The sequence below is a fragment of the Strix uralensis genome, chromosome 12 (genome assembly GCF_047716275.1).
Source record: "Strix uralensis isolate ZFMK-TIS-50842 chromosome 12, bStrUra1, whole genome shotgun sequence".
Taxonomy (NCBI): Eukaryota; Metazoa; Chordata; class Aves; order Strigiformes; family Strigidae; genus Strix; species Strix uralensis.
Window position 1 is genome coordinate 8,022,542 of NC_133983.1, and position 144,179 is coordinate 8,166,720.

Here is a 144,179-nt window from a genome sequence, read left to right on the forward strand (position 1 = left end):
AGTCACAGATATTATACATACAATAGTCTGTCTGCTGACGCCAAGCCTCACTTTCCTCCTCCGCTAATAAAAGCCAGTAACAGTTGTCTGATCTTTTGCATCAAAGACAGTGTTTATGAAGTGGCCTGTATCGTTATCTTAAAATATACATATAATTCCTGCATTAAAAGCTTGAGAAGAATTATGAATCAACATTTCATAGTAAATTGTACACAGATTTGAGGACTGAAATAATATGTTTCATTCATGAATACTGGACCTTCAAAATAGGAGCACCCATGAAACAGGCTTCCCTCTGACTAATGGTACTTACCCACCTGAATGATCTTTTGTGTGTGTGTGTGTGTCCAGTATTTTAAAAATTTAAATAATAATAATCCTTAGTTTTTCTGTTCACAGACTTTGGGATATTGGATTCAAATTTAAGTGGGGTCTAGCTCTTTACATAAACAGCTTTCAGCTCAAAGTCCTCTGATTATCGATAGAGAAATACAGAACAGACTGCAGGACTGTTATTTCAGCAGCATGTTGCAAAACTTAGGGATCTTTCAGACCACCTAGACATAAGAAAGCTCTTGGCCAATTGGGACTATTCAATCTGGCTGGCAGTTTACTTGATCATGTAGTTCTCAAGCGTGTGGGCTATGGCCTAGGCAAATTGTCTCAGTGGTTGGAGTCAAATCCTAGCCTAACTCAGACTCGCTCCTGCCCCTGCTTACAGATATGGACAATGTACATGGTCCAAGTTTGCCATGGGAGGACACTTTGGAAAGAGACCATCAGGGAGCACCCAGCCAGCCTAATCACACCTCCAGCTGCAGGGTCCCGAGGAGAAGGGAGCTAGCCATTGGTGACCCTGTCTCTATTCACATGTTTCTAGGCACTCCCTGTGCTGGAGCAGCTCAGGATCAGGAAGAGGGGCTAGAGGTAAAGCCTGTCCTGTGCAGGGAAGCATGCATTTCCAGGTGCTTTCTGTCTACATGCAGATGGTTTACCTGTGCATATATAACAGATCAGCTACTTTGGAGACACCTACATGAACAGTAGGTTTGAAGATGATTCTATGGATGACAGAAAAATTCTGTAGTTTCTTTCAAATATTATTTTTGTTTTTCCATGTTGAATCTTTAAAATACACAGTCCAAGGAGCTTTACTCAGGATCCTTTAAGTAACAGTAGATATCTGGGTGACTTTTCTTTGTTTAATACCAATTCACTGAGCACTGTGGTTCTTAGCACCTAAAAGTAGTGAATTCAGTGAACACATTCAAGTAAAAAAATAAGTTGAAATATCAAAACATTGAGTAAAGTCTCTGGTATATTCAAAAATTGTAATGAGATTTGCCTGGGTGTGACAAAATATGTGAGAACATTGTCATTTTTTTCTGTATTGAAGTGGATAGCTGGTGTAACAGTACATATTGGAGCAATATTTGTGAGGAACTGAAGTAAATGGCAAGGAGGCATTGCAGCTTTAAACATCCTGTTGGCCTCATCTAGAATACAGAATTTGCATCTCTCACCTTTCCAGATTGTCTGGGGTTCTTGGACTTTTTGAGACTGTGTCCCTCCCTCTCTTCATGTATCTAGTCCCTTCTTTCCAACCTGTAGAAGCCTTTATTTTTAACAAGCAATTACAATGCTCTGAAAAAGACATTTAATTTTGTGCCAAAGAGACATTTTGTGTTTTTCTAAGTTTGCTGGATAGTCCAAAAAATTAACACAATTCCTGAACTTTGTTTCTGGAATTTAATTTTTTTTTAAAGTGTCAAGCAGGACAGCTGCAGCTAAAAGAATCCAAAATTTTTTGTTTGAAATTGTAATTTACTATTATTTACTTTGATGATCGCACTGTATAAATAAGGTATTTTGAATAAGTTTCAATGTAGATCCATTATGAAATTATGTACTCCTTTATCATCACAAATATGATAACTGCTGAACAAGTTTGGCAGTGCTTTGAAAAAAATCTTCCAGAAACAGTCATACTTTTTGCCAAAGTTCTGCAAGATCTCCAAGCACCTGCCTTAGCCAGAAGAGCATATCAAGCAGCACAGAGCAAAACAAAGAGAAACTAATGTGCATGGGGCAAAAGATATCTCTCTCTTGCTTTCCTGTTTGCAAAATATTGAATTAAGAAATTTGTTTATAAACAAGGGATAATGGGGAGCAGAGAGATAAATCTAAGAAATGTGTGTTGCTCCCTGCAGTATAGCAAAATAGCTATCCAGCGTATATTTCCCAACTAATTTCTAGGCTACTGAATTTTGGGCTATTTGCATGTACTGAAACACTCCAGTATGTGATCAGCTACTTCTGTTTCAGTGTATGAACCATCTCTAGTCTTTCATTTTTGTCATGGTATGCAGTATTTTTCATTAGAGTGATTTTAAAAATACACTTACAGTTGGAGAGGATAACTTTGATCACTTACACAGTATATATAAGTATATAATATAATTATATATTATATACTTGTGTATATAATAGTATACATTTAGTATAAAAATTAACAAAGTACTATAAATTTGCATGCATCTGATATTCCTGTTTCATAGCTCATGTTATAGTTTACTTACATCTTAGTCATTTGCATCAATTAAATTTAATTGGAATATTTTTCTCCTCCTACTTTAGCCCTTCATCTTCAGCTGTCAACATGCACATGCCAGTCAGCAGTGTAGCTGTCAAAGCTGACATCAACATCTATAGTTGTATTTTTCTGGTGTCTGTATCTGTCTTATTCTGAGTATTAATGTTTGTCTTGCTGTTAATAAAAGGATTTGCAAAGAATTAAGTTTCTACTATCCCCATCCTTAAGGGCCAGTGGAAAATGGGATTTCACTGTGGCAATCTGACTTCAGCAGAGTTGCTCTGTTCCCATCATTAGGGTCAAATTCTGGAGGGTTATAAGCTTTCAGTAGTTTTTTCTTTGCCATAGAGAGATCCTAGCTTCACTGAGGTTAATAAAAAAATATTTGTTTCAACTAAACCAATTATCTTATAATTTCATATTCCTGGTACTTTGGTTAACACAAGAACTATATTTTTTCTGAAAAGTAAAATTGGAGAGCATGTTGATAGACAAAACCGTTTATGGAAGTATTCATAATAGTGTGTAGTGTTGAAACCAAGTTGTGGGAACATTGCTCAAACTATATCCAAGTGATATTCTTTCATTGAAATGAGAAACTATCATTTGCTTGAATGGGGCAGTATTTGTGTGCTTTACAGATCACTGAATAAAAAATGAAACTTTTCAAACTTATGATTCTGCTTGTACAGATCAGGAGAAAATATTAGAAGTAGCACAGCATAAAGCTTTTATAAATAAATAAAAAGCACCTAATTTTCAGAGCAAATGACAGCATATGATGAGTGATGTGCTCCTAATGAGTACTGAAAAGCTTCCAGTGTAAATAAACAGATGGTAAAAATACTTAGGTATTTGTGGTTTGAAAAATTTATAACCTAAGTCACAGGTCTGTGCTACATATTTCAAAGGAAAACTTTGCATCCAACTTTTCCACAAGGTAAACATTTTCTTCCTCTTCACAGGGAGATAATAAACCGGTACTTACCTCACAGGAAGGTTGTGAAGCTTATTGAATATCTATATTTTTGAAACCTGAAAGGTTCTCTGGTATGGCAGGTATTAATAATGCAAGAAGCAAGGAAGTTTCATGTGAGGTTTTGTTAGAAGAGTATATCTTTAAATATAATAGCTGCAAAAAGTGAGTTGTGTCGTGTGAGCTCTGGCCCCAGTGATTATCTTATTGGCCACCAGAGACATACATCTGCTGTAGAAAAGTGTTTGGAGCCTGTTCTAAAAACTAGATATTTGTGTGAAATGCATCTCGCTGTATATATTAATCTCTGAGTTGCTGCATGGCTTTGTGCTAACGATAGCTCATAGAAAAGTCACATATGCTTCAGAAAATAAAGGCAACATCTATGAGACATGGTTATACTTTGTTCTATAATTAGATCTATATTGATCCTCAATGCAAGGAGAAAACTGAAAGGATTTTTGTTATCATGATTTAGTAATCACATTGCAGTTTACATACAGAATTATCTCTAAATGTCAGAGTACAGAAAACCTTTTTATCTTTAGTGAGTTTGTGGAAATCAAATCCTAGTCTAACATGAGAATATCTATTCATGGTAAATTAAAATATGAATGTATAGATTAGATTAATAATTTCATCAAAATCTGTTGTAGGTAGGATAGAGTTTAAGAGACTTACTTTTCCTGTCAGGCAGCATCTCCTTAAAAATACTACAGTGGGTCTATAGTGATCAATTCAAATATCCACATAGCTCGAAGTCTCTGGGATAGGAGAATCATATATCTGAAAGGAACCATGAGATGTCACCGATGTCATTCTTCTGGTTGGAGATACTGTCAGGTAGTCCTGGATGAGTGTCTATCACATTCTTATAATCCAGTGACAGAGACCACACAGCTTGTCTCGGCACTCCATCACGTCATTAACTGTAGCTGTCCTTTCATAGTGTTTTGTCCTAATGTCTATCCTAACTCTTCCTTATTGTGTAAATTCCTGATTTTTCTCGTATTTCCCAGTAAACCAATTGTCTCTATTTCCCGATATCACCATGTCCCTTGCAGTGAAGTTTTATAGTTTTGAAAGCTCTTCACCTCTCTCTGCTACTCTTATCTGGAATGAATGTCCCCCAACTCCTTCAATTTTTCCTCTTGATGCTTTTAGGTGTCTGATTATGTTTGTTGGTATGCTCTGGACTGTCTGTATCAAATTGTTCCATGTATTTAGTAAATCATGATGTTCAAATCAAAACTCAGCTGAAGTCTTCCAGGGCCAAGTAGATAAATTCATTTCTTTTACACATGACGTTTATATGTTCAAGTATGCCTATGTCTACTTAATAATATGATATCTTCTGCATTGTTATTTCTGAGTTTTAGCATGTTTCAAATTTTGATCAAGAAAGAAATATGGGGAAACCAAATACGATTTTCTTTCTATTTCCAGGACTGAGCCCTCAGTCTTATGCCTTGGTGGATCAGCAAACACTCTTTTACTCCTTTTCCTAGCAGAAATTAAGAGTCCCCCTCAATTAGGGGAAAGGAGTGGTTGTTTAATTTGGGCCTAGCCAAGGATGAGTTCTCAAGAAATCTTTCTCACATGTTTTTGCAACGTTTTGTGTTTGACATGTTTCAGTAGGAAAAATGGGAGTAGGAAGCAGTTTCAGTCACTCAGTAATTGTTAAGATTGCTGTTTTGACTCAGTTGTTTTATACACAAGGTTAATTTTGTACCTACTTCTATAGCCAAAATCAGAAATGAGTGACATATGCATCTGATAAAGTTGCTATTTGTCTTAATTTGTTGAGCTGATCTCAACAGGTCTTAGTTTCAGAAGAGTCCAAATGACTCCCAAGGCATAAATGTAAATTCCTTTTGTGGTGAGTAGCACATGAATGCCTTTTTCCTCTTCCCAGGTGGTTGATGTGTTAGTATGGAGGCTTTTCCTAGCTTTATGGAAGTGGCAGAGTTTAGCTACTTTGAGTTTACATGAAGGGGGTATCCTGAATGGGTCAGATCCTGTCTGCTTTTGAATCCTCTTCCAGAGTTTCAGATCTGCTCTTGGTGCTGATGAATTTCCCCTGGTGCACTTCAGAAACATTGGGAGAGTACAAAGGAGGCAGAGTATGATAGAGTGTGAGGGAGCTCTGCCTAAGGAAAACTTAAAAGAAACCTTCTTGTAGTTACCTGCAAGTAAACAGACTAGAGGCTTGCATTACATAGAGAAGTACAGCTTTTTGCTTCACCCTCTCTGATAACCAGGTACTCCAGACAGCATGCTGTAAATGATTCAGTTGCATCTTTGGCTCCCAGCAGGAAAACTCTTTGAATTGCTCTTGGTAATAGCTTCAAACCTGCAACTCTACAGGTATTTTTAGGTCTGTCTTGGAGACATATCAGCTTCCATAGACTTCAGATTCTTTGTCTGCAGTCACTACAGCTCCAGACATATCATTGAAATGGGGTATAATTGTGGTCTCATGCCTTCTTAATCCACCCACCAATCTCAACTGCTTTAAAGGAGCCTCCTGCTGTGCTACAGGGAGTATTTAGAGCCTAAGCAAAGCAAACTTGAACTGTGGGTTGTGCCTGAATTTAAAGACTACCTTGGAAGGAGGAGGAGTGAAGACACGTTGTGAAATCTCTTCTTTAGAACAATATGATTTATAATTGTGGAATGCTTCAAGCTATGAATTTCATCGGAAGTATATGATTTACACTACTTATTGTTCTGGCTCATTGATTTTTCAGTAAGCATCTTCTGTCAGTATAGGACAAATGGTAAGACATTATAAGGCTGATTAATATTATAATATAGATCTGCTCCATACTGTTATAAAAGTGAGTATGATTTGCTGAGAAGTAGGGAAACAATCCAGTAAGCAGCATATAAATGTTCAAAGAGAAATTTACCAAAAAGGGCAAGAGAGAGGAGGAGCAAAGGCCCTTTCACTGCTCCATTTAAATCAGGATTGTGTCCACGCTAGAACACTAGAACATTTATTCACAGAAATAATCCCTTTGAACTCAGCAAGGCTAGTAATTGAAGTTTTGTGTACAGGCTACATGCAGCTTCACTAGGCAGCTGCTGTTTATCTCATGCAGTTTCAGTTTTTTCCTTTCAACAACTTCTGGATGCTTTACGGATGATTCCCAATAAAATGGGAAAGGAGAAGAAAGGAAGGGTTAATAAGCGGGTTGGGAAATCTAGAAAGGAGATAGGAAGGGTTTTTTTCTTATTTTTACCACTTTTGTGCAGCCTAAAGGGTAAAATCAGCAAGACTGGAAACTTTTCAACTGGTGCTGTATTCTCACATTTAAAATACAACTTTTAATCTTCTATAGCTGTTGAAAGATGTAGCTCTGGCTGGCTTTTTGCTTCTAATCAATGAATAAAATACAAATACCACCAAGTCTGCCTTTCATCATGCAAGTGAGAAATCTGTATGGTCACTCTAACACATCTTACCAAAGAGCAGCTGGGATAAGATCCGTGCTTTGGCAAACTGACATTTTTTTAACTGCTGGAATAGAGCTGGTTGAATCGTTGGCTTTTTGCAATACAAATTTTTATGGCTTCTTCTAATATAAAACAGAAGATAAAGGCGAAACAATGCAAAATAGTATATCAACAGCAGATAACGTTAACCTGATAGTATACTCTATTGCGTAGTTTCAAGACGTATTTCAGACTAGTAGAAAAGCCTTTTCCATCCATTTAAATTAATAGTTGAACACAGCAGTATTAAAAGTCAGAAAAAAAGTCAAATAGAAGTGAGTGCAAATAATATAGAGAACAAATGTACAATAATATGGATAAAGTTTTCTGAAGAATTTAAGGTATAGAAGTTATTCTTGTAATTTATACCAACTCTCTTTCAATCAAATAAAGCTAATTACTTTTTGGAACAGTATATTAAGAGAGGGAGAGAGCACAAACATGAAGAGAAGCTGGTAACCCAAGAGAGTAAAAAGACAATATGTATTTTTCCAGTATGGAAAATCTAAGTAAATCTATCTCTTTAGATCTTTTTAGAAGAACAAAACCAAAAAAACCAGCGGTAGCAACCACAATGATGTTTTACATAGATTGGAATTAGTTTGTTACAACTAAAACTGAACCATTTTTCTCAGGAAGTATTCTGCAGAAACAAAAACATACAAAAACAATAGAAAGAAAATATTTACTCCAGTAAATGAGTTCATACTCATTGTATGAACAATAGAGTTATTTAGCTTAATTAGCACAAGTGCATATAGACAATTAAAATTTTGTCTATCAAAATTTTCCACAGAAATAACAACACATGAGCAAAACTGGAAAGAAATTATCAAGTAATTTTGTGGCAAATAGAGGTACCTAAAAAAGAAAATGTTTTTTTATTTTAAGATAAGGTAACATCTATGTCATACTGAGATAAATTGTCTCCATGCAGAAGCCCACTGTGCTCAATGTTAATCTTTCCATATGTTTTAATGGGTTTTAACTAGGCTGTAATTTTCAATTTACCTGTCTGCATCCCTTTGTCAGCAACTGGTCCTTTGTAGCACTTTCTGGGCTTAGCTTATAAAGGTTTTCCAAATTTAAACTTGAAAGATAGTATTTGTTTAGATCCCCCATGGCATTAATGACAGTTCAGCTTGAAACACAGATTCAGCTTTAATTCTGAAATTTCCCAGTCATTGTTGGGCTGTTTTCTGGATCAGGGGAGCCTGGACTCTCCCAGCTTCGATCTACTGTGACTTTAGCTAGCCTATTTCCAACTTCAGCCAGAACATAAATGTTAAGGAACCCTCTCAGTGGAGTTGCATTTAAGGCTAACAAAACTGTCAGCATCACATCAGTCAGAATCTGTCTCTTTCTTCATGATTTGTCCCTTTAATATCTTCACTTTGTAAGGTCTCCCAGGCAGTGATTACTTTTTTGTGCGGGTGTATGTGAGGGGGTAGTCACTACAATAATGCAAGTAATATTAATGCAAAATTTAAAATAGAAAACTATGCTGTGATACAAATTTTGGGAATTGAAAAATAAACAATTCCAAAAGAATATATTTAAATTACTTCTCTAATAATACATCAGTGGTTACATGTAATATAGACTGGGTAAACGCACATTCTGTTCTTCCTTACATGAATTTAAATCTAATGCAAAATGGACAGATCCATTCATGCCTATGAAATTAAATCCAAATAGGTTTGCATAAGCATTAAGTTTAATGATCACTGCACAATATAATTAAAAGGTGATGTTACCTGAATATCAGATTTTCTGTATGCATGTTTATTTGGAGTTTTAATTGAAAATAAACAAAATCAGAAGTGCAAAAAAAGTAGAAAAGATGTGTGAAATGTAATGATAATGGTTGACTTCTAAACAGCCAAGGAAATTATAGTCATCTTATGTGTGGGACAGGAACAAACACCTCTTAATTGCACTTCATTATAACGTACCTTTCTCTTCTCAGTTGTATATATTAATTATAAAAATCATGTTTCAGAGACGAAAAGCTGTACAATAGGTTTTTTTTTTTCTTTTCCCTCCCTCCCTTATGCTGTCTGCAGCAGGATGGAAGAACAATATCAACTGTCATCCACAGGAAGAGCTTAAGAGCTTTCAAAGACAAATCATAAAAAGAATGAAAGGCTATTATAAAAAAAAGGAGGAAAATGCTTTGATTTGACAGATTTGCTACTTATTAATGTTTAAGGTTCTCTCTTCTTTTTAAAAGTATCTTCTCATATTGTTTTGTATGTGTTATGTGCAGGTACATCACTTTTTGATGACTATATCACATGACACGTGGATTACGTAGCTCATTATTAACAGATGGAGGTTGAGGGGATAAGATATGGGAGAAGATACTTTAACAGCCCTCCAGGACTTGTATCAGTTCTTTGGGTAAGTTGTGGAAAACTTGAACGTGAATTTCATGACACAAAGAGACACTGTCTTTTGAGGGCATTTTTCTTCCATTTCACTTGTGTTCCTTTGGAGCAATAAAGACCCTTGAAAAGTAGGGACATAGTTGTCTTACCTGTATCGTGTCTAGCTGGGACCAAAATTTTGTGGCTGCAGATTTCTTTCTTGATTTGGATTTTCGGTTGTCCTGTTTCCTATATGATTAACCATGTTATTTCCTTAAAACATACATTCGAGCTTATAAAACTGAATAGTCTCACTGGCATTGTTGAATCTAGAAGCTACCTTACTGATGAAGATTTTGTGACTGCTGGATGTAGCCTTGCAGTGTAACCATCTGCATGAAACTTGGTATGTTAATACATGGACAATAGTGAGCCATTATCTAGTTATACTGGCTTTTAGTATCTATCCTCGAAGTTTTTACCATTTCTTCCTTTTTTTTTTTTTTTATTTTTTTGTAAACTTGAAATGTGGTTTCCTGAAGCAGGAGTCTGTGATGTGTTTCTTAAGGCTAAATGCTTAGTTTCACTCTAGCCTTACTGCATCTTCTGCAGCCTCTGCGGATCTTACAGATGCAGTGTCTCTGTCACAGTTACAGGCAAACCATTTTTTTGTTGCATGTATGGCCTGTTGATAACAGGTGAAGACCTGTTATTGTATGTATACTGTGTATAATGTATGTATTCTTGAGGAAAAAAGAAAGTCAGTGAACTATTTCATTAGTAACTTTGACTGTCAGTGATTCCTGAAAGGGTAGGTACGCACAGAGATCCAGGTGTTTTGATTATGCTATGTGATTTTCTGTATGTGCCTTCCAAACCCTTACACTGTGTCTCCTTCAGAGAATAAAGAAAAGGAAAGAACCTCCTGTCCAAATGGTAAGTTTGTTGCTTCAGTACGTTCCTGAAAGGTAGATGCTGGCTTCTGTCAGTCTCCTGGCTAATGCATCCAGATTTAAGCTGTTGCTTTTTCAGATAGATCAGATAACTCTTCCCAAAGCTTCAATAGCCTTTACTAGACCTTATGTTTGCTCTGGTGGGAGGGAAATCCTCCATGTGCAAGAACTTGAAGCTTATTAAATTTGAAGTGGATGTAAAATATGTATGAAGGAGATAGGTACTATCTATAGGTAGTATGTTCAGAATACAAACTATAACACTTGTCATACTGAAGAGTGCCTTTTTTTTTTGCCTCCTCTCCCCCCCAGAAAAACCCAATTAGTGAAAACCATGATAACTATCACAGGTATGACCCCTTTTCCTCTCTTGTGAACAGTTGCAGCTTGCATATTATTTTAATGGATTGGTCAATTTATTATCAAGAAAATAAACAGTAGAAGAGGTGAAAGGAGTTCTTTACAGAACTGCTCTACATTTCAAGTAGGAGCTAGACTGGCCTGCAGATCATCCTGAGATCTAAGGATATGTCAGAGTAATTCAAAAACACAACAGAACCAATAGAATTTATCTGCATTCCTCTCTACTGTAATGCCATTTGTGTAGTTTAAATATTAACATGTATAAAGCTATCTAACTACATGAAGAATAATCACATGATACATTTTTTTCTAAGGAAATATTAACTTTAAGCTGGAATAACCAACTTCCCAGAATTCACATAAAAACATAATGAAGTTAATATTAAGTAAAAGGCTTGTGCAACCTTTTGTTTTTTCCAATATGTGCTAAAGTGTGCTTGATTTAATCATGTTTTGTCTATGATTAATGAACAATTCACCTTGAAGACTAAACTTTGATTCATATCTCATCAAGAATTTGAAGAAATTTTTTGTTTAGAAAACAAAAGAAAGCTGCTTTGTGTGTTACACAGTATTAAAAATTTAGCACAATCCACACTCGGCAATAACACAGGGAATTGAAGCTGACAGGACATAGGAAAGTTTCAGTTATGACCCAAGTGTTACCAAACCTCAGATTGTTCAGGAAAACTTCAGGTATAAGTTGTGTAAATTTAAAGCATGAAATATTCTCTTTTCTTCATTCTTTATGATGTTTTATTCATAAATGTAGACTTAGCAGATGAACTCAAAATGTAAGCATGTGGAATATTTTTATTTATTTATTTTCAATATTCCTATTTATTTATAAGGCCAAAATAAATACATTCATAAAGAAAAACAGCTGGAAATATGATCAAGTTGCTTTTGTTAAAGAAGGTGCACAATTGTGCAAGTTCAGAGTTTATATTTTACTAGGGCTATAGCCAATTCTGTGACACTTCACCTACATAAAATATTATTAGGTAACAGATCTGAGGAAAGATATGAAGTAAACTGCAATAGTAATGAAAGTATCTGTGTATAAATCCAGAGCACAAAATTATTTGGCTCTATGATATATGTGTATCAATCTTAACATGATTTTTTTTTTTTTTTTTTTTGCTGATCATGAAGTAAGGATTATTTTGCAAAGATCCGTGTTGGAGTGGGAGCAAGTAAATTCACAGGAAGCATTATTTATAAATTATATAATGGGAGTGCTTTCATGTGCCAATGACCTGAGATCTACAATGCTGTATGTTTTAATTTTTAGTGAAACACAGACTGAAGGTTGTCTGGGGTGGATAGATAGTAGTTAATTTGATAGCCTAGGCATTCATGGTATGATATCTAACAACCTTTTCTGACAAAATAATTTTATTACAATGATAGACAGATGACCATTCTGGTGTTATCAGTGGATGACAGAAAATTGTTTATGCCCTAGAATAGTTATATAACAGAATTAATGCAAAATTTGTGGCAAAATTAAACTCTATACAGAACCACAGATTTCTCTTTAATTCTTCACTGAAGAGTGGGGGAGATGGTTTTTTGTAGTGTTCTGGCCTGTGCTACATTTAACTTTCTCAGAATAATTCTTCTGTGGTAATGATGCATGCACTATAGGATGAGCACTTAGAAAACACAGTGCAAAATCAGACTATGTGAGGTGAGTTGCAGTTTATAAGATAGTTCAAAATTTCTTTCTTCAGAGAACTGTGTTCCTGTTTTCCTGGTGGAAGAAATCCTTTCTTTTCTTCATTTACTCATAGATAAGTGAACAATCAGTTACTTATTTTAGGTGAAGTCTTAAAAGCAGAGATTATATAATTGAAGTTGATTCCAGTGGTTTTAACATATTACAGTAACATAAGAATAACAGAATTTTATAGTTGATTTGCTTTCCTGTGAAATTTTCTTGATTATTTGATGTATAACTTGGCATTAACTCTCTAACTTAAGGGAGTTTAATTAAGAACTTTTGTAAAAATTTCCATTTTCTGGTTCAGTGAGTTCATTGCTGTTCATTTAAACTCCACATGCTTTACTTGGCTTTTACATTTCATAACTCTTTGTGGCATGTATGATCCGGGCTGATTCACCTTGATATCGACATCACAGAGTTCAATGAGTTCTGTATGGTTTGTGTCACCACTTAAAAATAATATAGCTCTGAGAATTTAGAGTGATCTTTGTCCTCTGGTTTGTTTAATATTGTTGTTTTATGTTTCTCTTATTTGTTCAGAACTATTTGTACTTTGGATTATTAATCTATAACTAAATGTTGCCCTCTGTGTTCATCCCGCTGACGATATTTGGAACCAGACCAAAGCTATTTTCCTTAAAATTGTGCAAAGCATTTATGTCAGTGTTTAATGTGAGTTTCTTCTTCACTTATGATCTTTTTGGAATCATGTCAGAAGGGAGCAAAATTAGCATGGAACAGTATTAGTATCTATGCTAGTTCTGTCTTTTTTATGGAGAGAAGCCTTGGATACCCTGCCTAACCAAAACCTTAAATGGAATGCTGTCTGTCTCCCTCAATAGCAATGCATCAAGCAGAGAATATGTATGTCACTGGAACAATTACAGTTTGAAATGAACTATGGCCAGTCACTATGTGAGGTCATTGTGTAAATATCAACAAAAATTTGTAAGGAAATATCCTATATCACAAGGAAATGGTAAGGAAATTAACCCCAAGGCACTGTGTCATCTCCAGGTTGTCTCCATCTTTGCCACCTCCAAGATCCCAGAGAGGGCATTTCAGTGTGATCATGCAGACCAAAGCACATTGCCTTTCAGTAGATTATCTGTGACACTGGCTATAGAGGGGAGAAGCTTTTCCTCCAGTGAGAGCTTCCAAGCCTCACTCAGAGTCATTGCTAGAGTCTGAGTTGTGCATAATCAGGATCAGTTTTGGCCCACTCAAGTTGTACAAAAGGTTTCAAGCTTAGGAGTTGTTTGCAAGTTTGTACCATATTAACCTAAAAAGAAACTAATCAAGTGCAATGCCATAAGGAGGCTTTTGTTTGGGTTAAAACTTCAGATTCAGATGTTGTCTGCTGTTCTGAAAGGTTGAACAAATGAAAGTAAAAAAATCTTTTACTCATCACAGGTAGACTGAGAATGAATTCCTTATCAGCCTCATGACATGAGGGCTGCATAGCTTCTCTGCTGCTACTGTCACTGTAACCTGTGCCATTGTTAAAAACAGCCTTAAATGAGAGAGTTATAAGATGGATATTTGTGTAGAGGTAGACATCTATACGATAAAAAATACATGATTCTAATGAGCATGTAACAGTTTGACGTTAGTCATATAACATTTTCCTTTTCTTTTTCACCATGGTACTGTGTGTCAGATGGTATAAAACAGAGCACCTCTGCTTCCTAAAAAATTAATCTGGTTATGAACATCTGGAAGCACAGAACGCTGAAAAATAGTGGCTGTGTGCAGAGTTTTCAAACAAATCATTGGGAAGCAGGGGCAGGGAGAGAAAACTCTTGTAAGTCTGCTTCATTTGGTTGCAAGTGTTCCACATCATTGGTAAACCTTTTAACTCAGGCAAAATTTCAGCTGCCATCGAATAGTTTTTCTGAATAGTCTGTATTACTTAATCTTTAAAGGCACTCCACAGATTTCAAGGGAAGAGAGGAACTTCTGCTACAGTTCAGATATCCATCTTTCAAATTAAATATAAACAAACATTAATCTATGCTAGTGTAAATGTTGGAGGTTCTTTATGAGTGGAGATTCTTCATGCTCTTTTTCCTGACTGCCATCACTGTGAGAGAGTGTGCCAACCATGGACCAAATCTGTTTGGATAAATCTTTGCATACATGTATTTATCTTTAAGTGTGCAAGTAATGAATTTTAAAAACATGTTCCCATTCACATCCTATCACAAATCTGAATGAAATTGAAGAAAATTTAATTGCTCACATTAAACTTAATTAAGTTGGAGACTTTCATCATAGATTCTAAGTTATGAAGAAAATATTTTGAAGTGTAAAGGGAGTACGATGAATGTATCAAAATCCTCATGATTATAACTGGCATCTTTAAAAGAGTGGATTCCTGCTAAATAGCATGTATAGCACCACAGACGTACAAAAGAACAAGAAACAAAAATGCCAGAGTTTCTCTTCCTCTCATTCTTCACAATAAGTAGTCCTTCTTTCATACTTGCAGAGTGTATAAGTAAGGTTTAGTTCTGAAACCCATCGAAGACAGATCAGTTCAACATTTTTTAAGAAGCCTGTATTTGATGTCTGGCAAAATGTATACTTATGCTAATATTCACCAGTGTGTACACACTAGGTCAAATCCCTTAGTGTTACAAAACATGATATAAATGGTAATTTTAATTCAGTAACAGAATAAAGAAATTACTCCCAAAATAGGGGGAGACTGTGTGAAAAGCGATAAAGTTTTAGTAAGTACTTTTTATTGTAAAATTTTCAATGCCATCAAACAGAGAATTAAACAGAATCTATTTCATGAAAAATAGCTATTTTAGATCAACTGATGACAGATTTATAAATTAATTACATGCATAAATAAGTGTGGGATAAGACACAAAACTAAGATGGCTTTGTTATATTCTGATTATATATTCTATGGTGACCTGGACCAAGTAAATTTCCATCTACTTACAATTCTAGTAACCATTCTGTTCTGGTTTTAAAGCAAATGCAGCATAATTCCACTAGAAGAAATACACCAGATTTGAGATGCATAAATATAAGTCAGAATATGACTTGTTATGTAATAATGCAATAAACAGCATGAAGATGAATCAATACGCCTCAAAAATATTAAAAAATAACTTACGTTTGCAAACAGAAACAGGTGCCGTAAATTGCACTGAAAATAGAACTGCAGGAACCTTTTTAGTTAATTTCATTTCCCTGAAACAGTTAATTTCTAATTATTTTATTAACAATGCAACAAGCAAATAAAAATGGAAGCTTGTACTGCTTCATAGACAAGGCCTTCATAATGTGTTTAGAGCCCTTTAGTTCTGCTGTTGTTTCTATGTAAGAATCAATACCACAGGCAGCAATTATGTGTTGTTGTTTTTTGGCTAAAATTCCCACACATCTGGGATAAACAGATATTCTATTCGAACTTCCTCTGTTAACTCCACCAGTTTCCATGGAATGACTCTCTATATGCTTGTTAAGTAAATGATTGTTATAAGACTATGGAGACATGGTCGATCAAATTAACCCCTTTTGTCCAGCCTCCAAAATGGTTCCCTTCATTTGCCTAAATTCAGCTGCTTTGGGGAATTTTTTCAAGCTTGAAGGACTCTCTGGATTCATCACATTAGCAAACTGTAACCTGAGAAGAGGGTCTTTGGAGCAGCAGGACTTCTTTGGCCCCCAATTGTTTTGCTAATCAAGATTATTGCCACTATTGAGATGTGGAAAGATAGCCTAGCTGACAAAATTTGTCAGCTTCCCATGAAATAGTTCTGTCAGTTTAGTCAGGGTGCCGGCTAATATTAACATATAAATGAAGTCTCTCCCCCTCACCCCTTAATAGATGCAGAGAAAATATAAACACACACACAAAAAACCCCTCTGTGCTTAAATCAAACAAGCTTCTTTTCTCAGCTCTAGCCCATGTCCCTGGAAATCCTGTGAGTAGTGGAGCTAAAGGGAGGGGGGAGGGAAGTAGAATTTGCACAAAACTACTTTTAAGCCATAAAGCAGCAAAGCTCCACTCCCCTGCTGATAGCAACAGGAGATTGATTACGCCTGCAAAAGTACAAATGGTTGCCTGAATGCAAGTGGCAGACCTCCAAAGCAGTATGTTCTATGTGCTGGTTTTACATTTTATAGCAGAGGACTTGGATACAAAGTGGAAAAGTGGAACAGGGGGTATGAAAGAGTTATCTTTGCCCAGAGGTCAAACCTATGAGAACCGCCCCTGCTAGTTTTAGAGTTTGACCACAGAAAGATAGCAGGGGGAATCCAGCCTCTGCGCCGCAATCGTCCCCTACCAACTCCCCGCAGACTGAATCACCCAGCACCTGTTTTTTTGCCTTTCACTCTGTTTTCTCATAATCAGAATACATATTGTATTTTCCAGCTGACCTACAAGGTGATACAATCTCTAATGCTCTTTCACCCACACTTACACAAATTTTGCATTATTTTGTCAAAGGCAAAAGCTTTGCATCATTCTGGCGGCAACTCTTTCAAATCCCAGCTGTACCAAATCATAAAAAAGTCATTCAAACTTGCACTCATTTTAATTGTAAATGGATCTACTGAAAGTTCTCTTAATCTTTTAGCCTGATTTAAATATAAATAAATTAATATCTCGTGATATTTGTAATCTGCAAGTCAGCAATATTGGCCTTTTGGTACTAAATTAGCTCTTGAATGGCAACTGTGCAGCAGCTTTGTGTATTTAGTGTACGCATCAGAGATGACTCTTCTAACAAGTTCAATAGGCTTTGCAAAGCATAGCTTTAAATAGAAGAAATCCTTCAATCATGATTTGTTCTTGCTTTATGAGAAACAATCAGATTATTTCTTTGTGCTGAACTGTGACAATACTCTAAAGCATGAATGAAAACTAGAATATATGTTCCCCCAGTGGATTACATCAGCCTTCTTGTTCATTAGGCTAACATGAAAAATAGATTTAATGTGTAAAATATCTGTCACTGAAGAGAATATTAAGAAAATTACTTGGAAGCAGTTTGTGGGAACTTCAGAGATAATGAGTTAACAGCAAAGCACAGTATTTTGTTGAATAGTTCAAAGCAGATCATTCCTAAAGTGTTGTAGGGGAGCAGCTAAACTCCCTACTTCAGACTTTCAGAAGCTGTCATACAGAGTTGATTTCAACTTCTCCAAAAATGTTGTGTAAAATAATGCATTAGTTGCCCAGAATGTGGAGCTAAAGAAGCATAATCCAAACAGTACCACTGTTACCTATCATTCCAAGCTTAATGGTACCTGCAGTGTTCACGCTCATACCTTTAATCTGAACTTCACTTTTCAGTATTCTGAGAAATTTAACTAAGATGTGTTAGACTTACATTCTCAACTCAGTAAAATTACTGGGAACCACAACAGTAAACATTGTAGTCAATATGATAGAGTTAATAAAAATCAGAATGTAAATATAATAATAATAATAACATAATATGCATAAATAATATAAATTATGGTTAAAGTCACAGTCGTTTTAAAAGTTCAGATCTCAGAATCTTTGTGAATTTCCTGGATTTCCCTTCTAGTTTAGTAAAGTTTCACTGCATTGAATCATTCACCCTCCTGTGCTCTGGCCCCTCTCCTGCAGGGTATGAGATTGGGAAAGGCTGAGGGATATCTTTCTTACTACCCAATATGCAGTGTGCTGATGTTTCTGTACAAATGAATGAGTAGTCTTTGCCCCAGGGAGTTTACAATCTGCAATAACTTTTGGTTATCTGTTACAGTATCGGTTCATCAAAGCACATACACGCTTAAGTTTGTGTTCATCCAGCTCTAGACACTCTCACAGTCTGACTTCTGTTATAAGCACCAATCTAAAACTTAGATACCTTTAAATAGCTAAAGGAGTAATATTGAAAGTAAGAGATCAGTCTTCTACTAAACAGCTATCTTTCAGGTCAATGTCATCCAGAACTCACATAAAGTGTCCAGGAGTCAGCAAGATACACTTGACCGTGTCCATTAAAACCTCAATTTACTCTGCTTGACTTTTTCTCACATTTGTTTCTGGTCACACTCCCTCATTTGCATCTGCAGGACTTTTCAGGTATGTAGTTCCACTAAGAAAAAGAAGTCCTGCCCAAAGGGAAGAGCGTGGAGCTTTCCTCCACTGCAGCAATCGCCCAGCTTGCAAACTTGCCTTGGGAGGGGAGCCGAGTGGTGCTTATAATGGAGTCCTTCATACCTCAGAGAGAACAGCTGCCTCACACTTCAGTGCACACAAACAAAACACCTGCTTAAACCCAGAAAAAACAGTAAGCAATGAGACTGACTATATGTTGGATGTTGTTTAGACGTTCTCTTTTATCTTTTTTGAAATATTTTAACATATTTTTCTGCATTTTGGACCTTTTGAAATATTGTAGGTTTTTGTTTATAGAAACGTGTTTTTTCTTCTGTTTTTGTGGAACATGAAAAACCACTGCCAATATTTTGCTTTTCATCATTAGTAAAGATAAACCTCCGTAAGTTTGGTTTGGACAAGCATCCTGCAAGTTTGGCTACTCAGCTTTTACATCTACTTCAAACTATACTGCATTACTTGAATACAAGCAGCTCTTCATTCTTACCTATCCTTTCACAAAATATTGGACAGATATTGCCTAATTTGGTATTTTTCTCTTGTATGTTGTAGATACATGGGTGTATTTCTTGCACAGAGTAACTGTAGATTTTCATCCCTGCTATTGAAGGGGTTTTTTTAGTGTAACTTCAAGGGTATAGCAAGGATCTTTGTAAGGAAACTGGCATTTTGACGTTTTAATTTTAAGCTATACTTTTCAGTGTATCGGGCCCGGAGACAGGAATGGCAGAGAGATAAGTAACTCCACTGAAAATTAGTATATAACACTGATTAAAAGATGATGAACTTATATCTGAAGATCACCAATAACACGTTGTAACTCCTCACTTATGAGATCTGTTTCACACAGATTGATCCTCGTTTCTGATAGATTTCCATAATTTTCAGCTGAAATGCCCCTCAGTGCAGAGAAGCTGTCCATACTGGTCAGATTTTGTAGTTCATGTCGATGGCTGTTGTCACATGGTAGCGGTTATCATCTGGTCTTTGTGATATAAATTTATCATCTCCACCAGTTCATAATGAGCCTGACTGATACCATAAAACCCTATACTGCCACCAACAATAATTGTCATTCTATTCTGAAGTCACGGAAGAGAGATTAGAGACCTAATGTTTAAATTTTAAATGAAATATTCTCTCACCATTATGGGTGGTCTCCTTCCCAAACATTGGCAGGACAGTATAGTAGCACTACCCAATGCTATTGCCTAAAAAAAAAAAAATTGCCTTCAGTGCTGTCAACCTTTATGTTCTAAGTTGAATATGTACATAGTGTATACATTAATCAAAATAAATTTGAACTTCCTTTTTTATTTTTAGTCTTGCCCTGAATTTTATTGGACTGACTAACTCTAAATAATAAGCATGACTATTTTATTTAACCAAGGGAAATGAGTGGGAACAAGTTCCAACTGACAATGGCTCTCTGCTGGAACCCAGAGAAGCAAATGCAAGCAATGCAGTAAGGAAGATCAAACTTGTTACACTGCTGATATTCTAAGAGTTTGAACTCAGACTCCCTGCTGGCCTCAATTTTACAATGATAATCATTTCCTAAAATGTCTTCATTTTGTAAATGAAGCTGTACCTCCCTCTGAAGCAGGGGTTTGCAAAGATTAAATCATTTACATTTCAAAGTGTTCATTTTTTGCCAGTGTGAGAAATACTCAAGCAGTAAAATGAGTGCTCCTTTTAATTTTTAAAGCTGGGGGAGCATTCATAGTGAAAATAATCACAGCCTATTACAGCAGCCTTACTTGCCTATTCCCACTTCAAAAGGATGAGCTATCTTTTCCCCGCCCAGCAGTGAATGACCACTTAAATGAGTGATGGCTTATTAATACTATGACTCAGCCACTTCTTGATAAGGAGAACAATAAGGGGTCAAAGCTTGAGCATCCCTTACAGGAATTAATGAGAACATGTTGCTGGTAATTTGGTCTTTTGGAGATTACATTTAAATTAAAAGGTTCTTGTGTCAGGCCTAATGGTGTGACCAATGTCGCCACTATTTGAAATCCAGACACCACATTTTTGTCCTTTTCACCTGTATAATTTCATTGACTTTTCTAAGGTTGCCTTGGAGGTTGGACACCATTTAAAGAAAAAAGTTAGAGAAACTGATAAAACAAAACTTTAAGGAAGTTCTCAAAAAATAACCCTAAAAAATTACACATATTTAATACTAAAAAATATAACTAAATAATAACTAAATATATAACTATATATTTATATAGCTATATAACTATAGTTATAAATTATAATTTATATAACTATATATTTATATAACTATATATATAATATATAACTAAAAATAACTAAAAAATATCTAGATTACTGTAAAAATAGGTAAACGATAAGCCTAAGAATTTTTTATTGGTCTTGATATATTATTTCTGATGTATCTAGAAGTCATATAATAATTTTATTTATCTTCTGTCAAGATGATATTGCTAAATTTGTTAGAGAACTATAAATCTTAAAAGTTAAATCTTGAAAGATCTAAAACCAGTACATGCTATAGGAAAAGTAAATATGATTGTGATGAGATTAGTTGAAAAATAGTTATAAAAAATTAATGAAAGAATATTCCTATATGATACCAAGCCAGAGAGAAGATTTTCTATTCCAGACAAGAAAAATTTAGATTTGCCCTGGAAAATAGAAGAACAGTTTCTAATGCAAGTATACAAAGTGCTGAATAATGCCTCAGTGAACCCTCCATATTAGGCATTAGTTCAGCATTTATGTGATTCTTGGGGAAACTGATAAAATGTCATTTTGAGCAATAGCGTGATCAAATTAGGAATTCAGAAGGTGGAGGGAGGCTAAGTCCGTATGGTAGTATCATGATGGCAAGTGACACTGAATTGTTTAACTCCTTCCCTTGCCTGTAAAGATACGTAAAAATGCACTGGAAAATGCATACTTCAAATGATCTCTTCTATAGCTTGTTTCTCCATTTGTCATTAAAACAGAGTTTCTGGGTAGCTGAGATTGTTTCTCATCCTCTGTTCACCAGACTGATAAGATCTCTTGATTTTATGATCAATCTTTGCTGACATCTGTGGGATGTTCAAAATATACTGGTTGAGTGCTTATGAGAACTTTACCACTCACTTCTCCTAGGAGCTCTAAGTCTTGTAGGCTCTTAAAGAAGTAGAAGGCATCCAGATCCTTTATTATGACCCTTGGGCCCTAATGATAGTTTTTGTCCTTTATTTAGTCAGTTGACCATTGATTACTCTGTGCCTTATGATGAAATAGGTTTGTGCATATTGCTCTTGCCAGAGGCAATGAAATCTTGTACTGTTCTGAAACATAAAATATGACTGCTCCATAATCAGGAGGATATTTCATGACTTAGAGTCTTAAACAGCCTCTCTTTGCTATGCAATAGCTTTTATAAGGAGGGTGATCCACAGCAATGAGGAAAAGAGGTAAAAAGAGGGGATGACTGGGAGGCTCAGTTTAGCTGGTGCCAAGGAGAAGGGCTGGCAGCCCCCAGCGCTGGGCACTAGGAAGCTGGAGCTGCCTGGAACTGCTGCCAGCCAGAGCCTCCCTAGGGGGTGGCTGTCTTGATGCGGGGGACTCTTGTTTTGTGACTACTGACTTACTTATTGTTGCTGAGAAAAGTTGCAACAAGCCAAGTAAAAGCCCTTTTTGTCCTTTACTCTCAACAGGGAACCTGGTAGTGGTTTGTCATGTGCCTGGGCATAATCCAGGCAAAGTCCCCATATGCAATTAAAATAGATTTTGCTACTGTATGTGTTTCTTAGGAAGTGGTACTCCAAGTTACTGGTACTGTTCATTCTTTTATTTAATGTTTTAATCTGATTTCAATGCGTAGTTTTCTTGGGGATTGTTTTTGTCTTTTAATCAATACTCATTTCTCAATATCAGCACTCTTTTAAATATTTCTGGTAATATATACATTACATAAGAGATATAATTTATAAATAGTAATGAGTAGCCATCTCTCCTTAATATAAATTCCAGTATATTTCATGATTAGAAATCACCAACGGATAGGCTTACCATTTAATAAAAGTATTAACAACACAGACTTAAATCTCACAGATGAATTATGTCCCTTTTGAACTGTCATCACAAGAGTCTATCATCAATATTTTTATGCCATTGTCACCTTAGTTAAGCTTTTATTTGTAATTTCTTAAAATTATTATTATTATTCAATTTTAAGGTACTTGAGTGTAATAGACCTAATGGTACTAGAGAATCAGTCTTAGTTGTTTATCTGTAGCTATTGTAAGGTTTTGTGCTGTTTTCCACAGTTTGGATATTCTTTAAGAAGGCTGTAGTGGAATACATTGTCCTGAAGATCACTGATCTTAGATGATCATGCCAGATATATGGCAGGCAGAGTCTCACAATTATTCATGCTGAGTAGTAGTTCTCCAGTAGAGTATTTCTATTAAATTCAGTGGACCATTCCAGGAAGTAAGGGGCTGTGCAGTACACTTCAACAGATAATTTGCTTTAGCTGCCTTTTCTTATGACAAATCTATGTTTTGTAAAGCAATATTAAGAATCATTTGAGAAAAATGTCTTTCAACAGAAAATATCATCTCGTTAGAAACATAAATGTTCGTACAATACTCTTAATTTCCTTAAAAATAAATCTTTTCTGAAAAAAAGGTAATTGTATCCAGATAACAGTGATTGGTCTAAGTAAGAGAACTGCCTCTGCACCAAAGTACAAGATGTTAGAATTATCCTCTCCTATACGAAAGCACATTTTGATTCTCTGTTCCAGCAAATATTTCCACAATATTGTAGAAATATTCCTACAATAATTTTACATTATCACCTCATAATTGTAGAAATTACAAATGTAAAACTTAATAGAAGTTGAAAGAGTTGATACAGAAGGTATCTAGGAGGTGGCTAGCCTATTCAACTGGGATCTGCAAGCAGGGAGAGTGCTGCCACATCCATGTGTTTGATTAGCCCAGATTGGATTCCTACTTTTTCATTAAAACCTTAAGTTTTTCCTTTTTCTTCTTGTGCAGGTATAAGGGCAGAACTGGTTGGATGTGAGACTCAGGGGATAAGAAGTAGGTGGCACTAAATTCTGCTTTTTAAAGAGTATCCTAATTGTAAGTATCTTCAGGAGTTTTTTCTTTCTTGTAATTTTAATAGATCAAGTAGCCTTATCTTGCTATGTAATATCATTACTATGCACCTATAAGCCAAGAGACATTGCTTTTTCTTAGGGGTGAACACTCTGGATCTAATCCAGATTGCTTAACAGAATGCTTTCATTAATAGAAATTGTACTAGTTATACTTAAAAGTCAAGCTTGTACATGTTTTCACTATTATAGTTCTCAAAATGCTTCATGTTTATTCAGGCTTGGTTCTTTCCTAATGATATTGGAAGTAGCATGGTTCCCAAAAATATGTTTTAGCATTTCATTTCTGAGTAACTATGAAACACTGAAATATGTTCTGTTGAGTTGATTTAGATTTTGTATCTCATAGGTCCTGATCCCTCAACTGAAATATTTAATAGACAAACGTTTGGGAGTGGTGTTTTTTTAACATGAAATATATGTAGTCTAGAATGAAGTGTACTATTGCCAGATTCAGTAGGAATCCTGGTGTGACCTGGGGGGCTTTTAAAAAAAGGGCAATGTAAAGGACTCTGAGAGCAAGGCCAAGCTTAAAGTGGATTAATGTAAGCCCACCCCTTTGAGGTAACATTTTTTCATAACTGCTTTATTTCCCTTGATGCAAAGAGAAGTGCAACATACTCTCAGTTGCCATCTGATAGTGAACCATCTTCTGGAACACAAAGCCAGTTTGATTGTGGAACACTTAGTCCAGGTGGAATTTCTCCAGCTTGCTGGAGTTAAATTGTTGCCAGGATTGTGTCCTGTATATAAATAGAGGAAAGAGATAGTCCTGCTGGAGACTTGCTTCTCAAAAAGGTTTTTTTTAAACAAATGGTATTTCTGAGAAATTGAGCAAAATGTTTCAAGATAAAAGAATGTTAAATATAGCTAGAAATAAGAGAGCCATATGTTCAAAGCATATAATCTTTGAAACCATGCACTTAACCCTGGGACTCAACAAGATTTCACATTTTAAATAAGAATTTTAACTTCCTGAAAAGATAAAGTTCATTCATCTTGAGGGTAGCCTAGAAAGAAAAGAAGGAAAATATAGTCCATGGAGAAGCCTTTCACTAAGATAAGCATCTTTGACTTTAGGACAAAAAAGAATATAACATGTAAAAATAAGATGGGTCATATCCCTTCCTAAAGAACTCTGTTGTTACATTTGTACATCAAAGTAGGAGTAAGGTTATTTTCTGAATGGGTTTTTTGGCTAACAAGTACATTATCTTCCAAAACCGTTGCCAGAAACATAAAACCTTAGTTCAATGGGAAAGAAATGCACCATTTTAGCACTCCTATTTGAAACATTATACAGAGCACAGGCTGTTCTAAGTTCAATGCAAATGTTACGTAAATATACCCACTAGAAATTTGGTCCACTACAAGGAGTTTATTTGGTTGCTTCTAAAAGATACTGATAAATGTCAGCATTTGTGTGTAACACAGTATACATGTGTTCGAGCAACCATCATCTATGTTCAATTGAATTGATTTTATTTCTTACACAAACCGAGCTTTCATCCCGGAATAAGTTTTCCAGTAACACAAGGGCAAATCAGGAAATGTGTAAAATGGATCAGTGCCCAAAAGAGTAAGTTATACATCTATTCTTGGAAAAACATGAGGACATATTGTCTTAAAAAGAAAGGCATAAATTACAGAAGAACACAAGTTCATTTGAACTTGCGTATTGAGCTACACTGTCTATACAAATCCTCATTACGTTACAATTACATTTCACTTAGTTATCTGAGCATATGAGCATGTTTATTTTATTTTACTATGAAGTCAGCTTTGGTTTTTTTGTAATATCATATTTTTATATTAATATATAGGTATATTACCCCAAAAGAAAAAAATGGGAAGGTGAAATAAAGTGAAATTATTTTTATTTTACTTCAAATACATTGAAATTAAGCTTTTGAAAGTATAAAATACTATACAACCTTGATAATTTTTTAGATAGAACTTACTCAAAATTGTGTCAGCTGAAAATCATCCATGAAAAAGTTTCAACTTATTGAATGACTGTTGTCTTGAATATGAAGTAGATTACCTTGACTGCATTAATGTGTATTAGAGAATATATGAGTATCTGTTTGAATGGTAAACTTTACTGTTGCTCCTTTTGCAATTCTCTATCATTGCACTGTGTCAAACTGACATTTACATTTTTTTCTACAGGTTAAAAATATAATGTGAAAATTAAAAGTGAGAGAATACGTAATGCTATACTCAAGTGACAAAATAACAATGGATAGACTAATGACAATTCTGCAGAACCATTAACACTGTACATCAGAAGAAAACCATTCAAACCAAATCCAGAGCATAAAAAAACCTGGTCACGCTCTTTCTGCAGGAGCTTTCCCCTCTGTGTGTAAACATAGCAGAGGCAGTTTTCCAGAGACACCTAGAATGAGATAATAAATAAATATACACTATCAGTAAATTTTCAAACTGTTAGTGCTTATTCAGACTCAGGAACTGCTTCTTCATATGAGTAAAATAGACAAAAGTTTTCAGATGAAGCTATTACATTTGAAAACTGGATTATATATTGCTTCCAATACCAATGGACTGGGTTCTATGTGGAGCAAGTGCCTCCTGGTGCTGTGTCTCAGGCCTTGTGTTACTGTGAATCCTGTTGGGTCCATTAGGGTTCCAGCAGAGCCTGTTTCCATCTCTCAGTTTTTCTGTGTCTCTGAAGACCTTTCAGGGCCAGTGAGTGCCATTGGAATAGAGTAGCCATAAAGTGATCAGCTTCCCTAGGGATCTTACTGATTTTCATGGAGGCCTCAACAAATAGTGTCATAAGTCTCAGTGAGTTGGCAGAATAGGGTGTTACTTCTTCAGTGGAGCTTTTTTGCATTCCAGAGGCATCAGTTCTTGTCATTTTGGACTGTTCACATACATAAATGCTTTCCAGGTTGAAGTCTAACAGGTCTCATTGGCTGTGTCTAAGCTTCAAAGCAGGAGCTCCCATGATGTACCTTGAAGCCCTTTTGACCATCCAGACTGTGATAGCACCACAGCTTTTCCTGCTCAGATGCCTAGGTCAACTTCTGGTGGGAACACTGGAAGTCTGTGTAGCCAGACCCTGAGAAATGCTTTTGGTTTCCAGCCCTTCGAATGTACCCAGGTAAAACCTGTTGAACTTACATTCCTTGTTGTAAGGAACATAACAGCTGGACTGCTATCATGTTGACTGTTCCTGCATACAAGCTAGTCTGACGTCCTTTTAGAAATCAAGTTTACCTTTTCTCTTTTGTACTCGACATTTCATAAACCCTAGTAAAATTGCAGACATAATGGAGAAACTGCACACAGTGCCATTGACAGCAGTCTCTGAGAAAGAAGGAAAATTTGAGGAATTAAAGGTACAACAATCTCTGATAAAACCTGCCCAGCTACTTAGTATCATAAATGCATGTTGAAAAAAGGTCATGTTCGTTATATACATTAAAACAATGTATGTGATAAGAATGTAAAAGAAGTGGACCCACATTTGTCTTATTAAGAGCAAAAGTAATAATTTTCAATAATATACTAAGGCATTGATTTCAAACTGTAAGAGAATCACTATTTGAATAAATGCAATGTGTTTACATGATAAATGCTTTCTCTAGAGGTTACCCTACCTTCTGATGATTGAGTCTAACCTTGTTTAACTACTTCGACAAGATTCTTGCCTGAAGTAACATTTTTAATTAGCATTCTTGTTTGTTTACATCTAGAGATTGAGGGGAAAAATAACTAAAAGCTTTGGAACAACTATTGAGTCTGCACTTGCTCTAAGCTGAAAGAAAATAATTTTTAGTATATGTTTAAAATTAAATAACACATTTCAGATGTTGGTTCAGATTACTGTTAAAATGGAATTCAAATCTGGGAGTGTTTCTTGCTGGTTATGTCCTTTTAAAAATTTCCACTGTGCTTTTTTTCATCTTTAATTAAATTTCAATTCATTTTATAATACTAATTAAAGTATTTACAGCAAGAAATTCTATCCATTTGCAAAACTGCAACAAATTGTAACATTTTCACAAACAAGTAAACTTTTTAAAGTTTCGCAAAATCTTTATTCTGTATTTGTAAGACATGGAAGGGTAGATCATCAGCTGGTATAAGTCACTGTCATTCACTGGAGTCAGAAGAGCAATTTTGATTTACAACAGTTTAGAATTTGGCCAATAATCTAATTAATATAATCAAAACCATGTACAGACACCAGAATAAACAATGCAAAACAGTAAGGCAAGTAACCTATCTTACAATGAAAATAAAATTAATGTCCCAGGCTTCTTAAATCACTGTTTCATTACAAAGCTTTGTTTTCTATCAGCTTTGATCTCCTTCATTTCATTAGAGCAAACTTCTCATTAGAGGCATGAATTTCTTTTTATGAAATTGATCTCACATTTAGCACTGATATCTAGTGACTTTTTCCAGTTTCAGCTTTAGTCTTTTTATGCAGCACTTTAAAAAAAAAAACCCAAACACAAATTATTACATCATAAGTAGAAGAACATATGGCACGTCCAAAAGTGAGTATACAATAAATATGTTTCTAATAAATACTTTGGTGCTGAGTAAATTACAGAACAGAGAAGACAATAAACTACCATTCTGCTATTAATTCCTTTTCTTAGCATGGTAGCAGTTATTAAATTAGTTTAATCATAACCAAGCAGTTGAGGTGCAGTAGCACTGCTTATTACACTAACCATTATCATCTCACTGTTACCTTGGGCTTTCCTCATCTGTTTTGTATTCACCTTATCTCTCAGATGCATAGTTTGTAAGCTTTCCTATTTCATATAAAAAATCGGTGTATTTTACATGTCACAATTGATGTATGTTCTGGCTTTCAATTTTTTTCAAAAATAAATACTGATTATAATAATTTTAGAGCAATGGGCAAAACTCATTTAGCCTCAGGATAGAACATTGTGCAAAAATTTTGCTTCATTTAGCTTACATTGATTTACAGATGCATAGAGAAACAGGAGATAAAACTTAGAAGAGCATGCCCACTACATACCAATTTTAGCAATTGTCGTAGCCAAAGTTAATTTTAGAGTAGTGCATTTTTTTTCATGGTTATACCAGTTTATTTGTAATATTCACGAGTTCTGAATATTTGAACAAATCAGGACATTTTCAGTGGGCTTCCTTATCTGTAGTAAAAGTAATGTATGGTCTTCATTTTGGCATCTGATGAACTCTGTTTTTAGGAGTGGATTCTTATAACTGTAGGCTGGACAAGTTGGGGCTTCTACAAATACACTATCCCATTACAGCTTTCTAATTAGATCAGCTGCAGGAAACAGTAAATTTAAAATAGTGATGACAATATTAAAACTTCCTGAGGAAGAAGGAGACTATTGAAGATAAGGAGGCAAATATCTTATTAGAAGAAATGGAACTCAATGCTCTATGGTGACTCTAAAGCATTGTGCAAGTATTCACAGTGGGCTATAGATGAGAATATGAAAAAGATGAGTGTTATAACATCAAGGGGTATGAATGACAAACAGATGCTAAACAGACAAATGAGCTATGGCTGAAGGAGGCCAGTGCTGTTTTATGCTGAGGGAAGAGAGAGGAGAGGAAGAGGTGGATGAAAAAAAATATAGCCCCAGAGAAAACTGAAAACCATGCTGAGAAGTAGTCTGGAGAAGATCACAGGAAACAGCTTATGGAATTAAAAACATTTGGGAAATTACAGCACTTAGGAGGAATTAAATATAAGAAAGTAATGGTCATCTATGAAAATAGAAACTTCAAAAAGGAAGGGACTGCAGCACAGAACCTGGAGGAGAAGAGCTAGAAAATCAGTAGATATGATCTCAGCATGAATAAAGAGAGACATGCTAAGGACCCCATGAAACACATCAGTCTCTAGGAAGACCTTTTATGAACAGTTAACAATAGACTTTGGCAACAGAGAGCAAGGAAATGTCTGAGAGAGAGGAATATCTGACTGAAGTGATGGTCTTACGTCAGTACCACCATGACTGGGAAGAATGTGTATCAGATATAAATAGCATCTTAATTTATTTCAAGTGGATGTTACTTGCTCTTCACTGATAGACCTTACTATTAATTTGTTAAAGATGCTGAGATGATATAGATAAATATTAGCATAATTTACAAAGTAACATAAAATTACATTGGAAGAAGAAGCACTTAAATAGTGCAAATGTATTTTTTATTTTCCTGATGAATTAACCATATTGAAAGTAGTATTTTTGATTGTCCATGTAAGCTAGTGGAAATGTTTGTCAAGTATTCAGATTTAAGAATCTGACCCAAGCATGGATAAGAAAATTAGTTCATAATGAGAATGGATGTTACAGAGACAAAAGATAACCTCAGAAATAGTATATGGCTTAGTCCTATAGCAATTTTTTGTACTTATTTAGAGTTTTAACTTTTAAAAGTATTTAACAGTTGTTCTGCTCAGCAGTGCAACATGTGACTGATTTAGGAGCTGCATACTTCCTGCTTACCTCCATGCTTATGCCAGTCCGGTATGTTTTTCTGTGTGCTTGCCAAGTCATTTCTGCACCTAAGATGACGTGAAGTTGCATGGGAGCCCAAGTTTCATCTCATTTCCTTTGTGCAAATATTGTGAGGTGCAGACTGTAGGAATGAAATACTAAAATCTCATTAAATTGGACAGGAATTAGGCACTTCGGTACCTTTGTAGATTGTGGCCTAGCCCAGAGTTTCATGAACAGGGCCTAGGTCAGTCTCTGTTTAATACAATGCTGTCTACCACCACTGATATGGTACCCAATTTTAAGTGCTTAGTCATCTGAATAGAACTTGCTTGTTAATTTGTTGAAAGATCTGTGAGACATAATCCCAAAGCTGGTTTGGCTAATGTAGAGTAGCCTCTGTAGAAGACAATTTTTCCTTCCAAAATTATCCAAAAGGTGGGAAAAGTAGGTTTAAATGACTTCAGGAATGTGTTCCAGCTCCTTCATACACTGGGCAAAAGAGGTGAAACTCATGGGGGAAAAGGAGTGACCAGCTGTGCTTGGAGAATGCAAGTTTGTTTAAAGCATGGGGGGTGTAGGGGAAAGAATGCTTTAATTGTGGGTTCTGTGGATGACGGTCCCAGTGTGCCCAAGAGCAGAACCTCTAATTTCTAGTGAAAATTTTTTATTAAGCATGTGTGTTTGTTCGATCTTCTACATGCCTCTGAGGTTGGTTGCCAAGAGAGAGCTTTTGAACTTTCAGGTTTGTACTTTCTTTCCTGAGACTACGTATAGGTCTTACCGTAACAGCTTGTTTTAAAGTTATAAAAATCATTAAACACTTCTGTAATTATAGTCATGGACATATTTTTAGGTGGTATTGCAAAATGACTTGGTAAACTGAGCATCAGTGTGAAACACATGAATGAATTCAAGAAATGTAACAGACGTCACAGTAATAAGAAAATTTGGGGGGAAAATAGAAAATCACATGAGCTACTTGATTCCCATCAGCCTCCAATTTAGAAAGAGGAGATGTAGCAAGTTCATCAGGGAGACTGTTACAGTAATTGATTTGAAGCTGACCCGAGACTGTTGCTACAGTAAGCACCCTAGACTCACTGTTGCTACAGTAAACAGAGTTTGGAAATGTGTATTAAATGCAGTTGAAAAGTGGAAATAGTAGGATCAGAATATGAAAGAGAGAAGAAGCCGGAGTCAAAGGCTACTCTAAATTCCATATGGCAGCAACAAGTGCAAGGCAAGCTAAGTTTACCTCACAGAACAGAAGTCTCAAGTGTAGAAAGATAAGTTAGAGCCAAAAAATAACATTTCTTCCTCATCCACTTTAGCAGAAGTTTAGTAACTGTGCAGCTGGAGAGACAAGGGGAAACAAACCAGCAACATTTCTCAGAAAATTTAAAGATAAGATACATGTGTGCTAATCAACCAGTGCTTATATTCTCCTCCTTTATTTTTCCCTGACCACTTTCCCAAATTAGAAGGGTACTCAACTCCCTCCTAATTCCCCTTCAGGGTTCTGGTAGCAGAAGTATTCAAAGAAGTATTGCTTTCTTCAGAAGTTCAGCCAACTTTAGTGCAGCTAGAGCCCTCACAGAGCAGCATCTACCTACCCTAAGAAAGCTGAAGGTTGTTTTACTCCCAAAAGAACACACCATTCCACCTTATGTTTCTTCAGTATTTTTCTTAAACCATTACTACTTGCAACTTTGCTTCTGGGTAATAAGAGCCCATTTCAGTACTTTTGCCCTGATAATTCAGAAACCTGAAATGAAATTAACATAGGCTCTGGGATTTCTGCTAGCTGTGCTGAGCTTGTGGCTCTTTTTTTCATTCTTAAAGATGTCCTCAAGTCAGCAAAACTTAACTAAAATACTCCAGGTGTTCCAGTTTTGGGAGGCCTAAAAGTCATCTTGACCTAGAGCTCTAGAACTGTGAACACTCTTAACTCTAGTTAACCTGCAAAAACATCAGATATTTCTAGGCAGAGAATGCGAGGCTACATGGGCCAGCAGTGTGACAAATAGTGTAATATGTTAATTCATCAGCATAATACAATACCATTTTGTTCCTGGGTAGCTTTTTTCATTCTGAGTGCCTCAAGATGTACTCCAGACTTTTGTGCAACCTGCAGCTTAATTCTGGGTTGATAATATCGAAAGTATTGTTTTTACAAATTTTACAGAAAGGTTCATGTTCTACACATTTAAGTGCTGTTAAGTAGAAAAGAGGTAAAGCATGAGGATTTCTAAGCCTTTCTAATGAAGCTTGTTTTGATAACTGCATCTAGTTATGATATGGTTCTGTATGGATTTAATATTTAAATGCTCCATGGTGATGGATTCTGTGCATGCAATACAGCAGTGCTTCTAAATGTAGTTGTCATTGTGATCCATTAAATTATAGCTAATGCAACATCTATCCCATAAATCTGGGATTCACGACACTACAAAATAATTATTAAGATAGTAATGTAAACAGTGGTCAAACACACACATCATATAACATTAGCTTTGGTAAATTTTGTTCCATAAAATTAGGTTTTGAAGTAGAAATTTACTACGTTGGTCATATAAGTATCTGTCCTGCAAAAGTATATTTTCTCAAATTAAAAATTGTCTGTCTTAAGAATTGGCTACAAGAGCCTTTTCTTATCTCTTATGGTTTCCAGTACTATGTAAATTCATAGCTCAGAGGAATGGTGTAATCTCACATAATGAGTTGCATGATATATTGAGCCAGTTTTAATGTATCTTAGTTTGAGAGAGGATTTTATTACTTTTCCAGAATATTATTTTGTTTCTTCAACATTATCATAAAACCTCATTCAGATAACATTAAGTATCTTCTTTAAAGCTTGCACAGGCACCAGAACTGAGGGGTTATGGATACAATGCAATCCTTATACTCGCCCCTATTGTGCAGGAACAGAACTAGAGCTTCAAAGCTGCTGGGGGTCTTACATATCTCATATGTGCTGCAACAATGAAACAAATTATGAACAGGGCTTAAGGCTCAAGTCTGAATTATTGCCTTTGTGAGTTTGTGTCTCATGCATGGAGAGCATTGATGTCGCAAGGTACTCAGAGATGTGGCCTGTCTGTCTGTGAATAGGACCAGATGGATTATTTTCTGAAGTTTGACATTAAGACAGGGATATCTCTTTTTTTGGTCTGGCACTTCTATTAAGTCTGTACAAGGAGGTTAAGTAAAATTAGGTGTTTTATATATGAATTAATTAATTTCAATAATAATGTATTTATACTGATAAAACCATAATTGTTAATCTCACACAACGCAATGCTGTTCTATTCTGCTTTAAAATACGCTAGTATAGAAAATGCAATTATGCTAATGTGCAGAATCTAAACCCACCCCAGATTTAGGCTGTACTGAAGAAATGATCATAAGGTCAAAGATGCATATTCAAAGCTATTTTATAGAGAATGTCTGAAGTCGTAGCCAGTTTTGCAAAATGTTTCAAATGTACTGAAATGTCTGGCAAAAGAAATTATATCATATGACAAAAGATGTATGAGTTTCACAGCCCCAGCACTGCAGTCCCACTAGTAATACAGAGCCAGGTTACATTAGCTGCCATTGAGTTGAATCTGCTTTTGGATAACCTCCATGGGTTTACTCCAAGAGGAAAATACTATTCAGTCTAACAAGCTAAGTCTTTAGCTATTCAGACAATAAATGCTGTATTAAGTTTAATTACTTTAGCTACCTACTGATGATCTGAAAAAATCTTTTGACAAACCAAGTGTTCTTAGCTAGGCTGTTGCCTTGGCTGTATGATCTTTCACTGTATAGCCATATGGAAGGGCTCAGATCAGAGTTTAGATCCTTTATTCTTTAGGCTAGTAATGAAACATAGAAGCAATTTCTCTTTACCCTCCCACCTTAAATTTCGATTTGGTGATATTATCAGATTTATAAAGATGAGCTGAATCTGTCTCTGCCAATACAGAGAAGTGAACAGAGGGAGAAGATGTCATTATAAATAAGAGGTCAATAATTATGAACTAAATCCTGCTTTGACTGAAGTGGCACAAATGGCATGACTTTCAACAAAATGAATAGCTGCAAATCACTGACAGTAAAGCCTAATAAAATGTTCTTTCTATTTGTAAGGTTGTTCACAGTTCATATTTGTATTCTGTAAAGCAAACTTGAAAAATCCTTAGAATAGAAATGTATTTTATAGGAATGGCACACTGTTCACACTACTGTGAAGGAAAACATGGTATATGTTCATGATATATGTAAAAGAGCAACCGTTAACATTCAATTAGGCATACATGTCATACAGGAACATGCATTTTAGCGTAAGCATCAAAAACTGAATGTTGTTCTTGTAAAAGTCAGTAGAAATCAGTGGAAACACTGATTTACAGTTCTAAGACTTTGAAATGCCAGTTTCTTCAAGGGTAAAAAATCAGCATGGATACCTTAGCCCCTCCTCTTTCTGAAGTAGAAAGATTGAGCATCATGAGTTTTGTTATGAAGTTGATCCTTGAAATATAGTAAATGTGAATGTTAAAGATACCATAACAGTTCTCTTAAGAGTAGGTGCAGAATACCTGCTTATAACTTACTGGGCTATGCTTTGCCACCTTCTTGGCCATTCCTTCAGTGTGCTTTGTGGCACATATGTGGAACTCACTTAGAACCTTTCTGAATGCAAGGTTTGTACAGTGGGATGTTATATTTTTAGTATAACTATTGCATTTCAGAAAAGCAGAAGGAAGCTCTTTTAGATTTGTAATAGTAACAGCTATATGGAAATGTTTTCTCAACTTCTTAATAGGGCTCTGCTTTTTTTTTTTTTTTTAGAATTGAAACAAAATCACTGGCCTTTTCACAGAAAAAAAATTCTTTGGTCTCAAGGCTTTTGTATTCAGTAGGGATGCTGGACTATGGTCCAACAAATAGAATTATTCAGCAAGTCATTGCCTTTAAGAAGTAATGTGTAACACCTTGTTTTGTTCCTTGGTTCAAAAGGCACTGTCGCTGTTGTACACCAGTGGGGTTTTTTTTAAAAAAAGTACTATAATTCATATGCAAACTAAGGGGGGGATTCATGATTTCATAATGAAATGTTGAAACGCTTTGATCATGAGCTGGAAGGAGGTGTGAAACAGTGCTTCAGAAACAGACAGATATTTGTGTAATCAGCTTTTATGTATTGCCGGTTCAGAATAATAACATATAAAAAGCCCCAACTTACCTCATCTGCCTGGTACAGCCAAGGCATAAATAAAAGAGAACAATGGAATTACTATTACTCACTGACTAAGCCCCAGCTACATCACTGTATTCTTTATAATTGCTGGCAAGAAGATTAATGTTTTGTTAAATATCAGAGTAAGGTCACAGGGGGACTTGCAGGGCTGTCTAAATATCTAGGCTTTAAACTAAATTAATTCCTTCCTTCCTTCCTTCCTTCCTTCCTTCCTTCCTTCCTTCCTTCCTTCCTTCCTTCCTTCCTTCCTTCCTTCCTTCCTTCCTTCCTTCCTTCCTTCCTTCCTTCCTTCCTTCCTTCCTTCCTTCCTTCCTTCCTTCCTTCCTTCCTTCCTTCCTTCCTCCCTCCCTCCCTCCCTCCCTCCCTCCCTCCCTCCCTCCCTCCCTCCCTCCCTCCCCTTTTTTCCTTTTTTGTTTATTTTTTAATTTCACAGAAATGAACTTGTAGCATTTCCTTTAATTATGGTGACTTTTACATTTTTGCATTTGAAAGGAAGCTTCCATCTTTGACAATGCAAAAAATAAACAAGGCCACCAATTTTTGTATGGCTGATAAAGCTTAATCATTGATAGGAAGATGGTAGGTTTTTTATGTGTTAGAAATAGACCCAAGTTTTATTTTGTCTGTCATAGTTCTGTTCCTTCATGTCTGGTAGTTCTATATTCAAATTGGGAATTTTTTCTCATCATATTAATGTCAGTTATCCTAAGTAATTATATATTCAGTTTAAAAACAGTCTTTGTAAATGTCTGTTAACTTATAGCTCATGAACACACAATAACAGTTTAGGAGAAAACCTCATAGTTTTTCAGAATAAGGAGATTTATACCTTATGTACCTTCATAGTGTACGTACCACCAGACTGGCTTTACTAGCTCCAATTTCAGATCTCTTGCTGCAAACAAATACTGACATTTCTTCTTTGTATAGATAAAACCTTACAGTTATCAGTCTTCCCCATTATTCTTGGCCTAAGTGGGCTATAGAAGTAGTCAAATAAATGTTCCATCCTAAATTAACTGATTTAATTTTTTTTTTTTTAAGGGAAAGTAAAACATCTGATACACAATGTAGAACAGCTTCACTTGGGAATGAATGCTAATGTAGATTTCTGGTAAATATAAACACAGTTGTTTCTGGTGAAGGAGTAAAGAAATTATATAGTCATCTTAATCTCTTGTTTAGACTATTGCCAGTCATTTGCAAAATGCAAATATCTTCCTCATTTGGCAAAGATTATCCTCCAAATTATACAGGAGCAGTCTGGGCAGCAGTAACCAGTCTCTTATTCAAAAATGGTAAATGTGTTTTACAGGTCTCTATATGTTCTGACCTTTTTAGAGCTGACTAGCCCCAGATCCATCTAGTGTATCTTTTACTTTAGAAAGATTCTCTGAAACAGGTGCTTTTAGCCCTGGAAGTGCTCAGTGTGTGGGCCAACATGACAACTGCCACCTGAGTGCCACGGGAACATGATATGCGCCCTCTTTTCCTCTCCTAGTGCTCAAAAAGCTCCCTGAGCAATCACTTCTGTGAACACTGAGTGGGGCATTAATGGGACCAATAAAGCAGAGAAAGGTTTATATTAAAGAATACTTATTTCTTGGTGTCATTTGAACACTAAAACACCCTTAAGTTAAGAATTGAGAGGGCTCCTTAATAAAATGTTGTCATTAGGAATCCGTTAGTGTCTTTTAGTGGGATAGGTTTTTTCTTGAAGAGGGGTAATTTTATATGGTATCACTGACTTTTATGAATGTTATCTTCTGTTATCTAATATTAAACTAAGGACTTCAAAGAGCAATATATGGACAGCAGTGGTAAAAGTCGTACATTTAAATTCTACCACTTTGCATAGAAATAGCAGTGCTGCAGAAGAGCAACAGCTTTACAAGCAGTTCGCAATACCTGGACTGCTCTGAGTGGTTTCAGAAAAAAAGGTTTAGCGATCTGAGTTAAAGGAAATAAGATATTCAGGAACCCCTGTTCTTCATACAGATTAATCTATGACTCTTGGAAAAAGTATTTTATTCTTGCTTACTCAGTTTGCTCATTAGAAATTAAAATTAATGAAAAATACGTTCCTGTTTTCCTAGAAGTCTGTTGCAAACATACTATGTTAGTTAATTGTATACCAACAGGCATTAAGGTGTTGTTACAAGAACCTATTCTCTACATTCTTGGATGTGGAACTGTGAAAATTAGCTATAGAAAATACGATTTGAGACCTAGATTGACTAATCCTGAAAATATCTTTCAGTTTCATCATTTCCTGTTATCACCATTAAGTGTACCAAGTAGTATTACCACACCACAGCCATTGAATACTGGAGTTTTTCCCTTATGGTTAAAATCCACTGGAGTCCTAAGGAGAAGGAAAGGAGCCTGGGAGGAATGGTAGTGAATGGGATTTGTTAAAATAAAAAAATTCGAAGAGGTAAGACCACTTGCAGTTCATTTAGTTTGAAAGAATTCTTTATGAACCATCACAATATTGTGAATTGATTAATCCATAATTTCTGTTTGTACGTCTCCCCTGGAGACATGAATGCTATTCCCATTTATATCAGCCAAAGATCTGGTGCAGTTTTGTCTTCTTAGCAACAAGTGTAGTGAAAGGTATGAACTGGAGGACTTGGCAGTCTTGCACCTATTTTTGCAATAGAAAAGTTACTAAATATCAATCAATAAATGTTAAAAATAAATCTGTCCCCTCTGATGTTGCAGCTTCAGCAGGGCTTGCAAAGAGCCAGAATGTTCAATTAGAAGATGTTTCAAGTTTTAACACCAAGCTTGGTTCATTACTTGGTTCTCTTCACAAAGAACATCTACTGATTTGCACACTCTGACATTGCAATTACATATTACCCCATCTGTTCTTGATATGGTTTGTCTAGAAAGTGGAGCTGAAGCCTAAGGCTCTGCAGGGAAAATAAATGAAGAGGGAAAATAGCAAGGGAAATAAATGAAGTAGGAAAACAGTTTTAGGCAGCAGGTCCAGTTCTTTAGTTCTTTCTTAGCACTGGAAATTAAGGCTTTGCCAAGATTTTCAGTCAACTTTCAGAATGTTCAACTCAGTACTATAAATATCCTCAAATACGGGGTTTCTTACAGCTTTCTCTCTCAGAGATACCAGTGAGGTTTACTTACCAACTTTTGTCAGTGCATGTCACGTAAGTCTTAAAACTGCCCGTTATTACTTGCATTTGCTTGATCATGAAGCTCATCTGTCAAACGCCCTTTACCGTTCCTCACATTTTCTTCCTTGTACATGCTTCTTTGGTGATGTTTCTGTAAGAATCATGTCTCTGGAATTGTTAATGAGATTTAAATGAAGAGGCAGATCCTAGGTTTTGCTAAAAATCAGAGGGTTTTGGACTAAGCCAAACCTATGGACAATCAGCTGAGATCTACAATCCAGAGCTCATAGAATCATAGAATGGGTTGGGTTGGGAGGGACCTTAAAGATCATCTAGTCCCAACCCCCCTGCCATGGGCAGGGACACCTTCCACTAGACCAGGTTGCTCAAAGCCCCGTCCAACCTGGCCTTGAACACTGCCAGGGAGGGGGCAGCCACAGCTTCTCTGGGCAACCCTGTGCCAGTGTCTCACCACCCTCACAGGGAAGAGTATCTTCCTTATTGCAGTTCTTTTAATTCTGGCTCTCATCCAGCTAACTCCTTAACCCAATCCCTAGAAAACATGCTTCTTAACCATCCTCAGCAGCTCTTTTCCATTGCATGGATAAATTTATTTTCCAGTTCCTCTGGGGTAGCAGGAGGCAAGCCAAGCTGCCATTGTAATGTCACTGCACTAAGGGTCCCTGAAGGGCAACTTCAGTCCCTTATATGGCATATCACAATCAAATACTAAGAAACCTTGAAGACAAAGTTTTAGCTTGAGTTTTGTTTGATATGGTCATGATCAGGAAGGAAGTTGGTGGCAAAGTCAAGGATGGGATTTATTTTTCCAAACTCTTGTTTCTCAGCTCTAATCATGATGCATACCAACAAAAACGGGTTGTTGGGCGTTGGAACGGGCTGCCCAGGGAAGTGGTGGATTCCCCATCCCTGGAGGTGTTTAAGAGTCAGGTTGACACAGCGCTGAGGGGTATGATGTAGTTGGGAACGGTCAGTGTTAGGTTAATGGTTGGACTAGGTGATCTTCAAGATCTTTTCCAACCGAGATGATTCTGTGATTCTGTGAAAAAACCTATCTTCACTGTACATGTTAAAATGAAAGATTATTGTTTAGTTGTGAGCATTTTTGTTGGTTAAAACTATTGATACATGGTCAATAAATGAAAGTATTAATCAGTGAAATTAAAACCAGTAGAACATCTTTAATATAGACAATCTTTTATAATTTATAGACACAGTAGGCACTGCATTTTGTAATAAATGTAAATACATAGAAGTCTGTTTGGTGTGAATAGGAGAAAAATAAGGTGGAAGAAACAACTCTAGCAGTTATTTATTAAAGACATATGACACATTAAAACTTAAAAACTCAAAAGACTGTTCAGGTTAAGGACCTATAAAGGGTATTAATATGTACAAAAACCAGCAATGTGAAATTAATTAGTCTTGCTTTAAAGGAGAATTTTCCAAAGACTGGAGTTCTCATGATTTATGTTAGGCAGCTATGGGAAAGCATAGTTCTACTTATTTGTTGATCCATTCAGCTGAATTTACTGTACTTATTTATCACCTTGTTAATTCAGACAGATGTGATGTCATCTCTCACTGCTCTCATCCAGGCTCTCTCTGTTGCAGTTAAGTTAAATCACTGGAAAAGAGCAGTTGGGAACACAGAAGAGTACCATAATTGAAAATAGGTGCATTTTCCAGTTGAACATTCCTGCGATTTGGAACTGAAAACAAAAGTGAATATACAGCTTTTCTCCTGGGAGGACAAGAATGGGAATTATTTTCTTGTAAGTATGTCCATTCTATACTCTTCAAGTCAGTGATCATACTTTAATAAGTACTATCTTTCCATTATTTCTATTATTTTGGAGTACAGAAATGTTACTATGTCAACTTTTTTTCTCGGGCGACTTGTGAACAAATAAGTCATTAAATACCTAGAAGAGGGAGAAACGCGATAAATATCAAAGGTAAGAATGGGTAAACTCAGAAATACAGTGTGCCAGTGATAGACATCAGAATAGAATCTACCAGTGATGATATGACCCTGTAAAAACCTTTTTTTTTAATCAGAAGACAACACTGGCTTCTGGGATTCTATTTTGTCCATCACTTTGTGATAGCTGCTGTTGTTTATTAGTAAATATCAAAGAAAACAAGAGAGACATTGACAAATCTGGAGTGAGTTCAGTGGAGGGCCCCCACAAGCAGCTCAGGTGTTGGGATTTGTCCAGCCTGGAGAATATAAGCCTTTGGAGGGACGTCACAGCAGCGCCAGTGCCTGCAAGGGGGTTAGCGAGGACATGGATCCAGGCTCTTCACAGAGATGCAGGGCGGGAGGGTGAGAGGTAGCAGGCACAAGTAGAAACAAGAGAGGTTCAGACTGGAAATAAGGAGAAGCCTTTTTTTCCCCAAGGCCATCCAAGCAGGGGCACAGGTTACCCAGAGAGGTTGTGCAGTCTTCATCCTTAGAGATTTTCAAGATCGGACTGGATAAAGCCCTGACTGGCCTGCACAGACCATAGCTGAACTTACTTTGAGCAGGAGGTAGGACTAAAAGTCTCCTGAGGCCTCTTTCAACCTGAATTATCCCATGATCCTAAAAAGGGAATAAAATTATATCAACCTTACTCATGAGAAGATTGAGGTTTTAATATTCTGGAAACAGATCACAATTCTAGAGTTAAAAGTAAACTGAGTTTTCCATTTGAAAGTATATTAAGATAGGTTCATTCAAATGGTTTTCATTATATTGTAAAACAGTCAGAGAATCCAGCTCCCTCTTCTGAAATGCCATGTCAGGACATGAATTAGCAGGTAGGGTACTTTGATTAGAGACAATGTTCATGAAAATTGTATAATCAAAAAATATAGCCTTGAAGCTTATGTGCCTGATAATAGACAGTGATGGTTCTTAGTTTATCGATGTCTAAACATAAAAGACAGGTTACAAAACCTATTAGTAAGCTCTCTGGGAGTTTTTTCTTATATTTTTGCATGATTTTATTGATCTATATATAGCTGATTTGCCTTCAGAGAGACACATAGATCTCTCAGATTCACCTCCAGGGACAGACATTAAAGTGTGGTCAACATGTTGCATCATTGCTCCTGACCAAGTACATGGCATAGCAAAGATACAGATTTCAAAAGTATCTTAAGACTGTGTATCAAAACCAATCTATCAGTAAAAATCATGGAAGATTTCAGTCTACATCCTGAAAGACATTAGGGGGCCACTTTGCAGTAAATCATTAGAACTTGGGCACATATTACCTTTGAAGACCTGCAGTGCTTACTTGAGGATATGATTGGGTTTAGCATGTTGGAAAATGCTGCTGGCAAAGTATCTAGTGATATAAATCAGACATTTAGCTGAGAAGTATATTATCTTAATTATAAACAAATTTACAGTAAAATCTTTGATTTCTTGTTAAACTTTATGTTGAAAGAGAAATTATGAAATGGAAAAGAGGTACTTGGGTCTCTTCTACCAAGATGAATGTGGCCTGGATTTTGTTAAGTCACAGCTGCCCTTAGAATCTGATGCTGTGCATAGATTAGTAGGAATAAACTTAAAATTAGTTGCAAGACAAGTTAGACAGCTTTTATATCTCCGAGGAGCATTCAGAGGGACACTGTGGCAGGCCCTGAAATACTATAGACCTCCAACAGTCTAGTTTCCAACGGTCATCACATTACTTGTTTCATAAGGTCAAACTTTACAACCCAGTTACTACCATAGATAATTCCTTCAGAGATATTTTATCTATTTCATCTTTTCTGTACATGAATATGAGAAGTACTTTTGCAGAATTACGGTTTGGAAAGATAGACCGTATGAAATTTAATTTCTTAAAGTGCCACAAAAATATACTATTACATGTAGGCAGAAATCAATGATAACTGCAAAAATTAAAAAAAAAAAAAAAAAACTATAGTAAAAATAAATAAAAACTAAGCTAACTTTTGGAGAGAAAGATAATTATAACTAAAGGTAAAAGAAAAAGAAAGAGAAACCCCTATTTCTTAGCATTCTGAACATTAAATTTTTTTCCTGTCATTCCATATGCTCAAAATCCAAAATAAGAAGTATCCAAACTATATTGCAATAAGCAGAGGAATGAACATAAATCAGTTACGTGGGACATAACCTTTCAGTGTTACCATACTCCAAATTCACCTACTGTAATGGATACATTCTTTTGTATCTGGGGAAAAAAGAAAAAAAATAATAGTTTTTTGTCCTTTTTTTCCATACAATTAACAATAAGGAATTCAGGGGGGATGCCTGCCTACATGTGATGAAAGGCTTCAGGCTCTGTGATTCACCATGATAGAAAAGTATGACAAAGTCAAAAGGAAAAGAATCGAGTAAGTTGTATTGAGTCAAGGTGGTCTGAGAGCTTCACTCATGTAAAGCTGGTTGAAAATGTGTAAGAGAAGTAGCAGGTGGAAGAAATTAGAGTAAGGATAGGAAACCTGGTGGGTTAGAAAGGGTGGATTAGAAGGTAAATCTCCAAATTTTCACAGTAATTTATCATCTGAATTATTCTGACTATCAGAATTGCCAGATCTTTATATACTTCCATCCTTCCTTGAAGACCACAATTTGGGATCATGCAATCCTGGGTTTGTATGAAAACCCCTGCTACTTCACATCTAATCTGCATTCCTGCTCAGAGGGATCCAGCCCCTGCGGTAGGAAGCTCCGTGAACAGCAAGGGATGGGGTGTATGTTACTGGGTGTGCACACTGGAGGGTGCTAGTATTTAGAAAAGAGGATACTAATTGTGATGGGGTCTCCCCACAGGAGAAATCGAAATGGAAGATCTGAGGTTTTGTCATCTAGTTGCTGGAGGAGAGCAAGCTGTGACTGTGTGTCAGTACTCTGACTTTGCTTATCATCCAAGCTAGACAAACATTAAGTAATTTTTTATGCATATTCAAAAATTTTGAGTCAAATTATGATTTCCATTGCTTATACTACACATGTTCAATGTACCTATAGGCAAGTCTATATCTTATATCATTTTCTTATTAGTGTGTTTGTTCTTGTTTATATGTGTGTTTATTTGTGTTTTCCTCAGGCTATTTTGAATGTCATTGATGAGTAAAAGATGATGTATGGCATGTTCTAAAGAAATGTAATAAAAGATAATATAGCATATTTCTTCCATGCCTGAGTATATTAATTCTTGCTTACATGAGAAAGTACAGAAAACAAATTGTAAACAGGGAATCATTTGGAATCAGATTATGCATGAATAATGATACGCAGTCTCATCTCAGATAGAAACTAAAAAAAAAAATCTAGTTTAACTGCTAACAGTTTTAGAAAACATTTTTCTTTTTCAAAGGAAATTATTCAGTGTAATAAACACATGCTTTTTAAAATAAATTGATTAACTAACCTTTTGTTTCAAGATAAATAAATAATCATAAATACTATACTTAGCCCTAAAAGAGGTATAACTCTTTCACACATACTTCTCTTGGTGATGGAGTTTGACCTTGGCTTTATGACACATCTGTTTTCTTCAAAAACTCTTTCTGGCTTTTATGGCTGCTTCTTTACCTGCAGTTCTGTTGGTCACTCTGCATCTCATTCAAAGCTTATCAATGGGGAAATTCTTACTGGCTTCACTGGGCTCTTATATCAGGCTCTGTAGATTTGATCTTTTTGCCCGTAAAGTTTATTGCAAAACTTCTACAGACTTAAATATCTCTTCTGACCAAGACTTTTGTATATCATTACGTGCATACAGTCATAGTTCATTTGTTCATTGACTTTTCCAAGTCTATTGCACCAGAAATTTTTTCCACATAATGATAATTTTTAAAAAGATGAAGTTTCAAAAAAGTTGGGGAGTTGTTTGGGTTTTTTGTGCACTAGTAACATATGATTTCTTCCCTGACTATATATTTTTAACTTTAACACCAGAGGATTAAAAAAAAAAATGCATTGTATTTAGGTTACAGATTCAGTTTAAGTATGTGAGTATAGAAAGAGAAAATTTTTTTTGTTCACATGAATAAAGCTCCTTAAGTGTTTGCAGGATTGAGGTTTTAATTTGTAACCCTGATCTGGCTGCACGTACAATTCTAATAAAGTTTAATGAACATTATTAAAAGTTTATATGCAGGCAAATAGGGTTGCACGTTTGGAGTAGTCATTACTACCCTCCAAAAGAGAAGTAACTTGAGGTCGCTCCAATTTTCCATTCACAGAAATAGGGGCATCAGGACAGTAAGAAGGAGAATAGAATCCCCTGATCTTCCAAACAAAGACTGACAGTATTTTTTTTTTTTTCCATGGGAACCAGAAGTGCTTCTTTTGCAAAGTAAAATAAGAAAGAACACTTCTGTACAATATTACTTCAAGTTTATACCTGAAGTATAATTCTTATGCTGTAATAATGTTTGAATTCAGTAGTTTTAGAGTGCAGATACAGAGATCCCTGAAGACACAGCTCGTTAACACTAACGTACCGTAAGAAGGAACACCAACAAAATGCAGTTTCCCTGTTTTGCACTAAACTGCACCATGTAGCTGTTTCTCAATCAGTGACTGATTTTGCTGCTCCAGTTGAGAAAATACTACAAATACTAGTATAAGCTTTTCCCTGAAGCCAGTTTAGAAGTACGAAAACAGTTTGCCTTCACCCCTTTGTTGCTTTGGCTTATCTTTATTATACATAACCTGGAACAAAATACTGCTGTAAGATTTGCTCAACAGAAGTTATCGAAACTCAGGTAGTTATTCCTGTGAACTGGGTTCTACAGCTGTGACTTAAGACTGAATGTCTGAGACCAGAGGTCTGATCTGGAAGAGATAACATGTCAAGAAGTTGATTTTTTTAAAAATCTCATTGGTTCCAAGGGAGGTTAGTCCTGCAGATGAAGTTACTCATGTACTTGACTCTTTGCCGGATCAGATATTGTAAACTCTCTGGGGGAGGACCCATGTTTTTTTTTATTTGTCTGTAAAGTGCCATGTATACCTATGGCACTGTATAAATAAATAATAATAATAGAAACAATAAAAACCATCTAGGGATTAAGCAGGCCTTTTAAAGAGGCCAAATGTTCTTCACATAAATCTTGGATCTAATTTGAGCTCTAATAAGCTCCATTTCCTGCTTTTCCAATATTTTTAAGCCGCATTGCAATAGCTATCTTTTTTTTTTTTTTAACAGTTGTTTTAAGAGGGCCCTAAGGCAAGTATCTAATCAACCTAATGGAATTTTCCATGCAGTTAAGTGTTTTATTCAGCTCAAAACATTGTCTTTGATTAGACTTACCACCTTCCCTTTTGCCCTTTTACATTATTTTGGCAGGCTCTGCAGGTGTAAAAGCTCCATCTCCACTGCAGCTCCATCATGTGTGAAATAGCCTCGCTGTGTGTGCCTGCTTGGTTGCCTCTGAACTGTGGGAGAAAACTTCGGAGCCAGCTCTACAGTTCCAGTCCCAGCTTTGGATCTGCCTGTGCTACATTCTAGACGTATGACAGCCCTTTGTACAAGGTACTCAGGTCAGCTTTTAATTAGCTAACTTGTATCCTGCTAGTGACCACATAGTGCTGAATGCAGTCCAGACTAACTATCCCAGTATTTGCCTGGAGTCTGGGATAGACTTTGTAGTCTCCTTGAACCCTAGTTGCCGTGCTTGTGCTGAGTCCGTACTAGATTAATTAAAGCTAGCTCATGTATGCCTGTGAGAATCACAGTCCTCTTAGATGGCAGTGTAGGCTTTTTTCTGTAGAATGTGGCTAGCTCAGGTGCTTTAAACAACTCTTTTAGCCTTCAAACCTCTTTTTTCCTTGGTTTTCTAGAATGAAAATTGGTTTATATCACATGAGGGTATAACATTACACTATGCTTAATATTTACCCACCTCATGAGGTGTTGTGAAAATTTTTAAAGTAATATTTATACAGCATTTTGAAGATGAAAAGCATTGCATAAGTGATAATTATTATCTACTTTTATTTTCATGCCTCAGTTGAAACATCTTTTTGTCTAAGATAATTTTTCTTTTGCTCTCTTTTTTTTAAATCACTGTGTTATTTAACTTTATATGAGATTTTGGTATATAATTTTGGAGAAGAAAGCTGTTGTACAGGTTACATTATACTGTGTCAGATGGTTCTTTTCTTTTTTGTATTTTATCCCATGATGAACTGATGCTTTCACCAGTCCAATTTGCAACCAGAGGTTTATTCATGCCAGAACAGAAGAATAGTTTGATTGTTCAGGAAATCAGCCAAGACTCAGAAGGCCTAGATTTTCTCCATTCTGCTACAGGTTTCTTGTTTGACATTGGAAAAATCACTTAATTTCTTCTTGTCTAGCTGGCCATCTGTAAAGCAGAAATGGTGTTTCCCTACTGTGTACTTGGGTTGTAATATTACTTTTCTATATTAGGCAGTGTTCATAAGTGTGATAGGAGAACCAATATACTTCAAAAGGCATTGTTAATCTCCTGTGTGCAGATCACTTATAGGATCCAGTGACCTACAAAATTGATATGGGCCTGTATTTCAGAAATACATGCTAATTTAACTCTCAATTAACTAAATAAGACAGTTTCTATCTTCTTTAGAGAGAATCAGTAAAAAATCATTTCAAGACAGTTAATAGGCATATCTCCAAGGTCTCTGTCAATGTCTGCTTACAAAAAAGAAGATATATACAGAACTTATGGTTTGGCCCCCAGAAAAACTATGATGAAATTGTTTCTGTGAATTTTACTTTGAATAAACATTTCTGTGATTTTGTGTCAGATACAAGCAGTCATTTCATTCTGTTATCTGGAGTCCAGTTGTTCTTGCCATGATATTCAAAGGCATATCTTCTGGGGAATGATATGTAATATTGATTGCTACTGATGGAGCTATATTTGTAATTAGATATGGGCACATATGTCCATCCATCTTTCTAGGAGGAGGTTGTTAGATTCAAGTTATTCTCTACTATAAATAGTAGGGGAAAAATATGAAGTACAACATATGATAAGACAAAAGATTATAAACATAAACAGTCATGCTTTTATTAGTTTCTTGATCAGCGTGCAATACTGAAAATGTGGGTAAGACGGAGATCAAAATTTATCATATTTTAATTGAATTCAGTTATGCTTTTCAAATGGTTCCTCTGTCCCAGTGGGAAAGATCCATGGCAAGATAATGTTACTTAATAGTTTTATTTCTAAAATGCACCTTCTCTTCTCTGTGCATGCAAATGCTTTACAGCTCAATAAAAACCATTGTGAAACAGACACTAAAACATTATCCTAAAAATCATTTCACTTTCCGCCTTAAATGTAGCCATTAAAGTAATAAAAGGATGCCTACTACACAAGGAAAAAATTAAAAACAGAAAAGTTTATATGTGGGGATAACAGATCATTCTAATCATGTTGAAGTTTCTATCAGTTGCAGTTTCACTATCTTGGAATTGTACTAGATAGATCCAACATTCCCCGCTGAAATAAGGTTGGTTGCTTGAAGAGGCAGTTTTCTGAATCTTTGGAAGAATGAAGATTAAGTTATACCTATGAAAGGCTATGAACTCTTTATACTTTGGCAGCTGTTAATTCTCAAAAAATTAAATTGGTTGTTATTGGAAGCTGATCCCATAGCATCATTGTATTCCTGTCCAGTTCTGATGGTCTTCCCCTGTACATGCAATACTGAAAGTGAAATGTGTGCTTCAGCATAGTCAAGGGAATTTTCTTATGTAGAGGCAGAAATTCATCTTAACTTTTTACCTTGCTTTTCTACTTAAATAAGAGATGTAAAGGAGTAATAGAATGTTTTTCTTTTCATGACCCAGAATCTAAAGTGTTCTTTTATGAGACCAAGTTAACTCTAGGTTGTTTAAGTTTATTCTAGAATAATGTCTTAACAGATACGATGGGGTTGTATCTTATTGCCTTAACATGAGATATTTGTCCCCTTAACTTTTTCTTGGAGGTGTCCCAACTCATGTACAGTGTTAAGACAACAGGTTTAGAAGGTCTTAATAAGATTCTTTAAAAAGATGATACTTGTTTTCTATCTGTCCCCAGACTTTTCAGAGACTGGCAGGTACTTGACTAGGATGTCTCCCCATTCTTTTTTTTTAACGCACCTGTGTGTATCCTCATAGTTATCCCACTGTGATCTGAAACTCGCCTCTAAAAGGTTATTTTGAAGGTTTCTAAACGTGTGATGCAAAACCTGTATTTCCTATAAGTTTGAGATCAGGAAAGCAGTTTTCAGAATCTCTCTGAGAATCAAAGATTTCTTTAATCATGGTACCTGATGTCCTCTCATGCAACTATTCTCCTCAGATGTGTCTACAAATGAGTTTGGCAAGTATTTTTAACCTTTAGATGTTACTTTCTTTGTGTCCTGATGCATCCTTTTTTTATTCAATTTCTAACAGTATTTTAGCAGTTTTTTCACTACAGCAGCTGTTAAGGTAATATTGTGGAATATATTTTCAGCTCTAAAAGACTTTAGTTGCAATTATTCTCCTCAGAAACATCATTCTGTACATATATGTGTATATATGTACATGTACATATGCATACACACATGCATATACCCATATAAACAGAAACAATCAATGACCATAACTCCACTATATTGATCCTCTGCATTTGGTCAAACTAGCTAGGAAATCTGCTTGTAACCAAGAACTATCTGTTTAGAAGAAATCCACCCCAAGAATTCATTCATGACTGGTCTGAAATACAGTTGTAGACTACATCCAGAAAATCTGTATGTTCAGCTTTCTCTTACAGAAACAGGTAATGACAGACAAATTTTGTCACACTATGAAAGAGGCACTCAAAAAACTTGGAAATTGTGTCCTGCAGTCACTATTTTTAGAGATAGAAATAATGGATTATGTTAAAATGACTAGTACTATGGCAGTAGATCTGCACATCAAATAGTGTTCTCTTAGCTGATGGTAGCACTGGCTTCTTACAGAAACCTGTTTTCTATAAATTATGTACCAATTTGCAATACAAAGAACACCAAAGTATTTTGTTGTATTTTGATATCTACTGCCTTGTGACAGATGTATTTTTTAAACCTGCACATTGTTATCATTAAGCTGCCTAAAGACTTGCTTTTCAACTGAAGCTTCTACAGAGCTGTAAAAGATAAAAATACCTCAAAAATTAATTTGTTTGCCATTCACATTGTGTGGTGATGCAGTAATCATAAGACAGTACTGTGAAATCTCAAGTAAGAAAAAGTAGCTCCCTTCTAAAATTCTTTTGCCTAAACTTGAAGCTAAAACTTCCTGTATGAGAACTCACAAAAAATAGTAATGAAAACTGACTGAGAAATGAATAGTCAAAAACTGAGATGTTGAACAGGGTCCTGACTAGCTTAATTTTAATTGTAGGTTTGGCAGTTATCAAACTTTCAGAAGACACCTAGAAATAAAAAAGTAGGGTAGTAAAACCTCAGTATTACAGGACCAAACATGTACTTACTAAACATGAAAGTAAATGTTATCATGCCAGTAGATCCTGGAGTTAAAGGGTTGAACGTAACTCTGAATAGTTAGCAGGAGACAAGAAGATGTCAGGAAGTTATCTCCTATAGGTTAATGGCCATGTAGTTAAATTGCTCAGTTTCTGTACAGTGGTAAGTATTTTGATGAGTTTGCCATCAATGAGTCCAGAACAGCCATGTGGGACTCCCAATAAACAATGCTTTGAGCTGAGATCAAGCTAAAGGAATGAATGTACTGAAGGATCACTTTGGTCCCAGAAGCCCCAGGAGTTGTCTGTAGTCACTGCCTGGAGTGGGACCTCGTTTGAATGTTTCAAAACTGAGAATGCTTTCCTAGTGTAAAAAATCTTCACACATAACCCTATTTTTTTTTCTCCCTTCACTGATGGAAGTCTTCCATTATCTTCCACTCTGTCACCTTGGCATCACTTGTGCTCATGATCTTTCTTCCTGCTTCTCCACATATCTTTTTCATTACAGAAATGCACTCTGCTCAAGGAATTCAAGTCAAGAGCTCCCAAATATTAAAGGTATTTGAAAGACAAAGCCAACTCTGCATCTACATTTTACAGTCCTTAAAGAGACTAGAAACAAAATGTATGGGTGACACATAGAGTCAGTAACATGGTTAACAAATTTCTAGTTGACTTCAGCAGGGCAGATTTGCATCCAAAATATCAGTTGCTCCAGCCACCAGCAGGTTTTGAAATAAGAACCTGGATGTGAATCCTGCTTTATTAGTTTCTGTTGACAAGTGAATTTAACTTTGCAAAGTGTTTTCTGCTTACATTTTATTTAGTTACTGTCCCAACTATATTTAGCTTTCTAAAACAATCTGAGAATTTAAATGAGTTTCCTGTCCACACACATTTGTGATTTTTGTACTACTCATTTCTTTTTAGATAGCACATTGTTTTATTCTTTCAATCTTAAAAAAAAAAAAAAAAGAAAAAGAGAAAAGAAAAACCTGCCACAAAAGTGAAATTTTTTTTTATTGCATTTCATTTTAAGTCGTCTTTTTAAAGATCTGTCATTTATACAATGACAAGAAAACTTTCTAAATTGGAACTAATTTATGAATTCCTTCTTTTTGGCATAATGTCACTTTGCAAGTTAAAATGATAATGACTGGAAAGATCAAATATGTTTATCTAAAAAAAGAAGAGGGGTTTTAAGAGTTTGCTCTCATTAGAAATCTTTGCAAACTCTGTACACAGCAGGCACTACAGATTTTTTGAGTGCAAAAATCCTTTAGGTTAAGAAAGAGCTGTAGTTGAGAGGTAAAATTTGAAGACAGCTAAGAATCCCTTTGTCGAACAACTATAGATGGGTAAAATATCTGTTTTCCACTTATGTGATTGTGAGAATGAAACTTGATTTTGTTGTCAAATCAGCCCTTCAGAGTACTCCATATAAGTGAGCGGATTCTTCCTACTCACCTTTCGTTCATGTGCAATCCTTTGATTGTACAAATATTCACAAAACAGTGTGGTACCTGGCACTCTATGTGATGAGAGGTTACAGCACCGAGATGCACAACTGAGTCTTTGCAACTGGTAAAGTAAAATTATGTGCTGGTTTTTAATAATTTCTCCCTTGTAAGAGAGTGATTTAGGAATATGCATCCAAAGGGCTTCCAGTGGAACTTCAGTACACTGGAGAACTTTCTGACTTCTGTCTTTTCATTACAAGGATTGTGATGCTAAGGAAACAACTAAGCTGCAGCAAATGAAGTAGAATTAATACCATTATGCTTACAATATGCCCATTGCCTGGGGGGAATGGTGTTGACTGATCTAATAATACCAGAATCGCATCCTCACACCAATGTAAAATGCATCCATATGTTTCTTATCAAGACCACTGGTGGCACAAGTCCTTGATCCAAGCAAGTAATAGTCTTCAAAGCTGTACAGAAGAAAAGTTTCATTTGGTGCTGTTGCTGTGCCCTGTACTACTGCTTCCTCTTACACTTCTGAATTTCTTGTTGCTACCAGTAATGTTAGCATCTCACCATCTGTTCTCTCTTCCGAGATGTCAGTTCATATTTTTATCCTATGTTTTTATGTCTTGTGCTCTTCACCAATTAAGTGCTTAAAAGTAGTACGAAGGAGATATTAGTCTGTGATATAAAAACGAAGAAATACGTTTCCTCACTCATTTTCTTTCACTGAAGGTGTAAGTATTTTTACAGCAAGTACTTAAAAATAATTGTGAAAGAATTTTGAAAATACTACCAAAATGTCATACGAGATTATCTAATGCTTTGTCCAGGCACACTGGATTCAGTGCAGATTTCAGATTGCAAGTGAATAAGGAAACAATTTCTACTTTATATTGCCAAAAATATATGTCAAATGAGCTAGTAGTTTCACCTTAATCTCATTTTAACTATAGTTTTCACACTAAAAAGAAATCCTTCTAATATCTGATGCAAAAACATACAAAGATTAGAAACAAAAATATAAATATGCATAAGATTTAAAAATATTCAGACTACACTATTTCCTACTTAAATCACTCTGAGGGTTGCTCTTCTCCTTTGAGATTATGAAGAAAGATCCTATCCAGGGTTTTCCTTTGACACCACATACAGCTGATCATCATGTCACTGAAGGAGATCCCACACTTGAGTGGTGATCTATTAATGTCTGTCTTATTCTCAGAAGCTTCCACTGTCAAGCCCTGATTGTGCTACTTTCATTGACTAAACACAACTTTTGAGGATCAGCTGCTTCAGACATGCTGAAAAAAAAAATAATAGTTCATTACTGTTTTATCCACAATATAAACCAGAAACAAAGGAGTATGGTTTGTCTTTTTGTCTCTAGCATAATTGGGGTTTCTAAAATTCATTTACACACAAAATTTCTATGGTAGTTCAAGTATGGTATGGAACAAAAGCCATCCTTTATGTGCGGTTTTCATACTGATACTGCCAAAGCATACAGTTCAGTACCCTTCTCCATTTTATACTCAGTGTCTTGAAGATGAAAGCGTAAATAGGAAGACTACAATTAGATAATGTGCCCATGAGCTGTTATACAAAGCTTCAAATCACTAGTGAAATACAAAAAGTGAACACAGGGGCAGGTGCTGCAGCTGGCTGGCATAAAAAAGAATTTTTCTTTCTGTCACATATTTGAAGCACAAGAATATGGGAGTGTCTATGATCAACAGTGTATTAAAAGCCTTTTCAAAGAAAATAAGTGATCCCAACCTATCTGGATGCTATCCAGATTTCTTTGGAAGTGCTCTAATATGAGGATAATTGAAAGCCAATCTCTGGATAAAGATTTAATGTTAATCTTTACTCTGAGATCAGAAATCTATCCTATCACTGTACATTACCTGTCACATTTATAGGATCATGTCCTTGTCTTATGTGCTTTACTTCCAATTTTTTTTATTTCAAAGATAATTTGAGAAATGTTGAGATGTACTGAGGTACATTCTGCTAAGAATCCATAGTGTTTATGCAACATATCCAGGAAACTTTTCATGAAGCAGAGAGATTGTAAAAGATGATTATACAAAATATTCCTGAACTAGGTTGTGTCAGTCCATTATCTGTAGATGTGGGTAAAGATGTCCTTGAAATTATGTATTTAAAACTATTTAAGTCACTTGCAGATGGTGGTGGGGCAAAATTTAGCTTTTTTAAAACACAGTTTACCCCAGCTATATCAGAGATAACTTTTGATTAATCTTTTCTATTCAGTTTTTTAAAATGTATTAAGCTAGTTAACAACATGACATATAGGACTGTGAAAATTCAGTTCCAACTCCACTTTGAGAACTGCATCATGGTCCCTTTCCTTTCTGCCTCTCTCCATATAGAAAGAGCTAGAGCATTGCTTAAGAGACAGTACAAGGAATGTGCTACTGTTATAAGCATTCCATTTCTAGAGGCATGACAGGGTGCAAGAAGAATTATTTCATGTTTGTTGCTCCTTCCTTCCTTCCTCGTAAGAAGGAAATGTGGTAGAAAAGTCATGACACTGTTCTAGAAAGTTTGTCTTGATGTATTTTTTCTGGTTTTCAAGAAGGAGGAGGAAGAATAATAGAGATCTGAAGTCTTGAACAGTTCCTTCTTGCTACAAGAATTATCTTTATTACTTTTTCCTTCATAGAAAGTCCAGTATCTGACTACAAGTGATCACAGAAAAAGATTTTCCCTGAAGACATACCTGGATATTGCTTGGTGTGAATGTTCAGTTACTACAATGATGTCAGGGTGGAATCAAACCAATGTCTCTGAGGAAATGTTTTTGGCCAACATGTTTTCTTTAGATACATGAATATAATTTTCAGTGAAGGCTTTAGAATTCTTCACTGTTATGACTAGTCCTTTTATTTTAGATGCAGTGTGTCTGTCAGGCAAGTGTTAAAAATAGTAATTTTGGAATGTTCTGTCCCCAACTTGCAGTATTGCTATTGTATTGTGATATTGCCATATCGTAGTATTGTGATATTGACCACTTAGCTGGTTTTACCTCTTTCTTTCTTCTGTTTGAGCTATCTATTTATCTTGACAAATCTTTGAGCACAGACAGCAAGGGGTAGAGGCTCTGGATATTACTTTAATATGAATTCTTCAGATTTAGCATGAGTACAATTTCTTTCTGCAGTACCAGTGTATATGTGCCTACTGTGGTCAAGTGCTATTTTGAATGGATTTCCAAAGAAACTCTGCCAGAGTTGTAGCTTGTCGGACGCAGTTATAATAATTACAATGGAACTTCCAGTGGAATCACCCAACTGGTTAAATGTTAAAGACCCTCAGTCAAGCTGCAAACCCTGGTACTTAACAGCAGAAGTTTTTAAGATTTTTTTATCTTCTGTTCCTTTTTGTTTTTAAAGAAATGTAGTTTAGCAAAAGTCTGTCATATCCTGGAAGGTTTGTGCAGACAGAAGGTAGTTAGCAAATGGAATTATGTGCAGAAAGGCTTTAATCCCTGCAGCCCTTATATAAGAACATCTGCTTGAATTACAGGCCATACATAAATTGTGTGTGTGCTTGTTTTTGTCACAGATCCTTGCCCTCCACCCTCTACTCCCCACATCTTATATGATACAACGCAAAAAAAAAAAAAAAAAGCTAATTAGTACTTCCAGCCCCCCCATTAGTGAAACTTGATATGTTTACTAAAAAAATAATTACGACATTCCATTCATAAATCTTTAGCAATGTCAGCATTATACTGATGGAATTATGATGTCCCAGTACAAATTGTCTGACCTGCTTTATGTTCCCCAGCACATAATTAAGGTGGCGGTGTGTTAAAGGAAGTAATTTTGTTCAAAGGTTTGGCACCAGCCGTGCAATGCCTTTTGCTCGTATTACTAACAGTTACCAGTCGATGTAAGGAACTGCACCATGTTAGACACTAAGACTAGACATATTCTTGTAGCTCTGAGCACAAGGCTTTGAGCAACACATGCAAAATTGAAAATAATGTTCTGTGCTGTGACTTTGTCAGGATTTAGGTCTTACTCTTTTGAGGATTTGAGTGAGCAAATAAATTAATGAATGATGACAAGAAAAGCTTAAAAACAACAAGCTTTAAATTTTTTTCACAGATATTTTGAAACATAGCTTGTTTCCTTCCTTTGTAATCTTTGAACTTTCTTGCTCTGTTCTTTGAAGACAGAAGTTTTAAGAGTCTCTAGCAGACTTCTGAAACTGTTAGCAAATTTAATTTTATTGTCAGAGTGCATCTTCTGAATATTGATTCTAGAGGATCACAGTAGTGTACATTTCTGGAGAAAATACCAGAGAAAATATAGGATCCTGATCCCACAAACACCTGAGAAGGTGTGCCTCACTGAAGTTCCTGAGTAATCACATTGACATTGAGAAACATAATGTTTCTTTACAATTCAGTCATACAAATGTCTTCCTCATCATTTGCAGTCATTGATGAGGTCTCCAAGCCTGTTGATTGTAAGTTGGGTCTGAGCCTTTGTAGAATCATATTTTATGAGCCTTTCTCATATATTCTTCAGTGACTTCCAGCTCATATTTGCAAAATTTCCTCACATGTTAGATTGTAGGATTTGGTTGAGCACAAAAAAAAATGATAAAATGCATAATTACTAACAAGGTAAATGTGATTAAATGTATTTTCTTTATCCCTGTGAAGCACTCAGGCTTGGATGGATGATAGCAAAATTGCTACTGTTAGTTTAATTTAGGAATTGAAATACCTAGTACCTTGAAGACTGTGAAATTGCTTCAACGGGGCTTTGGAGCATACTTGTAATGAAGACCTCTTCTTTTTATTATTATTCAGTAGAAAAAACTCCTGCTTTATTTATTTCCTTTGACATGTCAAAGGAAGTGATATTAATGATGATTAATTGTAGAATCAGCAAAATAACTCCAGTGCAAAGGATTAATAATAGTATCATTGATAAGGCTGATTATAAACTGAAGTATTTTATTGCTTTAAAAAGACTTTTGATTTAAAATTTTCAGTTTTACATAAGTTACAAAGTCCATTTCTATTTATAAGTCAAAATTACATGCACTCTAATTCCTACTACAGTTAGTACATGGTATAATATTTACATTTGTTGAAAAGAAGAAATAGTTATGTGTCTAGCAGCACATGCTCATATTTGAGCATGGCTGAAACTTCCCCCTTAAAGTCATGAGAACATTTAATCAAGGGTTAGCTTTAATGTGTCTCTCCAGCTAGTTACATGGCCTGAGTATACACTCCCATGCCATCATTTATAGTCTGCTATTTTTTTATGTAACATCCTCTTAAGATTTCAGTAAAGCTTGCAAGATATATTTCAATATCACTGGATCTTCAACACATTCAAACCCAAAATATAAGTTTTAAAGCAATTTCCCTGCTGTGAGATGATACAATGCTGGCCTTTCTGCTCTGTTCTCTAAATGAAAACACACTGCCTAAAAGAACATAGAGATTCCTTGAAACTTGTATTGTTCTTTTCAGTTGATCTGAATGATACCGGCATTTCATTTCTGCATGTTTTTCTACTGTTGATTGAAACCTAGAGCCAAGGCTCCTAAATAAGTCACACATCTAAACATGTAGAAATGAATTATTGAAAAATCTGGACTTTAATCATCTTATACCAATGTCAACCTGATTTTTTAAGTCTGTTGCTTCTGAGGTCTAGGAAATATGTCACTAGACAGATTGTCTTGTGAGACCAAAATTAGCTGCTACTCTTTCCTGTAAAATATTAATTGTTGAATAATTTCCATGCAAATACACTAGCAATTATTAATTGCATTGCAATGACTTGCCTGTTTATAGCCTGTAAATTGAAACATTAGGTGTATGTAAATATCTTGACTATAGTGGGAAATGGAAGGACACTGCTTAGTAATAAAAGCTGTCTTATTCAATTAGCAGAATGTTACATATCCTGTTTCCTTCTAAACACCATAGGGTCTCCTAAACATTCACAGGGTTGGTGTTGACTAAGCAGTCTGTTGCATTGCAGATTACAGCAAGCCTTGTACTTAAAATTACCATTTGAAATAAAATAGAACAAAAATTTTACCAAGTATAAGTAGGGCTGTGGCTAAGCTATTTGAAAATCAAAGCTAAGGGGGTAAAAAAAATCAGGGTAACATTTATTTCTGAACAAAGAAGTTTCAGAGTGGCTGAAACTATTTGACAAATAGTCTGAGTAGAAACAAAACTGACAAAAACGTTTCAACACAATATCGAAATGCTTCATTTTGAAAATGTCAAAATGAACTGTTTTGACGTTTCGAAATGTTTTGGTTTTCTGCATTGTAATAGAAGCCAATGAAATAAAAGGCTAAGTTCACAGAACTACTTGAGGTCTATGTCCTCTTACCAAATAAATGCCATGAGATGCCTTAGCTCAAGCACATCTCAGTCTTCCTGCCTTCCAAGAGTGTCCTCACCCTTCCACAAGATGATGCGTACTCTGATTCTCATCTTCTTGATGATGACCCACTTCACATGGTCAACTTGTATATCATTGAGCAGAGGAGGGATCATTCCCACACCCTAGTAGTTTGAACATGTGCTAGGAAGGGCAAAAAAGCCTGAATTTCTGCCTGTGAACTGAATCCGTCAGAGAATGAACTTTAATCAAGGACTCTGATGTTTCAGGGAACTTTATTACCCCCATGGCATCAGCCACTTTGGGGTAAAACATCCTTAGTCTTCTCCTTTGTATGGAATATTTAAATGTTATTTGCTGAAGGGAATGGAATTCATCATAAACTATATTTGGAGTATCTTTGGTTAATAATCCTTGGATATCTAATTATTTTTTTTCCCTTTCTTTTTCTTAGTTTCCCCAGATTAAACTTTCTTTATGAGATTTTTTTATAATTTATTTTACTTCTGTTTTTTTAAACTAGTCATCTGACAAGAAAAAATAATCAGTATTTTCACATTCCTTCTCCAGTTGATTAAATCTTCAGAAATAACAATGTAACAAGTTTCCATATTTGGATTGATGAAAGTTGCTGGAATGTGTCAAGAATCAGAATTTATCTTTGCATCTATTAGGTTGCTGTCTCAATAGGTGTAAATCAACATAGCTCCATTCATGTCAGTAAGGTGTGCTGTTTTATACTAAGTAGGGGATTGACTCATTGTATTTTGACTTATATTACGTAAATTACAAATAGGTGTGCTAATGGGCTTGCTTTTTCTCCACTCATTTTAGTAAGTCCTTACATGCTGTTATGCATCTGCTTATCTAACGAGATATCTAGTTTCATTGACTCAAATTACATATTCATAAACATAAGGTAATTAATGCTGTAAGTTTCTGGAAGACTGAGATCTAGGATTGTAAGTCTGGTATATTTTAAGAAATAATCGTATCTGTGCTATATACAGTTGTGTGTGTGTTATGTGTGTTTGTGTTCATGTACGAGTATATAATGTTAAAAAAATTTTATTAGTCTCCATTCAAAGAGTGGTATAAACCTTTCATGTCACTAGTTCCTGTGGGCATAAGGAAACAACTGTAAGAATCATTTTTTTCAGAGTATTGTTGTCATCTACAACTGCACAACTGAAGATAGTGAGTCAGAACTGTTGCAAATAAGTATTATATCGACTTTATTAAAACTGAGGAATATATGTATGTAAAGATCATTTCATAATATTGCCAATCTCCCACGTCCTCCCATTCTGTTTTAAAAAAACTCTCCCATTGCAAAACATGTTATCGTGACACTTTTATGAAGACTGCATATTTATTTTCCAAAATGTTCAAAAGTTTCAGAATGTTGCTTCATAAAATGTTAGACTGTGCCCTTTGCCTTTTCTTCCCATCATTTCCATCTGCTGAAAAAAATCTGTGTAAAATACAACTAATTCAGGGTAACCATGGTGCATAAGGCCATGAAGAGCAGGCCTAACCACTTATATAGTGCTGAGTCCTAAATCCTCCTGTTTTCAACCCCATTGACGATAGCACTGTACACATGCTTGATTGAAGTTTAAATAAATGTCATGGTTCAGATTAAGATAAAAATGTGCTTTTCTGAATGAGGACCTCTTGACTACTCTTCCAAAGTCCAGTAATTTCAGAATACTTTGAATTTCTTTCACTGTACTTAAAGGTCAGGCCTTTAAATATATGTTTAGGGAAACTTTTTTATTCAGCCAAAAGCGTATCATATGAGACATTTTTGTACTGAGATAGTCCTGTTAAATTATGTCCCATTACAACGTTACACAATTAAAGCACAGGCTCTGACATCTTTCTGTAATCCAAACAGGGAGTCAAATTTAGGGGCATGAAGATGTAGGTTAGTATTTCCAAGGATTGCTACCAGAATTGAGTTAAGCCCTTCTCAAACGTCACTAGATGTGCCTTTTGAGCCAGATGGTCTTGTAATTTTGGGTCCCACCCTCTATAAATCTAGTCAATAAGTTAGTTTTCTCAGTAAGACATATATGTATCTATCCAAGGCATATATTGAGGATCATACATTTTTGTTAAACTACAGTAGATTCCTGGCAGCATATATATCAAAAAAAATGAGTGATCAGTCTAATAAAAAGAAATGGGGAACTCCAACCGATCCCAGTTTGAAGTCCTTTGCTGGTATATTTATAATATCCAGGTGTTTTAGTGGAAAGTGAGAGATTTATACAGTAAATTATTTCATAGCTTTTTCCTGTTTGACTCAGCACATTTATGCATGAGAAGTTAATTTATGTTCTTAACAAATTAGCACACACAGAAATACTTTTTGTATATGAAATAAAATGCTTCTTTAAGAAATGAAGTCAAGCCTATACTTCTAGTACAAGCCTTTGTTCAACTCAGTTTTGTATTAATTGTAAATATTATGCATAAATATATAAGCCAATTATGAGATTTTTATGAGAATATAACGTATGAGTCCTAGGCAAAGTATTAATTTAAATTTCTCTTTTTTTTCATTAATGAATTGGTTGTTCCTTTTTTGTGAGTTTTATGACAAACTTTTTTTCTATACTTCAACAATAGCATGTGATTGAAATCAGCAGTACTGTTGAAATTGGGATATATCTAGAGGAGCATGGTTCATAGTGTTTCTTCTCCTTCCACTTGAAGTCAGCATATAAGTTAATTTTAAATTTTTTGGGGGGTAAGAGAAAGGCATGTCACTGGGAGAATTTAATGTACTAAATTAAACAGTCAGAAATGTAAGGATATGGGGTTTTCTTGCTTCAAAACATATAAATATTTAGTTTTGATTGTAAAGACTGTCACTGTACTGCATAACATGCATGAGTAAGATCTGAATTTTCATATTCTAGTTGCATCAAAGTGCTTTTTACTCAATATTTGACTAGGTATTTCCCGCTCTTACAGTGGTATAAAGTCTGCTAAGACCAGTGGAAAGATTTCTGTCAACTTCAGGCCAAACCTTATACTGGCAAAAGTAGCCAATCACACTCCATTAGCAGTAATGTTCACACATATAAAATTTTACACTTTATTTTAGTAAGATGTATTGGGCTTCATGTAAGACAGTGCCATACTTGTTGTTTGGATGCAATGGCTCATGTATTGACATAATTTGGAAAGGCAGAAACAGACCTCAATTTCAGCTTTGATATAGATATTTCCTTGAAAAATACAAATGTCTTGATGCTCAGGGCCTGCCTTGACATCCAGTTCTGTGTTATTTGGGGGGGGCTTTTCAATTCTATTTTCCATGCATCTATCTGCTACTGACTGTTGTAAACTGCTTTGTGAAAACTGAATTCAGTCAAATGAGTGCAGGTGGCATATTGTGAAAAACCCATCCAGGGTTGTTCTCATCAGTCTTTGAGCCAGTCCTTACTTGCATGCAATTGTGAGTGCAGACCTGGTGTGATTTGGGAGTGCTTGGACTGCTCTTTTTAGGGCTCTGGACTGCAACTCAGTTTTGCTTGTTTGGTTCCTGGATCATGAAGTGTGTCCATGGCAGATCACTTTGGTAACTGTGAACTTCCCCTCAAAAGACTGCAGCAGCATTTTCCTGTCTCTCAGCAGAGTTATGAAGACAAAAATCAGTTTGTGATAGTAAGATGTTCAATTTCTACTCTACTGAGGAACTTAAAAACAGTTCACGTAGGTATCTCAGCCTGTTCTTAAATATCAAAGGGCACTGATAAATTGGTGCTTAAACTTCTTCCCTTTTCTCTGTGTCCAAACTTGAGAAAATTCAGTAACAGTTTTGTATGCTAACTCCTAACTTTAGGCCATTGAAGCAACACATCAACAGGAGGCCAAGACCAAGAAATCCATGCACTTTTAAAGCAATAGCATAGACAAAACATGCAAGATGTTGAGCTTTGTGTCGGCCAATAATGTTTAGTTTTAAGCCATTCCAGATCAGTATCTTCTAATTTTTTTTCTGCATATAGGAAGAAATCATATTTTTGTCTGACATCATAAAATATAAAGCATCTAAGAACAACTGGGATCTTGTTAATCAGTTTGAAAATATCACAATCATCAAGCTGACTCAGTGCTTCTGGTCATTTTCTTCTGATTCCATGTTCCAGAAAAGTACAGCAAGTATGTACCAACCACATATGTACGGGAAAATATTAGATGCAGTTCTTCAGTCTGTGATTCTGGAGGAATGCACACTAGCTAATTAGCACGGGTCTCTCTGGTAGAAAAATCTCTAAAGCTCGTTATAGCTTAGTGTATACCTTTGAAAAAGCAAGTGCTGGCATAAGCATCCTTCAGATGCACTTTCCACACGAGAGAGTTCTAAAATGTGTAAGGAATGGGAGGTTTGCACTGTTCATGTCTACCTTCACACTCAGGATTTGTCAGTATGGCATTGTCCACACCACTGACTCTATACATTTTTTGGATAAACTTTAGTCCCATTCCCCCCAGCCTCTAGCCAGGTGCAGAATTTATATACAACCTCCTGGCCTTGAGGCAGGAATGCTCCCCAGTGAGCTATCCTGACACTATAGTACATCCTGCCATGAGTTTTAACATCACTAGAGACATTTTTTCCCCCAAAGGAAATAATGACTTGCAGTAACACAGCTTGTTGTGAGATCTTGTTGGAAATCCAAACATGTGGCAATTTACGAGTGTCAGCAGATTTTTTTAAGCTCGTGTGGCAATACGTGCTGTGCATTAGATGTTGGAATCTGACCCTTTAGCTTTGCCACAGTGGTGTCCCAGGAAAACCATGTAGAGTTGCCTCTACTCTCTTCTATTTACTTTCTCTCCCTTAATATACTGCAGTATAATTTACCTATAATTTGTACATGAAATCCTGCCTAAGACCTTTTTATTTTATCTGATGGATCAATTTTGCTCTTTCCTTTTTTTTTTTTACTATTCATGCTTTCTTTTTATGGAATTCTTGACTAACTGAATTAGGGTTGTAAAGAATTAAGTAAGAGGCAGAAGATGGTGAAGATCATAAGTTTATTTTTAATTTCTCCTCCCAATCTTGTAATAATTAGTATATTTTAATAAGAAGAGATTTTTTTCCCTACAAAAGATGAAACTCAGATTCTAAAATCCAGTTTGAATACCTGCATTCTGCCTAACTGGAACTGAAAGGAATATAGATCTCATGCTGTTTCATGACAAAACAGTCTTTGCATTCATCCTTGAAAAAGTGAAACAGGGTTTCCCATTATTACTATTAAGAACAGCGTAAACAAACCTGAGCACACTGCTGTGTAATGTTCAAGTAGAAAATAATCTTGTTACAGACTGACTTGTCTGAAACTTGGGTTTGGCATGTTTTACATCATCAGTTTCTGTTACAGCTGTTGGCACTAGCCTGCAACATGATTGAGAGGTTTTGATGATCTCAGCTTCTGCAGTTTATTAAGTCATCCAAACAAATAAAAAGGCTCTGTCAAGTAGCTCGCTCCCAACATCTGCCTTACCTGTATATTGTTATGGTCTAATATAATTGTAATTTGAATTTTAAGTGTCTATCAGTGAGGGATGGAGAAGAGAAAGTTACTATTCTGTGGCTGAAAGGAAAAGGAAAAAGGCAGGAGTCTTGGTTACCATCTCTACTGAAAATGAAGGGTTAAGAAAACAATCTTTTAATGGCCTCAAGATTTGGTCATATTAATAAAATAAGCTCCTTTTTGTTCTGAAGTTCAGTAGCAATCTATTACTGTTTATTACAGGTATTGCTAATACTGCATAGAGAGGCAGCAACACATGTATTGCATCAACTACAAGAAAGTAACGTATTCATCTGAAGGAAGCAGACTGGTTTTTTGAAAGTACATTTCCTCAGCCCAGTGGCATATCTAGTGACTTCTAGTTCTCTGCTAGTATCCAGATGATTCTGTGTTGCAGAGAGAACAATGCCATTTTTAAAACAGTTGATTATTTCTTCAGAATTGGAGACTTTCGGAGATCTTTTTCATCAGTTCTCTGTTGAGATAGGACTGATTGGGTTAGGACACATATAATAAATGACAAAACTTGAAAACTCAAAAGGTTTATTTTTTCCAAATTAGATGAAACTCTTTATCTTTTACATGGAAATCCATGTGGTGTGGTGGTAAAACTGATGGTTTAAGACAGGTTGAAATTAGAGCGAAAACAGCTTTCCCATTGGTATTTCAAAACATCTGATAAGCAAGGAGGCTTTGGCACAATGGGAAAAAGAGAATACCAAAGCAACATTAAGCAACTCTGGTGATTCTCAAAACCCTATTAAAGCAGAAGTCAGTAAGATTTACCACAGTGGAAAGTCTGTACCCAGTTTCCATTCCCCAATGAATGTGTTGCTTGGAAGTGACTGTATATGGCTGTATTGGCCTGGGATGGTCCCCTGTGCCTGGCTCTCAGGCCTAACTCTGCCATTTGAAATCAGACAATGCTGAAGATTGACTTCAGTGGGCAGGAAAATATTTGGAGACTAAATGCTCCTATTTTCTTTTTCTTTTGGAAACTATAACAAAGCATATAATGCCTTGTAGGTGCTTCTACAAGCCGACTCTTACATTTTCAGAGGAAAAATATCTGAAGTCAACAGCAAGAACTTCATAAAGCCTATGGAGACTCAATGAGTGGAGGCAAAAATAAGCTAGAACTTAGTATGGCCTCTAACTGTGTGTGATTGCTCTGTGACAGTTTCACTACCTGAAGTATGCAATGTCATGTCTTCCCTGGAGAAGGTCTGGCTCACTGGGGTTATTTGATTTGGCCTTAGGAGGCTATGGTAAATGTGTCTTCCTGGCAAATATAGCTGTGGCTAGATACCACGGATATGAAATGTGGCTAAATTTTTAGATAAAACCTCGTAATCCCTGTGCCATGCCTCAGAGTTCATCTAGAGATTTTGCATTTTTTGTGTGTGTAAGTCCAAACAGATGACCTTGAATGGGCAGTATATGACTTCAGGTTTCAGTACCAGCACTCAAAACATGCTGTAGACTTCAGTGAGACTGGATTAGATCACATTCTAGAGATCACATATGGAAATGCAGCTTGCTGTTTTCTTACAGAGCAAAAGAGAGAGTCTGAGTATTCTGAGTCATGACAGAAAAAGCTCTATTTACTCTTAAGTTAGGAATTTGCTATGTAGTAATTAGGGCTATCCTGTCACCATCAAGAAAATGCTGGCACAGGCCACTAAAATGACAGACAGTCTGCTTGGCTGGATCTCATTCTGGGGGAGTTTGCAGCGATGCCAACAACTCAGAAGTACATCAGAAGTTGTTTTAAAGTACTGAAAAGCAACATGTAAACAGTGAGGAAATACATGAGTAAATGGAGAATGAAGTTGTCATCAGCTGTCCTTCTGCTGAAGCAGGAAAATGCATGTTATAAAATGTGGCTAAAAGCAGAACTTTTATTTGCTGCCTCAGTGAGCACCCAGCTTTCAGAAATAAAAAGCTGATCATTTTCAAATCTACCAGCACAATATGTCTGCTTAAGCTGCCTCAGGAATAACCCTTATGGAAAATGATGAAAAAAAGCAGTCATGCTGTTCTTCAAGCCAGTATTTTTCTTGTGGTTTTAATTCAGGTCCTGGTCAGAAGCTAATGGGATTTATTTTCCTTTGACTTCTACAGTCTTTGAATCTAGTCTTTAACATGCACAAATTCATGAAAAGCTGGGGAGCATGTTTATTCCCAAAGTGAAGCGGTCTTACAGACATTTCTCTTTTTCTTCTAAGGCTGCCCTTTTCTCTTTGGAATAAAGGTGCAGGCAACAGGCCATGCTTCAATGTCTGGGACCATCTGCCAACGCAAACAGAAAAAAATTAATTATGAATGGTGTCTTCCCATGCTAATCATTTATTGTAAAGGAGTTTTTCAGCTTGTTTGTAATGGCTGTAGCCTAAGGGTGTACACTGTATAAATTGCCTGATTACAGGATACAGAACACTTCTTAATAGGCCTCAGATGATTAGGAGAGGGGAAAGAAATTAAAAAGGCCATTTCCCTTTAGGTATGCAAATGGATTGCAGAACAATAGACAAAGATATGATAGACCATGATAAAACATACCCTCTTTTCTTTTACCTTAAATTATGTACTAGGCAAGTAGCAAGCTTCATTACATGTGTCAGCCAAGATGTGAATTGTCTCATAATTGAAACAATGTCGTTGCCTGATAGTGCATGTTAGATTTCAAGATAAACTACCAGGTTTTGTGTCCTCAAGCAATTTGGGGTTTGCTGCCTAAATCTGTCTTAGCAATGGTTACATTCTGACCTTGGTTTCATTTAACTCTGCCTACTTTAGCCTCTTTGAGCTGCCTATTCAAATAGTAAAGACTAAACTTGCTTTTGTCACACTAGATACTCTTCCTGAGTCATAGTTTACGTGTCTGCATCACCTAAACAGCTAGTATTCTACTGCCCATTTAAAAGTAGCTGGGTGTGTCTAAACAGTGAACAGCAGGAGCCATCTCCTAGTTGACTGTCACACTGTTACACATGTACGTATTCCTTCTTTCCCATACACTTACACACATACACATCTGCGTGGGTCAAGCATCTGCTATTTCCTGTGAGCTTGAATATTTGGAGAGATACAAACTCATGTTTCCTGGTACTAAAGTAACATGAATGTCTTAATAGCCAAAACCAGCTCCTAGGGAATTGAAAGGTGAGAGGTGACAGATAATATTGCCTTTAAGGATTGCTCTTCAGTGACACTTGGGCTCTTTGGAGCCTAAACCACTACAGAATTTGGTCAGAAGTGGGTGCTTAACAACTATAACCCTTTGAAAAATCACACCCCCACCCCTCCACCTACCCTGTGATGAAGGAAGGTTTTCACAACACATGGTAAAGTGCAGTGGAAGTAGCTAGCAAAAGCTCTCCAGTGCTAACAGGAGTGCAGTCTGAAGCAAAGTTTCCCCTTTTATCTGGCTGAAGGGTTGGTTCTGACAGCCACATTGCTGTGTTGCCAGTGTTCAGCAGACAGGGTGCTGAGAATCACCAGATTTTTAAACCTATGAAACTTTTGCAATATTTTTCTTCTAATATGTAAGTATCTGGGTTTAAGATTTTCTCTACAAGTATGATATGTCAAAAGTAACAGGGATTAGGACCCCAAGTCCAGTCTGTGCTGAATTTTTTGGATAGCCAAAGCTAGAATTCTCCCATAGTTATAAAAGACCAGGACCTGAACATAAAATATGAAACTTGTTCTAAAGCTATCAGATTTGAAAACTGTCTACAATTTAAACTGTCTGCATTTTGCTGTATTTCTTACAACAGCACAGGAACAGACAGTAAATTTGCAAGCTTAGACAGGGGAAGCTTATGCGAGCAGAAGACTGAACTTACAGTTACGAGAAGCTCAGCTACACATGAGAAACAGTAATGTTTTAGTGTATCTCCCAAAACAGATGAAAATCAAAATTCAGGAAATAATCAGGTCTAAATTTTTTTAGATAAATATTTTGTTTCGCATATAATAAGTAAGCTAACAAGGAAGTGAAAAAAATGAACTGGGTCTGTATGGTATACTTACTGACAGTTCAGTCTTCCCTACTTTCTCAACCCAGTCTTTCTCCACAGAAGAATTGTATTTGCAGGTGCACCTCACATGTAGAGCTCAATGCTCTGATCCAAGCTCAGGGTGTTAAGTACAGGACTGTCCTTCCTCCCACTTGGAATCTGTTGATTGTTATAATAGATTCCCCTGGCTAGGTAAGGCCACCAGGTCAGCCTTTGGCTCCTTGCAGTGGCCAGGTATTCTCTCAATCAGATGCAAGGCAGAAAAGAGTGGAGGGGGCACGGTAAGGAGAATTTCATGATACAGTCATCTAGGGCTTTCAAGAGCTGTAAATTGGGATTTAGAGTGATATTGCCATTCTTTCATTTATTTCACCAAGTAACACGGGAAACAGCATGTTGAATGTAGTACTAATGAAAAAATAATGCACTCATTTGAAAGCTGAAGTTGAGATTGAGAAATATATCCAGTATTTTTTTACTGGCCCTGAAGTTCCCTTAAGGTACTGGATTGGAGAGAGGAGCCATGCAGAGAGATGTGCACGGTACAGGTGTGGCCCTGCCACCTGCCCCAGCCAATGGGGACAAAAGCACACACGTTTCTTCCACATCTTTGCTAGTAGTGCCTAGACTTCCTATACATTCTTGAACTTTTTTCATTTAAAGGATGTGAAAAAAAGAGAATGTTAGGTTAAATATTGTTTGAATCTGTAATTCCTTTTATTTAACATCCACACTCCACTTGCCTGCAGACTCAGGCTTGGTTGCATCCTGTGAGGTCCTTGGCCTGCTGGAACAAAGCACAGTGAGGGATCACCAGCCCCTCTAGGGAAGCTCTTACCACTTCTTTCAGTGCTTTGTGACTATGTTCTTGGACTGTTCCATGAATATTGCATAGATCTGGTCCATTTGGTTGTCAACCAACAGTGCTGTTACTGCAGTAACATGTAAATGTTCTGGGTTAGATGAAACACTACCTGGTCCCTTACAACTTCAAAGATAATCAGAGAGTAAAGCACTTTAAAGATATCTGTTCTCCTAATAATTTCTCCTTACTTCACTCTGTGTATTTTCCTTTGCAGTTCTTTCTAAACAGTCACCCTATATGGGATTATGTAGACCTGCTTACAACTGTCCCTTGGTTGCCCAGTAGATCCTTTGGACAATGTTTCTCAGTTGGTTTAATTACAGCAAGAACAAACTATAATTTGTTGCCTTGTACAGCTCCAAATATGCTGTTGTTGATAGCTTTTCCTAATAATTTGCAAACACGGTGGAAATGTCGTGTACATCTTTTCTGTCTTTAGTATGCTATGCTAATTGATTCTGTAAAGGCTTAGAAGTTGTGATGAATATTTGTGTTGTTTTGGAAGAGGAGTACTTTCCACAAATATGAGTTTGTGGGATTTCCCCTCCCCACTTCTATGGATTGTAAATTCTTGATGAATAACTGAGATCAGGTCAGAATAGAATAAAATCTGGGAAAGATTAGTGATTTCTTTTAGAAAATTGCAATTTAAATTGCAATTAATTGCAATTTAAAGAAAATTGCAATTTAGAACATGCAATTTAAGCATGGTCCCGCTTGGCAGATCACCTGCTGGAATCAGTGGTTCTCTATGGATGCAGGCATTTCAGGATCATTATCATCATTCAGACATGAAAAATTATTTTTAAACGGATATGTAATAGACTATTAATTTTTATAAAATTAATATTTGCAGTTAACATCAACAAATACATTTCATTTCATTTGATGTTTGTGTTTTTCCTTGTTCTTAACTATTAGATAGATGAAAAGCTTTGAATCCAGTTTGAAATATGGTATTATATATCCTACATTAGGTATCTTTGAAATAGCATGTGTGGGTGTTTATGACATTTTTGAAGATTGATGATTGACACTCACTCCCATAAAAAATAGTAATATGAAGAATCGCTTGTTCCGAGAATGCTGAGAACATTCCTTACTTTGATTTTTATTCCTTCATTTCTGAAACCTGAAAAACAGTTTTATTTTTTAAGAATAAGAAAATATGAACAAAAAGGCACTTCATTAGGCTAATCTACTATTTTTTATTTGACTGCACAGTCTAAAACAATCATCTCATATTCTGCCTCCTGATGTCATACAGAGTATTTTTTCAGGTCTTGCTGATTGTAAACTCAATACAACCTGATCCTTATTACTCCACAAACCTTGGAAAGGCAAAGCAACTAGAAAAGTAATGTAAGGAAAAGGTGATTTTGTGAAGCAATCCCTTTCACAGTGAGTGTGAAAACCAGCAGAAAGTAGCATTATCAGAAGTGAAAAACAGATTTAGCTTCTAACCACACTTCACCATGCTTGGGATAAATGTCAAATAGTATTTTGGACTCTAAGGAAGCCACATAGCCAGAGAAGCTGCCTGGACAGCAACCTCCTGTTTGAAAGCAGAAAGCTCTGAGCAAAGCTAAGCACTGCATGATTCTCCTCTCCCCTTCCAGTTTTGATATGATCAACCCCCTGTTTCTTCTCTGGTCCTTATATGTGATGATACAAAGTATCATTCTGTGGTGATGTTGTTTAAGATTGACTGGAATCTTAAAATGCTTTTTCATTTATTTAATTTTCAGTTTTGTGGCAACAGTTTCACACACACACACAGAGTTTGTTGTTTTGGAAGGTTTCGGGTTTGTAGGCTAGGAGTGTATTAAGGATCAAAACAAAAACTGATGATGATGGGTGCATTAAATTATTCTTGTTATCCATTACAGGATATTTACAGGTGAAATGAGTTCTTATCATAACATTTAAATTTCAGTCTCTCTAGTGTTAAGACTAAGACTTTTTGTTTACTCCTCAAGTTTCCAGTGGATTCAGCTGGCTTTGGCACAAAACAGTCATAAATTTTATCTTGTCTACTTCAGGTCACTTTTCACTATAGACAGCTTTTATTAACTAGTCACATAACATATAATCATATAACTAAAAAATTACCATATAACTTATTAAAAATGTTAAATGAGGTGTTCTGATTTATAAAAATAAGTTCCTTTCTCATGGACTTTTCTGCCAAGAGGTAGATCTTAGCCATCAGTGTTTCACTTAAATTGCATTGTACAACATTGGTGGTACTTATGTAGTATTTGAGAAGTATTGGCTTGTGATACAACAGGGTTTTTGGGAGGGGAAATTAGTTTTTATTTTGTGAATATAAAGCAGAAAGATACCTACCTGCAAACTTCTCCTGTTCAGCATGCTGACAAATGAGATATTTAGTTGGTGCAAATAAGTATAGCTCCCCCAAATTGCCTTACAACAGCTGTGAATCTGGACAAGTTTATAGATTTCACGCTTTAACAGTTACCATCTAACTCTAAAAGATAATACCTTTTTGTATGCACCTCACTGACCTGTCTCTTTCCAAAGCAATGGTGCAGTATGTAGTAACTGAAAGAAGTGCCATTTTAGCCTTCAGCATACCAGGTTTAAAAAAAGAGTCAAGTCAGATTCCAGGGCTTGAAAACTATTCTTTTCATGAGTGAATCATATGTGTTTAGCAACTAGAGAAGATCTACTTACATTTTTAGAGATAGTATACTTCCATAAATAGATAGAAGACAGTACATCTAGTTTATAGGAGGATGGAATAGAAATGTAGGTAAACTTCTAGCTCTGCCTGGGTAAAGTCTTTAAACTGCAGTGGACCAGTTCCTATTCAACCTCTAAGAGCAGGATTGGAACATTTACCTTCCTTAGAAAGTGCTTTGATAGCTGATAACAACAGAGGAACTCTAGGATCAAAAAAAAAAAAAAAGTTGTCATAAAAATAACATGGATATTTTCTTGTTGTTTCAAGGGACAGATAACTTCCTAAATTATGCATCCGTGCAGAGAAGTAAAAGATAAGATCCCCTTTGAGTATCTGTTTGTTAACCTAATCTGTTCATGTTCAAAATGGTGGGTATAATGGCACTGCAAATAATATTTTATTTTAAGGCTTTTTAAGTCCTATTTCTCAGTTGTCTTGGACATACATTCTTGCTAATTAGAAGGAAATTGTATGTAAGGCTCCTCACGTTAGACAACATGCAAATGATATCCAGGCTCTGCAGAAATGGAACATTTCTATTCATTTTGTAATGAAGTAATTGTGCATCTTACAGTCTGCAACCCTTTGTGCTTATTATGCACAATAAAAAGCAATATAAATTTCTAGGTTACCAGTACTTTTGCCTATATTTTGTGAACAGGAGCGAATACCACAATTTCCACTAGCTCCTGGGTGATAGCTAGCTCTATGTGTTTTAACAGAAGAAATACAGTAATCTGTTGAAAGACTGATAAATAACTTTTGAAAAAAGTTAGTTACAGGCATACTCTGAAATGCCTGTTGTCCCCCATCATAGTATGAATTCATCACAGTATGAATCACTCAGCAATCCTGAAACAACTTATCACAGGTACCATATACCATTACATTCCAGAAGAGTGACAAACTGGTATTTTGCAGTGCTGTGGATGACTGATGATGCAGGAGTAACAAGGAGTAGGAAGTACACTGAAGTTATAAAGATCTCTTAAATGAAGCCTAAAAAGCATTCAGCTGATGAATTTTATTTAGTGATTGTTTTGTGCTTGAGATAATGGGAGCAAAAAAAAAGGCATCACTTCAGATCCTTTAACATGATTGTACTTTCCTGACACGAGCGTACAGGAAGACACAATCTGTTCTTGTTTCTGTATTTGAAAACTGGGGCCTTAGGTTTACCTGAGTCATTCTGCATATATTTTTGCAAACCAATGCCAGTGTAAGGTTCCCTCTTGGAATGGATGTTTGCTGGTGAGGCTCAAGCTCTGCAGTTTTTTTCCCATCAGGTTCTGTGACCCATTTGTGAATTTAGTGACATATGACACACAAAAGTTGCCAGGGAAAAGATAACCTTAGATACAGTTCCACTATTTCTTGTGTAGCACAGTTGATTTAAGAGACTGTTGCCAACCTCACATCTCCGATCACCAGCAATTCACAACAGCTTTTGAACCCAGGTCAGTTTTCAACCTACTTTATAGGATGACTTCATAAACAGTTGGAGTGGTAATAGCTCAGAATTAAATAAATTGTGGCAGGACATGGGAACAAGTGTACCAATGCAGGAGACTTCCTTTTGGGAAACTGAAGTGTACTCACAGCCATCCTGTTGGTTAACTTCTGCTGACAGCAGAAACAAATAGGGAGAGGATGTTGGAGCTGTTTCTGCAAACAGTGTCTGACCATGGGTTGATGCATAAGAGCACTTATAGGCTAAACATGGTTTATCTTATGCACATAGAACTTTAGTAGATTTGCTTTAATTTTTTTCTGAGCCTCCATGCATGCCAATCCTAAGTGTGTTAAGAATACTTATGTGTTTGGTAATAGACGTAAAAATATATATGTATATTCAAATAGGTGATCAGATATTGGCAAAGAGGGAGAGAACATTGATGCAAGGAAATTCTTCTAGGCGCATTGTTTTAATACTGATGGGACCGTTGCTCATGTAAAATGACTCAATACAGTTCCTAAGAGAGACATCATTAAATGCTCCCAGCTTAATTTCTTAGACTACTTTACTTGATAAGGTAGATTTAGCATGCTTTGAAACAGAGAGTTTTACTGAAGTAGCCTTTAGTGCTTTGCATGTATTCAAACTAAAACCAGTTTAGAATCTGATCAGAAATTACACCTATTGCTGATGCAGTTCTAGGATCTATTTTCTTTAGTGGTGGAGTTAACGCCAGTGGTTCCCTGGCTTCTGGGTCCCACCTTTGCTATGCTACCACAGATTTTTGTGAGGTCACTTCTGTAGATTTCACCACAGAAAAGAAGATTAACCACAGCACAGGAACAGAAATGAACAGTCAAGGACTAAAAGGAAATACAAGAATTTCTATGCCTTACTGTCAGAGAAAAATGTCAGGTAATTATACCTTCAGCAACACCAAGACTGCATTGCAGTTTATTAGGATTATTAAGATTATTAAAATTATTAAGATAACACGTATCTTTGAACTTGTTTCTCAACCATCTCTTGCTTCTAAAAGGGCAAATTTATTGTCAGATTCACTAATAAATTTAAACAGCCTTTATGCTTGTTTATATATTAGCCACAACTGCAGGAAAACTATGACCTGAATCACTGTCCAAGTGTGTGCTTTCTGAATTGGGGATCGTGGGTGTGTAGACAGAGAACTTACAAATATTTATGTGTGAGAGCAAAGGAAGAGGCAGATATATCTGCAGGGGAGTTCTGGAGCTTTGTGCTGTGTTTGATGTTGTGCATGGGCAAGTGTTAGGGGTCTGTGCTTCAGAGAAATCACTCACTGAAACAGTGTGACCAATGCACAAGTGTGCTTGTCACACATAAGCTATAGTTGGAGTGGTTTAAGGGTTTTGGGTTTGGGTGGGGTTTGGGTTTGTGGGGGTTTTTTTGCTAACAAGCATCCAGTTCAAGTGTTAAGGTGTCTGAGCTAAAATATCTTGTGACTGTGCAATGATTTTTTCTCTAAAAAAAGAAAGACCCAATCCTAGAGGCTCCTAGAAGTCAGAAAACACAATTGGTATCTACTAGTGGCTTTTATGATCACTCTTTTTAAATAAATTAAGCAAACAAAACATATTTCCTCCCTTCTAGCTGGGAAGTTCTGTCATCAGCATGGGTAAGTAACACTTATGAACTACAGCAAATGATTTCTTGGCAACATTCCTTTTTTCATTTATATATATGTATATATGCACTGTTGTACCTTAGCTTTCAAGCATCATGTGTTTGTTTAAAAGAAAAGGACACACACCTTGAAAGTCAGTTGTCAAACAAAGTGCTTGAATTCCAGCTGAGCAGGATTCCCAAAAGAGCAATCCTTGCCAGTTCATATTATGGAAAAGCCTAATACCGACACGCTGTTCTGTGGAGCCTTGTCCATGCACTAAAGCAGCCTGAATTAATTCTCATGTTAGAGTCAATCAGCTTGAGAGTTTTCCCGAACGCACATGTTCCAAGGTGCATGCAGTTTTAATGAAAAGCGAAGACAGCTATTCTCAAGCATGTAGACCTAGAAGAGAATTTCCCAGAGGTTGCTGTAGATATACCAACCCATTAACAGATAAATAAGTAAGATTCTCTCCAGTGTCAAGCATATCTGGTAAACTGGCTTTGCAAAGGCAAGAAGCTTGTCTCTCTTCTTAGATCTCTTTTCCCCTTTGTCTGATGCTGTTATGCAGTCCCAAATCTAAAATATTGTACTTCATGGTTTTGCTGTGATACCATTTATCATTTTGGTGTTATCTTGTTATTCCTTGACTCCTTGTTCTCAGTGAATGTTGTTTCTTATTGTGATGGATTTGGTCATCTTCATTCAGAAATTAGGAAATTACTTTAATGGGATTAGACTATCAAACATAAAACAAGGAATTTTCAAATCCTAGAAACTTGGTATACATGAGATGAAGCTTCACTGACACTGAGTATTAGTATCTGCATTGTGCTTGTTTAACCAAGACAGCAAGGAGAAAATGTTTAAGAGAGGTAAGCTTATATGAAGACAGACTGTTCTTAGGCTTTGTTTATATTTATTTAGTTAATAAACTCACATAACAAATTATTTTCAGTCTATATAAACTGTTTTCAAAAATTATTTGAGGAATATCCATGTAAGGTGGGTTTGGATGTAGATGGGGACAAATCAGTATCTCAAGCGTGCCATGTATACTCTAAGATTAATAGGAAAATCTTTCAGTGTGGTCCGATTGCATCATCAATGTGCCCTCCCTATTGAGGCAACTTGCTTTTGCAGCTGTTTGATATAAATTCCTCGCATATGTCTTAGTCCAGTTGGTTTATTTTTATAAACAATAAATAGCCCAACATTCCTGCAGTGTTTCCCTTCCTTCGGACAATCTCATGGAGCCATTTGCCATGAAGACAGTGGCTGAGATTAGTGGCGTTTGCACAGATGGCGGCCATCATTTTGGAAATCTCATAAATAGTGGAACACGTGGACTTTTTCCTCCCCCTTCAACATGATCACAATAGATTATGAGGGCCTACAAATCACTACCAGATGATATTAAGTTGCTTTGATAACACTCTGGGTCCCTTCCGGTGTGATATTTTTCTTCATTAGAAAGGATAGCTCAAGCACACCAAATCCTCTTACTCTTTTCTCAAAATTTATAGATCTCAGTCTCTAAACTAATTGTTAGTTGCACAGCATGCCTTAAGCTGTGCCCAGACAGAGCAATTACATCCCCCGGCCCTGATTAAAGGCACAGAGGAAACAGAAGTGCAAAGAAAATGAAACACTCTTGGCTGTTTGGGCAGGATGTCATTGCTGTTGTTTGCCTTTTTTGACATTTGTTGATAAAAGTGAGAAAGGAGGTCAGTTATCCATCACTGACCCTTGTTCAAAGCCAGAGATGTGACAGGCTTGTCTCAGGCTACTGACTCCGTTTATGAAATTATAAACAAAAAGGGGTTTCTAGGCCAATGTGCTTCTTTTCTATTAGCAGTTCAAGAATTTCTTCATTTTCCCCCTGCTAAATTATATTGCTTTCTACATCTTTTAAACTCATTTACTTCCTAGCGTATGCCTGAAACCACAAAATGTCTTTGTTCGTGAGTGACCAAAGCTGTACTACCATATAAACTCTGCAAATTACCTGGAACAAGGGAAAACTGATATACAGATATTCCTACATATTCAGGCATTCTTACTGAATGTTTCTCACCTGTAAACTGAAACTTTCTAAAAGATGTGTTTTCCTGTTGTAATTCACAGTAACTTTATGGCTGACTATTTGTACACTTTAACAGTCCAGATCAAGTTTTTCAAAGAAAAATGGGAAAACACTATTTGTTTTCACCCAATAACTTTCTGAAGTCATCATGTCTAAGTTTGTAAATTTGAAGCAGAAGTACTTATTTTTAAAGTACTGAAGTGGCTTAAAAGTCAATCATATACAAGCATTTTAAAATTAGATGACAGAGAGCAACAGTTTTCTTGCATTAAATCCAAACTTATGTTTGCAGTATCATCTCCAGTAATGTTTCCAGTCTATTGTGAGCTACGTATTTCATAGAGTAGTTTGTGGAAAAGGCACAGTGTATTGCATTTTAAATCTTTTAGCCAGGACTACCAGAGACTTCACATTTTGAAGTCTTTGTTTAACCAGTTTCTCTAATTGCTTTGCATGATATAACACTGCTTCATACTAAACAGATGGGTTGCACAAAGGATCAAACCCATAATCTCATGGTGTCTGTAAGGACACAGAAACAAACAGTTTAAATATTTTTGACAGTAATAATAGATTTGTGTCCCCAATTTTTTTCACTTCTTCATATTCTGTTTTCTCACTTTTTAAGACACAGAGGGATTTTCTGCTGAATGACCACACCTGGCCCCAGTGTTTAAAATGTCTGATAAACTCAGATGTACATGATAGTTCATAAGTAGAAGTGGTAGTTGTTGCTTTCCTTTGTGTCACTTGCACCATGACTGAACGGAAGAGAAGTCACTGTCTCTTAAAATGACCAAACATCAAAGAAGTTCAGTGAACTTGAAATTATATCAGGAAGTAGATGAGACAAAACCTTAGTTGGGTGCATCTGTAGTTTCCCCAGTTTTGTGCTTTTAAGTGGATTTAGTTTCAGATATTTTGTCTGTGGAAACTGTACACTTACAAAACTAGAGGTCACTCCCCCATGAGCCTTGGTTCCATGGACAGTTTTATTATTGCTGTTGAAGGCTGACTGATCTGGCATTAGTAGAATAATACAGTAAACAAATGGCATGTAATAAATTAGAGCTTCACACTTTGAAGTCTTTGTTTAACCAATTTTTCAATTGCTTTATGGGATATACTAACACAGACTGCTTCATGGTAGAAAGATTGGTTGCACCATGGATCAAATCTATAATCTCATGCGTCTGTAAAAAAAAACCCCACCAAACAAACAAAAATAAACTGACAAACTCTTATACGACTTGCTTATGGCCCAGGACTCCCACAAAACTGCTGTCATTAATGATGGAACGTTGTCAGTATGGAAGTCAGTGTATTAAGACTCTACAGATGATAGAAAGCATGAAACCTTGTGTTACATTCCAGCAAAAAGCAGTGATGAGCAAAAACCTATTTTCAGGTGCAGTAAGTTTCTGTCCTCCTCAGATAATCAGAGGTATAAAGACTGACTTCAGATGATATTTGCTAAATGTAATTTGCCTTGGTCTTGAAGTGATCCTTTAGCTAAATCCCTTACAGAAAAGTTATGTCCCCTGTCCCACTACCATTTTACAAGTCTTCATTAACCAGTATTGCCAGAGAAGCCCTGCAAAAAAATTCCAGTAGCCTTACTGCCAACCTTAGCTCACAGATATAGCTGTTGAGAGACATACTTCAGATGAAGGGGTGATTCCTCTTTTCTTGGCAAAAGCCCACATAGGTTTTCCTTGTATTCCTTTTTATAGCATGCCTATTTAGGTATTTATCTGTGCAGTTCAGAAATCAAAGAAAGATTCAACTAGGGGGGTTTTGGGTAGAAAACAGGGGTAGTGAAAAACTCCGGTTTTTCTGTTCCCTTGTTATTTAAGAACCTTTCAAGGGAAAGGAAATCCACTCTGACGTTCTATTTTCAAGATATCTATAAATTATCTTCTGATACATTTCCTGAAGTAAACAGAATGCACAAGATGTGCCAGCTCTACAAGTGTGCTTTTGGTGCAGTGGGTGAATGTAACTACTGTTCCTGTAAGACAAGGCAGAAGTGAGACATTACATGCCATGTGGGAGAGGCTGTTAACAAATTGGTGGAAATGGTTACGGTTTTCAACTTGTCAAGCATCATTTTCTTAGCTTGATGACACCTTGTAAGACCAATAAATAATTTATGGGGTATCTAAATGTTTCAAATAGGAGTTTAAGGACTGGAGGAAAGAGGTCTAGGGTCTCATAGTTAATCCTATTCGAGCAGCTTCTTATTAAAACAGCCCTCCACAAATTGATTACAGCTGCAATCCCTTTTAAGAAGGATTATTTAAAAATCCCAATTATAAAGACTATTTGTAAAGAGTAAAATACTTAGTGTCAGTTTTGCATGGAGACTGTGGCTTGACTCAGTTGGCAGAAGTGGGTTATCCTTTTCCTGCCTTTCCTGCTCATAGTGATCATTTCAAACAGTGGCTTTAACGCAGTCACTGCAAAGAAGGTTAGCTTCTTTTCTTGTCATTTGTATTCCTTGGCTATTTCTGCTGGCCTACCTCTTCTAGCCCCTAGGTTGGCCTTTGCTTCCTTTTGGCCGTTCCCCTCAACTTCATCTGGCATAAAGAACTGATATTTAAAGTCCAACTTAATTCAGGACTTGGTCCTGAGATCCTTTAATAATGTTTCCCCAGAAGGGCACCTCTGCCATTCTTACAACTCATATATACAACCTACAGTAACTGTGAGTGAATATGACAGAAACAAGGGGCTCATATGGCAATATTCTGCCTCATTTTAGGTGCCTAAGATCACCTCCAAAAGGCTTCTTTGCACCATTCTGGTGATATAAGCAGTAATAAACTGGCTGATGAAGACAGTTTTACAACTGTTTTGTATAACTGGAGCCATGCAAGAGAACCAGGGCATGCCAGTGGATTTAATTCTGTGGTCTTTATCCAGAAACATTTCTAACAATCTGAATATGCCATTATATTTTAAAATATTCTAGTGAGTTCAGAGGGATTCATATAATATACTTTGACTCCTCTAAGGAATAGTTTTCTTACAGCTAACCAATATAATTCATCATGTTTGCATTTTCAAGTACGATGACCTCAGTTGTACTCACTCAAAGAAGTATGCACCTTCTAAAACTTCAGTCACCAGAAACTGTTGCTTGAACTGCTGTGACAAAGCTTATTTTCTTATGGCAGGAATGTACGAAATAGTGTATATTAAATAAATGTTGAATAACAGTCTTAGAAAGTTGGAAATTTGTAAACATGAGCACTCAATCAAGAAACCGAACACTTAGAGATCTAGTCAGGGACAGAAATATACCCTATAGCCATTTATCTAATCAAAATTAACCAAGTACTTAAAGAGTGAACACATGTAATGAGCTGCTTGTGAATAAGCTGGCAACCACGAATAAGTCTCTGAATACAAATACACTTTCAAGGAAAAGCTAAACTGCTTCTGAGCAGTTAGTGAATAAAAACAAAAAACAGGTGGCATTTACCAAATAAATTATACGTTTCACCCAGTTTTGCTGACCATGACAAGAGTGATAAAGACAAACAGTACTTCCTTTCACAGATAAAGAAAAAGGATAGCTGAGTAAGAAAGATGGTAGATTGGGCAACTTTTATTCAGGTCTCCACTTAATCACACACTCACCATTTTGTTCTAGTCTCACTGCTTTACCCTCATGTTTTATTCTGAGTACTTAGGGTCACATTTTTCAAGGCTGAAATCAACTCCAGTTAATTTTAGCAGGAGTTAAATGCAGGCCTTAGCATTCCTGTATCTGCTTATATATACACATTTGTTAATGTACATAGTAGCAGTTCCCTACTGCGGATGGGCATTGGGAGGATGCATGTATTGATGGTAGTGAAGCGTGTGAGTAAACTATTTAAGATATCTGACTAGATAGGCTGGTGTCATGGGGTATCAACATCTCTCCTGCTAGGCATGTATCATAAGTACTGGATCAGGTCATTCATGCTTGTGTTTATGCTCTCATTTATGTTTAATGACTGTATGAATACAGGAACATCTTTTTCATCAAACTATAAAAAGGTCTGACTATGGGAAGTCTTTTGAAGAGTGTATTTTACTTTGCTATCATTTTCCAAGGAGGGTTAGGGGAAGGAACCCATTAAAAAGGTTATTTGTATTTTTATTTTTTCTCGGGTTTTGTCTGTTAGTTTATGAGAAGGCAGACTGCTAATAAAGCTTTTGGTCTAGCATCACACCACTATGTGGACTGCTCTGTGGGCTTCTTTCTACATAGACATATACATATTTGAACACGTGCATGTATCTATTTCACAGGAGTATCTAGTCATCATTCCTTTTACAGTAGTTTTAACTTTCTGCTACATGTGCTGAGCTGTAAAGTATTAAGCCTTATAATCCCTCAACCCCTTAGATGTGGTTTGCTGGGGAGGGGGGAGGGCTGTAAATCCGTGGTGGCAAACAAGAAAAGCCTGAAGCTGCGAGCAAACAGGAAACAAATGATCTCAATCCCAGAATGTAAACTGCCATTGACAGAGATGCATGAAAGAATCATAACAGGGAAACCTGCTGCAATTTTTCATCCAGTTACCAGCTGAATCCCTGCCATTACACTGAAGAAGCAAGCTGCCAGCCCAACACTTACATGGCAGAGTTCTTTAGATGTTGTGTGCACAAAGCAACCATATAGCCTGACTGGCATTTACTCCTTTTCATGCTTGCAGACTGATAATTATTGTGCACTGCCTCAAGCTTGCAATTAGAGGCCACCAAGAAACAAAAAATAGCTGAATTTCAAGATTAAGCCTTTCCCATGACTAGTCATATTTTCCCAGCAGGGAATATGTTGTTGCCAGTAAAAACAGAAATCACCTATGCCATACTGTTACCAGATTAAGGGGCATATTAGCTGCAGGAACAAATGGAGAATTTACATATAATAAAAACTAATAATAACTGTCATTGTACTAGTGACACAATTAGAGTTGATACTGACTCTTGTGTCACAATGCAGCTTTTAAAGGGGGTGAGATAAAACACTGAGTTCCCAAGTACTTGTAATTATATATTCTATAGTAATTTTGCAGTATGGATATTCTCTCTGTTTCGAGCGTATTCTGGTTCCACTTTCTCAGGCTCCTCCTCAGTCTCCCAGATCTTTGCAGTTGAAGTTCATAGGAGATATTTCACTTCCTTTATTGCATAAAAAATATACCCTGCTGAGTACTTGCCCAGTTTGGCTCAGTTTCAGTGGTAGGCAGAGTATATAAAGTTAGTAAAGCATTGGAGAAACACTTAGGACAAAGTGGAATACATAAAGAAGAAGTTGTCAATGGGGAATGTTAAAGAGAAGGTTTTGAGTTTCTTTTTTACTTTCTCATTATATGACTTTTTCTGTGTTGTATAGTGATGACTAAGATACGTTGCTCTGGAAAATCAGAGCTGCTCTGCAATAATAATCAAATCAGTCTATATATGGACATGTTTAGTGGAATGTTTATCATAAAAATACATTGGTTTCACTTAATGGAGGATTTGGGGCGAGGGGTAAGAAGTAGAAGGGGAAAGAATGGTCTCACTTGAAACTTAGCACACCATTAAGAACCATTTATGAAAGTTCTATCAAGTGTGAAGGGTCCTCTTCAGCCATTTGAACCAGGGCAAGAAAAGACCCATAAACAGGAGAAAAAAAGGAAGAGTGGTAGTTTTCAAAGGATGATCTGTTGAGACATGGGATTTTGTGGTTCAGGAGAACCTGACTGAGACAGGGCTGCTGTCTGGGAAGAATCAGAAGAAGCAGCCCTGCTCAGACTGCCAGAAATGACTGGCCTTAGGTGAGAGCAAACATCTAGCCACTTAATAAATCATACTTTTGTTTTCAGAAGGCTGTGTGATCACTATTCATTGCTGGATGTAGTCTGGAAAGATGAATTATGACTACCTGGGCTCACTGGACTTGCTGAACAAGAGAGGTAGATTTTTGGACTTTGATATAAGTCCAATTCCAGTCTGAGGGTGTTGCTTCTGCCTTGTGGATCATTTACAGAAATTAATAGCTTGCAGAAAATTAAATCATCTCATTGAGAGGTTTGATTAAGTGTCTGAGCTAATGCTCAGATGAGATAAATTGGGTGGGATGGAGGAGAAATAAAAATGAGACCACTCTTCTGAAGCTGATAACTATTACATTAGTTCTGCTGCCTTGCAAAACCTCCCTGACAGTGAAGGGAGCTGCAGAAAATAAAGGGCAAGGTTCTAAAACTTCAGAAGTGCCATAAAGATATTTTGTACTGCAGTTTCTTCTATGACTGTGAGTTTAATGTAGCACAGAAATCATCCTCAACCAACCACAAGACCATTACCCAGGTTTTCAGATGGGTTTTGTAGCTACTCTGAAGGCACTTAAAGGATGAACATAGGGTTCAATCACAGTGTGAATACTACTAAGAAACTAGACAGAGACAGAAATACCTCTGTGTTGTGACATTTGTTTCCTGCATCTTTCTGTCATGTTTGCTTTAGTAACTTTATGAGAGTACTCCCACATCATAAGCTTTATGAATAGGAAAATAGCTATGTATGGTTGTCGCAGATGGAAATATTAACATGGTAATGATTTAGCAGCAAATCAAGATTTATTAATGACTAGCAGCACTTAACCATTAACCAATTTAAGAATTTACAAAATAATTCAGTGAAATACATTATGATTAAAATAGCAACTTAACAATAATGTTAACAAAATAATGACAAGATTCACACTAATTTACTATAAAGTATCCTAAATCTATGTATACATGTATTCATAGACACAAGATGTACAAACAGACAGACAAAAGTGTTTGGATCCAGTGAAATACGTATGTACCCACACTCATGAAAATAACTGTATACACAAATGCATCAGTAGGTAGAGATTTGGGTGAAAGAGAAGCTAGCCTACAGTTCATATTTCCCTCTTCCTGAGTTTAGAGTAAATACTCTCAATGCTTTGGCATTCCTCAACAGGTGATAATTGAGATTTGAGGGTGTCGACTTTGCCCTGGCCCTTCATCATCTTTGACAGCAGACAGTACCTCGAGGAGTTGATACCTGAGAGGCATCCCAACTCAGGCGAGGTGCTGGTCACAGGCCTGGTGTGATCCAGGAGAGCTTAAAGGGTCACTTAGGATCACTATTTATAAGGTCCAAGATAACTACTTTTGCCAGGTACCTTTCCACTCTGGCCCAACTCAAATGATGAAATATTCTGCTGTTTTCCACCAGTTGCACAGGCTCAGAACATGCAAGGTGTACGGTTTTGTTATCACACTCCCTCAGCCATGTTCTAGGTACAGATGTACCAGGCTGTCAGGAGATGATGGACTTATTACCATTCACAAGTGATAGGGAGAGCAGGAGCCAGGCACGTCAAGGGGGTGCCTTAACGCTCTGGTCCACTGCCATTTGCAATCTATACTGCTCTAGTTTGGTATGTGGCCCAGGAGAGGGGTTGGAATCACACCAAGAGCCGAGCAGCCCAGCAAGGAACAGGGATGGAATTGCACCACCACAATGGTCAATCTGGAATTTGGGGCAGGGGGGAGTGTATGTGTGTGTAGATAGGTGTGTATGAAAGGAAGCAGAGTTTGGTCCTCAAGGGTAACTTTAACTCTACCATGTCTACACACTAAGCCTTGTAGGATAGCTTCAAGTTATTTGGAGAGCTTATAGGTGTATATTTTGTCTATCATCTAGTATTTTAGTATGTGATTATTAAAACATTTTGAAAAGCAGCTTTATCTGAGGAAAAGTAGATAACGAGGCACTTTGAAGCAACTGTTGCATATCTGCAGAGTCCTCGCTTTCCACTCACTGATGACTTACGTTCTCCTTGCATCCTGACTCGGTGCTACTTTTCCCGTTTAATTGCAGGAATACAACCAACCATTGTCCTTTAAGATACCAGCTTGGGAGAGGGTTGATCTACTCTATTTGCTAAGTAGGAATGCCTCACATTCATCTTGCTGAAGTTTTTTGCCCCTGTCGCCCAGGGCTGACTGAGTGCTCAATTTCCCTCAGGGTCATTCTGTATGCTCAGTGAAAACTTTTGCTGCTCCTAGTCTTCAATTTAGTGTATTATTACTTATTTTAAACTCATTGAAGTTACCTTTGCAGTCAAGATTTTGAGTCATGCAATTCTTTGTAATGCCTGACATCATTTGTCATAAAATCCATACATGCATTTAGTAAATCTAAATGTACTCTATAATAAAAAACCCCACATAAAGTATGATCAGGTTGACACACAAGGCAGGTTTAATTCCTTGCATAGCTACCTATACACATGAAGATGTGCAATAATATGTACCTATACAAATGTACATGTTATTCACAAATAATCCTAGACTCCAAGCGTGAATATAATAGCTCAAAGAAAGTTTTTTGTATAGATCTTCTCTTTGGCTCTGAAAAAAAATCAGCAAACTTTTCCCAGGGCTTCTTCCTATCTCTTGCAAGGCACTTTTTGCTCATCTGTTCTCACAAAGATAGTGTATAGCAGAGTCAGCTATTACAAGACTCATCAGCTTCCTGTCTCGACATCAGGCTTTTCCTTCTCCCTTTAGTCTTAAAAATGCACATTTCACTGTCATCCTGAAACTGCTTAGGGTATGGTCACACTTATAGCATCCTAGCACTCAGCAGCAGATGGGAAACTGCCTCCCAGAATGAGGGAAAAACAGCAGATTTTCTATATGGACGAGACATGGGAACAAAATTGCCTTCTCCCACTTGAAAGAGCTGTCAGGGAGATCCTGCTATCATGACTCTTTCCAAATCAGATGATGACCTTTTTTCAAAGATCCCGTAGTGTACCCTGGAAAAAAAACACCTCTTTTTCTTGATGGACTCAGAGATCTGCTGCAAGAGAAAACAGGACATGGCTTCTAGTCCTAACCTGTATTGTATAAGCAATTTGGGAAGCCAGTGGTGTAAAAGCAGTAATAATTGTCCTGCATGTGGCTCAGGAGACTTCTTAGAAGCATCAAATGGTGGAACTACCAACTCTGAGTTGGTTGATGAATGGATATCCATTAGGGTAGCACCTTTTCAGGTCACAATGACCACACGCTTTTCCAGGTTGGGAAGAATTCATGCTGAGGATGCCTTGCTGCCCATCACAGATGTCCATGCTTTATGACCACAATTCACTTTACTAGCAGTGTTGTGCACAACCACAGCTGAGCCATGTAACAGGTTCACATAAAAACACATGTTTCAGACTTCAAGGAGAGATGAGAATGGTGGTAGTACAACACTTTGCTTTGAGGTGCTTGAATGGAAGTGGTACAGATCACAAATCTTTCAGAGTGTAATACTCTTAATGTATTTATTACATTAAGAGTAGTGGTTTATAAGATAGAAAATGGATTCAGTTCTGTCTTCCCACCACTCCACAAGTAGTGACTGATACATTGTTTGTCATTAATGCTAAATTTAGTGAATAAAAAATATTTTAAGGTGTGGTCCCTAAAGGAATCAGTTTATAATTCAATATCTGTGCAAATAAAAATATACATGTGTATATATTTACACACATGGAGACCTAATTTTCATTTCAATTTGTACTAAGATAGGTCCTGCTGGATCTGTAAAATGAAGTTGATTTGGGCCTGAATGCTTACTGAAAAAGATTCATTTTATGTGAAGCCCAGTCTTATTACAATTCAGTGAGATTTTGCATGTGATTTTAACAGGATTAAAATTTCACTGATGCCATAATGTAAAATGGCTTTGATATGAAAAAGAATCAGGCATATACAGTTATATGTGTATGTACTTGTATTGTCAGATTTACCTTTGGCATGATTATATTTCAGTTCTACTGATTTTGAATTGCTGTATCTCTAAACTGATTTTTTTCATACTGTTTGGAGTAAATTGCAAGGTTCTTATCCATGGCACTGACTTTATTGTTCTGCAGGATGTCTTCTTTTGTCATAAAAACAATAACTTAGTGTAAGTAGTACTTTTTAGGTTTACTAATCAGACAGACTAATTGTATCTTTTAATCTGGGTCAATCTGCTCTTGCTTATTATAATTTGGCTCCAAGTCCCCCCAGAAGAGGAACATTTGCAAATAATTTAGTGGCAGAATCACTCTCATATAAACACTACAAGAATTGCTGGAGAGGTCCAGCAAAAACTCTCTAGAATTTTGAATCCAAGTGTTTGATATATCTCCTAAAAGGAATATATTGCTTTTCTTAAACCTTGGAGTGAATTTGAATATGTGTGTTTGTCTGTGTCTTCAGGTGAACACATAAAAGGACTGGATAAACAGTTAAGGAATGGGGTCTTTCCTTTATTTACAAAGCTAAGACTGTCTAGACAGGGCATTTTTCCTGATTCAATCTACCAACTAAACTTAGAAAAACCATACTAATATTCGATTTTAGCTTCATTGCCATGTCTATACAATTCCTGCTTAGACTGCTAACCGGGGTGATTATTGCTGACTGAAACTGTTAATGTTTTGGTTGGATGTTTGTCTTTTCGAAAATGGACTGAAAGATTTTTCCCTATAGGCTACTGAATTTTCATTGCATGTTAACTGTTTAGGTTATTTTCCGACTCCACCACAATCCAGTAGTGAGAGAAAGTAGCTACCACAGAAAAAAAGAATACTCAAATTTGTCATGGAAACTTTGAAATTGACTTGATACCTGTTTTTTTTCTGCAGACTCATAGGGGGGCACTTTGTTTATAACTTGAGGTCTGAAACTGGATATACATTATGACCAGCACAAGCAACTGCCCTCAGGAAGCAATAACTTCGTGGTATCAACATAAGAAAGCTTCAAAATAAGTTTGTAAAAATACTTGTTCTTCTCACCTGTTTGGAAGTGCAATCATACCTGAATGAAGGAATTTTTTTTCTTCAGGCTGAAGGATGGTTTTACCATCCACCTGCATAAAGTGCTTTAGAAACACAAACTAGACTGTCTGTTATCAAGAAGGCAAAAGATAGTCCAAAATTATGCCCAGTTTCACGTATGTCCTCTCAATAAAGGATGATCTTGAGAAAATGTGCTTTACCATAAATTATGCCTTCCTGAGGGAAAAGAATGTTGAAAGGGTTTTTTTGACAAGTACAATATAAGAGATTAGTTCATTTGAGTAGAGAGAGTGCTTAAAAATGCAGCTGCATGCAGATTTCTTAAGAAACTACAACTGACAATTGAAGAGGAAACCTAAAACAAGATTACAAAAATTAATCAGATGGCACAGAATGGTTGACATTAATGTGTGTACTTCTTTGTTTTGAAACTAGACTGTGGAGGAGTTTTCTTATACGGAAAATTTCATCTACTTGTACTTGTCTCCTCACATAGTCAAATATTTTGTGAGACAGATCAAAAACCCTCTTTGACAAGCTCATTCCCACGCTTCTCCTTTTTAACCTGCTTTTTTTTTTTTTTATTGGGTTTCTCCTCTTTTCCTGGAGGCTTGTTCAGATAAAGAAAAAACTTTGCTTGAAATCTATTTCAGTAGCTATCTACCTCTTGGGCAATCAGTATTTAAATGAAATATGGAAATGAAGTTTTAAAAATATTAAGGGGTTAAATAACACAAGTTTCACTAGCCTGTAAAAGAACTTTGGGAGTATGGGAAGAGTGTTGAAGTTGACTTTGGTTGAGACAGTCAAGAGAAAGAGGTTCTTTGATAAACTAGTGCTGTATAAACTCTGAGCTGTACCCTGTAATGCTATCAGTGATTTCTCTCATGCTCCAGGTTCTTTTTTTTTCACTTTACAAAGATTGTGATATTTGTTGGAAAAACCTCTGCTCACAGTGCAAAAAAAGTAATGTGACTGGGTGTGCTGTAATTTTCCTCCCACAAGAGAATAAGAAAAAATGGTATGATCAAGCATAAAATTTGAGTGGATACACTTTCTCAATTAATCCTGATTTCACTATCTGTGTGTATAGACCCAAATGATGTGTTGCTATGTCTAGAGTAAGAATTTTTCCCTTAGAAAGTAATAATCTTCATCATGTCCTACTGTCATAAACCAGTTATGCTGTAAAAACATTCTCCATTCTGACATATTTTTTCATTACCGGTAATGAGCCAGTAATTGAACATGAAAGTAAGTCCTGAAATAATGTCACAGCCACGGTGCTCTGTGGAAAATCCCTGTGATCACATGTAAGAAGGTAGAGCATTTGGAACATGCTAGTAAGAATGAAAGTATACTATTTAATTGTTTGTGATAAAGTTGATAGCAAATTAGGTACTAAATTCAGTAGTGACTATTAAGGCCTGTTTATCCCAAGAGTACTCTCCATGCCAAGACTTGTTTCAGAAGGGAAGAAGAGATATCAAGTCCCTCTATCAACACAGACAAATTCAGAAATGCCAAGTGTGCATGAAAAGAAATACATGCCGAAGTAGAGGAACATAATTTAGACTCCAAGGATTGGAGGATTGCTACACTAATTTGCCTTTCTTCTTCTGCTTTCTTCCTTGCAATTTCTGTATCTCCACAGGTGATATTAATTGGATATCCAAGACATCAGTTATACATCACATCTCTATGTTCTGCGCTGGAGAATCTGGGGTCTCCAAGTGCATAATAGCGTGCAGACAATTTAGGACAGGTCAGACAGAAGCTTTGTTAACGATGAGCATAATGAGAGCACATGTGGACATCATCTCCCCCTCTGCTCCCCTGTTCTCTGCCAAGTGGTTGCACAGGCTCAACCTATATACTGTTTCATTAAAAAGGAGAGAGGTGAGGGAAAACGGTCATTTCAGTGTTCACAAGGGTGGGAGGAATGTACTCCTTAAGTAGCTTGCTAACTGCCACAGTACTAAGGAATCAAAAACTAAATAACAAAACAATATGGAGAGATAGCACTTGGTGGAGCCTATAGAAGCGGCACACACAGTATTATCCTAGCTCAGAGCTTGGGAGTTGGAAACAATCACAGACTGTCAGAAAGTCAGAAAGGATGTTCTTCTAGTAAAGATTATTTCTTAACCAGACCTCTTAATCTTAAATATTAACAATTTTACCACTACTTCAGTAAGTCTCCTCTTTTGCATGTGCACACCCCTGCGATTTTCCTCTTTACACTTACAGAAAAATTAACAGCTTGTTACACTTCATACGTGATAATTTTCATGTGCTAATTGCTTTCCTTAAAGGGGAATGTTCGCTTTCTCTAAAGTTTAGCCATTTCCACACCACTTCCATTCATGCTCTTCAAAGTCTCATGTATCAGAGAATATCTGTTCTTTCCTTCTACTGAATTATTCCTCTATATTCTGAATTTAGACAATATTTGAAAATGTTTTTACATATTTTAGGTTTTCATCACTGTGTAAACAAATACCCAAGTAAAATAGCCATCAGATATTAGCTTCATATATTTTACAAATAATTCTTTGTTCGTGGAAGCGTACACACACAAATAGTGTAGAGACACTAGACTATACGGAAAAGTCTGGAAGTGTCTAGCATGCTATCTGCTTTATGAAGTGTTGTGATACTTGACAATAGTCAAATATAAAGAGTGTAGGGAGTTGCAAGACTACGTTAATTAATTAATATGCACTGTATGCAGCACCCATCACTCAGGGGTGAATCTCTATTTATGAAATTTTCTTTGCATGCTTTTTTTTTCTATCAATCTTTGCATTTACAAAGTTTCTTTTATCCAGTGATCTCAAGGAAATTATTTTGATGTCTTCACTCATGCTGTGAATATTGGTGCCCACTGATCAGCCCACAGGATTACATTCTAAATAACCTGTAATGTAAGTGCAATCAGTCTGATTTCACTGACAAAGAAACTGAGACTCCAGACAATTGATTGCCTTGTTTGTCTTCCAAAAAATGTTGGATCTGTAGAATAAAACTGGTTTCTCCTCTCCTGTTTCCATTTCCTGTCCCAGCCTCAAGCTCTAGTTGATCTATTCTCACTATTATCATTTCTCTGACACTAACACAAAAAATTATGCACCCTATTTGTAAACATATCAACAGTGTCATTTTACAGAATAGTTTTAATTGTCCTCCTTTGTTGCTAATGATGTTTAAATGAATCAGAAAACAGTGAGTTTATGAGCTTGGTTTGGTATATTCTATAAAGCTGAGTATGATGCATCTTTACTTTATGCATCTGCACTATGTAAGTGTCCATTTTGTAAAGAGGTAAATATATATGGTATGTGTATACACCTGTTCTTTTAGAAGAGTCTTATCAGTAAAGTGATGGTCTCATTTTGAAAATAAACACCTGGTTTATTATGAGTACTTATTAAAAACTCCAGTGACTTGAAACAGAAAACTATTTATATCGTAACCAGAGGCTGCTGTAGTTTTTAAACAAAACTCCCATTGATTTCCGTGGAGTTCCAAATTTTAAAATGTAATTTTATATCCTATCATGATTATTTATTGTCCTTAGGAACTTGGATGAAAGCAAGTGATTCAAAGCAAAACCAGATAAATATTCATAGAAAAATCTTCTAAATCTTAAGAATTTCTTTTAAAATTTACCTTGTCTATTTGAGTTTCTAAATACAAAATATGATATAAAATTATAACCATGTTACAGATTCTATAGTTGAATTTCTGTGTACATTTTGAAAGTGCCTGTTGCTAGCTAGGTAACCATACTTGGTATCACCTGCATTAAAAAAATTGGACCTTTAATAATTTCCTGAGTATCAGTATTTTGGTCAGGAAAACCCTGCTAGAAATCTTGCTAGAAATAACATGGTGAATAAGACCAGCTGGATCAGTTCTGCCTATGATTAGGATCATGTTTGCACCCAAAGGAATCTCATTCCTGTTGCTATATTTTCTCTATTCAAGCTACATCTCTATGACCTATAGAGGTGTCATTTTGTTTCGCCTGTGCTGTACTCTTGAATTTGCTTAACTGTATACATAATTGATCCAATGCAACTTCTGAGCTACTTCTGAAGTTATTTTGGCTCTTTGTGATGTCCTAGCATCTCTCTTTCTCACACAAAACTTTGGCCTTTAGCTTGTAACATGCTGCAGCTGGGACTATCAGGAGGTTTGGAAACTGTGGTGTGTAATGGTCATTTCTCCATGGTGAAGAACAGTCTTTGTGGGAGAGGTCTTACCGGCTTTGAACAGCAGCAGGTGAGTTCCTCTCTCCCCTTTGGATGATTAAAATTATTTTTACTGAGGCAGAGTACCCTTGAATATTACAGGTTTCTTTTGAGTTGATAACTTTCATGACTCCCAAATACTTGTGAAGTGTGTCCCAGTTAAATCAAATGTATTGCTAAGCTATCTCAGTTCTGAATACTTTGTGCAATGTATTTCTTTACCCAAAAAATTCTAGAAAGGCCTTATGAACTTTTTGAAACATACCCTCTGGAAGAGTCTATTCAAAAGGATCAGTTTCCTTTCTTCTTCTGCTGTGAGTGTACTGAAAATGTTATAAGGCTTATCACTGATAAGAGTCAATGGTGATTCAAATTAATTGCAGTTATTTCCAGGAGTGTCATCTTAGAACAATGAAACAAATCTCTGAGCTAGTGCACAGATTTTCAGACATGCCCCAAATACCTCCTCTTGAATTAAGTGTTAAATTCTTTGCCTGTTTTTTGACAAACATATCTGTTATAGATACAGCATCTGCTATAACTACAAGAGGAAAAGTGCATCTGAGGAGTTTGTGAGCTTGGCTTTAGAATGAACAAATTTGAAATTTAAAAAAGCTAACTAAAATCTCTCCTTTATAGGTATGTTTTGAATTGATTCTGTAGTTTCTTTGAGTCTAGGCATGAGTGAATGTAAAGTTCAGACAGAAGACACACTCCTCTTCAGTGATCCAATTTCAAACTGCCTAACTGGTCTTTTATTCACAAGCATGCATATTGAAAAGAGAGCACAATGTAGATGGGAATGGCTGAAGTAAGCTACGCATCATAGTGATGAGGTATGCATTTTTCTCTGAAACCTTTTTTCTGCTAAGGGGCAAAATAATCTGACGATTACACAGTAATGTTGTCTTTAACGTCAGAATTTTTTTTTCCTCTTGTGATCCTGTTCCTCTTTTTTTTTTTTATGTTTTACCTATGCATGCAGCACTGTGGACCTGTGTTTTTCATCCCAGAGTATTCTCATTTGCTTTTAAGATAAGGAAATCTGGTTTTAAAGAGAAGTTTATGCTGATAGAATCTCAGGACTGCATAAATCTGCCAGTTGTATCGACTCCTTTTGCAATAGTACAGTGTGTATGAAGCAAATACAGAAGTTGTACATTTATCATCAAAGCCTGTAGAAAAAATATTCTTAGGATCTTTAATTTCTGTAGCTCTCCCACCTAACATCTCCTTCAGAGGTTTGATTATTGCTCTGTGATAGACGCCTTAGAAAAACCCAAGACAGATAAGATAGATCTAATTTCTAACCCTGACATCTCTGCCACCCATTCATTACTCTTTTTTAGAGTTCTTGCTATGCCCTGTGAAAGTAAATGTGTCAGTTACATCTGCAGTTTCTATCAGAGGGGGGAAAGTTGTTGTCTATTAACATCAGAGCTATTAAAAAGTGGAGCAAATTGTGTACAGTTCAGAATCTCCTCACTTAGGTGAATAATCAGTCTGGCAGGAGAAGATCATTCTACCTGTTTGTCGGTGAGTGCAGGTGAGCAACATCTGCTCCACTGTTGTTGTTTGTTTTAAACGCATATTTCATAATTGTTGTGTGAAAAGGCATCCTTCATCTCTTTGGCCAGCTTAGGGAATGTTTGAAATCAAGCAACATTTGTTTTATCATATAAAAACTGTGTGTCCCTGTGCTTTTGTACCACTCCTAATCTCCACAGTGACTCTCAGTGGGTAACTTAAAAATGTACAAGAACGTCTCAAAATACATCTTGAAGAAAGAAGAGAGCAAGAGAGGGAGAAAAAAGAGCAACTCATCTAAAGTTACACCATCATCTTTAACAGCTGTGTGCATATTAAAGGAAGTAATGGGGGAGTGAAGGTACTGCATATTTCAAAGCTGAACTGTTGCAGTAACAATAAGAAAGGGGGGATGTTGTGCAGAGTTAGCCAAGTGTTTGAAGTACATTACCGTAAGCCAAACCAATGAAGTGGACAAGATTTCTAGCATGCTGCAGTGGTGCCTCTGCGTACTTAATAACAGATGTTTGGTCTCTCTAGGCAGATAATTGTCCTGCTGTAAGGTTGGCTTGACCTGTGTGAGCAATACTGTGTACAGCACTGAAGCAGTAACAAATGATCATAGCTTTTCTCTTTTTACTAGTAGAATGCTTAGCCACGCTTCCTTTTAAGCACATAATTACTCCAAAGCAACTGGAGCCCATACATCCTCCTTGCCTAATGGCTCTGAAGCCATTTTGCTATAATTTATGGGGACAGGGTTCAAAGTTTTAATAATATTTGGATAATATCATTGCCAAAATGTCTTTGAGCTGTGATGAATAGAATGAGAGTGGGCACATTTCGATTCTGTGCATGACAGTGCGAGTGTTAACAGCACCATACTTTGTTCAACCTTTATGGAAACATTCACGAGCCAATTTGCTCATGAATTATAGATATGAGCATGAAGAATTATAAACAGCAGTGGAAAACATACAGGGTTGCTTGTTCATAAGGCACTGTCCTGTTAGTGGCTCTTCTTTATGCAGATAAATGAATTGCTGGGAATACAAAAATGGTTTAAATAAACCCTTAGCAGATAATGTATTAGCACATCAACATAAAATACGCATGCAGTGTGGCATGCTTTTGGATATTTATGTTTATACTCTCTGCTCAAGTGGCTCACTGATTTTTTGGCTTCCTATCATTCACCTAATAATTTCAGCATCCTAACTGCACCTCTGGGTATGTTTATCTGACAATCCAAGCTGTTCTTTGCTTTATGTTGCTTGCTGAAATTGGCTTACCAATTTGCTCTGCAAGTTGCTTCAGTGTATGATAGGTTAATGATGTTAATCAAAGCTAAATAAGAGTAGAGATGATCCTTTCATTGAAAGCATAGACCAGCCTAGGCCAGAAAGTGATAGCATTGATGAAGCAAACAGGATAGGTGGTATTAGATCACAAAAATAACATCAAAGTAATGTGTCAGTAAAGCTAATGTACACCTAGAGCTTCATCCAAAGCCTCCTGAAGGTCTGTAGGAGTCTCTGCTGATTTCAGTAAGATTTAGACCAGGCGCATAAAATTCTGCAGCGTTTGGCTAAGAATATTTTTTTTCCAGTTTGCTTGATAGGAAAAAAAAACATATCATGAATAAACTGTGGCTAAATTCTGTAGATAATTCATCAGTGAAAGGTTAAGAATTTGTTAAGTAAAGAGCACAAGTATTTTTCATTACACAAACCTGATAGAAATGCTGACTTTCTCCATGCGTGGCAGCTGCTCTCAATGACAAACAAAAAGAAATACAAATACAAACAAGAATTATTTAAAATGTTCCCAACAGTGATGGTAGATAGAAACAATTTAATAAATACTCTTTGTTTAATTCCATCAACGATATTGAAGGGGGTGCTTCATATAATCAAAGGGCTGTTTGTTGACAGAAATGATCAGCTGACAAAAGTCCCAAATCACCCTGGCCACTAAGTAGGCATGTAGATATCTAGATGTGACAAATGTAGGTTTGGCAATTATTTCTGAAAAACTATTTTGTATTTGATAGCCTTACTTGAAAATCTTAATGTTTATTATGAAATTTTAATGTTCATTTCTTGAAGATTCTTTTAAATATAAGCCTTAATTGCCTTGTGTGAACAGGTTGGGTTTTTTTTCTCAATGACTTGAACAGTGTTCACAAGCTAAAATTATTTCCTCTGATTATGCTGAGGCCTAAAGACACCATGAACTTCCATAGCTGTTAAAAAAAAATCAACCAAAAAAATGAACTAATGTATGTGGGATTCAACTACTCTTCCAGTCTTCAAATAATATCATGTAATCATATAAAAAATTTGATTGGTAACTCCTGTGGTTATCTTAAAATAATACATGGACTGTTTTAATTCTGTATTAAGTTGTGGACTAAGTCTTTAAAAATAGGCATATTTCTGTATTGAGTTATCACAAGAAGATGAAATATATACTTTATTCTTCCTCCTAATTCTTTTCCTCCTCAGAAATTAAAAATACATCTCTGTATTTTTCTTAATTGATTTCTGGAAAAACTGTGATCTCTAAGAATGAATTGAGAGACAGGAGTGATAAAGGCAGAAGTAGTTTTACATTTTGAACAATTCCAACAAGGGGCTGAATATTCAACAACTGATAGGCCAAATAACAAGTTGTTAACTTCACAATGCACAGTCACAGAGTACGTATGTGTCACTTTGAGCAAAGATTGAAAAGACGTTAGAATTAGGGATTTAACAGCCAGTTTTGATTAAATCAAAACAATCAGAGTAGTTGCATTTGCAACAGAATTAGGTTTAAAAAATCCAGACTCGGAATATGTTGCCAGACTTCACAGTTCAAGCTTATTCAAGGATAAGTTTTTCAGGTGATACCTTTGAAAAATAGATATTGCAGAATACTTGAGGACTCTTCTGGCAAATGACAATGTACATTCAATTATTTTGTCTCCTGTCCATGACTTAGAACAGTCAACAGAGCCACAGAAATGCTGCTATTTGCTTTTCTGTAGAGAGAATTCCGTCATATTTAAAGTCAGGTCATAGGAAATCCTGATTTTTTAGGTCATGTTTAATGGTTATGCTCAATGGAATAAAAAAGGAACACAGATAAATCCATATTGTCCATTTCTATAAACTGAAAATATTTAAATTGAAATTAGTAGAAACCAGCTCCAGATCTGTCTCTTTTTCTCCCTTTTTATTCATTCACATACAGTTTGTCAGTACCTGCTTTGATCAAAAATGTTCACTCCTCATATACACCACAAAGCACAGGGATCCGTCCCAGGACAGTGTATCACAAACAGAGGACACGTCAGTGTAGGAGCCTGAAAGCCTCAAAAATTGCATTATGCCACAGGAAGAGGATGGGTTTATGCCCAAATAACTATGTCATTTCTAGCTATAGTTGGAGAGGAACACTTCCAATTTATCTGCAGCCCTTTTACTCCTGGAACAATTGAATTATCAGTCTTTGGAGAACTGCTGATCTCTGTTTTCAAATCACATCTTGTTAAAAGTTCCAGTGATGTAGTTTGATATCATCCCATCAAGAGAAATTAACTCAGACATAGATATGATACCAACCCTTTATTCTTCAGTCTGTGTTCTGTCAAGGAAAGGTGCACTCCACTCACTGTAGAGGGATTTCTTAGTACCTACATCAAACAAAAAGCCTGAGGGAAGTCACCAGAGTGCATAAAATGTGGTCCATAAGCCTCCATGGAAGGTGTAACCACTAATTTAACTCAGAAACTCACATAACTCAGTAGCTTATGGGCCAAAGTGTATCCTCCCCCTCACCTGCCTAGAAGACAAGCATATGCTACCATACCCCTATCCACAGAGTTTAGGGAAAGCTAATGAATAATGAAGAATGCCAGGTAAACCCTCAAAAGCTCTGTGGATCATGGTATGTGAAGCTTTTGGATTCACATGCAAAGTTTATTCAAAACATCTATGCCTAAATAAATTTGCCTTGAAGTCTTATGAGAATAGTCATTCTTTATAAGATTTGCAAAACCTGCTGGTTTTTATTTGACAGGAAATGCACCTAAATACAGCCAAGTGAATGATTTAGTGATATCCCTCATCGGGGAAGATCCCAGCATACGCAATAGGCTGAAAGTTCTACGGAGTCAAACTTCTCTCTATGCTTAAAAGTATTTATCCCAAAACAATGCACAAAAAATGTTCAAGGTGGTTTTGTTTCATTTGTTCCCATTTACCTCTTTTCATCCTCACATCGTGCTACACTTCTACCCCTGAAAATTGGTGCTGTTCATGGCAAAGTTCATGGCAAAAGGAGAATTCTGGAGATCTCCATTGTTTAGTGCTGGCAGATGTTGAATCTTTGGTAAGACTCCAAAGTATTTTCGTTTGGCCTTAGATAAAATTAGTCTGTTGTGCCTACTTCTAAATGATACACCTCTCCAGGTACACTTCTAGTTTATCACCTCCTTGTGCAGTGGAATTCGAAGTGACCTGCTTCCTCTAATTGAATGGGAGTTCTATTCGATCACCCTGTCCTTTAATTTAGCTCTCCCACCTAGAACAATGGGTGATTAACACAAGTCAAAACAAGAGCATAAAGGAAAAAGGCAGCACAACCCGCCTTGATGCAGCTGCTCAACTCCAATGTTTGCCTGCTGTGTAGCAGCATGTTACGGTCACTGCCAAGCCTTGATCTTCTCTCTCTCTGTGTCAGTACTCCAAGGATCCATCCTTTAAGCAGCACAGATCACACAATTATACATTGTTGGAGAACTTCAGTGTCACTTCTAAGCAGTACAGATTCTGCAACTTGAAACAAAAGTGAATTAAACAGAAATACACAAACGGTTTTAAGTATTGTTTTGGTTTGGGTTTTTTTCATTCATAGTGCTGCTTCTATTACCACCAATGCTCTTTTTTCCCCTTAAGTTATTGAAATGCTTATCTGCCTATATGTCAGACATCTCGGTTTTAAGGTTTTTGGGTTTTTCATTTTCATCTTGATCCTAATGCCAGCATAATATCTCATCAAGCTGTCCCTTCCTTAGATCACAATATGTTTAAGATCTTGCTTTAAAAGAGTTGAACTTTTATTCTGGAAATCATCTTATATTTGTCTGCATATAATTCCTAGAAAGTTGTTTCAATGCAATACATTTTGGTGCTGGTCCAAAGGCTTATAATATCAGTGAAATGAAACTCAATGATTGAAATTACTTTGAATCAGGCTGAGGAAAATGCATGTGAAATATTAGCATTGATAGTGACCTCTTTAAAACCATATGGAAAAAATATATGATTTAAGAAGGATAAAGCCATTAAGCTGTGTAGAATTTACTTTTAAAAGCTTATAAAATGTATCAGAGAGCAAGAATGTTTCTGTCAATGCTAACTACAAGAGGTTGCAAACAAATCAGTTGTCCAGGTGTCTATGCACATTTCTGAATAGACAGTAAGGTGCAGTCTGTCCCAGAAACTCTGGGAAGGTTTTCCTTCACAGTTTCTCAGAGAGCATATAATGTCACTTACTCAGGCCCAAACCAAAGACAGCACGACTTTTCCTTAGGTTAGTAATCTTTGCATCAAGCTGTTGATTTTCCTTCAAAACCTGACAGACGTGTACTCAATTTCAAATGTACGCGATAGGACTCCTTAGAAAAAAAAAAATGTCTTTCACCTCTGGAGACAAATCTCCACATTCCTAAAAGGACAGGGTTACTTGATAATCACTAGTTAAAATTAGACTCTGCATACCTGCTATGATTCAGTGTTTAGAAAACAAACAGATAGGGTTAGATCCAAACAAAGGATTCATTTTAATAGTAAACATATTTAAGAGGGTGCCTGTGTAAATGTGAATTGTTTAGGGGATGGATTACCATTTTGCATACATTTTAGGGCTCTGAGAGAAGCCATTAAGGGATTAACACCTCCGATTTATGAAAATGCAAGGATGATAAAGAAACAATAGGGGTGACAGCATTGTGTAAACGACATTGATTCATTTCAGAACAGGGCTGTTAACTGCTGGAAATGAAGAAATAAATGGAACAATGGATAGATGCTTTTACCAGCTTGTCATTAATTAGCAGTGAGCACAATTCTTTTATTGTCCTTTTTGAAAAATACAAAATTGGTAGGAAAATACAAGCACTGAACAAATAGATTACTCTGTGTCACTAGGCTGACATCTGCATTTTCTTTCTTCTCTAATATATTTTGTTTTTCAAATGATATCGAACTTTTAGCCTGGCAGCAAGCCCAAATTTTGCTTCCTCTGAAATTCCTAAAAGGATTCATTTTCATCCTTGAAACCTTACTGCTTTATAAAAGCATAACAAAAGCCATGATTGAGAAAGGGTTAATAAACATTAGTGAATCCCCCGTAACACAGCTTCGAAGCACAAACAACAGTTCAATGCACTATTCTGCTGACCTACTGCATCCGATCAACTGTGGTTTTATTTCTAGCAATGCCAGCAGGTGGGAACTGACAACATGTTTCTTTGGAATCGTAAAGAAAGATCGTCTCTGATGGAGAATTAGCTGGAAGTAAGTGAGGTTGTTTGGCACAGATCTAAGCAGGGACAATGCTTGATTATGGCTATCACTCTCCAGCTGCTGTCAGAATGTTAAGTTTGCTTTCTTGAGGCCTGACATCTAACACATTTCTTTTTCTAATTAGTATCTGGTACTGTAAGATGTTGATATTTTACTGCATGTCACATATGCAGGGCTGAAATACATCACTGAACTCAGAGGTAGGTGTGGGTGCTAGGAATTAAGTTTTTACCTCTCATAGTGAATTCAGAGCATCTCTTAAAAAAGCTACGTGGATGGAGAAGTTAGTGTGTATAAACCTCCAGTGTTGTTGCCTGAGAAAGGATGCAGAGTGAAGCTTACAAACCAAACATCAGCTAGGCAAAATACTCTGAACACTGGTTTTATTTTCATCAGCATATTCAGGCAATATTTTGTTCATTAATATTTCCTCATCCTGGAAGCAGAGCAGTGTATTTCCCAGCTGCAGATGCAAGGGTTTGGGGGTATTTACACCATCCTAAAGAAGGAGAAGCCCTGCCCACCAGATTCAGGTAAATTAATTAAGCTCAGCATAAGATTTGCCATTTTGCCACCTGTGTAATGATATTGTAGGTAAGGAGGAGTCAGGGCTTACATCTGGGGCAAGTATGTGGGAACTAATGTGTGGATTCAGGTGTGACTGAAAAATGAGATTGCAGGTATAAATTCAGCCAATGCTCAGCAGAAGTCTACTCACACTGCTGCAAAGTTCTATGAAATTTTCTGTGTGTCTAAGAGTGTGGGGGTTTTTTGTTTGGTTTTATTTTTCAGGCTAACAGTACAGGCATTATTTCATAAAATACTTTAACATCCTGAGGTAAAGGTGGGAGTGGTTTTTTTATCCAAGGTGAAGACAGTAATTTCTCACCTTAAATGCACATAATAGGTTTCATCGGAAACTCTGATTGTTTGTGAGATAGGGCTCTTCAGCAACAAGTAGGTGAGCTGAATCTTTATTTTTTTATTGCACAAAAAAAATGGATTTGTATTCAGAAGACTAGGACTAATTTTTATTACTAAAGTGTTGCCATTTATTAGATGGTGCCTGGACAAGTCACAGTCATAAAAAATATTTAGGAAAAAAATTGCCAATTTAATTTTTGTTTCTTGTTCAAAAGTTCCTTACAAGTTTGTGCTTTTTAGATTGAGTCTATCTGAGTTTCAATAATATTCTCCCAGAGAGAATAGGCATAATTATTTTGTAAATTTATCAACCTTGGTAGTACAGCTCCTGGTGTTCCAAAGATGTTTACAGTAATTTGAGGCACTTACAGTGTTCCAAGTCAAAATGTTAATAACCAGTCCTCATGCAAACAGCCAGGTCACACCTTGCTCCAAGCTTTCAGCAGTACTGGATCTCTAAAGTGTATGTTTATGGTTTGCAGAGCAAAAAAAGTGTTTAATGCAGTTTTCATGAATGCAAGTCTGTACCCTAAACAGTCATTTCAAAACCAGTCTTGCAAAGATACAAGTCTTTTGCTCCTGGGGGGGGGGGGGGGGGAACAAAAAACCACAAAAACCCCCCACCTTTTTTCAGCATCAGAGATAAATGAAACCTGTATTTGTTGCAATTATTTTATTCTATATGTGTGTCTTCTTTTCTTTGTTTGCCAGGAAAGGTATCCATTTTGCACATGCACTTAACTCCGTCTGCTTGTAACTAATCTAGGTCTCCAACAAGGTTTAAATTCTCATATTGGGTTGACAAAGAAAGGGGACACAAGGCTATAAAGCTGTAAAAAGAGGTGTTTAGCAAGGTTTCCTTCTACATATAGTAGAGATTCTTCATCATATGTGAAAGTCATTGAGACTCTGTGAGGGTTCCTAGAATTATCTGTACAGAAGAAAACAATTGTAAAGGTCTTATTGTAGTAGAGCACTGAAGCACATGATTTACTCTCAGTCTGCAAGCAGTCCCATTGATTTCCGAAACTAGTGACATGCAGAAGGTTAAACATGTGCTTTGCTGGGTTGGGGCCAAACCTGGTATCATTCTTCTGAATAGTTTACAAAAACTTTTACTGTTATTAAAAAAAAAAAAGTCATAAAGATATGTTGTATTTTAAGTCCGGGTATAAAAGAACCAGCTCTGGTTCAAAAATAAGCTATTTTTGCAAACACAGTAGGATTTTTTGGCTCTGTTGCTGCTGTAAGCACAGCAGGCCCCCTGTGCATCATCCCTTGCACGGCTGGACAAGTACTGCGGTTATATTAACTTTCCTTCATAGGTTGCCTATTCAGGGGAATTTACCCTTCAAAGAACAGTTGTAGAAAAATCTCCAAGCACATCAAGCTATACTGTTAAATACAGGATGGAGATTTTAAAGACATTACAATTGACTTTGAATTCTGAGCAGGTGCAATTCAGCATCTTCCATAAGATTCGTGTTAAACTCAGGTCTGAGGAATATATTAGTTCTGAGCTACATTCTCAGAGGCAAACTGCTTCATGTCAGTGGAATTATATGTCATATATTTAATGTGTGGAACTCTGAAGTTTTCTACAGAATAAAAATTCTGAGTCTAGGTGAGTTATAAAACTTTTGCTCTGACTGGGAAAAAAACCCCAAACTTCTAAAAGTGTAAAATCTAACCCATAAGAAGGAAAATCAAGTGAGGTGATGAGCTCTTTTTGCATATCTCTAATTTCTGTTCCAGTGTGATCTTTTACGTTGAATGACTCATGAGCACTAGTAGTCTTTATAGTTAATTTACCATCTCTAATTTCTTTCATATTGATTTTGATGAGATTTCAGGTGTCTCCCATATTGACTCACTCTCTCCTAATTTCTATGAGGATCTGAAAGGAAAAATGTAATATATATAAAGACTGGATGGCACTCTTACTCTGCACTTCATCATGATGCATTCATCAGTTCTATGTCAGCAATACTTCAGCAGTATGAGATTCGTAAGTTTCCAGAAACCGTATAGCACAATTTCACTAATTCCTCCATGTATTCTCTTCTTTTGACAGATTATTGAGAAATTAACGTTGTATAACTAATCTAAATACAATTACCATGGCAGGTTTAGTCAGGATTTTGGACCATCTGCTTCCTCAGTTCTGTAATAAGAGCAAACTTCTTGTTTAGAGTGATACGTTGGAGGCTGTGAAATATGTTTGAGAAAGCTATCCCAAAGTAAACAGATCTGCTTGATGGAGTGATCCACAATCACTCCCTGAGTTGTCATTCTTACTGTACAGTGCAAGTGGATTAAAAACATTCATAAATGAAGTTACTAAAGAATAGCTCTTCTGAAGCATTTGCTTTCAGGAGCTACTAGTAATGTCCATGCTGGGACTTATGGGCTGAGAAGACCTGCTCATTCTGGTGAGAATCATGCATGTCTTAGCTAGCAGAGTGCATGTTTCAGTAACATGGAAGTGCTGGGTGAATGCCAGAACACCGCAACTTTGGAAGAGCCTCTCTTTCACTCGTTTTGATTTTCTCATTGCATAACTGAACTTCCAATGTTGTATCCAGCTAATAAAGAGGTGGGGAAAAACATAAGAGGAAGGAAAACGTTCAAAGGGTTCTGTTGAATCTTTCATGATGGAAAAAGGAAAAAACCCATGCTTTGGTGCCTGACATTCTCCAGTTTATGAAATAAGAGTTCTGAAAGTTTTGGCCATATTTACATTCACATACTTAAGAGTTTTATTCATGTCCTCATAAATAAGTTATCTTTAACTGCAACCAAAAAAGGATTTTGTACAATTTAGTGCCCTTTTATGGTTGACATTAATTTAAAACACTCCATACGGGGCGTGGTACTGCAGGATCAATTAAAAGTAAATGCAGTCATGAAAGTTACATGAAGTACTGTCTGCCAGAGCCTTGCAGACACTGTTCTTCATACGGCTGTTTGCCACCTTAGCTAAACAGAAAAAAACAGCTATATATGTCATTTATTTCATATTAATTGGTGGCCTTATGACAGGAAAGCAAAAGTCCCTGACCAAATCAAGTCTTCTCAGATAAAAATCTTAAGTAGTTTTAAGAGGATTTTAACTTAGTCTGTTAAAACATTCAGTCAAGTCTCCTTCAAAATAGCCGCCAAACAGCTATGCTGACTGTAGGGCCTCACCAAGGCAGGTTCCTAAAACATGACTGTTAATCACTACGTTTGTGTTAAGAAAATAAACACAAAACAAAAATCTAGACAAACTTGCACTGGTGTGTTCAGGTCTTCCTAGTTCCAAGATCTTAAAAACAAAAAAGAGATGAGTGTAAAATAAAGCATGTGTCAGATGGGAACCAGCCTTCACGTGTAATCTGTGGGGGAAAAAAAGTCATGACAAGTTTTCTGTTGTCCCTGCATGAAAAGCTGTTGATTCCAGCTTTGGTGAGCTCAGGAGCTGCACTAATTTGACATTCCAGGGTAATGCTCAAAAGGGAAAAAGTAGGAAACAGGGACTCCAATTTTAGATGGTTTCAATCCTTCCAGTCCAGCTCACCAGAAGCAAACTGTACCATGCTGTAAGCCGTGGTACATCTTTAACCACAGTGGGTTTTGTAGCCCCCTCCCCCAAAATGTAGCAATAAGAAATGCATTACAAGTTCTTTGAGCAACAACAGTATAAAGTCATTTTTCCACTTGTGGGGATTTTTCTCCCTAAGGCCTGATTGTGTGAAAAAAGGACATAACTTGCTATTGCAGAGTTACTGTTGGGAACGTACTGGAAGGGTACATTCAGCAATGGTAGAGTCTGGACCATAGAGCCTCCAGTGGCCCCTGTAATCCTAATTTTTGTGTATATATTAACATTTGAATGAAACAGGAAATCTAAATTAGATCGTGCCATCAGTTTTAGAAAGATGAGCTTTTAGAATGTCTCAGAGATGTCAAATTTATGCACTCCTTATCCTGACCTAGCATTTTTTTCCTAATCTATCAAAGACAAGGACATATCTGTGCAGAAAGTGGAGACTTATTTTGCTCTTTCCTATGTAGATGCTGCTTTGTCAGAACTTTTTAATCATTATCTATTTTTCAGATATATGAGAATATTTTTTTACTTAACCTCTCAGATAACATTTTATTCATTAATAAAATCTTTACTCCTCCCAATGGTAGATGAAAAGGATAAATGGATTTCTGAAGAGTTAGTGATCATTAACACAAATATAATTATATATGTATATAAAATATTCACTCGCTCAGCTCTGATCTGCCAATATTTCTATTGACATTTCATCACAACTGTTTTATCTGTTTCTTGAGAACATGAGAGAATCATCTGTGAAATGCCAGTTTGTTGGCAAGCTGCTTTTTTATACTGTGAGACCAAAGTGTTTTGTAACTGAATTCATTGGAGGGGTCTCTAGGTAGTGTCTGGTTACTAAATCCCTGGTAAGAGAATGATAATAAAGTAGGTGGGCCAGAATTTGTCCATTTAATCTTATGTTGAGTCCCTGTAATTTCAGTGATACATGACATGGCCAGAATAAAAGCAAGGGGTTCAACACAGCTTGTTATCTTTATCTGTAAACAGCTGTTTATTGTATTACAGAAAACAAAACACTGGATAGCTGTAGGATAAACACGTGTTTAAATCTGTTCCCCAGACTAGATGGTACTGTAAGTTATATGATAATTAGAGGATGCATACACTTAGGTTAATTGCCAGATAACAATATAAAGTTGTTGCAGTGTGGTACAATATGTGCCAAGAAAATCCTGTATATTTGTGTTTTCTACTGCTAACACAGTGCACTAAAACATAACAAAAAAAATCATGTCTGAACTATTTCCATTCTCCTTCTGAGGGACTGTATTTCAACATATGGTGTCAATAATGAAAAGATAGACTGTGCAAGAGCACCGTCTCTCTATACTGCCATCGTATTCTCTTTAGATTGTTGATATTTATGGATATGTTCCTATGGAAAACACATTCAGGTCACTTTTATTTTCTTGCTCTTCTTTGACTTGTTGAAACGGTTACATCTGTGTCAGTGTATCAATTTAACATCATTTTTTCCAATGAAAAATAGTAAAAGTTTGGACATCTTTTGGCAAGACTGGAGACTTTTGTCCAACCAGGTGGACAAACAGGCCTGGCTGTAAATAACAAGTTGAAGTATACTGTTTTCAGTCAACAAGTAATGGAGTTACTCCTCTTATAAGTCATTATAATTATATACATGTGCGCTCTTACAGAGACATTTATTCAGTTGATGCTTGCTCAGAATCTTAGTATTATAGATACAGGACTTTTGGAAATTTATTTTGATAGTTTGGCAGCTCCAATAACATAATGCAATAATTGACCATGCTACATTCTTTGGAACTTTGCACAGATTTTATTTAAAAACATAACAACATAAATAGCTCTGCATGCAGTATTTTGATAGCTTTTTTGAGGAGAGAGAGAAAACTTTTTTACTTCATCTTTGTAAACAAGAACTCATTTCTTAAATATTTTGCTTTTGGATTCATTCACTTATAGTTGGGGCGGGCAAAATTCTCAAATTATTTTAGATAATTCAAACTTCCTGAGGAAAGCAAAACCAAAAAAATGTTAATAGTTCATACCAATCTGATTTGGGGAAAATTCTTCATTGACCTCACATCTGAAGCTTGATTTAATATGAGGAAGACACCCCAGCTGGGCACTCTGGTAGCATAAGAACAACTGCATATCAGTCTGACATACTCTACCAGCTCCAGTCATGGTCAGTTGTCAGTGCTCTAAGGAAAGCAAAACAAAAACCAGAAGCCAAATTATACATCAAAAGGGAAACAGTTTTTTCTCCTGCACTGCAGGCAACCAGCAGACCACCTCAGAATGGGATTCATATACTATGTCAGAAAGAAACAGTCAACAAACAGTCCTTTTAGTCTACACCACCCCATATCTACAACAACAATCTGTATGGCCAAGAACTCATATTACAAATTTATTTTTTAAATTCCAGGATTACCCTGATTTCAGACATAGAGTCCTTTCCAGAAATCATATTAAACTTGTAAATAATCTTTACATTTTTTAACCAAGTGACAGATATGCAGAAATAATTGCTCCTCTCTATGAGATTTTGTACGTTACTTGAGTGATGCATTATATAGCCACAGCACGAGCTGAGCTGAAGTCTTTAAAGATTTTTTTTTTTCTTGTATTGGGAGGAAGGGAAAGGCTGATGGCTTTAAATATCTTACAATAGGATTTTGATTCTGGGGGAGAGCAGTCCCAAAAGAAAAGATCTCATATAGACAAGCTCAAGCCACATTAAGAGTGGTGAAATGCTCTAGACATTGTCTTATAACGGATTTTTTTTCCCCTATCTTGATCAAATAACACAGCATCATCTTGTATATGTGCATCTCTGACAAAAAAAAAAAAGAAAAAAAGACCTTTACTTAGTATTGATATATTTGAAGCTTGTGGTATCATAATGCTACCTTGCCAAGTGAGAGCATAAAAAAAAGGGAAATATTTTCTATTCAAATATATTTCTACTGAGATAGCATGAAAATATGGTATCATTCTAAAAAGACTGAATTTAACAGAAAAAATTAGTTTCTGGGTAAATTAGGGGTTACAAAGAGTTACTACAAATATGGGATAATATTATTAAGGAGCAGTTATGAAGTGATGCTCTGGTATTCTTAAATTAGTGTTATGCTTACTGATGTTTAGAGAGCCCCTGCATGAGTTTTGTGATCAGCTAAAGGACTGGTATAGCACAGATTGAATAATGTATTTTATAGTCTGCTATTCAGTAGATCAAACTCTGTGAACAAGATACTTAAATGGTCTCTTATTTCAATATTGTTCTGAAAGACTAATGGTGAGGAAATAATAGTACTTTTGTAGTAGTAATGGTATTAGAAATATTAGTATTTAGAAGTAGTAATAGTATTTTTGTTCATGTCTGTAGAACAAATGGGTGGAAAAAAAGGAGTGAGTTATGGTGCTGGAGAAGGTTTCACATTATGTGCTGAGCAGCACTCTATGAATGATGGTTCTGATGGTGTTTGCTATTCAAAGGTAATTCATAGCACAGTACAGATTTAGACTCAGTTATAGTGTGAGTTTAGCTGGATAACGTGTACCTTTACTTGAGTATAGTTTTACTTTCCAGTCTAATTTTGTTTGTTTGCTTTCAGCTTTGCATAATTAATTAGAAAGTCTGGTTAATGCAAGAGAAACAGCATGTCCAACTGTTTCTCACAGATGTCAATTGAAATGAGCTATCAAATTAATGCCATATGACAATGACAGTTTTGTAAATCATCCTTTGACCTGATTTGCCTCTGGAAGAGTTTATGCCAAAAATATTTATTCTAATACAGGCACATACCGACCATTTTTATCCCACCCACAAGCAATTTATCCTCGAGTCTTAATGTAGAAAAACTATTTGAAATTAATTGGAAGTTTTGCTTGATAAAGGAGTCTAGTTTTGACTGCTAAACCAGCCAGTTCCAGAATCAAACTTTTACTGTTGGTAAAATATATTGTTATATTCCCTCTACTACTACTATCAGCAATGTTAATGATAGCTACTGATTACCTTCTGTATTATTAGGAATAAGGAATATTTGTAATTGTTTTCAACAAGCAGAAGCTTGAGGTCATGGATCACTAGTGTACTGCAATGAAAGTGCGTTAACTCCTGGGCCAGAATCCTCACGTAATAGCAAAAAGGCTCTAAACTTTTTTTTTCAGTGAAATTTGCATGTTTCTCTCAGAATACTTTATTCTTAATAAAGGAAAACATTTTTTAATTAGGCAGAAGGAATGTAATCATAAAATTGTTACATTTCTTTTATGGAAGCTGAAAAAATGCACACTATAATTAAAAATAACATATGATCATTAATGAAAAAGTCATTGCCTGTCCCTAATGCCAGGCTTCTTGCTTGACAAGAAAGAGGGAGGAATCTGACATATTAAAAGAAGCTGTTTATTGAAAAATATTAAATTGTACTAGAAGTTTCATTTTCATACATTATATGATTTAATACCGCCCTAACAAGGAAAAGAAAAAAATGTGTTTGTACCTTTTTTTGAGTCTTTATGATGAAGAAGAAAGCAGGAAAGGTTTGGCAGATATTTTAGACTGTTTGCTTTAAAGTTGTTTTTTGTGCTTGTTTTTAACTGAGAACTATCATGAATAAGAAACAGTTGTTTCTCTGTTTTTTTTCCTGGAGGATCCCTTTGTCTCAAGAGGACTAGAAAGGAATCTTTCACAAAGATTTTCTCTCAGTTGTGGTATTGCTGATGTCAAGAATGCAAAAATCATGAGTCAGCACTCCAAAAGTCACGAGACTGCATTAAAAAAAAAGTGATCTTTTAAAATAAATATTTGGCACTCTTTTTTGAGCCTTTATGGTAAATGTATGGCATATTTTTATACTTTTTCTGCAAATAGAAATCTTATTTTTCAAAACAAAAGAAGAAACAAGAAGAAACAGATGAGCTTTCTCAAAAATTTGCATGACTCCCAGAAATGGTTTTTTAAAGAACGTTTGAAGCATTACAAACGTTGCAACGTAATTGCAGGTGTTGGCAACATGGCAATTATTTGTAAGAACTTTGATCTAAATAGAGGTTAATAAAAACAAGTGAAAAAAACTGATTGAAAGAAAAGCAAAGAAACCTTCCTTTGCATTTCAGAAGCTTGGGCTGCTGTAATACCATTTGTTCTGCAGTCCTCCCAAGAAATCTTTAAGCACAAATTCAAGAGAATAGGCCTCATGTCTTTAAGGTTAAATAAAATGACATATACACATCTGATTACCAGATACAAGATATAGTCAGATAATGACAAATAACACTTTGATTTTGGCAAAAAAAAAATAAGCAAACTAGTGCAGATGCTGCTGTTTCAAAGATATAAGACCTTTACCACAGTTTAAAAGACAAAGACTATTTGAATCTAACAACATGGTTTCTGGCCAGAAAAAGCTACAATTATATTTAAAAACGTCACCTCATTCACATTCAATGATCACAGAAAATAGAAACATTTTAAGGAGTAATTATAAACATCTGCTAAAGAAAAAATGAAAACATGACTAAGACAGAAATGAGCTGCCAACATAAAGTATTGTGTGAACAGATCCACCAGAAAAACACCATTTCTGTGGATGGGTTCTGTTTGGAATGTGAAAAATTTGATGATTATAAAAAAGATTAGAATCCACCTAAGAACATTTTACTTTAAGTAAATCTGGCTGTCTATTCAAATATCAAGGACTGTGGCTACACTTGCATTCTGCAGCAGCTTCAGCCCCTGCTGCTTCTCCTGCCTTGTTCCAACAGAAGCATTTGCACAGTCACAGTGAACTGGACTCAAACTAATCTAACAGTTTTTTTCTTTCTTTTTCAGCTGAGTTATTTTTCAGCTGGATCAGTTAAGAAAAAGTCAATGGCAGTGCAGATGGTGATGACAGCTCATACAAGAATGCTGCTAGATTTCGAACCATTGCCTCAAAATACTGATTTCAAACTTCAGTGCTGTAATGACAACATGAAGGTAAATCAGATCCTTCTGTTTCTTAGAAAGTGTTCTCCCAGTCTGAGGGCAAAAACCAAGTGGAAGACATCTATAAATCTACACCTCAACACAGCATTTAAAGTTCTTGAGCGGCTTGCAGGACACAGGGCTGTTTTGTAAGATCTGTTGACTCCAGCACAGAGAAACAGAATGACTGAGTTAACACAGAAGAGAAAGTGAAGGTGTGAATCACCCAATTTTCAGGTATAACTGTGCCAGTTAAAGAAGTTTCTGTGAACAGCTAATACCACTGATTGTAGAGATACAACGCCACGTGTCCTCTGGCACAAGTGATCATGTGCACATTTTCTAAAATACTGCAGGCAGCCTGGATTTGCTCAAGTCGTCTTTTCTTAATGCGAAACATTACATCTATAAACAGTTGTTCTGACCGAAAATGTTTTATCACCATCCATTGGTAGAAGCTTGCAACTCCCCCAGTTCAGCTGGCTGACCAGTTCATCTGAATTATTCCTAATCTATCCCTTTCTGTAACTGGGGAAAATCAGACAGATTACATGTGGCTGTGGGCAGACAAATGGTGCTGGGTTAAAAGGTTAGTGAGCACAGGTGTCTTGCATTGTCTTCCATTGTTGCAGCTTTCCCTGCCCAGAGAGCTTGCTGACTGTCCATAGGTTGAACAGATGATACTTAGTCATCCTCCCCCCCCCCCCCCGCCCCGCCCCCCTTCTTGTTTTGTTTTTTGGTTTTTTTTAAACTGGATTAAGTTGCTGTTTGAATTCATGAAATTGCCATAAGAATGCCTGCCCTTCTGCAGCATAGGGGGCAATACAGGCAAAACAAATACCTGTTGGCAAGGTAGGTGTGATTCTTTGCTCCAATGGCAATACCAGTTTGAGTACAAGGCAAACCATCAATTAAAAAAACCAGGCCCACAATCTTTAGAATTGACCAGATTTGAGAATGTGAAAAGGAACTTCCAGGAAATGGGAGACTCCTAGAGACCTTGCTGATGGTTGGAAGACTGCAGCACCTTCCTTATGAGGACAGGCTGAGAGAGTTGGGGGTGTTCAGCCTGCAGAAGAGAAGGCTCCGGGGAGACCTTAGAGTGGCCTCCCGGTACTTAAAGGGGCTACAGGAAAGGTGGGGAGGGACTCTTGATCAGGGAGTGCAGGGATAGGATGAGGGGCAATGGTTTTAAACTGAAAGAGGGCAGATTTAGATTAGATGTAAGGAAGAAATTCTTTCCTGTGAGGGCAGTGAGACACTGGCACAGGTTGCCCAGAGAAGCTGTGGCTGCCCCCTCCCTGGCAGTGTTCAAGGCCAGGTTGGACGGGGCTTTGAGCAACCTGGTCTAGTGGGAGGTGTCCCTGCCCATGGCAGGGGGGTTGATGATCTTCGAGGTCCCAAAACTATTCTATTATTAGCTTTCTAAAAAAACCTCTGAAACTGTAAGAATGAAATAGCTTGATGTCCATGACTTCTTATAGTTTATACTCAGGCTATGTGCTGGTTATATCACGAAGTTATAGGAGCTTGGAACCCTGAAGGCTGTGATGATGGAGGGAAGGTGGTTATGTTTATCATGTGGTCTTAAATCTCAAAATATGTGTATAGATGTTGTTTGGGGAGGTATATTTTTGCTGCTGGATGTCTAGAAATTACATATGTGGAGACCTGAGGACTCTGAGCAGATTGCCTCCATTTGAGTGTCAATTGAGTCTGCACTCTGGAAATACAGTAGGAAGCCCAGTTTTCTTAAACTCCTGAGCAATCAAAGCCAAATACTCATGAAAAGCATCTTTCTAAGGGATTTCCTTGGAATATGGCACAGGATTTCAAAAGATCGATGAGTCTTCTTGAAGATCTTAAAATCTGTGAAATATTGAATGTGTACTTTTAAACTGCATTTGTTTGGTAGTTTGGTAATGGAGAATTGACTGCTGGTTTTAGCCTGTGGCTAGGAAACCAGTAACAGCAGTTACATAATAAATCAACAGAGAACCAGCTTTTGACATTCTCACAGTGAACTGCAAGCAAGCTAGTATTTTCCCTAGAAAGTTATTCCATTCTTTTATCTAGGTTGAAGAAGCCAAAACGAAACCTATTTCCAAGTGCTGGAATCCCCACTATTGTTAGAAGGTGATCCTGCATAAAGAGTACAGGTAAAAATAACATTTTTCTTTCCTTTAAGGAAATAAGAACTTCCAGAGGTGTCATAAAACTAGTACATCTTATTAAATTGGGATTATCATCCTGAATACTTGTAGATAATAGGAAAATAAATGGGGTTCAAACCTACCATTTTAATGAAGTACCAGCCCTCCACGTTCATGGTGTGCTGCCTTCGTTAAAGCCATAGGTCACAAGCCATGGGTTCCATGATACACTAAGTCTGTCTTTAGGCTCCTATTACTGGATGAAAATGGTGCAATGAAATAATGCAAAGTATTGAAGTGGACTAAAGCCACCCTGTTCGTTCAAAATTTGTTTTTAAAAAATTTGACTTTTTACTTGTAGGCTCTATGTGTGACTAGAAACCATTTTCTCAACATCTAAATTTAATCCTGTTTAAGTATCACTCATCATTTTTATCATAGAATGAACACCATAGGGCTTGGCTGTTTTCATAGAGTTGCCATTGTAAGTGTATGACTAAGAAATACTTATCATATATACTGAGCAGGTATTGATCGTAATAGATGTGCTATTAACAGCTGTTGACCCAGAGCTGTCTAAAGATGCAAGTCTTTGTTTTTCTGCTCAATTATACCATTCCAAAACTTGGTCCACTACTTTCCTCCTCCTGATACATTTGATTATCCTATGTAAAATACCAGAAACTAGAAAAAGAAAGCATAAGTGTGAAGATTAATATTCTCCCATGGTCTGTGCATTTTGAGTATATCTCAAACCGCGATTACAGGCTTCTTTCCCCACTTAAAAATATTTGCGTTGTAGAAGCTAGTTTAAAGAAAAACAACTAGTTAAATAAAAGTTGAATCTCAGTGGTATTTTGTTTCTCCAGCATTTCTCCACTTTGAGCTCTGCTCTTATCAGATGGAAACCAGAAGAATGTTGGTTTTAATCGCTGATTGTAAATGTGACAACCTGTACTTTCAACAATGGTATTTGCTAGTTTTAGAGAACAGAGATATGGAAAAGGTAGAGGACAAAATAAGATACCTGTATTCCTACATGGACTTCAGTGGGAGTCCCAGAAACAGCCTGAAGGTACAACCTTTTTATTTTTTAATCATTAAATTTATCTGAGTTTTATAAGCCAACTAGGTTTTTTTGGTTAAACCAAAATTAATCTGGAATAACTTTGTGTGTAGTAGCAGTGTTTAGATATACAATAGTTCAATTAATGTGGAGTTGTGCCTGCTGGACAGAGTTGTTACTAGGGCATTGCTACCTTTTAGACACATTTAGGAATTCAGCTCGGTAAAAGACACAGTGCAGATGTTATACTGATTTCATATGCAGACGTTTTGCTTAAAATACACAAAATTAATGAGATGGAAATTTTTTTCTTAAGGGCTATCATGCACTTTTTGCAGTAGAAGGGAAAGAAATGGAATGTGATTGATGAGTCAGAAGGATATCAGCCTTTGTTACTGGCTAAAAAAAGCTTGGAAGTAGGAAAAGTGACAGCAGAATACAACTGCTTTATTTTCAGTACTACAACATATTTCATATCTGAAAATACGGACTTTGATTTTCCTTTTACTGTCTTGGTTCATCTTCATTGGACTGCAAAACAGATTAATTCAACTAAGTAGCATTAGTTTGGGTTTCAGCTCCCCCGTAACTAGCATAGCATCTCCTTTGTGCTAACTGAATCTTCTACCAGTTTCAATGGGCAGTTTTAGTTCATGTGAGAAGTGATTGTGCACAGTTTTCTAGCCTGAGCTCTTTACAGCAGTGCTAAAATCCTGCATTTGGACACTAACATCATCACAACAGAGAATGTGAAAGTCTTTCCATCGGTCAGTGCAAGTCCTGCCAGCACCAGGCTGTGCATGGCACCTCAGTATCTTCCCACAGGTTCCCCTGCTGCACACGAGGCTCCCAAAATTGCTAATGCTCCTGTTATTCATATTCAGCCTTAGCATAGGCATGACATCGATATTAATGACACAAACACATCAGTCTGTTTTTGCTTTAGAAAAACTGGATAAAGGAACATGACATTTCATACACAAAGCTGACATCCAGAGACTGCGTAAAGAAGTCTCCGTAGGTTCACTTAGGAAGAAAACTAGGACAAGAGTTTGACTCTTCAGCCTGATGATGCAGAGCTATTTGGGGTTTAGTTTTGGTTTGTTTTGGTTGGGGTTTTTTTTGAACAGTTAACTTTAAGGGGAAATAATTATAAAAGGTCTACATGTTTACTTTTAAACACAGCATTTTTTCCACTCTGCCCCAAGTCTGACATTTTAATGACCTGCTTTGCCTTGGTTTTTACTGGCAGCATATATTGAAGGGGTATTTTATGTACAGTTTTAACATTTGAACAACACAGCTCCATGTTCTGTCACTCTTATGCTGTAGAAAATGTCTTTTAAGTTTTTATTTCTTTTAATTGCTTACTAATTTGAGGGCATTTTTGCAAATGTCTTTAGAAACTTTCAGATTTATCATTGGTAAGGGTTATTAATTTAAGAAGAGCAAGCAAAGTAAAGGCTGCATGTATTTTCACTCAAATTACTATCCTAAATGACTCCATGGGGGGTTTCTTATAGGGGTCACTGAAAGGCAGAAAGGAATGTTTTTACTTCTTTGCTTTGTCACAAAAATTAGGTTACAAGGGCTATAAATGCAGGTAATACTTTTTATTACTAGATTTTCCTCTGTAATGAATATAACATTTCTTCTTTTCATATAATGATACCCACTGAATGTCTTAGTACTTAGCATGTTTACTCTTACCTTTAACAAGGGTCTAAAGTAATTCCCCTTTAAAAGGCTTGCAAGCAATCTGAAGGCAAGAAAGAAACCCTGTATGGCAGGATCGCTGCTTGAAGTGGAAGATTGAAGGGGCACACTGTCTTGCTCACTGCCAACAAGCTCATCAGTAACACCAATCCTTGAGTAGGTGAGGTAACGAGAAGTAAAAACTAAAGCTGGAGAAGTTACAAGTCTGAATCAGAAAGACGAGAAAATTTTGCAATACATAATACAAAATTGGTCACATATTTTCCTGCTATAAAACACATTGCTCTGTGCCAGTCTGCCAGAATCCACATTTACATGATTCTCTAGTTCCAAAAAAGACTTAGTCTCACTGTTGCTTTGAGATTTGGGCCACATTGTTAAACTGGGATAAGCAGCTCCACCTCAGCTAGACTACGCTCTTTTAACAGCTGATCCAGCGAGCATGCTACAGTTGTTCAGTATGACTAGGCTCACAGGGCCCTCTCTTCAGGGGATTACACCTCCTTCCCCGCTTTGCTCTTCAAGAGGGCATTAATATTTTCTGAAAGGCGGCCACTCATCTGTAGCTCTATAAGGCCGATCTACTTTGATCTTAGCCTCAGAAATAGAATGATGAGGGATAAGAGTTCAAAGTATAAGAAGAAACTCAATATGCAAAGAATGTACCACATCTTAATAAGTAATGAGAATTCCCTCCATTTGTTGCTGTTGTAAGGAAAAAGAGTTTAATATCTTTATGGGATTAGGACTCCACAGTACTTTACTAATGAGTGGCCAGAGCTATTAAGATTTTCCTTATGTCTCCAGATAGACTGGCAAACAAACATCAATAAACAATGGCAAGTCTAAGACTGGCTATTAAGATTTTGATCTGGCAAGTATTTTATTAATGTGGCCAACATGTAGAGTTATTTTGATTGTAGACCCAATAGAGCAAATACATAACACAGAATTTCAATCTTTTCCTTACAAGCAACTTGAGGATTAAGTAAATTACCAGTAATGAATGGCAGCTTTTTAACAAAGTTTATCACAAATGACCCCGGATTGTGAAGTGTTTGCTATTCAAGCAGCTGTAGATGGACAGGAGATTCAGAAAATTACCAGTAAGGACAAAATTCCTTGTTTTTTACTGGTTTGCTCAGAACTGAGGAGATATCATTCACATGAACAGTTAGCCTGCATAGCAATGATAAATACCAGTAAATTTAGCTTTCATAAGTGTATTTGAGAAAGATTAACACACACCATTCAGTTCAAGTTTTAGTTTTTAGGTTAGCTGCCTTTCATATTAATCAGCTTTGTTTTTTTCAGGGCTGCCTTTTCTGTGTAAGAGCAGTGGGTGAATGCCATGTTTAATAACCCCTTACACCGACTAATTCCTTTTTCCAGCAATTGTGTGGTTTCAAAAAAAATTAAATTTGTATAATTGGAAGAAGAAATGTGGAAATGAATGGTTTTTGTCTTTAAAGGCTAGAGAAGCTTACGTTTCAAGGAGTCGCATAGCCCTTCCAGGACTATTTACTGTTCCTCAAATTCCTTTCTATTTATTTTTCCAAGTCCTATAAGTATAGTAGGATTTAAGGTCAGCACAAGGTACTTTTTCATTTGATCAGATGCTAACTGTCACAATTAAGTATAGGAGAGTGAGATATTTCACGTGCAAATTCTGATTTTCTGAGTGTGATGGCAGGAATTAATAGCAAGTATTTTCATTAGGTCAGTGTTGAAACCTCGTTTCCTTACTCAATTTTCATGACTGATAAACAGCCATGTCATGTCTCTCTAGCATCAATTCAACTACTTAGAAAGAGGTTCTAAATTCTTTGCTTTACAGACAGACAATGATTTAATTTTCCTTACAAAAAATGTTTGAGAAGTATCAGTGAGTTGTACAGTAGAGGCCAAGCATGAAAAACTTGTCAGTCAAGAGAATGTCACCCCATAAATGTCCCTAACAGCTCTTTCCTCTTTTCTGATTCGAAAGGAGAGTAGTTTTAATTAATTTATTGGTCGGCATCTGTTTAACAGGCATATGTGTGATGGGTTTCTGAACACACCTGGTCTATTTTTTAATGTAACCTCCAAAAAGATTTTGATCTTATTTTTAGCTTTAACCTTATAAAAATGTAACAACACAAAGAATTCTTACAGTGACTAAACTTTTTTTTTTTTTAATTTAAATCCCAGTTTCAAAGGAATTTAGCTATGACCTGGATTTTAATTTTCTTGGGGATTTTACTAATGCTTGAGGGGGAAAATCTGGTACATTTTCAGCATATTAAATACCTGTTTGTGTCAAAGTAGTCATTAGATTTCTAATTCATTTGATTACAGTACAGTGATACAGCAAGGGGTATGTCTGGATATTTGTCATCTTTAGCTATGCTATCATTAGAATATGATTTCTTTATTTTCATTATTGGGGCATGCTACAGTAAATGCACCTAAATATTGCTCAGTTTTGAAACCACTTAATTATCCTGTCATTGGTGCAACATTATTCAATTTTGCATTAAAATTGTTTTCCTGGAGACCTAAGCTTGATTCAAATAAACTGTTCATTTTTGGCAACCAGAAAGAAATGGAGTCCTTGTAAAAATCAGACTTTGGAGTGAGGAAGTTGGCGATTTTTTTCATTAGTTTCATAGGGCTCATTGTTCCTATTCTGGAAACTTTATAGCTGCAATCACCTACGGCTAGAATCTGATTTTTACTGAGGTGCTATAATAATTATACTAAGTACTTTCTGTTTGTCACTGACAAACAGCAATCCTTGAATGTCACTTAAGGAAAATAGAAACTTTTATATTGTGGGTTAGTTTCCAAAACTTCATGGTTTGGGTTCTCAGGAATAAGTGCAAGCTTTTCATTAAATAAAACCAAACCAAACAAAAGAAACTACCCTAGGTTTTCCATATAACCAAGAAATCTTTCAAAGTCTTGGACATATTCACAGAGATGTCCGGGGCAGTGGGGAGGAATATATGAAAAAGAACAAGAACTTGCAGAAACTTTGAGTTCCTTAAATAAAATATTTTGTTAAGAAACTTGAATATGATTTACTGAGAACTGAAGGTTGACAAGTTTAACTAAATACTGTAATAGCAAAACAAACAAACAAAAACCTTTCAGTTCACTTGTGGATTAGCAGTTAATACTCTGAAATCCACAAGCTATGGCTATCTGTGCTGTTATAATCCAAAAGAAGAACTCTACATTTTGTGTTTTTTTTCAAAGGAAGATCTTAATCACCTCTTTGTAAGCCACCAAACCCCTTATTTAAAGTCTGGGCCCAATCCTTCCTTGAAAGAGTGGCCGCAGCAAACTATAGTCTTTGATCCTAAATTGAGAACGACTCCTACTGAAGGTAACGGTATGTGATTAAGGACTGCAGAATTTGGGCCACTGACATTAGTGAGACTGGCTGCTGCCATGAGTAAGGAACAATTTCATAAGATTAAGGACCATTATTACATTTGGTATCTGTATTCTTATTAACTCTTCCTCATTATTTATTCAGCTTAAATAAGATGAACAATATTACCTTGTTGTCAATATCAACAATCAGTGGAAACTAGAGTGAAAATGACTGCAATGTTTTTTTAATTAAAACTTATGTTTATAGCATAAATACTCTATAATGTAAGAACTTAATGATACAGTTGCTAGTCTTGCTCTTTGATATCATATTTTTAAAATAAGTTACAATCTGAATGATTAAACTTCATTTTCTGTTAACATTAACTCGGTCCCACACACATACAAATTGTTTTTCTGTCACCCTAGTACGTACGTTCTGCAAGGGGACCTGGAGGGCTGGGACCAGCTGGCATGCTCAGGCCTGGCACAGGGTGCCATGTCCTCTGGTTGGGAGGGAAGGAAATAATGGAACATTCTCCTTTGATTCTTATGTGCAAATAAGGGCACATATAGTGTAACATTAACACCTGGGCTGTTCAGTTAACTTCTACAACCAAACCAGAGTAAAAGTCTCTCTGCTAAATGGATTGGGATTTTCTCCATCCTTAGGGACTGGGGAGATCCCTCAGCTGAGCTGTACGTTCTCTCTGTAATAGTGTAGGTAGAAGTAGTACCTGCGAGCTTAGGGATGGTAATTTTTCTGAGGTGAGGAGGATGTCTGAAGTGGATTGGTTTGCTTCTCTGTAACTTCAGTTTACCTGCAAAACCAGGCATGTGATACTGAGCTATCAAAAACGTTGTCTGGGAATTTAAAAACAAAACAAAACAAAAATTAAACTTGCTCTACCTGAACTTTGTAAAAGTCTTGCAGTGGTGCATCACTGATTTCAGGTTTTTGTGTTTGTTGCAAATAGGAAATGTTGAAAGAACCTGGAGCTTAACAGCTTAGCTCTTTCCTTTGAGAGGAAATAGAATTAGAACCTGCATGTGCTTGGCTTATACTTCATAATACATTTTATTATTAGAATTATAAATTAGACCCTTGGGCACCAAAATACAGCATAACTAAAACCATAACTAACCAAGGTAAATTGATGCCTGCCCTAATATATTTTACCAGCATAGAATACCAGAGACTGCTTCTTGCTCTGAGCCCTCCATTCTTAAGTGGGTCTGTTGGCACCACTGTTATACTGCTGTAACTAGTCTAGGACTTGAACCTGAGCCATGCTCTTGGTTTCCATCTATTCATCACAACTGGAGAGTCTTGTAGGTTTTTGGCCAACTTTCACCTTCTACAGGTGGTAGAAGGCCAGCTGCAAGTGTGTTTATTCTCATTAGCTGTTCGGTAAGCCCTGGGCTTTTCAGTGCTGGTGGTGGAAGAGAGAGGAGATTATCGTGTGTGTGTGTGTGATCACATATCTTTCTGTGCTGGCATTTAGCAGTGTCATGATTCAGTGGTGCAGGAGTCAGTCTTTCACTTAGCATTTTCCATAGGATCAGCAGTCAGAAAAGCTGTGAGTGTGATACAGTCCTGTTTCCTTGATATTATGCAGTTATACAAATCTATAAAAATGGGGGTAGCAACACTACCCCACCAACTTGTGCTTGATGACTATAATCATGACTGTTTCTGAGGAGAGACAGTCATTTGAATCAAATTGGTTGCCTTCTTTGTAACTTCAGTTTATCTTGCGAAAATACTGTCAGAATAATATATGCTTCCTTTATAACCAAGAAGTTCTACTCTTGATCGATAGGACTTACATTTCATTTGTCAGGTTAATGAATTATTAGTCTTCCAGGTTTTTTTAGTACATTTCAGTCTCTTTTTATGCAGCAGACAGCTGTGACAAGACTGAGGTGGAAAAGTAGCCTAAGCCCTGGTGCTAAATAGGGACTAGTACTCTTAGATCTCACTGGGTGCTCCTTATATAACTGAGGTGGAAGTAGTTCGGCTAATGCCAACAACTGTAGCCAGAAGTGATGCTGGGAGAGTGCCCTAGTGCTTGGGCTTGACAGTTTGAGACAGTGATTAGACCTGGGAACTCATCATAGCCCTGATGGGAGGGTCCAGGGTTGGGAAACTTATCCTTTGCTAGCTGAAATGTTTTGACTGTATAACAAAGAGCCTTATGGACTTGTGTTCTCAGAAGGTCAGCTAACGTGGCTTTGAAACCACAGTACAGGACCTGTCTGCCTGCATGTCAGGATTGTTGCTGCAGACCAAACTGTACAGCTCCCTGGAACTCCAAAGAAACTGAAGTTCATAGGGGAAAGGATTTGGCTTCCCGGGGTGGGCTGCTATTCCAATTGTGTGCAGCAAGCTGTATGCAACTGGAGAATAAAATAATCAGAAAATCCAACTGTGAGTCTTTCTGCCTACCAGTGACAACATTAAGTGCTTTGCTTTGGCCCCTCAGGATTTTATCAAGCAAGTTGGTTTTTTTTTTTTTTTGGGGTGAATTTACTTTTACTTTGGATGCATATGAAGAAAATTAAGATTTCACATTCAGTAAGTTGGTTTTGTACCATAAACATTAACTATGCCTGTTAAAGCTGTCCTAGGGCAATCCTGATGTGCACTCAGTAGTGTTTTCATCTTTTCTATAAATATTTGTAGTTGATCATGCATTACAATAGAGCATTCCTCTCTTTTGACTTTGCCCTTTTTCTAGCTTGTTCATCTGATTTGCACAGAAGGGGGAAGAAGTTTTTATGGAAAAGATAAACTGCAGACTCAACTCTTTGTGTGGATATATGTGTGTATGTTAGTAAAGTCTGCTGAAAAGCTATTTATGGATTTTAGTGAGAAGGCATTGTCTCCATTTTTATGGAGCTAATGAAATCTTTGGGGTTTTGCTTATCTACATACAAAGTTCTGTGGAAAAAAGTGCAAGTGGGAATGACAAATGAACATCAGAAGTAAAAAGTTAACAAGTTCTATTACTGCATTTTAAATGTCGTATTCTTCATCTTTCGTTTCCTCTGTGAACACTTCCTCTAATTTTTGTATGCTATGATATTTCAAAACTTTTTGACCAATAAATGGAAGTCTTCTGATGTCATTCATGCTTTAAATACTTTGCTTCTCTTGCTATCCAAAAATGCCAACAGTCTTAGGAGTGTGTTTCTGAGTGCCTTAGACTTTTGGAATAGCCTGAAAGATTTTGTGAATCACAGAAAAAGATCAGCCAGTCTCAGTGAAACAAAAACTTGTTTGTAAGATTGAGGGTTAATATTCTCAAATTCCTTCTAGTATATGACTTTATACCATAATAGTATTTCTGGTTTTGTTCAAGTATTACCTAAACTAGGCAGTTCCAAAACTGGGCAGGCATTTTGGCGACATGTTGTTGCTAGATCCTGAGTAGAATACTCCTATTTGTTGACTAGTAAAACAACAGAAGTTCTTCAGTGAAAAAAAACCTAAAATTGTAATTATTTTTTAATTAGTAGCAGGTCTACTTAAAAGTTAAAATGGTGTGACATTTGCATAGGTCCTTTGCATGATCCTAACTTCATGACAGGCTTTGCAAAATAACTTAAAATGTGACATACAAAATACAGTAAAATTTCCCTGGGTTCCACACTCTGAAAGTTTATGGCAATTTTGTATCTCTAATCATTTAAATTGAGCTAAGCTGTAGAAAGCTAATCTCTCTGTATTTTTTAAGTAAATACTATTGCATCTATTATGTGAGAAGTCTGGACGTTTCAAACAATTATTTTAGAAATAAGCGTAGGAGAGCTTTAGTTATGTATGGAGAATGCACCGCTGTGGTGCATATTTAAAGGAATAATTGAACATTACTGGTCTAGTATCGCTGTATTTTCATTTGTCTTTCATCACTACGCCTTTCAATACCATTCATCTATGGACTAATGCAATGCCTGCCGAAGTCAATAGAAGTCATTCAGTTGACATCAATGAACAATGAATCAGGCCCTTTAAAAAGAAGAAGAAACTAGAGTTTACAAGGGTTAAACAGAACACTGAGGAAAAACACTGAGGGAGGAGGAATTGTGACTTTTCCTGTGTCCATACAGCACCTGGCACTTTGCTGCGATACAGAATAGCAACAAAATAGACTGTTCGTCAGTCTCTGCTGGTGGCTCTGATAAGGAAAGGCAGTTTTGCCGGTTAACATCTGAATTGTTTTTCTTAACAAGCCTTAGTAGGTATCAATAATTGTAATACACAGTAAAAAAATCTGTTCCCATAGGTGTCATTGATGCAGATGTTGAAAATCTTTTACTTGCTTCTGCCCAGTCTTTTCAAAGAACTCATACTTTGCTATCAGTCTTTCTTTGTTCTGATTAAGTTGTAATCACTCAAAAGCAGATTCAGAAGCTCCCCCTCCTTCCTTCACAGAGACGGTGTTTGTTTTATACCCAAATGTGACATTGCACACTAGTGCAATCGAAAAAGGCTGCAATGATCAATTGAGGGCCCAATCAAATCCTAACAGATAGGCGGCCATTCATCGCCGTTTGATATAAAAGGTGTTTTATTTCTCATCACTTTTTTGTCACTGAAAGAATGCTTCCTACGTGCAGATTAATTAAAGTGTAAACATTAAATATTGATTGATGCATTATCAGCATGGAGCAGTTGCCTCCACTCAGATTGATTCCTGCAGTGATTTATTGTCATATTTGTGGAGTCATTTCACTCGATAACAAAGAGAAATAGCCTGCTCCCTCTACCTTTCAGGCTCGCCTTCTGGCTTACACTGCACCTCCTCATCCTCAGTGACTCCCATTCTTCACCTGCTGGAACTAACACAGCCTCACTATATTTTCAGGAGAAAAGTTTAGGGCTTTTTATTTTGGCATTTGCATAGCAAGTTTATAGTTCAGGGGGAAGCTCGCAGACCTGTGCTCTCAAATGGAACATCTCTGGTTAATGCTTTCACCTCCTCTCCCACACAGCTGCTTTCCCTGACCCTGGTCAGGCACAACTTTGCAAACACAGGTTCAAATCATTCAAATTAATTCACCGCCAACCAGCTAGAAAGGTGAACTTTCAACATAGTAACGTTGTTTAGGTCAGTTTTATGGCTAAATTATCCAATTAGTTACTCTGAGTAGGATCATAGCCACACAACAGTGTATCAATTTAAAGAATTTAAGGGGTTTATTCTCATTTTTGGACAAATGTATAAAAGAGGCCTTGATTCAACTCCTGTGGAATATTTATAGTAAAGCAAAATTTTTGTGGAATATTATTGAACATCTGCATTAGAAAATAATTTTTAAAAATTTATTCAATTTCTGTAGCTTTTGGAAGCAGATTCAAACAAGATAGTAATCCAAATCCCTTCACTCTTCTCCTTGAGTCTTTTAACGTTCTTATTCCGTGTTCATCTGCATCAGGGATGGCTATTGCACAGCACCCCACGTTGTCAGATCTGCTGCACGCAGCTGTCTGTGCCAAAAGGAGCTGTAGCCCCTATGTCATGTATTTGTTCAAGACTGCTATATTCTCCCCTTCTCTGTGTTTCACTGGGAGGATGGTGATTCAGCATGTTTACAGCCAGAAACTGCCTGTGCTGGCTGGATGTACCCTTAGTGAGGTGTAGCCAGTCAGCTACAAAAGAAAATTATTCGTGAAACTGCTTTTTTCTGCAGTAGCAAAACTTAATCTCTTACATACATGGCTTTCATTTAACATTCAGAGAATTAGATTACTCAAAATCTGCTGAAATCAAACGTATGGGTAAGACCACAAAAATATGTAATGGGCAACTGGTGATCTTGATTCAGCTAACCAATGAAACATTAACCTTTGGTCACAGTAGTAACAAATGCTAAACTTGTGAATTTATTGCAACAGACAATTTCACTCCTAGACCTGCAGGAAATCATAGGAATGGTTTCCTACATAAGCAGCAGCCATGCCAAACTGGCTTTCTAAGAACTGTATGCTATGATTTCTCTAAAAGGCTGTTGCAAAAATTGTACAAGACTTCATTAAGATAGGTATTCACTTGTACTGCTGCAATTCCTGACCATGCCTGCCACTCCCAAGCACTTGCCCAATAGCACTTTATTTAGGATGTTTTGATATTCTACAGATGTACCCAAACCTGGGAGAAAATGCTGCTGTTCTAGGTCCTTCCTCCGCATGTATTTTCTGCCAGATGCTCTTCCTGTCCTTCTGCTCTGTTATCCATTCCAAGCCAGAATTCTTCCTTTTTGCATCAGCTTGCTGATATCTGGGCAGTCACACTTGAATTTGGCACTCCTAAAATTAAAAAGCAAACAAACCAACCCTAAGGTATTGCAACTGTGTGCTCATCTGGATTCCTTCAAAATAGTGTTCTCTCAAGATCACTTTTTCCCTTCTCTTTGTTTGCTGTTGTCCTTCCTACCCACTGAACGCCACCATTGTCACTTTTTGTTAGACTGTCAGCCTTATTGAAATTGTCAGCTTCGCCGGTCAAGGACCTTGCTTTCCTGTTTGTCTTTAAACAGCTGTGCAAACCAGCACGTCTGTGTAACCACCACTGCTACAAATGCAGTGCCGTAAACCCGCATGCTTGCGAGACTGCTGTAAACAAAATCTATTTTCACACTAATTTTTCTAGAGTACATATACGTTTTATAAATCCTTTTATTCAATGGTTCTAATGCATTTTGTGTAGTACGCAATGTTCTTAAATATCTCTATTTTTAGATGAAAACATATATCATCTATGAAAATAAAGTTTCTTCTCATATCAGAGATAAAGACTTTCTAATAAATAATATTCAGTCTGAATTGCATTATCATTGTTTAGATAGGGCCACCCAGAACAAATTAAGAGAGATCTCAGTTGCAAAGTATCTGTTATGGAGATCAAATATGGACCTGAGAAGCACACACAAAATTGTTCCCTCTGGGTAACATTAGATCATCTTTGAAAACAATTGGAAAGCTTCTGGTGACTTTAATGGGCTCAGGCTTTCCTCCTTGTACCCGGCAGAGGATATATAGAGATGCTTATGCACAACTTGGACCTAATTGTAATTTGGCGTATAACCACGAACAGTTCCCAGAAAAAAGCGGTCCCAGGGAGGACATCAGCTTTCGAAGAATTAAAGACTGTGCCTCTGTTGTGGTTTGTCCTGATGTAAGTTAGCCAGAAGGGCTTGGTAACTGCAGGTAGCTTTTCAACTATTGGCTTGATCTTTGCTTTAGGCCTTTTTCAGTAAGGTGTCTAGCTAAGCTTGGTATTAGTGCAACAAACTACTAAAACTAGTTACACTGGTTGGGTTTCTACTTAGAAGAAGCAGTGCAAGTCAGTGCATAGCAAGTCTGTATGCTTAATTTATTTCTCTCTTAGCCCCCCACTAGTCCTAGCTGAGAGTGGTGGGCAACTGAGTAGAATTAACAGATATTAGAAAAACAGATATTGGGGAAACCACAAAACAGAGAATAGAAAACAGATCTTTTTGATAGGTTGTAAAAATATATTGTAAAAGCAGTGTATGATTTAATACTATGTCTCAAATATTGTCCTCCAGGGCCAGATTCTGAAAAGAATAAGGTATTTGTGAACTGAGCTTTTCCCTCAGTGTGCCTCATTGCACCTCACTGTTCTGCAGCTGCTGTATAAAAGCCATGCAATAGTTAAGAATGAGAATTTAAAATTATTTAACTTTTTTTTTGTGTTTCAAATAAGATGAAAAGTTGCTTTTTTCCTTATGTGCTTTCACAGGATCATAGGATAGTTCAGGTTGGAAAGATACATGTCTTAGAGTACTTCTCTTGAATTCTGATTAGGGTTTTCTTTCACCATGGACAATTAAATCTGACATGAAGGGATACAAAAAGATGTTTGTTAAGGATTTAGAAAGCTCAGTACTGACCTAGATGCTGGAATTTTAGATATGTTCAGATACATAGGGATTCTAAACCTATACTGAGGACTCGAACTCACAAGAAGTTCCCCCCTCAAAAAAAAAAAAAAAAAAGTTGTGATGATGAACACAAGCCATAGAAGGCTGAAGCCCTTCCCATTTTACTGAAGAGGCTATCTGATCTGCAGTAGGAGTTGGATATTAATTCAAACCAGCCTGTTAATTTTACATATAAAGTTAGTTGTATGACCTTTTTAACTGAGTAGACTTTATATATAAATTTAGATTAACATATCAACAAAAATTACCCTACTCTTTTCTTGTACCTCTATAAGACCTGCCAGATGAATACTCTTGCCCTAGATTGTGATATTTTCCCTCCAGAAATTAGTTTACCATTTTTGCAGCAACAATTACAGGTTGCATCAGAATGGTATGTTATTTCCTGAAATTGTATGTAATTTATTTTTAAGAGCTTGAAATGTAGTTTTGAAGTTAAATGCATATCATCTTTGTAACTGCTCAGATCATGTTATTTTACATTTCCTGAAATAATACCTTTGAAGTTAAATGCAAATTAGGAAAATAAATTACAACCTGTGGAGTGACCAGTATCTGATTATATGTAATATAATTAACTCCATCCTTCATATAATGTTTATCTTAATAATTATCAAAAGTACTTTAGAATAGTCAAAATGATTGGTGATTCTTTCCTTGAGGGGAGTGGTTAGGTTTGTTCATAAGGTGTAGTTGTTATTCACTTTCTGGGTCACCAGGACTGGCCATTTTAAAAATCTGTTGTGCTAATTTAAAAATTATTTAATGTTAATTATAAGCAGATACAAATGCCATTGTTCAAAATAGTCTTTTATGATCATCTTCTCTAATTCTTTTTTACCTTCAGTACTTTGCCTTGCCAAAAATTGATTGGATTTATTATTTGAATTTGAATTTTATTATATTTAGGACCATGAAATAGATTGATAAGGCACATTTATCTTTTCTTTGGTTATTCTGTAGTCTACAAACATGAGATGGGATTTTAAATTAACAAATTTCTATTAGGAGAAACCGTTTCAGTCCAAAAATAAGCTTTTCATTCTTATACTATAACTTGTATTATGACAGAAATTAACATTTTTGTGACCTGTAATTAACTGTGTCTCCTCATGCTATAAATAAGATTTGTCAGCTATAGCTGGAGTCTACTGTATCTTGAGGTCTAGTTATCTGTAGTTGGTTTTTTATTTATAGGTTTTGTATTTGCTAATGACACTGCAGAGTTCAGGGATGCAGACAATAAAGAGCACAAATAAAATCCGTGGCTAGTGTCTGCAGCCCTGTTCCATTTTATTCCTGCAGTGGCATCAGAGTTTCCTCAAATTCTTCCTGTGCTTGGAAATCTCCGGGGTTAGTGCTTAAGTCTTTGATGCTGCTAGTAATTCCAGTCTGCACCATTAGAGCTGCATTTTCTAACTGTCCCTTGGTAATTGTTGCAAGGACTTAGACAAGTAAGACTATCCAAAGGCATCACTAAGGTCAAACTGTGGTAGAAAGTGCTCTGATTTTATCCTGGAGATTGATGCTTGTATCACCTTTTTTTCGATTCAGCAGCTGGGGTTATAAAATGTACTTGCAATCCCTGATAACATGTTAGATCAGACTACAAGTAGAGTAACACAGTATTTTATACACTCTGTGTAGTTTTACCTAATGCAACAATAAATCAGTGAAGGCAGAGGTCTTTTGTAAATTTTAATGAAAATTCAACTGCTGAAAATGTAGTTACTTCTGGCTGAAGTTCTAGAAATATGAATTCACTTCAGTTCTTTAAAGCTGTAAAAATTGTTTTAACTACAAACTTTCTGGAAGAGCAGTAAAGAAACAAGCAATAAAAGAAGAGACGTTGCATTCAGTATATTATAATTACTTTGTCATTGGCTATAAGCTAACTGAGAGGAGGGGGACAGATGATAAAATGTTCTTTCAGTTAACTGTAAAAAATTCCCTTTACTGAGCACAATCTTAAAAAAAATCTCTATACGAGAATGAGACAGAAGTTGAGAGAATGGGCCCATTGTACCATTTCACAGAAATAAAATAATGATAAAATTTAAAAATAATTACCAGCTGATCAATAAACCACATTTTTATGCAAGTCCAGAAAGTTTAGTGGAGAGCTTTTTTTGCCACAGATTATTATAACTACTGAAAAATATGCTTTTATTTTCTTGCGCTGAATTGTTATGTTGCAAAATAGCAGTTATATGTAGTAAACCTAATTCATAGTTATTAAATGAGTGGCACAAGAGGGAGCTGGGGGTATAGAAATAAAGAATATGCTGCTAAACTTCTACAGCATCTTTTTTTGTAAGTTTTAAAGGAATATTTCTGTGAAATTAGCATTATTCTTTCCTAAAACCTGTCAGCCTACAGGAAAGTGACTATGCTCATTAGAACACTGAAGATTTGAACAACATAAAGCAGAATTTATGCTTGGTTTTTGTCTAGAAGTCAAGTTTATTCGGTTCTTCGTTTCCCTTTACTGGGTTTCTTTTTTACAAATTGTCATGCACATACAGGATTTCCGAATTAATTTTTTTACCACATAAACTAAGAGATGGTATTCATTATTGCTTGTAGTTTGCTTGTTTTTCTGCTGTGTCTTGGATATTTTTCTCAAATTTCATCCACTTTGGATTACATTGTCTGGTTTATGTCTGGTTGAATTTTGATTTTGATACTGTCATGATTGATTCAGAGCAGAACTAATAAGATCAAAATTAATATTAAAAAAACAGATAAAATTTGGAATGAAACCTCTTTAAAAGGCTTTAAAAATATACTCCTTTTCATTTTTATTTGTGTTTCCACACAGAAATTATGAATTATGTATATTGGGTTGTTTCTTGTAGCCTCCTCACAAACTTAAAATGATTGTCAGAATTGCACAGGAAAATATTTAAAATCTGATTCTTTGATCTCATTTATATGACTCTCCATGTACAGTTTGTTTCCAAATTGTACTGGTGTCAGGCTAGAGTCAAATAATTACAGTTCAAACACCATACACACCACTCTTACCCACACAACATCACTGGCTTTCACAAACTGAAAAGGTACAAGTGGCGATCTGCAATGTCTTATCTGCAGGTTCAAGGGAATAGATTTTATTCCATTGCTTCAGACTGCTTGGAAAAAGTTAGCATCAGTTCTGTGAAAGTGTATTCTCTCATGCATTGTGATATATTTCTGCAAAGCAAACTTACTATCAAGCACAACGGATTTTCCTATGGCTCCACATCTGTTTCTGCTCAGTCAAGGTGCATCTGGGAATATATTTCCCCTTGCAGCAGCAGGTGGCGTTGAACAGCTCACGTTATTCTCACACTCATAATAATTTTGTCTTACATGTAATAAAAACTTCTCTCCCAAAAGAGTTAATCCACAAGAGAAATTCGACAAGTTTTTATAGATGTAGCAAACTTTCTACATGACAAAAGTAGGGGTCAAATTCTTCCAACTTTAATCACACTGAGAAATAAGACTATAAATAATGTATTTAAGGAACAGCAAAAACAGGTGTGATAGAGTAGTATCTTAATTACATTTTATTTTTCTATCCATAAAAATCTCTGAAGTACCACAGAGTTCATGTTGTGATAAGGTCATGTTATCATGTACCAGCACTCATTCACTCTGCAGCAAATTCACAAACCTGACTTAGTTCTGTGGCATTCTTTGCACACCTCCATAGAGCAAAGGAACTGGTTCTCCTCCCAAATACATTATCAGTGTGTCTTCATTGAATACAAAGCAGTGTTGCAGATTTACACTCTGGTGAGAACAGAATGAGAATTAGCATCTTCTGAATTTCTTTCTGAACCTCTTTGTAAAAATTAAGGGGTGTTGCAGAACCTCCAAAGACTTCTTAAGTTTATTTTTAAAATATGACACGCACATAAAACAAAAAATAATTTATTTTTACCTGCACGCAGCTAAAATTTAAGAACAGAAGTCTTTTACAAGCAAATGATTGTACATCAGTCTATAGTTAGTCTTAACACTGATTATGAGTATTTAAGAAATCCATCCATCTTTCTTTCATCAACAGTCAGAGTTTTCCATTTGCATATCTAATAATTTATGGCATGTCCTGACCCCAAGCAGTAATTGAACCAATAGATCTTCAGCCTAGATTTACTCCAGTCTGGCTGCCACAGTAATGTAACTCTGCAGGAGTTTTGGATTACTCCAAATGCCATCTCCTCTTCTGAGGGACTGACAGTCACAGGCAAAATTTAACCTCCCAAATGTCAAGGCAAAAACTCCATTGCCTAATTTAGACTATCTAGCTCTCCTTTTGAAATACTTCAGATAAAAACAGGAGGGCACCACGATTACTCCCAATGTTACCCCTGGAAGACTCTCTTTATGTAAGACTCTGTAATGATAAATGAATTCTCCTAAGAGTTTAAAACAATATAAGAGCCTAAATCTTAGACTGAAAGGGGAAAACCTATATACCAGAGCTCATAACTAGTAATGTAAAAACTAAAAAGGGAAAAAAAGAGAGAGAAGCTGTTGAATTACAGAGGACTCTCGTGATCAGAGACAGACCGACGAGAATTTTGCTGAGAGGACATTTGGAAGGGGGAGATGGGGGTGCTTTTCTGACTCGAGCAAGCCGTGGCACAGGGCAAAAACACCCAGCCAAGTGCCTGTGTTTCTTCTTCTCAAAATGTGGTTTAGAAGCCAATTTCAAGGCAGCATTATAGGCTTCAGTAAAGTGTTCTCAAAAGCTTTGAACAATAAAAAATACCAGCAAACACACAGCTCTGCACTGTTGCAGTCTCTTTGCTGAATACTAACTATAGAGAAATCGCAGCCATGGAAGTTGTGGGTTTACAGCAGGTATTGCTTGGGAAACTCCCTCTGCTCTTCAGCCACTTCTGACTGCAGGTGAAGGAGCAGGTGCAGGGACTGGTCACACTGCTGCTGCTTCCAAATCATATTCCAGATATTATGAAAAGGTGCTGGGTTTGAAATTTTATAACAACTCTCATCAGTTGGCTATTTTGTTTTCCTGGAAAGGAGCTCTGGCAGACACACAAAGCTATGCTGTTGCCACTGACACAAGTCCCAAAACAACACATACAGGCTGTGAGAAAATGCTACTGTCTCACAACTGTGGAGGGGGAAAAAAAAAAAAAAGAGCAGCAAAGGTACAAACAAGGAAAATCTGACCCAGTCCCCAATTAATGGCGTAAACAGTATTTATCTATTGATGATTAAATGCTGCCATTGTTCCTTGGTAGCTAAGTTCAATGATGATAGACATCTTGGAAAACAGGTAGATAGACAGAAAGATAGATATCTTCAGCTACTTCAACCATCCATAATATCCCATGTGCTGCCATCACTGCTTTAGCCTGACCAATTGCCTCAGTAACATGTTCCATCTTGTCTGATCAATATGATCACATCAGTAACTCTTTGCAGAGTTACAGCTACCTGCTAGCACAGGAAGAACCTCATCTTGCCTTATTGTACAGCAAGACAATCATATGGAAGAAGAAATGCCATTATCTATTTAAAATTTTTAATTGCTTTCATTGACTTGTTTTTGGCTCTGATACCTTTTTTTGTACCTGTTATGCAAATACATTAGAGCAAAAAGAAAAAACTGGAGTATCAGAAAATGAATGAACATTGAAGAGTTTAACAGGAAATCTGGGTTTGGGGCCCAGCCTCCTGTCCAAGCAATTACTGTGTGCCTCGGTTCTGTACATTTAAAATGGGATTAACAATACCATTAAATCACCTGTTGCAAGACTAAGGAAATTTATTTGATTAGCAGACCTATATAAAAACAAGATCCAGAGGCAGAATTGCTGCTGTTTCCTCCCAAGTTTAGGGGCTGACTGACATACTGAAGGATGATATGATACAGTAGTGCAGGATCAAAAGGAAGGGAAGGCAGGTCCATGTGCAGCACTAGAAGAAAAATGTCCTTGGTTTTACCATCCAAAATCTCTCATTAACTGGCAAAGGGAGGACAGAGTTGAATAAAATGTTCCTTATCCCACCCAGCTGCTGCTGAAAGAGTGGGTGTCCTTAGTGAGTGTCTGGAAAAACAGCAAATACCAGTGAGAGACAGAAATTGTGACATCTCCCTTGGCACCCTGAGGACATACAGAACAGCGGGAGGTTTCCTGTGTTATCTGTGTGATCTCTGAAAGTCCTCCTTACCACAATGCACAGAGCAATAGGAGATTTTCTTCAAGTGCAGCTCAGGTGAAATGAACTGCAAAAATGTAAGAAGGATTAAAATATACCTTCCCTATAAACTGCTGATCTCCCATGTTTCTGGCTCCTCTGTCAACATTGGCCAGTCATCATTTCTGTCCTTTTCTCTTTTTTTTTTTTTTTTTTTTTCCTGGTAGTTCCTTCCACCATGCTTCTTTTCCAGATCAGAGATGAAAGGTACAGGTGAAGAGACAACTGCCTAATTGTCATAAGGCTAAATATTTGTTCATTTGCTTAAGATGCAATAAGTCCTGGAGTGCGCTCTGCTTACACAAGAGGATTTCAGCAGAGGTGTATACTAGAAAGGTATTTGTGTAGAAAAGGAAAAATTCTGCAGGTCAGTGTAATCTCTGTTACTCTAAGAATTACTGAGAGTGTGATGTGGTGTGGGTGATTGGGTTTTTTGCCCTTTAATGAAGCAGTGGCTTATGGGAAAGATTAAGGGCTATAGAATCTGCATCCTAATATAGTCAGAACCTCAACATCAAATGTCAGAAGCTCTGAAGGTAGACGCTTTTCAACTGGTATTTTAAGTTGTTCTTGAGCAAACTTTTCATTTAAATCAACAAAACAGGTTTAATCCTTCAGGCTTTTCCCTTAAAATTTCCAGACTAGGACAGCAGTCACATAATGGTGTCAAAATCCCATTGTGTTTTTCAGGACAAATGCCTCTTACTGAGATGCTGAGAGTTTACTTGCTCAGGAACAACTCTGAATTTTGCTCTGTGGAGGAAGTATTGCAGAATCTGCACCCAGCTCAGGGGTGAAGACAGCAGAGCACAACAGATGAGGCTACTTCAAGAAGTGATACAAGAAAACCTGCCTTTAGAAGAAGCATAAAACGTAAGGAAGCGCATGTAAGTAATATCTTTGTTTCAGGTTGAAAGTTACTTTTCATTTTTTCAGGTTAAAGTCACTAAATGAAAACTGGGTGTATTTGGTGGGCAGTTATCCTCTGCAGAGAAACCCATTTATGAAAAAGGAAACAGTAGAAGTACAGCACCACAACAGCAGCAGAAACCAACTCACTGGAGATGGCAGATGGACAGAATGCTAGTAGTTATGGTTACTATTTAGTCATTCTCAATAATAGCTGTTCCAGTGTGGGGAGGAGCTGGAAAATACCCATGAGTGCTCTCGTGAACTGTGGTTAGCTCAACAGAGGCCTCTGCTGAGCAAATAGTAACTGCCCGAGACAAACTCAAAACCAGGCCAAGCATCTCACCTTTATATACCCTTATAAGGACTATATAGTACTCTTACAGGCAATGTTGTGAGGAAAGAAAATTCCAGAGGGACAGATAAGTGTGAATAGATCTGTCTTATTTCTAAGGAAAAAAAAAATCAAGAGCTGTGCCTTATGAAATAAGAATGTTCACACGTGGTTTGCAATTAGAGCGTTTTATATATTTTGCTGTAATTTTGTTTATTAAAGGTCCGAAAGTCATTTAAGCAATTGTACAAGAAAGACTGTGATTTGCCATAAGATTTAAAGTATACCTTTGGATCATTTCAAACTGTTTTCTGTCTTTGTTTAACTGAATTTGCCACTCTGAAACTGAATCAAACCATTGATTTATCAGAAGTGCTTATTCTTCACTCTAGATCTGTGCAGATCTAAGCTATAAACCAGGAAAGCAGTAAAAAGTTGCATTTGTAAATATTTTAGAGAAGACTGCTGTTCTGTGGAGCTTTATGCTGTTTTCTCTGGTGCTATTGAGCGCTTTGTAGAAGCTCATTTGGGAAATGTATTCTTTGATTTTGGTAATCAATTGATCAACATTTGAAGCTTTGCTCAGACACAGTTATTGTGAAGAGCAGTGCTTTCAAATATCCATTTGATTGTGTTTGTGATGCTTGCTTTATTCAACTCTGCTCCAGGCAGATTAAAATGTACTGCTATATAATAAGTATGGGAAGGTTAGCATTCACACTCTAGGGATAAAACATTTTGACAGTTCTATTCTACATTTGCATTTTAAAATTGTAACGTTTTTAATTAGACCCTATGTTTATCATAGGATCTCTTGTAGGCATTACTACTGTGAGATTGTTACCTTTCAGGATTTGTTCTGGACTGCTTGTCTGTGGGGAAAGCACAAAAGCCTGCTGGTTCCGCATACATTTTGTTTTCTGGTCCATGGTATGTCTCATTTTCTTTAATTTCTCATGGGGCTCCACCTGTGCCACTACCACTGAGTCATTTGCATTTGTTTCTGAGATTTTTTAATGTGCAGAGTTAGGGATGTACATATGCATGGTTCTCTCTTACATGCTTGGTATATTTTTCCACTGGTCTCCAAATTCTCAATTTTTGGTGCATAGCAGAATCCCCAGGGGGACAGAGGCAGACACTGTCTGGAGAAAGACAAGAGGTACTGCCATGATACCCATTATCTTTTTAGCTGGTGGACAGGTGATGCTTAAACACAGCATATACAGAGACAATGGTCAACATTCTGAGCTCATGAAAATGATCACTGACACAGGCTGATGTCTGAAGGACTGGTCACTGAAACTCTTCATGTTATTTGCTCCTTCATCTTTCCGTATTTCTCTATGTTATTTTATCCTTCATCTTTCTGTATTGGTAATGTGCAGGAGGGATTCAGGTAACCTGATATAGCATCTCCAACATTGCTATCACCAAGAAAACATTCATTGAGATAATAAGGCAAATGTACAATGTCTCAGGAGGCTTGTGTGTAAATTAGACCAAGAGATTAAAAAAACCTCAAAAACTAACAAACAAACTGGGTAGATATTTCAGACTTTTCAGAAGAGCAGAGAGAAGGAAGAAAACATTGTAGGTCTTAACAATAAAATGTGTTTGAGCTGAAATGTGGTCTTTTCCCTGATAGTTTAGCCAGTGCCTAGAGACTTTCTGTAATTATTATTAGATTTACCTTTGGAAGGATATGGACTTAAGTGATACCAGAAATCTTATGCAGTGAACTCTCTGGGAACTCCTTCCTGCATTAGGCCCCATTACTCTGGCTCCAAAGCCCAGGAAACTCAAATGTCATCATAGACTGCTGTGAGCTGCTCTTTTCCATACCTTCCTTCACTTTTGGGAGCTGTTTCTTCTGACTCAACAATAAATAGCAGAGAAGGGATGTACTCTAGGAATTCAGATATATGATATGTACAAAGTCATGCTTTCTGATTGTGAAGGGGACCACAAGTAAATCCTCCTTGTGCACCCAGATTGGATCTTGCATTGAAAAACATCAAAATCTGAATTATACAGAGGCTATGCAGCACTATGGGTAAGTACATTGGCCTTTCATGTCTTATTATGTTGTTAATTAGTTAATGTTTGTAAAGCACTTTGAAGATGAAAAGCCCTATATAAGTTCTAAGTGTTATTATCTCTAGAGACCTGGGTTCAATTCAAAGGTGCTTAATTACATATGCCATAAATTAGACTTAATGAGTTGTGGAATCATACGCTTTATGTGATGCATGCAGGTTTCTCAGCTACAACTAGGCCTTACGGTCTGCTGCAATACTTCTTTAGGTATTCAGAGCTGCTAAGAAAAATTACACAAAAAGAGAGCATATAATTTCTAAAAATAATTTAATTTCATTTCAGTACTATTTAGGACTTGGTGAAGCAAATTACCAAGAAATTTGGCCTGCTGTATCTAGGGATTTTCCAGTAACCACCTTCAAACTGCTGAAGGTAACATTACTGTTTTTAAATTGTGGTATAGACGTAATTTTAATTCTTACTTCTGTTCCATATTTGGGCTTAGCAAAAGGGAGCTGAGAGGTATTAGTATGACTGCTGTCCTTCCAGTAATGCCCTGAAATGTCCTGTCAGGGCTGGGGACCTCACGGTGTTGGGTTATGTTCGCAAGCATAAGAAAAGAAGTTCCTATCTCTAGAGATACCATCATATAATTTACAACAAGTCATTACAAGTGGGTAACATGCAAAAAGGCGAAGTAGCGGTTATAGGAAAATGTGGTTTCATTGGCTTTGCAGAGCTGAGAGTTTCAGTGTTATGTAACTTACATGTTTTGTGTCCAGAAAGCAGCAGAATTTGCCCCACTCAAGCCCAGGCACCAGGGCGGCTGTCTGGCAGGAGTGCAGACAGCTTCTCCTGATTGTTCCTCAACCAGCAGGATCGTTCCCCTGTCCTGAAGTGGCACCTATGTGTTCCTGCAGCAGAATATCTCCATTTTACCTTGGGCCTTTCACAGGTATATATAGAGAGGCAGGATTTATCCAGCATATAAATATGTTAGAAGTGATTGTGTTCATTAGTACAACCTAAGTAGATTGAAAAAACTAATTAATAGCAATTTACTATAAGTGTCTCTAACAGACTTACTTGAAAGTATTTATCCTGAAGTGAAAGTCATTTAATTTCGTTAATGTTTATTGTAAGCATATGCAGACTATCTTCCAGGGGAAAATGTATTTTTGAGTACTCCAGACAATTGAAACTAGTGAGCCCACTGTCTGGAGAAAGCATCTGTAACCGCAGCCAAAAGAGGAACGAGATTTCCGACATTCTTTCAAGACATGTGTTTGAAGCATGGGTTCCCATCGCTTTCAGAGTGACTTGCAGGCTATTTTCTTTATATAGATTTAGACAAGTCGGTGTGGTCCTGAATTCATCTTGATAAATGCCATCGTGATTTCTTCCTCGTCCATTTTATCCTGTGTTATTTTATTGCTTATTTCAAATAGGAATATGTTCTCAAGAAACTTTAAATGGGATGAAGTATAGTTTTGGACTGTTTTTATCACTCGCATTTCTGTATTCCTAAGAAATGGATCTAATCTTACACTTTGATTACCAGGGTGCATCTCCCTCAAAAAAAAAAAAAAAACAGTTTTGCTGAATACTTTTCATATACTCTAATAAATAGGAACTTCACATGAATGCTGATTTGAGCCCCAGGCTGTGGTTAAACGTTTTAATAGCGTAGCAAACTTATCAACAAACCTTTCCTTCCCCACCCTACCCCCTTCCCTTTTTACAATGAACAGATTTTTATCCGACTGGCTCATGACTTGGGGATTTTTACTAGCAGGTTTGGGAACTTGTCAAATGTTTTGAAATTTGAGTCTGAAAACAAAAAATGGTATTTTATACAGTGTGCATCAACTGGGTAAAATTTTGACTTGCCAAAGTACATACAGCATTCTATTCTCTGACCTATCAGTACTTAATTAGAAGTTACCAGTCTGATTCCCTTTTTTAATACTCCAAGGAACCATATATACTAGCATAACTCTATTGGGGTACCGACTCAATGGAGCTGTAAGACCCTCTTCATTTCTGAACTACTGTAGCCTTTTGTCAAAAGACGATAAGAATATTCATATTGTTACTGGCGATAAGAATGTCCATATTGTTATTATCTCATCTGGGCATTTTAAGTCTGTTTCTTTTCCTCCTCTGTTTCCAAGATGTTAGTGACTGACATACTCTAGCAGTGATATCACTATTGCTTAAACTCAGTGAAGAAGCTACCAAGCAAATGAGAAAGTTGTAAGCTCTAGCTGCTGCACTGAACTGCCTGTTACAGAGACATCAGGCAGGAGAAACAACTGACCAATATTGTGAAAGCACTTTTTAACAGCCAGGCCTCCAACTCTGACCAAGTGTGCTAATGGCTGATAAGAGTGCTCTTTGAGAAAACAATTCATGGGTTACAAGAAGCATTAAATGTGTGTGGAGAAACATCTTGGTGAGTTAATATCCAGTGAAGAACTCTGCTCACTTGGTGATTGTGTTTGGTGACCCAGTGAGTTTTACAAAAAAATCCATCCTTTTGACTTCCCCAGTCATTTTTGTGTTTTAAGTCTCTAATTTAACAAAGCACTGATCTGTCTCTATCCGAAAGTTTTCAACTGTGGAATCACTGCTCATGAGGTCTGAAAGATTTCTGGATGGTTACAGCTTCCTCTCCCTGTCTGTGAGCATGGGGTTGTCACAGGTCAGCTGCAGAACAGAAAGTGTGGCAGTAAATTGTGGGGTGAGCCCAGATTTTATATCGATGTGTCTGATTTTTATACTAGAGTGGATGAAGAGCATCCATCCCTTCTGACAGAATATAGTGAAGATATATGTGAATCATTGTAAACTCGTTGATACCTGTAGTTTATTTCAGTGGACCTGTGGATTTTGTTTCAGCAGACCTTAAAAGTTTACTGATGATCTGCTGCATGATTCTTAAATTTCTTTTATCTCTACAGTTAAGATGTGGTATAGAAAGGAAGAAAATACCACACAAAATGCAAAAAAAAAAAAAAAAAAAGGTTTGTTGATTGAACTGTTGGTCTTAGCAGGGGAAGGATGAGAAGCACATAGGGCCTTCAAAATTACTAGTATCACTGGTGTGATATGGTTTAAATTTTAAACAGATGTAAAGCTTTTTAAAATCATACTAATTTATTTCTGTTGTTCAGTATGTGCTGGGAGGAACAGTTTAATGCAAAAGCATTGAGAATTAGGTTCATAGATATTCAATTCCAGAAGCACTATTATGACACCAAATATTTTAATCTGTGACACAGACCTACATATTCCTTCAGCGAGAATCTCTGTCCTCTGTGGCTGAACAAGAGCATCCCTCAGCTTAACACTCAGTTCAGTAAAACACTTCTATTCTGAATGTTACTTAATCTTAAATTTAGACATGTCTGTAAATCCATTGTATTTGATGACTGAGGTTAATCAGCTTGGAGTTAGCAACAGTCTGAAGTGTTGTTCTGAACCAGGGATAGATTTCACAACATGTAACATAGTACATGTGCACACCAAAACTTCTATTATTTTTAAAGTTTCCTCAGGAAATAGGCAATGACATTATTCCATAAGTATTCATCAGGAAATCTGCTTTGTTATGAGTGTCTATAGTTAAGCCTAAATGTAGTTCTGCACTAGGTGTTGATTGAAATTTTGACTTAAGTAGGAGCACAGTCCATGGCTATATGCATCAAGCAAGAGAGATTTATTAATTGAGGTGGTCAAGTCACACTGTTGCCTGACAGAGGATATCAGAAAGCTTTTAGGCTTAAAAATCAACAACTCCATAAAGTTGGAGTTTGTCATGGAAACATCATCACACCAACTAATTAGTGTTATTCGGTCACCCCATTAGAGTAATTATTTGTAATTGTTATTATTGTAGCATCTGTCTAGCACTTAAACAGTTCATAGTACCAGGAAGAGCTGGATTATTCATCAGGAGAAACCGAGAAATTGAGTTGAAAACGCCAGATCAGACAGGCAAATGGAATTATCTCATGTGGCATTCACTCTTAAAAGAATTTATACTTTTTTCCTCTCACTTCCTCATACATGCAAACAAGGAAGCAAATGAACCCTATCTCCCAGTTTCACAAGAAAAGAGTAAGAATTCAGAAATACCATAACCACTGAAAGACAGCTTAAATATAGAAACACTTTGGTGGGCACAATCTCCAAGAGTGCATTCAGTTTCTCTGACTTCTGACCTACCAAGACACATTCCTGTGAGCAGTGAGCTCTGACCCAGTGTCACAGAGAAAGGTAGAAATAGCCCTTTGGACAACAATGTGCAAAGATCAAGTCCACACAGAATTTCAACCACTGTATGTAAAGCTCTTCTAGTAGAAAAAAAATAAGGGCATATATGGAAAGTCTATCACTATTGTTTTTTCAGAAACCTCAAATCCTGCAGAGTTGTTTTGGATTAAGGGGGAGGAAAAGGATGGGACTCTTGTCTAAAGGCCAGGTACATTTGTTTATCTCCTTCCATTAAAATAGTCATCTGATTCTAAAATTGTTCTTGAAAATAGATCACATTAGTGTTTATTTTCATTTATGATTTCCCTTGCATTGATAATGTGATTCATGTTAATGTAATTTAAGAGCCAGTATTTTAAAATATTCAAAAACTGCAGTTGTTTCATCTAGATTCCTGAGAGGAACCTGAGGTGCTTTGAAACTTTGCCCAAGATTATGAAAAAATGCCCTCTTGTTTTTGCATTAATTTGCTTACAGTTGGCTTTGTAATATCCTTTAAAAAAATTGATGTTACACCCATCTGCATGCACTTAAGTTCGGTCTGCTAAAATGTAATGCTTGAGCTCATGATGAAAGCTACAACAATTGTTTGCCCTCACAGTACAAAAAGACATGAAGGGTTCAGAATGGACTAACTGTTGCAAATCAAGACTTCAAAATCGCTGTTAAACTACTTTTTGTTCAGTATCTTTTATTACAAGAAGAGACACTTATCACAGTTAAAGATAGGTGGGAGCAAAACCATAATACTGAGTGTTTGTATTATTATGATGATGATGAAGCAGTATTATTGTCTTTCCAGTGCCACTAAAGTGGAAGATTCCATTTACATCAATTTTTTTTTAAATCTGGGGGTTTGGGTCTTGTTTGACAAAGATCTCAAACAGATAAGTTAAGCCTATTAGCCTGAATGTGACAGTTAATATGCTGATGTTAAGAATGTGCTTAAAGTCAAGAGCTCTTGGCTAGGCATTTTGACTCATTAAAGGGGAAATAAATGTCAAAGTGAAGAAGATAAAATTGTAATACAAAATGTATTAATATAATAAAGCATTCTGAAGATATTGCCTCTCTGTTATTTGTTAGTAAAGGGGATGGTATGCGTTTCTGTAATGGATAAAAAGGTTATCTATAAGTAAATATTCTGTTCCCTGTCTTACACTGAAAGCATTTTATATAAAACAGATAGAAGTTTGTTCATTCATTGTTTTAATACCCAAGATCAGTGTCCACTGAATGACAATTCATGTAGTCCTATGGTCTGACATCATATGCCCAAGCAACTTGTGGGAAATAATGGAAAGAGATTTTTAAAGGTTGCAGAGAGGTGACAGCCTAGAAAAGCTAATTAAAGTATATTTTAAAAATTGTGTTTCTTAAGATCTTTCATTTAAAAAAAAGCTTAATGTAAAATAAAATAGATTAAGAGGATGCTGATGTCACTGCAGCAGCAGTAGTCTGAGTGCAGATTACACATGCTTGATTAAGTGATTCAGACATCTTGATTTGGTTTGGCAAATGAAAACCTTGTCTTACTATAAGTCATTTTTACCATCTGGATTTGCATATACATATGATATCTGTTATATTAATTATATCTATTTTCACAGGTATAGACAGACATACCCCAGAGTTGTGGCACCCATTAATAGATCAAGCAAGGCTGTGCAGCTGTGTTTTGATCAGTGGAAAGGTTTCCTGGCATCCAGGAACTGAAATCACCTTTTGGGTATGACAAGTACATCTAAGTATCTAGCAAGTGAAAATCAAGGGTTTCTGTAAGGGAGGAGTAAGAACACCTACCACAAAAAATTAAAAGTAAAATAACCTTTAATAATCGCAACAATGCAAACTCAATAGTATGTATTGCTCTCAACTGGCATTTAGCCATCCATCATTTGCTAGCTCATAAAGCCGATTTGTGCTCTTCCCTCCCGTCCCTGTTTCCCGGAGCTGTTGGCCTCTTTTCACCAGTCCTTTCCCATAGGCACATACAACTGGGACCCAAACACTCTTTTGTCTCTTCTTCTGGAACTCTGCTTTTTATCACATGGGGAAAGGGGGAGTTTTGTGAGCAGCTTCCTTTCTTCTCCATTGTTGAATGCCACTTATAAACTCTGTCGATAGACACTTGGAAGGTATCTAAAATGCTAGACAAAGAAACAGGTATAATTCAGAGGAAAACTGACCTTCATTGAATAGGGTCAAAATACTTCAACCACCTCTTTCATTTAAAACTCCTCATTTACAGACCACGCTTCTTTCATTGTAGCTTAGGGTTAACATAAATATATGTGGGATTTGTGTTAGTCTTAAAGATAAGAAGTTCAGCTAGATTTAGTGAATTATGTGACTAATCAAACTCTTTGTGAAGAACACACAACGATTTCTCCCCTCAAAGTGTTGTAACACCAAAATTGTGGAGATTTTCAGAAATCTGGTTTGGGTGTTCCCCAGGTATTAGCATCTAGCAGACAAGTTCCTAATTCCCAGGTCTAATTGTATATGTTAATTAAGCTCCTGAGGAAACACAAAGAGTACTGACCTCTAAATTATGTATCTAAGAATTTGAACTTTCGTCTTGGGGTTTAGAAATTTAAGGCTGTTCTTAGAAACATTTAAAGGCTGTAAGCCACCAAAAGCTTTTGAACAAAATTCTTGTGGTCATTTCCAGACTTGGCCAGTACAGATACTTCTTGAGCTTTCTGGTGTTGTCTGTTATCCCAGGCCATTTTTGTTGAGTAGATTAAGAATGGAGATTTACGAAAATATTTGGTGAAGTTTTATATGGACTGTGTCCCAAGCATTTATTTGCTACATTAGGCACCTCTTTTAACCAAATATTGTTTGTTGTAATGAAAACCCATTCTAAAGAGAGCTCTTTGACCCATGAAAATGTTAGCCAACCAACAAAGTTTGCAGCTTTCAAGTAATTCTCAGTACTTCTGTCTTCATATTCTTTAAACAGCATCTTTCTCATTGTCCAGAACCACAGATGGCACAGGCCTTTCTTTCTCATCACTAAGGATGGTTTATATCACACCAGCAGTAAAAAGGGACCTGCAAAAAGTGTAGATGTAATTAGAAGCACTTTAATATCCTTTTACACTATTGGAGTAGCAGAGAGAAATCGTAAACCTGTGTCCTTATCCCTTCTGTTTCTTTCCTGTGAAGTGCTTCAGCTAGGACTGATGTGGATTGAGAACCAGGAATTCCTCCTCTCTGGTTCCTGAGCTGCTAAAGAACAGCTACACCAACACACTCAGCACAGGCATGCTTCTTCACATTTATCTTAGGTTAGCACATTCCTTTATTTAACTGTCTCTGATCTGACTACATCTGATCATTCCTTCATCTCATTTTCACTTAACCTTTTGCCCTCTACACAGACTAAGCATCCTATCGGATATCTCTCAAGGGACCTTCTTTCCCCCACTCCCCCTTCATCCACTCTTTCTTCAATTCAGGTGCTTTATGCCGCTCCTGGTAATTTACCTGATTACATGGAAGGAGCTGTAGATCTTTTTATAATTGCTGTTTTACTTAAAACATTGATTCTTTAGCTCCTGTCTGTTTTCAGGTCATCACACCTCACTGGAGGTTTCCCTGGTTTAATGAGCAACTCGGAAACCATAGAGAGGACCAGAGGTTGGGGGTCGTTGTATATTCTTGTATTAGAAAGCTGCTCCACAGCATCCGCAAGAGGATTCTTGGCACCTGCCTAGTTACACTGGATGTCCAATGTTATCTCTCCAGGCAAGTAAGATTCTGGCAATCATTGCAGTCCTATTTCACTTGTTCTCAGTCTTTTTGACATAAACACATTAATTCTCCCAAGCTCCTTTGGCAGCTGTAAGAAGTTCTATCTCTTTTTTTTAATATGATTGATAATATTGAATATTTCTTTTAACCTTTTACTGCTATTCCTGGGCTAGGTGATAGTTTCTCCATTCGGATGTTAATGTCCAGCATGCAGTAGCACATCTTCCAATCACCTGCTCATCATGGAGCTCATTTGTA

The 144,179-nt window shown here is 36.5% G+C and overlaps 2 long non-coding RNA genes across 2 annotated transcripts; both read left to right on the forward strand.

The window, feature by feature from the left end:
• Positions 1 to 45,847: 45,847 nt before the first annotated feature.
• LOC141948960 (uncharacterized) lies at positions 45,848 to 112,256 on the forward strand. Its single transcript, XR_012630613.1, has 3 exons — positions 45,848 to 46,180; positions 109,976 to 110,122; positions 112,187 to 112,256. It is a non-coding gene; the product is annotated as an uncharacterized LOC141948960 (long non-coding RNA).
• Positions 112,257 to 134,689: 22,433 nt separating this feature from the next.
• Positions 134,690 to 136,287, forward strand: LOC141948961 (uncharacterized). Its single transcript, XR_012630614.1, has 3 exons — positions 134,690 to 134,771; positions 135,836 to 135,897; positions 136,224 to 136,287. It is a non-coding gene; the product is annotated as an uncharacterized LOC141948961 (long non-coding RNA).
• Positions 136,288 to 144,179: the final 7,892 nt, after the last annotated feature.